The sequence below is a fragment of the Callospermophilus lateralis genome, unplaced genomic scaffold, assembly GCF_048772815.1.
Source record: "Callospermophilus lateralis isolate mCalLat2 unplaced genomic scaffold, mCalLat2.hap1 Scaffold_361, whole genome shotgun sequence".
NCBI classification, from domain to species: Eukaryota; Metazoa; Chordata; class Mammalia; order Rodentia; family Sciuridae; genus Callospermophilus; species Callospermophilus lateralis.
Genome location: NW_027514090.1, coordinates 1,131,084 through 1,275,262, shown reverse-complemented (window position 1 = coordinate 1,275,262; position 144,179 = coordinate 1,131,084).

Below are 144,179 nucleotides of genomic sequence, written 5' to 3'. Positions count from 1 at the left end.
CAGAGCTCTCCTGGTATTTGGCCATCCTCACATCTGTAGGTACCAAGAAAGACTGACACTCTCCTTGGTAAATCCAAAAAAGTGAGCCTACTGGGTCTGGGACTGGACTGGCTCCAGGTGCCTGGCTTCCTGGATCCCAAGTTAAGAGAGTTCCATCACCAAGGAAGTGAGGTAGATCACTTCTTCAGGAACTGAATGAGGTCATTGCCTTGACAACCACTTTGTCCTAACAGTTGCTTTCAAGAGTCTCATGAGATGGAGGCTGCCCCTACTTCCTGTGACACTTTCACAAGTTAGAATGGTATATAAACCATGGGCACCCGGGAACAGCTCTCCACCTAGGACTGGTTTGGTCCATCTTCTCTACATTAAGAAGAGAGAGGCTGATTCATACACATCCCTTCATGCTGACAAGGTTGTTTGCCATAGAAGATGACTTTTCTCTCTCAGGTCTTTCGTAGCTGCCTACATCTTCTCAAGAGATCATTTCTGCATGGACCTTTGATGTTCTCAACAGGTGGAAGATGCCCTACATTCCTGTATTTTAAGAGCAACCCTGTCCCTGCTCTTCTGTAAAGTTCGATTGAGAGAACAGTGTATGGTTTGGGTTAGTAACATGTTCAATTTGGGTTAGGAATCCTTCTGCATGACGAATAATGGTATTGGGAAACTATGATATTTACAAGAATATATAGGTGAAATATAAGTATAAAAACAGAAATCTAGGGAAGATATGAAGTCCAGAAGGGCATTGGGCCCTTAATTGGTACACTTAGCTTTGAATTATTTTCTGCAAAAATGTCTCAGATAAATCTATATACAATGGCATAGGAGCTTGTACCTTGGATGATTGAATGTTGAAGAGAACATCCACTCAAAAAGGGATAGTCGGTAGGATTAGGAAGATAGTCAGTAGGTTTACAAAGAAGAGTGAGAATAGGATTTAGACCAAAAGTTCTTAAGCAGTAGGGTTTCAAGTAGACAGTGAATGTAAATGTCAGCACAAGTGAAGAGTCAATAACAATGATGAACAGGGGAAAATATGTAGGAAAATAGATATAAATAGAGACATTACTAAATCAGGCAAAGTATAAAGTGAGTGATAGGATTAGACATTTTCAACAGGCTTGAGGTTGAATATATAATCTTAGGAAGAAACAAAAATATAGTCACCAATAAGATTGACATTTGAGAGCATTAGGCCACCTGGACATGGAAGGTTTTAGTAATCCATGCTCACTTTCCATTTAGGCTTTGGTACAACTTTAAGGGTGACCTTTGATTTTTTTGTCCAGAATATTACTGTGATAAAATGTATATATCGATCAGGTGACATGAGTATTTCTTCCACCATTTGTTGAGGAATATTTTGAAAACGGATAAATTAGTATTGAGGGTAAAAATAGGTGTACCCTGTGTCTATGAATATAGAGATAATGCATGAATAGACCATACAGTTAATAAATAATATAACTGGTTCCCCTTTAAATAATGTATTGAATTGATATCTGAAAATATATACGAAATCATATATTGATATATAATCATTCATTACAACTAGTTATACGTCTAATTGTAATCCTAGGGTTATGGTTTATCATGAAGAGTGTGTGAGTTTTGCTTCTAAAGTGATTATGGAAATCAAAAATAATGTGTTTGGGAAGAAGTCTCATGAAAAGACCAGTTTGAAACATGGCAGAACACGTGTTTTCTGAAGCAGAAAGTGATTGAAAGTGAAATAAATGCCTATAAATTTGTGAACTTGTGGATGAAATATATATCCTATAATGTGCATAAACTGAAGAAATAGTAATGTACCAGTGTTGAATAAAAATGAACTTCAAAATACTTATCATGTCCCATAGGAATCTACTTGCATTGATGTGAAAATGGATCAGTTACTGTAGAAATATTAGGATTTATATGCACCATTCACTGAAGTTAGTTTTCAACACTAGGAAAAAAATACGTATATCAGGTGAATGAATATTTCTGAGAATAATCTTGTGAAAAGTTGATTATAAATCCACATACATAATCATGAATGAATTTAGGGAGTGTATAATAAGACACATATATTAAATATTTTGAAATATCTGGAGAGAATATATATATATATATATATATATATATATATATATATATATACCACACACAGATTTTAAAAATTAGCAATATATATGCCATCGAATTACACCGTGAAATATATATCATCCACATATCCAAAAATATTCATTTTACTGGATATGGATTTATGTTTAACTTTTTTCAACTAGGAAGCTCACCCATAGGTTGAATTTTCAGTTCAAACAGCGTTTAGGAGGAGTGATCTCATCTCTCACTTTGTATCTGCCAAGTCATGTAACTCACAAGAATGTACGTGTGATACCAGGTAGGATTCTATATGTGCATATAAAAATACATGTGCTGAATAGAAAACAGAGAAAGGGAGACAGGAATTCACATATTTGTTAACTTTAAAAGCACATGGAAAACTATTTCAACAAAAAATTGACCAGATTTATAACTCCTACCCTATATAATGCAAAAGGCAAGTCCAAGTATACAACATGCCTCCTCTGAACTGCTTGTATTTCTTTTCTGTTTCAGTTATTTTTCTCCATCATATTAGGATTAGTTTCAGAATCTAGTAGGGTATGTGTTAGTGTCAGGGATTCAGTATTTCAAATGTAAAATAGAAAAATGAATCCAATGTGTATGCAAATATGTGCTAAACAAAATCTTCCCACTCTCATCCAGAACAATTCCTTGACATTTCCTTTGCCCAAAGTAAGACACAATTAGAGGAGAAGAGTAATAAAATCTGTGAATAATATGCTCAGGAGTTTACAACCTTGGAAGTGGTAGAGGAGTTTCCCAAGTATGGGACAGGGTAAACACTCCATAAACATGGAGCTCTGCTGGCCTAAATACTTCTTGAGAAACTGCCTCTGACTTTGGGCTCTTGAAATATATGTTGTTGTCAGGAGCTTTAGCTTCTTTCTAGTGAGACCATCAAAGCTGTGTATGCATCTATGTGACCTGGAGGACATGGTTTCTTATTTTCCAATGAACATGAGGCAGCAGTGCTGAATTCTCTCTTTGTAAGTAAGCTGTGGCCACTGGGGGCTTAGTGTATTCCCATGTGGACTGGGAAGCCATTTGGTCATCCTCCACTTTTAGTGGTGATTCTTGCTGCTGCACTGGGACTTTGGCATTTGCTTCATGAAATAAAAGAAGTTCAACTGGGACACAGTTCTGGAGGCAATTCTGTCATGTGTGGTTGGTCAGGGTCTGCAGGAGAATGCACCAACCAGGCTTCTATCCCACATAGCTTGGCCCCTTGTCCATAGCAACCTGATTCTGAACATTGCCCGGAAACATCTCCATATAACAAGAAGCCTTTACATGGTAGGGTCTGCTGGCTGCACCATGTCAGTCACAAGCCATTTGGGAGCCAATGGCAGATCCACATGGCCCCACCACAAATTTTTTATCACACACCTGCCTACCACTGCTCTAGGCCCACTACTCAGCAGGTTCCAACATACTGGCATCTCTGTTCTACACCATTTTCATGAAACCCACTCAATCAAGGCCCTGTCTTGCATATTTACAATCAGCAACAGGACATCCAAAGTTTCTCCAGTGCCACCTGGTCATGGGAATTTCAAAAATGTCATGGTATTTATCTAGGCATTTTTCAAGGATGACGTTGCAGGCACTGTGGATTTCAATTCATTCAGGAACCATTAAATGATGAGGAAGCTCATTTCAATGAATGCTCTGTAGAACTCTCACAGGCAAGGCTTCCCAAAGAGTGGCCAAAATGTCACATGAAACCAGACCTATTGAGGTCTACAATGTGACGTCCATGGGTGTTGTGACTCTCAACTATGGCTGCCAAGTCTTTCAGAATTAAATCATGTGATATCCTTGCTGAGATACCCAGGGCTCTGTGGGAAGCCACCCTGGGCCTAGATCTCAGTTTCCAAGGGTGATTCTCATGGGTGGACTCCTAAAATCCCAACAAAATTCATGGCAATACTTCTCTGAATTCAGTCTCTAAGGGGAATCACACCAGAGTTCAAGCCCAGGTGGTCCCAGTCATGTCTTCCAACCGGACACAAATGACCAAAATTAAAATCAAAACCCTCCCATATAGCCCTCATCTTCTTCCATATAGACACTAATCACAACCTCTGGCTGAAGGTTTCCATGAGTGGCGGAGTCCAAGAGAGTGTCCAAAATAACTCCCTTGCGCCTCATTGGAGTAAATTCAGGGTTGTCTGGACACCCTTCATGTGAAACAGGAGTGATCAAATATGCTAGACGTTAATACTTCTATGCTTCTCCAATTTGTGGAAAACTGAGTGTCAGGTATATATTTTTATGTGATTTGCAGTCATGAGAAAACACAAGCACCTCTGCAGGTCTTTGAAGAACCCATTTGACCCAAAGGATCCCTATTCTCACTTGATGGATTTCAAGAACTTTAAAGAGGAAGGCGACAGACTTCATTCACAAGGACTGCTTTTTGGCCATTTTGGTTTTGGATGCACACATGGGATCTCTCTTTACATCCACCAGGTGCTGAAAATCTAAGCCACAACCTCACACAGGGCCAAGAGGCTGATTCAGACACATCCCTTTCCAAAGCAATTAAGCAAAGAGCCACAGGTGATGCCCATTCATTTCCATTTGAAAGCTGTTTTCTTCAGGCTTCACAAAGGGGTGGCCTGAGGCAAAGACCTTCCTGACATTCAGGGCAACAGAACAATAGGTTAGCAAACGGCCCAAAGCAGTGTTTCTCCACTGAGACTTTCCTGGTCACACTGATATCTGAATTTTCTGAGATGCTCGCCATTCCCTTCAGCTATCCAGTACATGGCCATGTCACAGAGCTTGGAGGTGGTACATATCTTGGTCACAAAATCATGAGCCTATTCTAGAGAGTGGCCAGAATTCAGGAAGAAAACAGGAACTTAGGAAGATAGCAGGTGTTACCCATCCATAAGGCAAGCCGCATTCCTTTCATAAATTGGGCAGAAAGAATTCTGGTAAGCTTTCTACTAGCCTGGACACATCCTTTGATGCATTCTCTTTTCTAATGTCTACAACCATGGACACAGTGGGATACACAGACATAAAAACACTCACCTTGTCAAATCACTTATTAGAAATCGTCCATTCCAAACCAAACAAACCGCCTTTCCTACCTATTCTCAGAACATGAGACAAAATCACAAACACACACTCACACCCACAAAGTCACCTCCTTTCCCAAAGTAGGTCTCTGACTATCAGGTGTGTCCTCTGACTGGTGGGCCGTACTATGTTCCCATCAAATGGCCTGTCCTGTCTCAGTTCTGGTTTCCTTGGCCAACTCTGTGAAGTTGTCAGGAGACAGCGGTGAGCCACTTCCTGCTTACTTAGGAAAGGCCACTCTTCAGAGCTTTCCTGGCATTTGGCCATCCTCACATCAGTAGGTATCAAGAAAGACTGACTCTGTCCTTGGTAAATCAAAAGAAGTGAGACCACTGGGACTGGGACTGGGACTAGATTTGTGTGCCTGGATTCCTGGATCCCAAGTTCAGAGTGTTCCATCACGAAGGATGTGAGGTGAGGTCACTTCCTTCAGGAACTGAATGAGGTCACTGCCTTGGCAAGCACGTTGTCCAAACATTTGCTTCCAAAGGTCCCATGAAATGGAGGCTGCCCCTAATTCCTTTGACACTTTCACAAGTTAGAATGGTATATCAAACATTGGTAACCGGGAACAGCTCTCCACAGAGGCCTCGTTTGGTACTTCTTCTCTACATAAAGAAGAGAGAGGCTGATTCAGACACATCACTTCATGCTGACCAGGTTGTTTGCAATGAAAGATGACTTTTGCTCTCTCAGTTCCTTCATAGGTGCCTACAACTTCTCTAGGGATCATTTGCGCATGGACCTTTGAGTTTCTCAGCAGTTGGAAGATCCCCTACATTCCTGTATTTTAAGACCAGCTCTGTCCTTGCTCTTCTCTAAAGTTAGATTGATGGAACAGTGTATGGTTAGGGTTAATAACAGGTTTGATTTGGAATAGAAATCATTCTGCTGGATGAATAATGATATTGGGAACCTGCAATATTTTCAAGAATATATAGGTAAAATATATGAATCTGAAAACAGAAATCTAGGTAAGATTTGAAGCCCAGAAGGGCATTGGGCCCTTGATTGCGGTATTAAGCATAGTACCTTGTAACTTGGATGATTGATTGTCACAGAGAACTTCCAGTCAAAAAGGGATAGTCGGTAGTATTAGGAAGATAGTCGGTATGTTCATAAAGGAGAGTGAGTATAGGATTTGGACCAAAAGTTCTTTAGCTATAGGTTTTCGGGTATTGAGTGAATGTAAATGCCAGCACATGTGAAGAATCAATCACAATGATGAACTGGGGAAAATATGTAGGAATGCAGATATCAATAGAGACTTTAGGAAATCTGGCAAAGTATAGTCGGTAGTGAAATGTTAATAAAATAGATTCTTGTCACTTCCTGTTTTTCTGTATGCTTAATAAAACACTGTTGAAATCTTGAGAAGTGTTTTCAGAACTTTTTCCCAGAATGTGCTGTCCCCAACTGCCAAACTTCAGAATGTCCTCCCTCACCCAGTTGCACGCAAACTGCTCACCCACCCAGGCCCATCAATAAACTTCCCTCCCTGCCCTCTTCAAGGAAAGTATATAAGCTCTGCTTAAGCTGTTCTCAGGGTTCTCGGCTCTATTCAAATGAGCTCTGAGCCCCAGCATGCTGGACCCCCAATAAACCGTTTGTTTTTGGATGAGAGAGTCTCTTGGTGGTCTCTTCCCCCAACGCTCTTCCAATCTTTATATATGGAGGTTCCACCGAAATCCAGCAGTGGTGAACGAGAGACCCCAATGGCTTACTCTCAGGGTAAGTAAGGCGCCTCTTTCTGGTTTCAGGTTTCAGGTTAGGGCTTGGCAAAATGGCTGTCGATGAAGTGTGTGAGCTCTCTTTGATGGTGGCTGGCAGACGTGTCACAGAGCCACAAGCCAAGTCCCTGGGGGACGCCACAGAGAACTCGGGAATCGAGGAATAATAGTGTCCTCGACTCAGTGATATTTTGTTTCAGATTCGGTATTGCCAGCCCATAGGGTTTTGCCGCCTGCTCAGTCTTGGTCTCATTGTTGGACGTCCATTGCCTGTCTTCATTGTTTTCTCTTGTCTGTGTCCTGTGTCGATGCTTTTACTGTTTGTGTATCTTTCATTATGGGACAGATCACTTCAATGCCTCTGTCCCTGACCCTTTATCACTGGATCAAAGTCCGCTTAAGGGCTCAGAATCTTTCTTTTTCAGTAAAACGCTGGACCTGGCAGACTCTGTGTGCCACAGAATGGCCCACCTTTGGATTCGGATGGCCCCTAGAAGGATCTTTCTACTTCCCACTAATTTAAAAAGACAGAGATATTGTCTTACAGCCAGTGCCACAGAGCCATCCTGATAAACAGGAATATACCTTAACTTGGCAGGACCTCTGAAAATCTCCTCCTCCATGGGTGAAGCCTTTCCTTGCTGTGTCCCCGTTCCTACTCCTTCCCCCACGATCTCTCAACCCCTCTGCTCCTCCTCCTCCTCCACCCTCTGTTCTCCCTGAGTCACAAGATTTGACTCTACTGGACTCTCGTCCCACTCCTTATCTTCTACTCTTGTTTCACAACCCCCAACACCCTCTAAGTGATTCTCCAGCTGCGGACTCAGCCTCTCCGCAATTGGAAAAAGCTAAGCCAGTCCAGTGCCCTCCAGATAACTCCCCTGCATCACACACAGCCCCTCCTCCCCTAGAGGAAGCTGGACTTGCTAAAGAAACTCGCCGGTGGCAAATGATTGAAAACCCTGGAACTCCCGTGTTGCTTTCCCTCCATCCCTATGGGCCAATGATTTACGATGGCCATGGGGAAAAAAATGCAAGCCTACCAGTATTGGCCTTCTCCTCTTCAGACCAATATAAATGGAAAAATAACAATCCCCCTTTTACCGAGGACCCAACCTGGCTCTCAGGTCTGGTGAAGTCATTGATGTTTTCACACCAACCTACTTGGGATGACTGCCAACAACTCCTAGGGACTCTCTTCATGACAGAGGAACAAAAGAGAATCCTCCTGGATGCTAGAAAAAAGTATCCTCGGACCAAATGCGTGACCGACACAACTTCCCAACATATTCAAAGCCGGCTTTCTCTTGAAGCGACCCAACTGGGACCCCAACACCTTTGAAGGTAGGGAGCATCTGTCCACTTATCACCAGGCTCTAATAGTGGGTATCTTAGTGGCCGCTAGGTGACCAACTAATTTGGCCAAGGTAAGAGAGATTATTTAAGGGCCTGATGAATCTCCCTCCATGTTCCTAGAGATAATTATGTAGGCATATAAGAGACATACTCCTTTCGATCCTCAGGCAGAGGATCAAAAGGCATCTGTCACAGTGGCCTTTATTGGGAAAGCTGCCCTGGATATTAAAAGAAAGTTACAATGCTTAGATGGATTACAAGATATGACTTTGATGGATTTAGTCAGAGAAGCTGAGAAGGTATACTTTAAGAGAGAAACTGAGGAAGAGAAGGGAGCAGAGCAAGGATAAAAGAAACAAAAGACAGACTAAGGCATTGACTAAGGTCCTGGTCACAACAACAAATAGGCCAAAAATTAAGAAACAGAGAGACAGGAAGGGATACCTGGGCACACACTAGAGGCCACCCCTGGCCTCAGATCAATGTGCCTACTCTAAAGAAAAAGGACACTGGGCCAAAGAGTGCCCTAAAAAGAGACAGCCACGCCAGCCAGATATTCTGACTCTGGAGGAATACTAAGAAAGTCCTGGCTCAGATCCTCTCCCTGACCTCAAGGTAAGTTTTGAAGTGGAGGGGAACACAATAAACTTTGAAGTAGATACAGGGGCAATATACTCAGCCCGTAAGGCCCATTGGGCCCTCTACCGAATAAAAGGTCTCTAATTCAAGAGTCTAATAGAAGTAAATATCGAGCTTTGACAACTAAGAGGACCATGGACCAGGGAAAAGGAAAAATCCATCACTCCTTCCTAGTAATCCCAGAATGCCTGGCCCCATTGATGGGCAGAGATCTGCTCACCAAACTCTGGGCCAAAATAACTTTTAACCCTGAAGGCCCCCAAGTGGAATTTTTTAATCCTTCAGTAACTACTCCTATAATCATGGCTCTAACTATGTCAGTAGCAAATGTCAATCAACTCACTCACCTTTGTTCAAAGAAACTGCATTCATTCGTGAAGGATCAAGAACACAGTTTTCCTCTAACCTACTCACAGCAAAAGGAAATAACTGAATGGGTAACAAAAGCCTGTCAGGTCCATTAATTGGTTAATGCTTACACTTCCAAGCTTCCTGCAGGAAAGCACCTACGAGGAAACAGACGAGGACGATTCTGGGAAGTGGACTTTACTGAAATTAAGCCAGCAAGGTATGGACTTAAATAACTCCTAGTCTTTGAAGATACATTCTCAGGATGTATTGAAGCCTTCCCCACAAAAAAAAGAAAAGAAAAAAGAAGAAAAAAGAAACATCGCGAATGGTTGTAAAGAAGATCCTGGAAGATATTTATTCTCCCCTTGACGACCAGTAGTCTTAACCCTCATCAGCCCCTTAAACTGAGATGGCTGATCACAAATCCTACTGGACAAGAAGTATGGTCTATCTCGCATACAGCCCCCCTGGTGGCCATCTCTCCACCCAGTCATTTGTCAGCTGCCTATAGGTCTTTCCTCTTGGGATATCCCTGATGAACAGGATCCCACTAAAATTCCATTAAATCCCTTCTGTACCATAGATAATGGAAACAAACATTATAGATGTAGGGACACATGAGCCAGATGCAGGTTGGCTAGCATAGATTACTATGTTTGCCCGGCAGACTATCAAAGCCACAAACAGTCATGGCTGTGTGGGGGGAGAGCAGACTTCTTATGTAAGTCATGGGGATGTGAGCATACAGGGACTGTCAGATGGAACCCAAACTCCTCATCAAATTCTGTAAACAGCATTGGCCATATTACGAATTAGATAACCAAAACCGATGGCCCCCAGAGAGGTCTCTAGATCCTCAAATTCTGTGTGACCTTTTTAACTTCTGCAAGTGCTCAAAAGGGTGAAAGGAGATTCCACTATGTGGAGGCCTTCTCTCTCCTTTGCTCACATCCTGAACTATGCTTCTCCAATAGATGCTCACCCTCAGCCTTGTGCTCCAGACTCTCTGCTGTCACTCCCACCTCAGCAACTTGATTTCTCCCCTCCAATATATAGATCAAAAACCCAAATCTCCACCGGTTCTCAGACCATTGCCCCCTTGCTGAGGTGGCAGGTAATGAGGTCCCACTCCACTCACTCACTCCTCTCCTCTTCTGTCAGTGCCTGCACCGGGTCCCACCCAGTCCTCTTACCAGCTAACACAAAGCTCAAACCCACTGAGAAGAATCCTCAGACCCTAATACAAGATGTAATGAAAATGGCCTTTAATGTTGCTTTGTCATCACTAAAAACAGGTTACTAATAATTTAAAGTCCCTCACAGGCTTTTTGGATACTCACTCCCGTCTCCCCCTCTGTTCTATCTGTTCTACTGCTCAAGTTTTTGTTGCTATTAAGATCTCAAAGCCCTCTCCCAATATTCTTTTACATCTCTCCTTTCTCATTCTCAGATCCACAGAGCTGCTCTTATTCCTGCCTTCCAAATTGTCCCCCTCTCTACCAAGCCCACAGAAATGTCTTAACTGACCTTCTCCAGAAGTCTTCACCATGGCTGATTTAGGACTTTCAGCAAAAGAGTCCCTATAAAAGAGTTCACTGTAGATAAACTTCCTATTTTTGTGTTGCCCTGGTCTCCTTGGCAACTGGCTAAAAAATTCAGCACTCCTGATTTAGACACACCCTTACTGGTTTTTCACAAAATATGTGAAAAAAAGGCCTCTGGCCTTGAGCTGGGGCTTCACAGAGATTTCTACATTTCTAAGATAAAGAAGTTACAAACTGGGCTGCATGGAAACAGCTGGCAGGGGGAAAAAAAGAAAGGGAAGACACCCCCACCCAGGTGTCCTTGAAAAGTTAACTTGCCCAAACTGAGGAAAAAACAGAAACAAAAACTGCTTTTTGTGAACTTCTGCAGACTGTGAACATCTGAGCCCCTTCCCTTACGTGTTGGGTACAAAATTCTGAAACTACCTAAACTTGGGTTTCAGGGGATTAATTGATTACAACAGAAGCAATGCCCTCTGAATCTGGTTGAAACCAAAAAAGACTGTTTCCGTGTCTTTGGTGCTATCTTAGGTGCCTTGCCTTGTCCGTCCCTACAACAGTATAATTCTATATACTTAAACATTGTTTATGTTTTCATGAAATGGTCAACAGATGCGATTAATTGTGAAATGGTGCAGATGTTTCCCAGAGTGCTCTATCATGACGCAGGTTCATTTGAAGATCAAAGAGGGGGACATACAACCCGGTTCCGCTGGGAACGTATGTCCCTCACCTTAGCCATTCTATTACGAATAGGAGTTGCTGCAGGGTTGGGCACAAGAACCACTGCTCTGGTCCATGGGACACAACAAATGACCCAATTAGAAGCAGCAATCGATCAAAACTTAAAGATTTTAGAAACCTCCATCACAGCTTTGCAGGAATCTTTAACCTCTCTCTCTGAAGTTGTTTTACAGAACAGTCGAGGGTTGGACCTCCTTTTCATGACAGAAGGGGGCCTTTGTGCTTAATTGAGGGAAGAATGTTGTTTTTATGTCGACAATACTGGAGTTGTAATAAAATCTATGAGTAAATTAAAAAGATGCCTTGAAGAGCAACAACAAGAGAGAGAGGCACAAAAACGGTAGTTTGAGTCTTTTTTTACACAGTCCCCCTGGTTAATTACGTTTTTATCAACCCTGGCCGGTCCAATAATAATCCTCATATTATTGCTAACTATAAAACCCTGTTTCCTCAACCATGTAATTTCTTTTCTCCAAGCTCAAATTGGACAAATTAAAATTATGGTAATACCCCACTAGCAGACATAGAATGTGACACCCCACAACGATCACTTTTATGATTAAAAGTAGCCAGAAAAAGAAGTGGGGAATGAAATGTTAATAAAATATGTACTTGTCACTTCCTGTTTTTCTGTACGCTTAATGAAACACTGTTGAAATCTTGAGAACTGTTTGCTAATCTTGTTGCCAGAATGTGCTGTCCCCAATTGCCAAACTGCAGAATGTACTCCCTCACCCGGTTGAATAGAAACCTGAACTGTACTTGGATCATTGAATGTAGAAGAGAACATCCATTCAAAAAGTTATAGTCAGTAGGATTAGAAAGATAGTCGGTAAGATTAGGAAGAAAAGTGAGTATAGGATTTGGGACAAAAGTTCTTTGGCAATAGGGTTTTGGTTAGAGAGTCAATGTAAATGTCAACACATGTGAAGAGTCAGTCAAAATGATGCACAGGGAAAAATATGTAGGAAAGCAGATATCAATAGAGACATTAGGAAATCAGGAAAAGTATAAAGTGAGTGATGGCATTAGATATTTTCAACAGGGTTGAGGATGAATATATGAGCTTAGGAAAAAACAAATATGAAGTCAACAATAGGATTGACATTTGATAGCATTAGCGTAGCCCAAGACAGTGTCCAAAATAAGCTCTGTTGCCCCTCATTTGCCTAAATTCCCGGTGGCCTGTACACCCTTCCTGTGTACCAGGAGTGATCAAATAGGCCTGCCCTTAATACTGCTCTGCTTCTCCAATTTGAGGCCTACTGAGTGTCGGGTACAGATTCTTTATGTGAATTGGAAAGATGAGAAAACTCATGCACCTATTGGATAGCCTCTGAATGGATTTGAAGAACTCATTTGACCCAAAAGATCCCTATTCTCACTTGATGGAATTCAGGAACCTTACAGAGGAAGGCAAAATATTTCATCCACAATGACTCCTCTTTTTGCCATTTTGAATTTTATGCACCCATGGGATCTTTCTTTAGATCCATCAGGTGCTGAGAATCTAAGTCAAAGAATCACACTGGGCCAGGAGGCTGATTCACACACATCTCTTTCCAAATAAATTAAGGAAAGAGGCAAAGTTAAAGCATATTCATTTCCATTTGAAAAATCTTTTCTTCAGGATTCACAAAGTGTTGGCCTGAGACAAAGACCTTCCTGACTCTCAGGGCAACAGAACAATAATTAAGCAAATGGCCCAAAGCAAGGATTCTCCACTGAGACTTTACTCATCACACTGATATCTGAGTTTTCTCAGATGCTCGCCATTCCATTCAGCTATCCAGTACATGGCCATGTCACAGAGCTTGGAGGTAGTACATATCTTGGACACAAAACCATGAGCCTATTCTGGAGATTGGCCATAATTCAGGAAGAAAACAACAACTTAGGAAGGTAGCAGGTATCACCCATCAATAAGGCAAGCCGCAGTCAATTCATAAATTGTGCTGGATGAATGCTGGGAAGCTTTCTATGAGACAGGACACATCCATTGATGCATTCTCTTTTCTAATGTCTACAAGCACGGACACAGTGGGATACACAGACATAGACACACTTGCATTGTCAAACGACTTACTAGAAACAGTTCACTCCAAACCAAACAAACCGCCTTTTCGACCTATTCTCAGAACATGAGACAAAACCACAAACCCACACCCGCAATGGCACCACCTTCCCCCAAATAGGTCTGTGACTATCCAGAGTGTGCTCTGACTGATGGGCCATACTATGATTCTCCGAAATGGCCTGTCCTGTCTCAGATCTGGTCTTCTTGGCCAACAATGTGAAGTTGTTAGAAGCCAGGAGCGAGCCACTATCTGCTTTCTCAGGAAGAGCCCCTCTTCCGAGCTTTCCTGGCATTTGGCCATCCTCACATCAGTAGGTATCAAGAAAGACTGACTCTGTCCTTGGTAAATCCAAAAAAGTGAGACCACTGGGACTAGGACTGGGACTGGCTCTGGGTGCCTGGCTTTCTGTATCCCAAGTTCAGATAGTTCCATCACCAAGGAAGTGAGATGAGATCACTTCCTTCAGGAACTGAATGAGGTCACTGCCTTGGCAACCACTTTGTCATAACAATTGCTTCCAACGGTCCCATGAGATGGAGGCTGCCCCTACTTCCTGTGACACTTTCACAAGTTAGAATGGTATATCACCCATAGGCAAAAGGGAACAGCTCTCCACACAGGCCTGGTTTGGTCCATCTTCTCTACATTAAGAAGAGATAGGCTCATTCTGACGCAACCCTAATCCTCACCAGGTTGTTTGCCATGGAAGATGATTTGTGCTCTCTCAGGTCTTACATAGCTGCCTACATCTTCTCCAGAGATCATTTCTGCATGGAGCTTTGAGATTCTCAACAGATGGAAGATCCACTGCATTCCTGTATTGTAAGACCAACACTGTCCCTGCTCTTCTGTAAACTTAGATGTGAATTGGAGTCATGAGAAAACCCACGAACCAATGGGCTAGCCTCTGCAGGGCTTTAAAGAATTCACTTGACCCAAATGATCCCTATTCTCACTTAATGGAGGTCACGAACCTTACAGAGGAAGGCGAGAGACTCTATCCACAATGACAGCTCTTTTGTCCATTTTGGTTTTGGATGCACACATGGGATTTTTCTTTAGACCCATCATGTGCTGTGAATCTAAGCCACAGCCTCACATAGGGCCGAGAGGCTGATTCAGACACATCCATTTCCAAAGCAATTAAGCAAAGAGGCACAGGTAATGACCATTCATTTCCATTTGAAAACTATTTTCTTTAGGCTTCACAAAGTGTGGCCTGAGGCAAAGACCTTCCTGACATTCAGGGCAACAGAATAGGTAAGCAAAAGGCCCAAAGCAGGGTTTCTCCACTGAGACTTTCTTGGGCATACTGATATCTGATTTTTCTGAGATGCTCGCCATTCCCATCAGCTATCCAGTACATGGCCATGTCACAGAGATGGAGGTGGTACATATCTTGGACACAAAATCATGAGCGTATTCTGGAGAGTGTCCAGAATTCAGGAAGAAAACAGGAATTTAGGAAGATGGCAGGAGTTGCCCATCCATACGGCAAGCTGCAGTCCATTCATAAATTGCACAGGATGAATGCTGGGAAGCTTTCTTGTAGACAGGACACATCCATTGATGCATTCTCTTTTCTACTGTCTACAATAACGGACACAGTATGATATATATATCACAGAAACACTCACCTTGTCAAAGGACTTACTAGAAACAGTCCACTCCAAAACAAACAAACCAGCTTTCCTAACTATTCTCAGAACATGAGACAAAACCACAAACTCACACTCACACCCAAAAAGGCACCTCCTTCCCCCAAGTAGGTCTGTGACTATCCGGAGTGTCCTCTGACTTGTGGGCCATACTATGTTCCCCAAAAATGGCGTGTACTGTCTCCGATCTGGTCTCTTTGGCCAACTCTGTGAAGTTGTCAGGAGCCCATGGTGAGAAACTACCTGCTTTCTCTGGAAAGGCCAGTCTTCATAGTTTCCAGGCATTTGGCTGTCCTCACATCAGTAGGTACCAAGAAAGAGTGACTCTGTCTTGTTAAATCCAAACAAGTGAGCCCACTGGGACATGGACTGGGTTTGACTCTGTGTGCCTGGTTTCCTGGATCCCAAGATCACAGACTTTCATTACCAAAAATGTAAGGTGATGTCACTTCCTTCAAGAACTTAATGAAGTCACTGCCTTTGAAACCACTTTGTTTTAACAGTTGCTTCTAAGGTTCCCAAAAGATGGAAGCTGCCTCTACTTGCTGTGACTCATTCATAAGTTAGAATGGTATATCAACCATAGGCACCGGGGAACAGCTTTCCACACAGGAATGCTTTGGTCCATCTTCTCTACATTAGGAAGAGAGAGGCTAAATCAGACACATCCCTTCAACCTGACCAGGTTGTTTGCCATGGAAGATGACTTTTGCTCTCTCAGGTCCTTCATAGCTGCCTACATCTTCTCCAGGGATCATTTCAGCATGGACCTTTTAGGTTTTCAGCAGGTGGAAGATCGCCTATATTCCTGTATTGTAAGACCAACTCTGTCCCTGCTCTTCTGTGAAATTAGATTGAGGGAAAAGTGTATGGTTAGGGTTAATAACATTTTCAATTTGGGTTAGGAATCATTCTCTGGAATGAATATTTGTATTGGGAACCTGCGATATTTATAAGAATATATAGGTGAAATATAAGTATGAAAACAGAAATCTAGGTAAGTTTTGAAGCCCAGAAGGGCATTGGGCCCTTGATTGGGATACTTAGCATTGATTTATGTCCTGCACAGTTGTCTCAGTTAAATCGATACACAATGGCATAGGACCTTGTAATTTGGATGATTGAATGTGGAAGAGAACATCCAGTCAAAAAGGGATATTCGGTAGGATTAGGAAAATAGTCGATAGGTTTAGATAAAAGAGTGAGTATAGGATTTGGACCAAAAGTTCTTTAACAATAGGGTTTCGGGTAGAGAGTGAATGTAAATGTCAGCACATGTGAAGAGTCAGTCACAATTATGAACTGGGTAAAATATGTAGGAAAGCAATATTTTGAAGACATATAAATTAATTGGGGGTACAAATAGGTGTACCCTGTGCCTATGAATATAGAGATAATGCATGAATAGACCATACTGTGAATAAATAATATAACTGGTTCGAACTTTAAATAATGGATTGAATTGATTTCTGAAAATATACAGGAAACCCCATATTGATATACAATCATTCATTCCAAACAGTTATGCATCTAATGGTGATATTAGATTTATGGTTTATCATGAAAAGTGTGTGAGTTTTGCTTCAAAAATGATTATGGAATTAAAAAAAAATGTGTTTGGAGAGAAGTCTCATGAAAAGACCAGTCAAGAAACCGGGAGGAATACATGTGTTCTGAAGCAGGAAATGATTAAAAGTGAAACAAATGCCTATAAAGTTGTGAACTTGTGGATGAAATATATAATCTATGATGTGCAAAAACTGCAGAAATATTAATGTAGCAGTGTTGAAAATAAATGAACTTCAAAATACACATCATATCCCATAGGAATCTACTTGAATTGATGTTAAACTGGGACAGTTACTGTAGAATTATTAGGATTTGTATGCACCATTCACTGAAGTGAGTTGTCAGTACAAGGAAACAAATACGTATTTCAGGTGGATGAATATTTCCAAGAATAATCTTGTGAAAAGTTGATTATATTTCCTCATGCATGAACATGAATGAATGTATGAATGTAGAGAGTGTATATAAGACACATATATTTCATATTTTGATAAATCAGGAGAATATATATATATATGTATATATATATATATATATATATATATATATATACAAAAAAACACACAGAGAGACATAAAAAAGCAGCAATATATATGCCAATTGAAATTTATAATGAAATATATAACATCTACTGATGCAAAAATATATACTTTACTGAACATGGAATTATGTATAATGTTGTTGTACTAGGAAGCTAACCCATAGGTTGAATTTTTAGTTCCAACAGCGTTTAGGAGGGGTAATCTCTTCACACAATTTATATCTGCCGAGTCAGCCACCTCACAAAAATGTACGTGTGATACCAGGTATGATTCTATATGTACATATAAAAATACATGTGCTGTATAGGCTACAGAGAAAGGGAGGCAGGAATTCACATATTTGTTAATTTTAAAAACACATGAAAAACTATTCCAAATAAAAATTCACTGGATTTATAACACCTAACATTTATTATGCAAAAGAAAAGTCCAAAAATACACCATGCCTCCTCTGACCTGCTTGTATTTCTGTTCTATTTGGGTTATTTTTTCTCCATCATATTAGGATTAGTACTCAGAGTCTAGTAGGGTATGTGTTAGTGTCAGGGATTCAGTATTTTGAATGAAAAATAGGAAAAAGAATCCAATGTCTATCAAATATGTGCTACACAAAATATTTTCCCTCTCTCTTCCAGAACAATGTCTTGACTTTACCTTCGCCCCAAGTAAGACACAATTAGTGGAGAAGAGTTATAAAATCTGTGAATATATAACTGGAATGGAAAATGCTCATGAGTTCACAACCTTGGATGTGGTAGAGAAGTTTCCATAAGTAAGGGACAGGTTAAAAACTCCACAAACTTGGAGCTCTGCTGGCCTAAAGGACTTCTTGAAAAGCTGCCTCTGATGTTGGGCACTTGAAATATATGTTGTTTTCAGGAGCTTTAGCTTCCTTTGTCGTGAGACCATCAAAGCTGGGTCTGATTCTATGTGACCTGGAGGACATGGTTTCTTATTTTCTAATGAACATGAGGCAGCAGTGGTGAATTCTCTCTTTTAAGTAAAATGTGACCAGTGCATGCTAAGTCTCTCCCCATCTGGGCTGTGAAGCCATTTGGTCATCCTCCACTTTTTCATGGTTTTTCTTTCTCCTGCATTGGGAGTTTGGTATTTGCTTCACGAAATACAAGGAGTTCAAAAGGGACACAGTGCTGGATGGAGTTCTGCCACATGTGGTGGGTCAGGGTCTGCAGGAGAATGCACCAACCAGTCTTCTATCCCACATAGCTTTTTCCCTTGTCTATTGCAACCTGATTCTTAACATTGCCATGAAACCTCTGCATATAACAAGATGCCCTCACATATTAGTGTCTGCTGGCCTCACCATGTCTGTCACAAGCCATTTGGAAGCCAATGGCAAATCCACATGGCCACATCAGAGATGTATTATCACAAGCATACACACCACTGCTCTAGGCACACTACTCAGCAGGCACCAACTTACTGTCATCTCTGTTCTAGATCATTTTCATGAAACACAGTCAATCAAGGCACTGTCTAGTATACTCATGATAAACAACAGGACATCCAAAGGTTCTCCAGTTCTACCTGGTCATGGGAATTTCAAAAATTTCATGGTATTTATGAAGCCATTTTACAAAGATGAAGTTGGAGGCACTGTGGGTTTCAATTCATTCAGGAACTGTTAAATGTTGAGGAGGGACATTTCAATGAAAGCTGTTGGGAACTCACACAGGCAAGTCTTCTCAAAGAGGGGCCAAAGGTCACAGGAAGCCAGGCCCATTGAGGTCTACAATGTAAGGTCCATGTGTGTTTTGACTCTCAACTATTGCTGCCAAGTCTTTCAGAATAAAATAATGTGATATCCTGGCTGAGATTCCCAGTGCTCGATGGAAAGCCACACTGGGCCTAGATATCAGTTTCCAAGGTCGACTCTCTTGCATGGCCTCCAAAAATCTCAATACAATTAATGGCAATACTTCTCTGAGGTCAGTTCCAGGACTCAGACTCTAAGGGGGATCACACGAGAGTTCAAGCGCAGGTGGACACAGTCATCTCTTCCAACCACCACACAAATGACCACAATTAAATCCAAAACACTTTCACATGACCCTCAATTTCTTCCATATATACACTCATCATAGCCTCTGGCTGGAGATTTCTATGAGGGGCGAAGCCCAAGACAGTGTCCAAAATAAGATCTCTTCTTACTCATTTGCCTAAAATCAGTGTGGGCTGGACATCCTTCCTGTGAACCAGTAGTGATCAAATAGGCCTGCCGTTAATACTGCTCCACTTCACCAATTCGAGTCCTATTGACTGTGGGTTTTAGATTCTTTATGTGAATTGGAGTTATCAGAAAACCCAAGCACATATGGGCTAGCCTCTGCAGGGCTTTGAAGAACTCAATTGACCCAAAGGATCACTATTCTCACTTGATGGAGGTCAGGAACCTTACAGAGGAAGGCGAGAGACTTCATCCACAGTGACTGCTCTTTTGGCCAGTTTGGTTTTGAATGCACAAATGGGGACATTCTTTAGATCCACCAGGTGGTGAGAATCAAAGCCACAGCCTCACATAGGGCCGAGAGGCTGGGTCAGACACATCCCTTTTCAAAGCAATTAAGCAAAGAGCCACAGGTGATGCCCAATCATTTCCATTTGAATACCATTTTCTTCAGGCTTCAGAAAGGGGTCGCCTGAGGCAAAGACCTTCCTGACATTCAGGGCAACAGAACAACAGGTAAGCAAAGGCCCAAAGCATGGTTTCACCACTGAGACATTCTTGGTTACACTGATATCTCAGTTTTCAGAGATGCCCCACATTCCCTTCAGCTATCAAGTACATGGACTTGTCACAGAGCTTGGAGGTGGTACATATCTTAGACACAAAACCATGAGCCTATTCTGGAGTGTAAGCAGAATTCAGGAAAAAAACAGGAACTTAAGAAGATAACAGGTGTTGCCCATCCATAAGGCAAGCTGCAGTCCACTCATACATTGGGCAGGATGAATGCTGGGAAACTTTCTACTAGACCGGACACATCTATTGATGCATTCTCTTTTCTATTGTCTACAACCACGGACACAGTGGGATAAACAGATATAGAAACACTCGCCTTCTCAAAGGACTTACTAGAAACAGTCCACTCCAAACTAAACAAACCGACTTTCCTACATATTCTCAAAACATGAGACAAAATCACAAACACACACACACACACCCACAAAGGCACCTTCTTTCCTCAAATAGGTCTGTGACTATCTGGAGCATCCTCTGACTGATGGGCCATACTATGTTCCCCGGAAATGGGCTGTCCTATGTCAGATCTGGTCTCCTTGGCCAAAACTGTAAAGTTATCAGGAGCCAGCGGTGAGCCACTGCCTGCTTTCTCAGGAAAAGCCCCTCTTCAGAGCCTTCCTGGCATTTGTCCATCTTCAATTCAGTAGTTGCCAAGAAAGACTGACTCTGTCCTTCTTAAATCCAAACATGTGAGACCACTGGGACTTGGACTGGGACTGCCTCAGGGTGCCTGGCTTCCTGGATCCCAAGTTCAGAGTGTTCCATCAACAAGAAAGTGACATAGGTCACTTCGTCTAGAACTGAATGAGGTCACTGCCTTGGCAACCACTTTGTCCTAACAGTTGTTTCCAAGGGTCCCTGAGATGGATCCTGCCCCTACTTCCTATGACACTTTCACAAGCTAGAATGGAATATCAACCATAGGCACCCGGGAACAGCTCTCCACACAAGCCTGGTTTGGTCCATCTTCTCGACTGCTTCAGACACAACCCTCCATCCTTACCTGTTTTTTTGTCATGAAAGATGACTTTCGCTCTCTCAGGTTCTTCATAGCTGCCTATATCTTCTTTAGGGATCATTTCTGCATGGACCTTTGAGGTTCTCAGCAGGTTGAAGATCTCCTACATTCCTGTATTGTAACACCAACTCTGTCCCTGCTCTTCAGTAAAGTTAGATTGAGGGAACAGTGTATGGTTAGGGTTAATAACATGTTCTATTTGGATTAGGAATTACTCTGCTGGATGTTTAATGGTATTGGGAACCTGCGATATTTATAAGAATTTAGAGGTGAAATATATGTATGAAAAAAGAAATCTAAGTAAGATTTGAAGCGCAGAAAATCATTGGGCCCTTGATTGGGATACTTAGCATTGAATTACGTTCTCACAGATGTCTCAGATAAATCGGTATAAAATGGCACAAGACCTTGTATCTTGGATGATTGAATGTAGAAGAGAATATCCAGTCAAAAAGAGATAGTCAGTAAGATTAGGAAGATAGTCAGTAGGTTTAGGAGGAAGAGAGAGTATAGGATTTGGAAAAAAAGTTCTTCAGCAATAAGTTATGAATTAGAGTGTGAATGTAAATATCAGCACATGTGAAGGGTCAGTCACTATGATGAAATGGGGAAAATATGTAAGAAAGTAGATAGCAATAGAGACATTACGAAATCAGGCAATGTATAAAGTGAGGGATAGGATTAGACATTTTCAATAGTGTTGAGTTTGAATATATAATCTTAAGAAGAAACAAACATGTAGTCACCAATAGGATTGACATTTGAGAGAATTAGGCAACCCGGATATCGATGTTTTTAGAAATCCATGTTTACTTTCCTTTCAGGATTTGGTACAATCATAAGTGTGACCTATGCATTTTTTGTCCAGAATATTTCTGTGATTAAATGTATATGTAGATCAAGTGACATGAGTATTTTTTCCACCAAAATTTTGAAGACGTATACATTAGTATTGGGGGTACAAAAAGTGTACACTGTGTCTATGAATATAAAGAAAATGCATGCATAGACCATACTGTGAATAAATAATATAACTGGTTTTACTTTAAATAATGGATTGAATTGATATATAAGAAATCTTATATTGGTATACAATCATTCATTCCAACCAGTTACACATCTAATGGTAATATCACAGTTATAATTTATCATGAAGGAGAAGTGAGTTTTGCTTAAAAAGTGATTATGGAAATCGGAAATAATGTGTTTGGAAAGAAGTCTCATGAAAAGACCAGTCAAGAATCATGGAAAAATACATGTGTCCTGAAGCAGGAAGTGATTGAAAGTGAAACAAATTCCTATAAATTTGCGAACTTGTAGATGAAATATATATACTATGATGTGCATGAACTTACGAAATAGTAATGTACCAGTGTTGAATAAAAATGAACGTAAAAATACAAATCATGTCCCATAGGAATCTACTTGCATTGATGATAAACTGGGTCAGTAACTCTTGAAATATTAGGATATGTATGTACCATTCACTGAAGTTAGTTTTCAGTACTAGGAAACAAATATGTATTTCAGGTGGATGAATATTTCTGAGAATAATATTGTGAAAAGTTGATTATAAATCCACATACATGAACATGAATGAATTTAGCGAGTGTATATAAGACACATATATTTCATATTTTAAAAATCTGGAGAGTGTATATATATATATATATATATATATATATATATATATATATATACACACAAAAAAAACACACACACACACACAAACTTTAAAATGCGAAAACACACACAGACATTAAAAAGCAGCAATATATATGCCAATCGAAATTTATCGAGACATATATATCATCCACAGATCCAAAAAAATTCAATTTAATAAACATGGATTTATGTATAATGTTGTTCAACTAGGAGCTCACCCATTGATTGAATTTTTAGTTCCATCAGCGTTTAGGATAGTGATCTCTTCTCACAACTTGTATCTGCCATGTCAGCCACCTCACAAGAATGTACGTGTGATACAAGTTAGGATTCTATATGTGCATATCAAAACACATGTCCTGAATAGGCTACAGAGAAAGGGAGACAGGAATTCACATATTTGTTAAGTTTAAAACACATGGAGAGAAATCCAAAATGGCAGAGGGTATGGAGAGATCAAGTCTCTGACCTCTTCAGCTGCGCGGGAATAGGGAGTCATAAACTGTCTAAATGCTGTTTGCTCAGGATCACTAGGCAATGCTGCGCTGATGTGAATCTGGGGTAAACAGTCTGGGCCCCTCAGAACACACACCGAGCCCAGATCTTTTGCATTCAACCTCCGGTTTGCCTGCTTTTTGTGACTCAGCACTAACGATCATGCTGAAATAACTGGTCGGCCCTTCTGAACTTACAGAGGTAGAAGCCAACCTAGCCTTCATAGGCAGTGGCCAGAGGATTAAAATGGGGCATGGGAGAGACAGTCAGGACCCACCCGTTGCATTGGTCAACCGGCAAAGGGAACGGACGATCACCATTTACATGGGATACCACCATTGCATAGAACTGATGTCATGGGTGGAGGAGATAACTTCATTGAAAACAGCATGACAGGTGTGTAATCCCCTAGCCATCTTTCTCCACACAGCAGGGAATCCTTAAGGGCCCCTCCGAGCTCTCCCGTAAGGGTTCCTCTCAGCTCTACCATGAGCGCGATAGCCAGACCGAGAAAATCAGGGGTGGCGTGGGATTCGCTGTGCAGAACTCCAGGCAACCGCTCCCACCAGTGCTGACAACTGAGGTCTCTTGCACCAGCTACCGGGGGCGTGGCTCCCGGAGGGCAAGCAAATTCGCTGGGGGTTCTCAGCCCCAAGCTCTACAAACTTAGGGTCTGAGGGAGGCAAGCCAAGAAAGTGTGCCCAGGCATTCATCAAAACAGGGCTCCCAGGAGCAGCAGACCTGGCGTGTCGCCAGTATTGTGGTGAGTATCACAGGTGAGCGGGGCCTGGCTTGAGGAAACACAAGAGAAGAACCTATGGTGTCAGGATTGGACACCTGCCCAGTCTGGGAGGAAGAGCAGCTGCATAGTGATTGGTTCCCACCTATTGAGAGGAGAACCTTGGCCCAGTGGGCACAGCACCACCTACTGGATGAGAAGTTAATCAAACTCTATGACTGCATTTATTATGATTATTATTTATTTATTTTTTTTAAATTTGGGGTGTTTTTTTCTTTTTGGTTTTTCCTTCTTTTTCTTTCATTTTCATTTTTTGTTGTTGTTTTTCTTTAACTTTTTTAATGTTTTTATTTTTTTATTTTTTTAATTTTATTATTATCATTAATTTTTTTAATTTTAATTTTCATTTCTTTATTATCATTTTTTAAAATTTTTCTTTCATTCTTTATTTTCTCTTATTTTCTTTTGTCTTTTCGTTTCTTTTCAATTTTCTTATTCCCCCTTCCTTGAATTCTACCTGCCTACTCTCATTCTCTTTAGTGACTTCCTCCCTTCTCTTCTAATATCTTTCCTCCCAAGCATCAAATAAATTTATAAGAGTAAGCACTAACTCAGCACTCAAACAGAACAAGAAGTAACATGAGCAGCATAAGAAAGCAAGAAAGAACAGGTGTACAAACAATGAAGGACAGCCTAAATATTCAGGAGGACCTAGAGTCATCAGAAAAAAATGGTCATATAAAGAACTCAAGGAATACCTTAGACAGATGGAATGGAACCTTAAAGAGGATATAAGACAGCAAATCCGAACAGTGAAAGAACACATTGAAAATGAATTAGATAAACAGATAAAAAAAGAAGTTAACCATCTTTATCAGGAGTTAGAGAAAATAAAAAAAATTAAATAATAATTCTAGAAATGAAGGAAATGATAAACCAAATTAAAAACTCAATTGAGAGTATCACTAACGGTGTGGAGCAAGTAGAAGCCAGAAAGTCAGATAATGAAGACAAAATATATCATCTTGAAAAGAGTCTAGCCAACTCAGAAAGGCTGGTAAAAAATCACAAGTAAAACATCCAAGAGATATGGGATAACGTAAAAACACCAAACTTATGAGTTATCTGGATAGAGAAAGGTACAGAGATTCAAACCAAGGAAATGAGTAACCTGCTGAATGAAATAATTACAGAAAACTTTCCAGAAATAAAAAAGGAAACGGATATACAAATTGTAGTTGCATAGAGGACACCGAGCACACAAAATCACAGTAGACCAAGGCCAAGACATTTGTTTTGAACATATCTAATATACAGAACAAAGAGAAAATTTTAAAAGCTACAAGAGAAAAGAGGCAGATTACATTCACCATTAAATCAATAAGGTTAACAATGAATATTTCATCACAGATGATGAAAGCGAGAAGATCTTGGAACAACGTATTTCAAAGACTGAAAGACAATGGATGCCAACCAAGAATTCTGTATCCAGCAAAATTAACCTTCAGGTACGACAACGAAATAAAAATCTTTCATGATAAACAAAAGCTAAAAGAATTTGCAACCAGAAAGCCAGCATTGCAAAGCTTCTTGAGCAAAACACTACACGAGGAAAAAATGAACAACAACAACCAAAACCATCAGTGGGAAATGCCTGGGTAGTGACAGAGGGCAGGGGGAAAGCTAATCATGGAGAAACAAACTAATTAAAAAACAAAGATAAATAATCAAACATGACTGCCAGTACAAACAATACATCAATAGTAGCATTAAACATTTATGGCTCAAAATCACCAATAAACCAAGATAGGCTGGTAACTTGGATTAAAAAACAAATCCAACAATATGTTGCCTCCAGGAGACACATCTGAATGGAAAAGACATACACAGGCTGAAGGTGAAAGGTTGGGAAAATTTATACCATGCACATGGTTCTCGTAAGCAAGCAGGGGTGGCCATCCTCATATTCGAATAAAATCGACTTCAAGACTAAGTTAATCAAAAGGGATAAGGAAGGACATTATATACTGTTGAGAGGAACCATTCACCAACAAGACAAAACAATTAAAATATTTATGCACCAAATAATGGTGTTGCAACATTCATAAAAAAAATTCTCCTCAAGTTCAATAATCAAATAGACCACAACATAATTATTATGGGTGACGTCAACACACCTCTCTCACCATTGGACAGATCCTCCAAACAAAAGTTGAATAAAGAAACTATAGAACTCAATATCACAATCAATAACCTAGACTTAACTGACATATATAGAATATATCAACCATCATCAAGTGGATATACTTTTTTCTCAGCAGCACATAGATTCTTCTCAAAAATAGACCATATATTATGCCATAGGGCAACCCTCAGTAAATATAAAGTGATGGAGATTATACCATGCATTTTATCTGATCATAATGGAATGAAACTGGAAATCAATGATAAAAGAAGAAAGAAAAAATCCTACATCACATGGAAAATGAACAATATGTTACTGAATGATCCATGGGTTACAGAAGACATAAAGGAGGGAATCAAAAAATTCTTAGAGATAAATGAAAATACAGAAACAACATATCAGAATCTATGGGACACAATGAACGCAATTTTAAGAGGTTAATTCATCGCCTGGTGGTCATTCCTCAAAAAAAGCAAAAACCAACAAATAAATGAGCTCATTCTTCATCTCAAACCCCTAGAAAAGGAAGAGCAAAACAACAGCAAGTGTAGCAGAAGGCAAGAAATAATTAAAATCAGAGCGGAAATCAATGAAATTGAAACAAAAGAAATTATTGAAAAAAAATAACAAAAATAAAAGTTGGTTATTCGAAAAAATAAATAAGATCAACAGACCCTTAGCCATGCTAACGAAGAGAAGAAGAGAGAGAACTCAAATTACTAACATAGAGGATGAAAAAGGCATTATCACAACAGATGCTACAGAAATACAGAAGACAATTAGAAATTATTTTGAAAACCTATATTCCAATAAAATAGAAAATAGTGAAGACATCGGTAAATTTCTTAAGTCATATGATTTGCCCAGACTGAGTCAGGAGGATACACACAATTTCAACATACCAATATCAATGGATGATTTAGAAGAAGCAATCATAAGACGACCAACCAAGAAAAGCCCAGGACCAGATGCGTATACAGCGGAATTTTGCAAAACCTTTAAAGAAAAATTAATACCAATACTTTTCAAGTTATTTCAGGAAACAGGAAAAGAGGGAGCTCTGCCAAATTCATTTTATGAGGCCAAAATCACCCTGATACTGAAACCAGACAAAGACACCTCAAAGAAAGAAAACTACAGACCAATATGTATCATGAAGCTTGATGCAAAAATCCTCAATAAAATTCTGGCAAATCGAATACAAAGGCACATCAAAAAATGGTTCACCATTATCAAGTAGGATTTATCCCTGGGATGCAAGGATGTTTCAATATACAGAAATCAATACATGTTATTCACCACATTAATAGACTTAAAGATAAGAACCATATGATCATCTCGATAGACGCAAAAAAAGCAGTCGACAAAGTACAGCATCCCTTTATGTTCAAAACATTAATAAAACTAGGGATAACGGAAATTTACCTCGACATTGTAAAAGCTATCTATGCTAAGCCTCAGGCTAGCATCATTCTGAATGGAGAAAAATTGAAGGCATTCCCTCTAAAATCTGGAACAAGACAGAGATGCCCTCTATCCCCACTTCAATTCAATATAGTTCTCGAAACACTGGCCAGAGTAATTAGACAGACGAAAGAAATCAAAGGCATGAACATAGGGAAAGAAGAACGTAAATTATTACTATTTGCTGGTGACATGATTCTATACATAGAAGAACCAAAAGGGTCTACAGAAAAAAACTACCAGAACTAATAAATGGATTCAGCAATGTGGCAGAATATGAAATCAACACGCATAAAGCGAAGGCCTTTCTGTATACCAGCGGCAAAACATCTGAAAAGGAAATGAGGAAAAACAGTCCATTCAAATCATCCTCACAAAAATAAAATACATGGGAATCAACCTAAGAAAAGAGGTGAAAGATTTATACAATGAAAACTATAGAACCCTAAAAAGAGAAGTAGAAGAAGATCTTAGTAAATGTAAAAATATACCCTGTACATGGATAGGCAGAACTGACATCATCAAAATGGCGATATTACCAAAAGTTCTCTAAAGGTTTAATGCAATGCCAATCAAAATCCCAATGGCATGTCTTATTGAAATAGATAAAGCAATCATGAAATTCAAATGGAAAAAATAAAAGACCCAGAAATACAAAAGCAATTCTAAGCAGGAAGTGTGAATCAGGTGGTATAGTGATACCAGATTTCAAACTATATTACAGAGCAATAGTAACAAAAACAGCATGGTAGTGGTACCAAAACAGGCAGGTGGACAAGTGGTACAGAATACAGGACACAAGAGACTAATCCACAAAGCTACAACTATGTTATATTTGATAAAGGAGCTAAAAGCATGCAATGGAGGAAGGATAGCATCTTCAACAAATGGTCTTGGGTAAACTGGAAATCCATATGTAACAAAATGGAACTGAATCCCCTCCTCTCGCCATGCACAAGAGTTAACTCAAACTGGATCAAAAAGCTAGATATCAAATCAGTGACTCTGCATGTGTGAAAAGAAAAAGTTTGCTCCAATCTACATATTGTGGGGTCGGGCTCCAAATTCCTTAATAGGACACCCATAGCACAAGAGTTAATAACAAGAATCAACAAATGGGACTTACTTAAATTGAAAAGTTTTTTCTCAGCAAAAGAAACAATAAGAGAGGTAAATAAGGAGCCTACATCATGGGAACAAATTTTTACTCATCACACTTCAGATAGAGCCCTAATATTCAGAGTATACAAAAAACTCAAAAAATTAGACAATAAGATAACAAATAACCCAATCAACAAATGGGCCAAGGACCTGAACAGACACTTCTCAAAGGAGGATATACAATCAATCAATAAGTACATGAAAAAATGCTCACCATCTCTAGCAGTCAGAGACATGCAAATCAAAACTGTGTGTACCAGTGCATTAATTTGGACAAGGATAGTAAATCAGAGTATATCTTTTGACAAAACAAGATGTAAAGATATAATATTTTGTGAATTGTATCTTAAACTTGTATCATTATTTTCAACATCCTAATCTGAAAATTATGGGTAAAATGCCTTAGGCCTGAGGTGTCTGCTCAGAATAGCAGTTTTTTCCAACTCCTTCAAGACCTCAGCCAGGACTTATGTTGAAATGCAAATGAAAGAAGCCTGCAAGCTCAGTCAGAGACTGGTCTGAGGCCTAAGGGGGAAAAAATGTAAACTGTATGGTATCACCTAATTACTGGCCAGTCATTTTTTCTAGGACTCTTATTTTTTTCCTTAGATTCGTTCTTTTTTTTTTTTTTGAGCTCATGATTTTAATCCTACAGACCTAGGTTAAAGTTATTCTGATCAATTCTCTCTTTGACCCACTGTGGAGTTTTTGAAACATTGCAATGGAAATTTCACCAGTGAAAAGCTACAAGGCCTTTACTATTATTATGTGTGCACACTTCTTTATGTGTTGTATATATATATATATATTATATATATATATATATATATATATATATATACATACATATGTCCTTATATCATATATATGATACACAAATTAACATATATAAGAAGCGCTCATAAAAATGCGCTCATAAAAACAAATTTTAAAAAGTGGAACCAAAGATCTTTAATTCACGTGATTTAAATGTTTCAATTTAAATTGGATAAACAGATAATTATAAATGTCTTTAAATTTAAGCTCACATGTTTTTCTAGGTGTTCAAAAATCTAATAAAATATTAATGTCTACAAAAGGTCTAATATGCCTTTGTTCTAGGACTTTTCCTTCAACAACAACAAAAAAAATGTTTTACAATTTTCAATACAATTGTCTAATATTTTGATAAATAAGTAAAGTAAATTTGATATGGGATTACTCATTCATGAGTACTTTTGTTTGATATCTGATTGATTTACTAAGGTATGGATAAGTTTGTACTAAAGTCTGTATAAGATTGTAAAATTCAGTCATGTGTTAAAGAGACAAAAATTTCTGAAAACATAAGTTTACCCATAACATTGTGTTTATTAAGTTTTATTTTTTTCTAGGGCAAGCAACCATAAAAATTAAACAACTGATAAAATAAGAACTGTTATTTTAGAGAGTTGTACTGCCATTTCTTTAAAAGCTAACCTTGGTTAATGTAGAAACATCAATGTAATTGTGATGCTATCAATGTGCTCATATCTTCCATGTATACAAGTCTGTAAGGTAGAAACTTGAAAAGAGCATTATATCAAGCTGGTGTTCTAAAGTAATATGTAAAAAATTATATTGGGGATTTATTTACCTGTTATCAATAAGACATATAAAGTTTAATGTTACTTTTTATATTGGGGAACAATTTAAATGTATTTTTAAGTTAATGAGAGCCTAATCTATGTAAAGGTTAGAAACTTTCAGCCTTTCTTTAATTCATATTTTAAATGTGATATCATACGGTATTAGCTAATGTTCATGTGACCTCAAACAGTTTATGTAAACTTTGTAAAATGATATTTAAAAAACAAAGATCAGCTTTAGAACTAAAACACTTAAGATTCATAAAGACCCCTGCATTACCTGAGATAAGGCTGTGTGTCCCATCTTACAATATGTTAGAATGACTATGAAAGCAGTAGGTCAGATTCTATTTCATTTAAAGTTATGTTCAAAAGTTTCCTTTTTTTTTTTTTCTGCAAAGATTCCTAGGATCTCAAACATGGTATATAATGTATAACTCAGCCAAAAAATTAAGGGTAGCTATTACACGAACTAAGTATTTTTACTCTTGTTAAAAATTTTTATATTGTAATTTCCTTATAAGTGATCTAAAGAGTCCCTGTCAGTGTTTTATAGAAGTGTTGCTTTAAGAACACAACATGAGTTAATTTAAGATAATAAGTCATCACCTACAAGACAGACAGAATAATACAGATCCCAACTAATAAAAAGATAAATAATTTTAAAGTTATACAAATTAAACGCCAGTACTTGTAATATAAGGCTGTTAAAAATTATTTGCTGGATGTTTAAGATTAGCATTTAATTAAAGTTAAATGAAAGGGGGTCAAGAAAACCAATACTTGGCTCTTGCCCTCTGAGTCAGTCTGAATCCAGGGATCAGGGGACTTCTCTAAAGTGCTTTGCAACTCTGGGCCTCATAACCTCCCGATCAGGGAGATTAATGAGACCACTGGAGAACAGAAAGCCAATCAGTGCATTTGCCATGAAGAGGAGAGTCATCAGAGAAGGGAGACATCCTGATGCTTCTGAGGGAAACCACATGGTCAAGCAAGACCTGGACACACCTAGCGAAAATGGCACTATCAGAACTGATTAGATGCTCTCAAGTTTCCCCAAAATTGACTCCCATAAAAGCTTAGCTGACTGTTAAAAATAGTTAGAAACAAAAGTCAGTTTGACTGTTTCATCTTAAACACTTAGCAAAGACAGTTAAAACGAAAATACAGCCATTCTTGGGCATTTAATTAATAATAATAATAATAATAATAATAATAATAATAATAATAATATTTTAAGGTATACACTTTATGTTAGCCTCCCAAAATATGTAAGCCTGGAAGCTACAAAGAAGGATTCTCAGACAGGAATGCCTGATAACTATAAAAAGAGACTATCAAGAGGAGCTGCCAGAGGCAGAAGTTTTTAGGTTAAGTCCTACTGATATTCCTAACCTACACAGGTAGTCTTGGTGTCTGATAGTACGATTATCCAGCCCTGAGTAACAGAATTAAAGGTTTCTCTATTAGACACAGAGGTAAACTAGTAAAAGGATTTTGCAAGATCAAATGACATTAAATTATTACACTGTATCTTATGGCGAGGGACAACTGTAACAAGATAATTAAAAGGTTAAGTTGACAGTCCTGATAAATGGGGAAACTAAATCCTGGTGAGGGAACTTATAAACAGCGACATGTTTCAACTGCTGCAACATTTATTCAGTACTCATTGAGAAACAAAAACTTTCAGGGCAATGGAACAATAGGTAATCAAAAGGCCCAAAGCAGAATTTCTCCACTGAGACTTTAATGGTCACACTGATATCTGAGATTTCTGACATGGTCGCCATTCCTTTCAGCTATCCAGTACATGGCCATGTCACAGAGATTGGAGGTGTTACATATTTTGAACACAAAACCATGAGTCTATTCTGGATAGTGGCCAGAATTCAAGAAGAAAACAGGAACTTAGAAAGATAGCAGGTGTTGCCCATTGATAAGGCAAGCTGCAGTCCATTCATAAATTGGGCAGGATGAATGCTGGGAAGCTTTTTACTAGACTGGACACATCCAATGATGCATTCTCTTTTCTAATGTCTACAACCACGAACAGAGTGGGATACACAGACATAGAAATACTTGCCTTGTCAAATGACTTACTAAAAACCATTCACTCCAAACCAAATAAACCGCCTTTCCTACCTATTCTCAGAAAATGAGACAAAATCACAAACCCACACCCACACACACAAAGGCACCTCCTTCCCCCCAGTAGGTTTGTGACTATCCGGAGTGTCCTCGGACTGGTGGGCCATGCTGTGTTCACCGGAAATGGCCTGTCCTATCTCAGATCTGGTCACTTTGGCCAACTCTGTGAAGTTGTCAGAAGCGAGCTGTGAGCCACTACCTGCTTTCTCAGGAAAGGCCGCTTTTCAGAGCTTTCCTGGCATTTGGCCATCCTCACATCAGTAGGTACAAAAAAAGACTGACTCTGTCATTGGTAAATCCAAACAAGTGAGACAACTGGCACTGGGATTGGGACTGGCTCTGGGTGCCTGGCATCCCGGATCCCAAGTTCAGAGAGTTCCATCACCAAGGAAGTGAGGTGAGGTCACTTCCTTCCTGAATTGAATGAGGTCACTGCCTTGGCAACCAGTTTGTTCTAACAGTTGCTTCCAAGGGTCCGATGAGATGGAGGCTGCCTATACTTTCTGTGACCCTTTCACAAGTTAGAATGTTAAATCAAACATAGGGACCCGAGAACAGCTCTCCACACAGTCCTGGTTTGGTCCATCTTCTCTACATTAAGAATAGAGAGGCTGATTCAGACACAATTCTTCATCCTGACTACGTTGCTTTCCATGGAAGAAGACTTTTGCTCTCTCAGGTCCTTCATAGCTGCCTACATCTTCTCCAGGCTTCATTTCTGCATGGACCTTTGAGGTTCTTAGCAGGTGTAAGATCCCTTACATCCCTGTATTTTAAGACCAACTCTGTCCCTGCTCTTCTGTAAAGTAAGATTGAGGGAACAGTGTATGGTTAGGGTTAATAACAGATTCAATTTCGGTTAGGAATCATTCTGCAGGATGAATAAAGGTATTCGGAACCTGCAATATTTATAGCAATATATAGGTGAAATATAATTATGAAAACAGAAATCTAAGTAAGATTTGAAGCCCAGAAGGTCATTGGGCCCTTGATTGGTATACTTAGCTTTGAATTACTTTCTGCACAGATGTCTCAGATAAATCGATATACAATGGCATAGTACCTTGTACCTGGGATGATTGAATGGAGAAGAGAACATCCAGTCAAAAAGTGATCAAAGTTAGGATTAGGAAGATAGTCGGTTGGTTTAGGAAGAAGAGTGAATATAGGATTTGGAACAAATGTTCTTTAGCAATAGGGATTCGGTTAGAGAGTGAATGTAAGTGTCACCACATGTGAAGATTCAGTCACAGAGATGAACTGGGGAAAATATCTAGGAAAGAAGATATCAATTGAGACATTACAAAATCAGGCAAAGTATAAAGTGAGTGACACGATTAGACTTTTTCAAAAGGGTTGAGTTTGATTATATAATCTTTGGAAGAAACAAATATGTAGTCACCAATAGGATTTTCATTTGAGAGCATTAGGCAACCTAGACAAGGATGTTTTTAGTAATCCATGTTCACTTTCCATTTAGGTTTGGTACAATCATAAGTGTGACCTTTGCTTTTTGCGTCCTGAATATTACTGTGATAAAATGTATATGAAGGTCAGGTGACATGAGTATTTCTTTCACCATTTGGGAGGAATATTATGAAGATATAAATTAGTATTGGTTTCAATGAGTTGTACCCAGTGTCTATGAATATAGAGATAATGCATGAATAGACGATACTGTGAATTAATAATATAACTGATTCCACTTTAAATAATGGAATGAATTGATATCTGAAAATATTTAAGAAATCTTATATTGATATACATTCATTCATTTCAACCAGTTGTACATCTAATATTAACATTAGGGTTATGGATTATCATGAAGAGTGTGTGAGTTTTGCTTCAATAGTGATTATGGACATTGAAAATAAAGTGTTTGGAAAGAAGTCTCATTGAAAGACCCGTCAAGAAACCTGGAGGAATACATGTGTTCTGAAACAGGAAGTGATTGAAAGTGAAACAAATGCCTATAATTTGCGAACTTGTGGATGAAATATATATCCTATGATGTGCATATACTGAAGAAATAGTAAAGTACCAGTGTTGAATAAAAATGAATGTCAAAAGTCACATCATATCCCATAGGAATCTACTTGCATTGATGTTAAACTGGATGAGTTACTGTAGAAAAATTAGGATTTGTATGCACCATTCACTAAAGTTAGTTGTCAGTACTAGGAAGCAATATGTATTTCGGGTGGATGAATATTTTTAGAATAACCTTTTGAAATGTTGATTATAAATCCACGTAAATGAACATGAGTGAATTTATAGAGTGTATAATAAGAAGCATATATTTCATATTTTGAAAAATCTGGAGTGTGTGTGTGTGTGTGTGTGTGTATATATATATATATATCACAGAGACATTAAAAAGTAGCAATATATATACCAATCGAAATTCATTGTGGAATATATATCATCCACAGGTCCAAATATATTTATTTTACTCAGCATGGATTTATGTATAATGTTGTTCAACGAGGAAATTCACCCATAGTTTGAATTTTCAGTTCCAACAGCGTTTAGTAGGAGTGATCTCTGCTCACAATTTGTATCTGCCAAATCAGCCATCTCAAAAGAATGTACATGTGATACCAGGTAGGAATCTATATGTGCATATAAAATTACATGTGCTGAATAGGCTACAGAGAAAGGGAGACAGGAATTTATATATTTGTTAACTTAAAAACACATGGAGTACTATTTCAACAAAAAATTGACTAGATTTATAACAGCTACACTTTATCATGCAAAAGGCAAGTCCAATTGTACACCATGCCTCTTCTGAACTGCTTGAATTTCCAATCTGTTTGGATTATTTTTCTCCATCATATTAGGATTAGTAGTCAGAGTCTAGTAGCTTATGGAGTAATGTCAGGGATAAAGTATTTCCATAGGAAAATTGGAAAATGAATCCAATGGGGAGGCAAATAAAAATTCCTCCCACACTCATCCAGAACAATGCCTTGACATAACCATTTCCCCAAGTGTGACACAATTAGAAGAGAATAGTTTGAAAATCTGTGATTATATATCTGGAATACAAAATGCTCTGGAGTTCACAACCTTCGAGGTGCTAGAGGAGTTTCCAAAAGTAAGGGACAGGGTAAACACGCCACAAACATGGAGTTCTGCTGGAATAAAGACTTATTAAGAAACAGCCTCTGAGTTTGGACACATGAAATATATGTTGTTGTCAGGAGCTTTAGCTTCCTTTGTAGTGAGACCATCAAAGCTGGGTCTGCATCTATGTGACCTGGAGGACGTGTTTTTTTATTTTCCAATGAACACGAGGCAGCAGTGCTGAATTCTATCTTTGTAGGAAAACTGTAGCCATAGGAGACTAAGTGTCTCCCCCCCTGTGAACCGTGAAGCCATTTGGTCATCCTCCATTTTTCCTGGTGTTTCTTGCAGCTGCACTGGGAGTTTGGTATTTGCTTCACGAAATACAAGGAGTTCAACTGGGACACAGTGCTGGAGGGAGTTCTGTCACGTGTGGTGGGACAGGGTCAGCGAGAGAATGCAGCAACCAGGCTTCTATCCCGTATAGCTTGCCCCCTTGACTATAGCATCCTGATTCTGAACATTGCCGTGAAAGTTCTCCATATAACAAGATGCCTTTACTTAAAAGGGTCTGCTGGCTACGCCATGTCTGTCACAAGCCATTTGGAAGACAATGCCGGATCCACATGGCCCCACCACAGATGTTTTATCACACACCTGCCCACCACTCATCTAGGCCCACTACTCAGCAGGCACCAACTTACTGGCATCTCTGTTCTACACCATTTTCATGAAACGCAGTCAATCAAGGCACTGTGTGGTACACTCATGATCAGCAACAGGACATCCAAAAGTTTTCCAGTGCCACCTGTTCATGGGAATTTAAAAAATTATATGGTATTTATCTAGCCATTTTTCAAGGATGAGGTTGGAGGCACTGTGGGTTTCAATTCATTCAGGAAACATTAAATGGTGAGGAAGCTCATTTCATAGAGAGCTCTGGAGGACTATCACAGGCAAGACTTTCCAAAAAGTGCCCATAATGTCACATGAAGCCAGGCCCATTGAGGTATACAATGTGAGGTCCATGTGTGTTTTGCCTCTCAACTCTGGCTGTAAAGTTTTTCAGAATAAAATTATGTGATATTCTAGCTGAAATTCCCAGTGCTCTGTGGAAAACAACACTGGCCCTAGATAAGTTTGCAAAGGCAACTCTTGTGCGTGGCCTCCTAAAATCCCAACACAATTCATGGCAACATTTCTCTGATGTCAGTTCCAGAACTCAGTATCTAAGGGGAATCACACCAGAGTTCAAGCCAAGGTGGACCTAGTCATCCCTTCCAACTGCCACACAAATAACCACAATTAAAAACAAAACACTGCCACATGGCCCTCATCTTCTTCCATATAGGCACTTAACAAAAACTCTGGTTGGTGGTTTCCATGAGAAATGAAGCTCAAGACAGTGTCAAAAATATGCTCCCTTGCCACTCATTTGCCTAAAGTCAGAGTGGCCTGGACACACTTCCGGTGAACCAGGAGTGATCAAATAGGCCTGCCATTAATGCTGCTCTGCTTCTCCAATTTGAGGCCTACTGACTGTCAGGTATAGATTCTTTATGCGATTTGGAGTCATGAGAAAACCCAAGCACCTCTGCAGGGCTTTTAAGAACTCATTTGACGCAAAAGATCCCTATTCTCACTTGATGGAGGTCAGGATCCTAACGGAGGAAGGCAAGTGACTTCATCCACAATGACTGATCTTTTTGCCATTTTGGTTTTGGATGCACATATGGGATCTTTCTTATGATCCATTAGGTGCTGAGAATCTAAGCCACAGCCTCACACAGGGCGAAGAGGCTGATTCAGACACATCCTTTTCCAAAGCATTTAAGCAAAGAAACACAGGTGATGCCCATTCATTTCCATTTGAAAACTGTTTTCTTCAGGGTTCCCCAAAGTTTGGCCTGAGGCAAAGACCTTCCTGACATTCAGGGCAACAGAACATTAGGTAAGCAAAAGACCTAAAGCAGAGTGGCCGGAATTCAGAAAAAAAAAAAAAACCAGGAACTTAGGAACGTAGCAGGTGTTGCACATCAATAAGGCTAGCCACACTCTATTCATAAATTGGGCAGGATGAACGCTGGAAAGCTGTCTACAAGACAGGAAACATTCATTGATGCATTCTCTTTTTTAATGTCTATATCCACAGTGTGATACAGTGTGATACACAGATATAGAAACACTCTCCTTGTCAAATGACATTCTAGAAGCAGTTCACTCCAAACCAAACAAACTGCCTTTCCTACCTATTCTCAGACCATAAGACTTAACCAGAAACACACACCCACACCCACAAAGGCACCTACTTCCACCAAGAAGGTCTGTGACTATCTGGAGTGTCCTCTGACAAACTGACTTTCCCTGAAGTGGCCTGTCTTGTCTCAGATTTGCTCCTTTGGCCAACTCTCTGAGGTTTTCAGTAGCCAGGGGTGAGCCACTACATGCTTTTTCAGGATAGGCCCCTCTTCAGAGCTTTCCTGGCATTTGCCTATCCTCAGATTAGTAGGTACCAAGAATGACTGACCCTGTCCTTGGTAATTCCAATCAAGTGAGCACACTGAAACTGGGACTGGGACTGGCTCTGGATGCCTGGCTTCCTGGATCCCAAGTTCAGAGAGTTCCATCAACTAGAAAATGAGGTGAGGTCACTTCCTTCAGGAACTGAATGAGGTCACTGCTTTGGTAACCCTATGTCCTTACAGTTGCTTCCAAGAGTCCCATGAGATGGAGGCTGCCCCTACTGCCTATGACACTTTCACAAGTTAGAATGGTATATCAACCATAGGCACCCTAGAAAAGCTCTCAACAGAGGCCTGGATTGGTGCACCTTCTCTACATTGAGAAGAGAGTGGCTCATTCAGATCATCCAGATCAAGTTGTTTGCCATGGATGATGACTTTTGCCCTCTCAGGTTGTTCATAGCTGAATAGATCTTCTCCAGGGATCATTTCTGCATGGACCTTTGAGGTTCTCAGAAGGTGGAAGATCCCCTACATTCCTGTATTGTAAGACCACCTCGTCCCTGCTCTTTTGTAAAGTTAGATTGAGGAAACAGTGTATGGTTAGGATTAATAACATGTTCGATTTGGGTTAGGAATCATTCAGCTGGATGAATAATGGTATAGGGAACCTGTGATATTTATAAGAATATAGAGGTGAAATATATGTATGAAAACAGAAATCTACTTAATATTTGAAGCCCAGAAGGGCATTGGGCCCTTGATATGGATACTTAGCATTGAATTACGTTCTGCACAGATGTCTGAGATAAATCGACGTACAATGGCATGGGACCATTTACCTTGGATGATTGAATGTAGCAGAGAACATCCAGTCAAAGAGAGAGAGTCGGTAGGATTTGGATGGTAGTCGGTATATTTTGGAAGAAGAGTGAGTATAGGATTTGGACCAAAAGTTCTTTAGAAATAGGGTTTCTGGTAGAGAATGACTGTAAATGTCAGCACACGTGAAGAGTCAGTCACAATGATGAATTGGTGAAAATATGTAGGAAAGCAGATATCAATAGAGACATTAGGAAATGACCAAAGTATAAAGTGAGTGATTGGATTAGACAATTTCAACAAGCTTGAGAGAATATATAACCTTAGGTAAAAACAAATATGTAGTCACCAATAGGATTGACATTTGAGAGCATTAGGCAAACTGAACGTGGATGTTTTTAGTAATCCCTGCTCACTTTCCATTTAGGTTTTGGAAGAAGCATAAGTGTGACCTTTGGTTTTTGTGTCCAGAATATTACTGTCATAAAATATATTTGTAGGTAAGGTGACATGAGTATTTCTTCCACCATTACTCGGAGCAATATTTTGAAGACGTATAAATTACTATTGGGGATACAAATAGGTTTACACTGTGTCTATGAATATACAGATAATGCATGAATAGATCATAATGTGAATAAATAATATAACTGGTTCCAATTTTAAATAATGGATTGAATTGATATCTGAAAATATACAGGAAATGTTATATTGATATACATACATTCATTCCAACGAGTTATACATCTAATGGTAATATTAGGGTTATGGTTTATCAGGAAGAGTGTGTGAGTTATGCTATTGTGGGTGAAGGGACACGCGAGCCAGATGCAGGTTGGCTAGCCTAGATTACTATGTTTACCCGGCAGTTATCAAAGCCACAAAAGCCATGGCTGTGTGAGGGAAAAGCTGACTTCTTCTGTAAGTCATGGGGTTGTGAGCATGTAGGGGCGGCCTAGTGGTACCAAATTTCTCATCAAATTCAGTACACAGCATTGGCCATATTACCAATTAGACAACCAGAACCAATGGCCCCCAAAGGGGCCTCTAGATCCTCAAATTATGCGTGACCTTTATAACTTTGGCAAGTGCTCAATAGCGTGGAAGGAAATTACCCTATGTGGAGGCCTTTTCCCTCCTTCACTCAAATCCTGAACTATGCTTCTCCAATAGATCCTCACCCTCTGCCTTCTGCTCCAGACGCTCTGCTGTCAATCCCACCTCAGCAACCTGATTTCTCCCCTTCAATTACTAGATCAAATACCCAAACCTTCACCGGTTCTAAGACCATTGCCCCCTTGCTGAGGTAGCAGGTACTGAGGTACCCCTCTACCCACTCACTCCTGTCTTCTCCTGTCAGGGTCTGCACTGGGTCCCACCAGGTCCTCTTACCAGCTAACCCAAAGCTCAAACAGGCTGAGGAGAGCTCTTAGACCCCTATCCAAGATGTCACGAAAATGGCCTTTAAAGTTGCTTTGTCAACACTGAAAACAGGTTACTAATAATTTAATGTACCTCAAAGGCTTTTTGAGATACTCACTCCCATCTTCCCCTCTAGTCTATCTGTTCTACTGCTCAACTTTTTGTTGCTAGGGAAATCCCAAACCCTTTTCCCATAATTCTTTTACATCTCTCCTTCCTCATTCTCAGATCCACAGAGCTGCTCTCACCCCCCGCATTCCACGTCTTCCCCCTCTGTACCAGGACCACAGAAAATTCTTAACTGACCTTCTCCAGAAGTCTTCACCATGGCTGACTTTAGGACTTTCAGCCAAAGAGTCCCTATGAACGAGTTCAATGTAGATAAACTTCCTCTTTTCTTGTTGCCCTGTTCTACTTGTCACTGGCTGGTATAATCAGCAGTGGTAAGCTACACAGCCCCTTACTAGTTTTTCACCAAATATGTGAACAAGGCCTCTGGCCTAGAGCTGGGGCTTCACAGAGATGGCTACATTTCTAAGATAAAGAAGTTACCAAGTGGGCTCCCTGGTAATAGATGGCAGGGAGAAAAAAGAAAGAGGAGACAAAAGCTCTCCCCATCCCAAATGTCCTTAAAAAGTTAACTTGCCCAGAACAGAGGAAATAAAACAGAAACAAAAATTGCTTTTTGTTAACTTCTGCAGACTGTGTACTTCAGAGCCACTTCCCTTACATGTTGGGTACAAAATTCTGAAACTACCTAAACTTGGGGTTCAGCGGATTAATTGATTACAACAGAAGCAATGCCCTCTAAATCCGTTTGCAACCAAATAGGACTGTTTCCCTAGCTTCGGTGCTATCTTAGGAGCCTTGCCTTGTCTGTCCCTACAACAGTATAATTCTACATACTTAAACATTGTTTATGTGTTCATAAAATGGTCAACAGATGTGATCAATTATGTAATGGTGCAGATGTTTCCCAGAGTGCTCTATCATGACACAGGTTCATTTAAAAAACAAATAGGGGGGCAAAAACTCGGTTCCGCCGGGAAGCTTTATCCCTCACTTTAGCCATTTTATTCGGAATAGACGTTGCTGCAGGGGTGAGCACAGGAACCACTGCCCTAGTCCATGGGACACAACAAATGACCCAATGAGAAGCAGCAAGAGATCAAAACTTAAAGATATTAAAAACCTCCATCACAGCTTTACAGGAATCTTTAACCTATCTCTCTGAACGAGTTTTACAAAACAGGCGACGGTTGGACCTCCTCTTCATGAGAGAAGGGGCCTTTGTGCTGCATTGAGGGAAGAATGTTGTTTTTATGCCAACAATACTGGAGTTGTAAAAGAATCTATGAGTAAATTAAGAAAACGCCTTGAAGAGTGTCAACGAGAGACAGAGGCCCAAAAAGAGTGGTTTGAGTCTTGGTTCACACAGTCCCCGTGGTTAACTACACTTTTATCAGTCTTGGCCCGTCCATTAATAATGCTCATACTATTGCTAACTGTAGGGCCCTGTATGCTCAACCGTATAGTTTGCTTTCTACAAGCTCAAATTTGACAAGTTAAACTTATGTTAATCAGACAGCAATATACCCGACTAGCAGACATAAAATGTGACACCCCCCAATGATCACTTTTATGATTAAAAGTAACCAGAACAAGAAGTGGGGAATGAAAGGTTAATAAAATAGGTACTTGTCAATTTCTGTTTTTCTGTATGCTTAACAAAACACTATTGAAATCTTGAGAACTGTTTGCTTATCTTGTTCCCCAAATGAACTGTCCCCAATTGCCAAACTGCAGAATGTACTCCCTCACACATTTGCACACAAACCGCCCACTTGCCGTGACCCATCAATAAATTTCACTCCCTGCCCTCTCCAAGGAAAGTATATAAGCTCTGCTTAAGCTGTTCTCAGGGCTCTCTGCTAAATTCAAGTGAGCACTGAGCCGCAGCATGCTGGACACCCAATAAACACTTTGCTGTTGCATGAGACAGTCTCTTGGTGGTCTCTTACTCCAACGCTCAACCAACCTTTACATTGGTACAATCATAAGTGTGACCTTTGCTTTTTGTTTCCAGAATATTACTGTGATAAAATGTATATGTAGGTCACGTGACATTAGTATTTCTTCCACCATTTGGGAGGAATATTTTGAAGACATGTAAATTAGTATTGGGGGAATAAAGAGGTGTACTCTATATCTATGAATATAGAGATGATGCATGAATAGACAATATTGTGTATAAATAATATAACTGGTTCCACTTTAAATAATGGATTGAATTGATATCTGAAAATATATAAGAAATCATATAATGATATACAATCCTTCATTTTAACCAGTTATACATCTAATGGTAATATTAGGGTTATGGTTTATCATGTAGGGTGTGTGAGAGTTGCTTCAAAATAATTATGGATATCAAAAATAATATGTTTGGAAAGAAGTCTCATGAAAAGACCAGTCAAAAAACATGGAGGAATATATGTGTTCTGAAGTAGAAAGTAATTGAAAGTGAAACAAATGCCTATAAATTTGCGAACTTGTGGATGAAATATATATCCAATGATGTGCATAAACTAAAGAAATTGTAATGTACAAGTTTTGAAAAAAATTAATTTCAAAATACACATCATGTCCCATAGGAGTCTACTTGCATTGATGGTAAACTGGGTCAGTTACTGTAGAAATATTAGGATTTGTATACACCATTCACTGAATTTAGTTTTCAGTAGTGGGAAACAAATATGGATTTCAGGTGGATGAATATTTCTGAGAAAAATCTTGAAAAGATGATTATAAATCCACATACATGAATATGAATGAATTTAGGAAATGTATAATAAGACACATATATTTCATATTTTGAAAAATCTGGAGAGTGTATATATCTATATCTATATCTATGTCTATATCTATATCTATCTATCTATATATATATATATATATATATATATATATATATACACACACAAACACACACAGATATTAAAAAGTAGCACTATATGCCAATTGAAATTCACCATGAAATATATATCATTCACAGATCAAAAATATTCATTTTACTGAACATGAATTTATATATAATGTTGTTCAGCTAGGAAGCTCACCCGTAGGTTGAATTTTCAGTTCCATCAGCATTTAGGAGGACTGATCTCTTCTCACAATTTGTATCTGCCAAGTCAGCCACCACACAATAGTGTACGTGTGGTATCAGGTAGGATTGTAGATGTGCTTATAAAAATACATGTGCTGAATAGGCTACAGCGAAAGGGAGACAGGAATTCACATATTTGTTAGCTTTAAAAACACATGGAGAACTATTTCAACAAAAAATTGACTAGATTTATTACTCCTACCCTATATAGTGCAACAGGAAGTCCAACTATACACCATGCCTCTTTTGAACTGCTTGTATTTCAGTTTTGTTTGGGTTATTTTTCTCCATCATATTAGGATTAGTACACAGAGTCTAGTATGGTATGGGGTTGTGTCAGGGATTCAGTATTTCAAATGGAAAATTGGAAAATGAATCCAATGTGTATGCAAATATGTGCTACACAAAAATCCTCCCACTCTCATCCAGAACAATTCCTTGACATTACCTTCGCCCCAAGTAAGACACAATTTGAAGCGAAGAGTTATAAAATCTGTGAATACATATCTGGAATGGAAATTGCTCAGGAGTTCACAACTTTGGAGGTGGTAGACGAGTTTCCAAAAGCAAGGAAAAGTGTAAAACTCCCCAATCATGGAGCTCTGCTGGCCTAAATACTTCTTGAAAAACTACCTCTGATTTTCGGCACTTGAAATATATGTTGTTGTCAGGAGCTTTATCTTCCTTTGTAGTGAGACCATCAAAACTGGGTCTGCATCTATGTGACCTGGAGGACATGGTCTCTAATATTCCAGTGAACATTAAGCAGCAGTGCTGAATTCTCTCTTTGTAGGTAATTGTGGACACTGGGGGCAAAGTGTCTCCCCATGTAGACTGTGAAGCTATTTGCTCATCCTCCACTTTTTTGTGGTGTTTCTTGCCGCTGCACTTGGAATTTGGTATTTGCTTCACGAAATACAAAAAAGTTCAACTGGGACAAACTGCTGAAGGGAGTTCTGTCACGTGTCATGGGTCAGGGTCTGCAGGAGATTACAACAACCCAGCTTCTATTTCACATAGCTTGCCCCCTTGACCAAAGGAACCTGATTCTGAACATTGCCCTGAAACTTTTCCATATAACAAGATGCCATTACATACAAGGTTCTGTTGGCTGCTCCATGTCCGTCACAACCCATTTGAAAGCCAATGGCAGATCCACATGGCCCCACCACAGATGTTTTAACACACACCTGCACAACACTGCTCTGTGACCACTAATCAGCAGGTTGAAACTTACTGACATCTGTGTTCTACATCATTATCATGAAACCCAGTCAATCAAGGCACTGTCTGGTTTACTCAAATCAGCATCAGGACATCCAAGGTTGTTAAGTGCCACCTGGTCATGGGAATTTCAAAAATGTCATGGTATTTATGTAGCCATTTTTCAAAGATGAATTTGGAGGCACTGTGGGTTTCAATTAATTCAGGAACCATTAAATGTTCAGGAAGATCATTTCAATGAAAGATCTGGAGAACTCTCACAGGCAAGGCTTCCCAAAGAGTGGCTAAAAGGTTACATGAAGCCAGGCCCATAGAGGTCTACAATGTGAGGCCCATGTTTGTTTTGACTCTTAACTATGGCTGCGAAGTCTTTCAGAATTAAATCATACGATATCATGGGTGAGATTTCCTGTGCTCTGTGGAAAGCCACCCTTGGTCTAGATCTCAGTTTCCATGGTTGACTCTCATGCGTGGCCTCCAAAAATTCCAACACAATTCATGGCAATACTTCTCTGAGGTCAGTTCCACAACGCAGTCTCTAAGGGGAATCACAACAGAGTTTAAAACTCGGTGGACCCAGTCATCTCCCAACCGCCAAACAAATGACCAGAATTAAATCCAAAATACTCCCACATAGCCCTCATATTCTTCCATATATACATTCATCATAACCTGTGGGTGGAGATTTCCATGAGGGGCACATCCAAAAACAGTGTCCAAAAAAAGTTCCCTTGCCCCTCAATGGCCTAAAGTCATTGTGGCCTGGACACCCTTTCTGTGAACCAGGAGTGATCAAGTAGGCCTGCCCTCTGCTTCTCCAATTTGAGGCCTACTGACTGTCAGGTATAGATTCTTCATGTTATTTGGAGTCATGAGGAAACCCAAGCACCTCTGCATGGCTTTGAAGAACTCATTTGACTGAAAGGATCTCTATTCTCACTTGATGGAGGTCATGAAAGAAAGAGACAAAGGCAAGAAGCTTCATCCACAATAACTGATTTTTTGCCATTTTGGTTTTGGATGCACACATGGGATCTTTCTTTAGATCCATCTGGTGCTGAGAATCTAAGCCACAACCTCACACAGAGCCAAGATGCTGATTCAGACACATCCCTTTCCAAAGCAATTAAGCAAAGAGCCACAGGTGATGCCCATTTTTTCCGTATGAAAACTATTTTCTTCAGGCTTCACAAAGTGTGGCCTGAGGCAAAGAGCTTCCTGACATTCAGGGCAACAGAAGAATATGTAAGCAAAAGGCCCAAAGCAGGGTTTCTCCACTGAGACTTTCCTGGTCACACTGATATCTGAGTTTTCTGAGATGCTTCCATTCCCTTCAGCTATTCAGTACATGGCCATTTCACAGAGCTTGGAAGTGGTTTATATCTTGGACACAAAACCATGAGCCTATTCTGGAGAGTTTCCAGAATTCAGGAAGAAAACTGGAACTTGGGAAGATAATAGGTGTTGCCCATCTATAAGGCAATCTGCAGTCCATTCTTAATTGGGCCGGATGTATGATGGGAGCTTTCTATTAGACAGGACACATCCATTGATGCATTCTCTTTTCTAATGTCTACAAGCTCGGACATAGTAGGATACACAGACATAGAAACACTCGCCTTGTCAAATGACATTCAAGAAACAGTACACTCCACACCAAACAAACCGACTTTCCTACCTATTCTCAGAACATGAAACAAAACCACATACTCACACTCACACTCAAACGGCACCTCCTTCCCCCAAGCAGGTCTGTGACAATATGGAGTGTCCTCTGACTGGTGGGCCATACTATGTTCCCGCAAAATGCTTTCTACGGTCTCAGATCTTGTCTCCTTTTCCAACTCTGTGAAGTTGCCAGGAGCCAGTCGTGAACAACTATCTGCTTTCCCAGGAAAGGCTTCTCTTCAGAGCTCTCCTGGCATTTGGCCATCCTCACATCAGTAGGTACCAAGAAAGACTGACCGTGTCCTTGGAAAATCCAAACAAGTAAGCCAAATGTGACTGGGACTGGGACTGGCTCTGGATGCCTTGCTTTCTGGATCCCAAGTTCTGAGAGTTCCATAAACAAGGAAGTCAGGTAGGTCAATTCCTTCAGGAACTGAATGAGGTCACTGCCTTGACAACCATTTTGTCCTAACAGTTGTTTCAAAGGGTCCCATGAAATGGAGGCTGCCCCTACTTCCTGTGACACTTTGAAAAGTAAGAATGGTATTTCAACCATAGGCACCTGGGAACAGCTCTCCAAATAGCCCTGGTTTGGTCCATGTTCTCTATATTAAGAAGAAAGAGGCTGATTCAGGCACATCCCTTCATCCTGACCAGGGTTTTTGCCATGAAAGATGACTTTTGCTCCCTTAGGTCCTCCATAGCTGCCTACATCTTATCCAGGGATCATTTCTGCATGGACCTTTGAGGTTCTCAGCAGCTGGAAGATCCCGTACATTCCCGTATTGTAAGACCAACTCTGTACCTGGTCTTCTGTAATGTGAAATTGAGCGAACAGTGTATGGTTAGGGTTAATAACAGGTTCGATTTGGGTTAGGAATCATTCTGCGAGATGAATAATAGTATTGGAAACCTGCGATATTTACAACAGAAATCTAGGTAAGATTTGAAACCCAGTAAGGCATTAGGCCCTTGAGTGGGATACTTAGTTTTGAATTATATTCTGCATAGATGTCTCAGATGAATCGATATACAATGGCATAGGACCTTGTACCTTCGATGATTGAATGTCGAAGAGAGCATCCAGTCAAAAAGGGATAGTCAGTAGGATTAGGATGATAGTTGGTAGGTTTAGAAAGAAGAGTGAGTATATGAGTGGGACCAAACATTCTTTAGCAATAGGCTTTTGGGTAGAGAGTGAATGTAAATATCAGCACATGTGAAGGGTCAGTCACAATAATCAACTGGGATAACATCCTCACTCCATGGGTGCATCCTCCCCCAAGTGGAGAGCCCCATGGGGGACGAACCCTTATGGCAAGGGCAGAAGATGGTTGGACAGAGCTGTTACTCACACTTTTATATAAGAAAGAGATATCTGTGGGGATGTAAACTTAAGAAATAAGCCTGTGAGAAGGGTAGAACATCCTTTTTAATGTTGGCAGCGCGGTCTTCCATCTCCAGACGATGATGGACCTGTATGGGCTTAGAGGACAAAATATTAATCTGTTCTTTAATGAATTGTACCAGCCTGTTTATAATGCAGGGTCCTATGGACACCATCATAAGTAAACCCAACAAAGGGCCTAATAGGGGAAGAAGGTATGGTAGAAATCCATTAAGCCCAGTCCTGAGGGGATTTTCAAATAGTTCGCATCGTCTCTTTCTAGATCTTATTGAAGGTGCTTAATTTTAGTGCATACTATGCCTGATTTATTGGCATAAAAGCAGCATCGTTCCCCTAAGCCCAAGCAAATACCTCCCTGGTTATCTGTCAGCAAATCTAAGCCTCGTCTTTTTGAAGGAACACTTCTGCCTGGGAGTCTATTTGGTCCTGCAAAACTTTAATGGTTCCTGATAGAGTTTGTACAACATTTATAAGTTGTTGAGACAGGCGATGGTAAGAGTGTATAGCCGTGCCTAAGCCAGTGTACCTGTGCCAACACAGCTGTTATTCCAAGGCTGGCAATGAGTGGTAAGGCCTTTATTGCCCGCCTTTGTTTTATGATTAAGGTGTCTAGGCTAGGAATGGTTAGAGGTTCGTCTTCTGGGACTATAGTTATATCAGGGAGTAATAAGGCAAGAAAAGAGCCACCGGTCCAATTCGCTCGAAACCTGGGGAAGGCCAAGTTTACTCCACACATAAAAACACTGCCATTGGGGGGACAAAGAGTTGGGGTTGGTGAGGAATAATTTTGTATGTTGAGCAATTTCCAAAGGAAGTAACTCCAACAACAATATCATAGGTATTATTCTGCATTGTGCCTAAAAGACATAATGTAAAAGTGACTATAGGCTGTACTTTAAAAGGAAATCCGGGTTGGCATGTATTATCATTGTCTAAAATAGAATTAATAGGAACAGCCATAGGCATGACTGCCCCTGTTGTCATGCAGAGCCAGCAATCACCAGCAAGGGTGGGGTTGGAATTATTAAGCAAGGAGAAGGTAGTTTCCAAAAAATCTAATGTATTGGTATCTAAACCAAGGAGCTGGGATTTAGGCTACATTAAGGGATGATATGTGAGCTCAGGGATTTGGGATTTCAAATGTTTGATTATCTGAGGATGCTTGACAGCATCAGTGGTTCTTCCCCCATCAGAGACCCATGTATGGGCCTTAATGGGCCAGCAGGAAGGTTTACCGACAGGGCCTTGGCAACCAGCTGACTGTAGCTTTGTGTATTTGCCTTCTCCTCCCCAGTCAAAGAGAACGGGGGTATAATGAAGAGTGGTCCCCCCTGCTTCGTGAGTTTTAGTTTGGGAGGCTTCAAAAAATTGTTCTCCCTACTTGTTAACACAAATTGAGGGCGACACATAACAAGAAATATGCATCGCCTGGGTATGCGTACAGGTTGCAGAAGAATTTTGGAGAGCTTTACTTTTACTAGGGGGAATTAACTTTGGCTTGTTAACACATAACCATTTAGGCTGATGAACTCCTCCGAGTTTATGGTCAACCTCGGCATGGAGGTAAGCCACCTTAGTCATGCAGTCAGCAGTCTGGGTCCAACTAGTGGGAGCCTGAGTCCAAGAATCTCCCTTTCATTCGCAGGTGGGCCAAAAACTTACTTCATGATGTTGGAACGTGGAGGGCCAAGGCCTCCATGTACAAACCTGTTCAGCAGAAGTGCCTAAAGCAGAATCCTCACACAGATTGTTGGCTGCATCTGAAAAAGAGGAAAATTTGTCCTCAGGGGGAGGGCCTCCATCCCTGTGTTGAGGTAAGTCATTAACCTGTTTAACCAGGCATTCTGGTAACCATCTTGGGGTTGCTTTCTCTTGGTCCAAAACACAAGCTAAGCCTTGTCCCCAGATGAGGACATGATCTGGACCTTTCCATTTATTTGTAAGGGGATTGCACCACATAACAGGTGGGCGAACAGAATTGGAAGAGGAATGCCAGTGTCTGTCTGTGGCCGAATGGCCTTCACTGTCTAGGGTAAGAAAAATAAGGGCAAATAATGCATGGTTAAGTCGATGCCTGGGAGTGGTAAATCCAAGGGCGGAAGCCTTATGGAGTGTTAGCCAAGTCTTTAAGCTTAGGTGGGCACGTTCCACAATGCCTTGGCCCTGAGGGTTGTATGGAATTCCAGTAGTATGACGAAACTGCAAGGTAGCACAAAACTATTTAAACTTGGCACAGGTATATGCAGGATGATTATCTGTTTTAATATGTATTGGTTTACCCATTACGGATAAGGCTGAAACAAGATGAGAAAGGACATCTTTGGTAGCCTCTCCAGAATGTGGTGATGCAAAAATAAAGTCTCTGAAGGTATCTATAGAAACGTGTATATATTTGTTTTTTCCAAATTCAGGAAAATGAGTAACATCCATTTGCCAAAACTGATTGGGCAGTAATTCTCGGGGATTAACTCTCAAGTGTAGAATGGGGAGGGAGTCAGTGCAACCAGGGAATGCTTCTACTATTTCTCGTGCCTATTTCCTGGTAATTTTACAAAGTAATTGAAGGCTCTTGGAATTTAGATGGTGAAGATTGTGTAACTCCGTGGCCTTTTGAATGGAGCCCACAAAATTGGAAAGATGGAACGAGTTGCTGCATCAGCTTGGGCATTACCTTGTGTTAGAGGCCCGGGAAGATCAGAGTGTGCCCTGATGTGTCCTAAGAAAAATGGGTTTTGTCTGGCCTGAATTAGCTGCTAAAGCTGGTGAATCAGAAAGGCCACATTGGAAGAAGCCTTAATGGCAGGTGAAATCTCCAGCAGGGGCACAGAATGAGCAATGTAGGCACTGTCTGTATTAATATTAACAGGATTATAAAAAAAATGTTATAAAAACTTGTGTTATGGCAAACAATTCCACAAACTGTGCTGACTGATAGATAGTATCAAAGGTGGTAGGCTGGTTATTGACAACAAAGACCACTCGGCCATTACTGGAACCATCTGTAAAGACAGTAAGGGCTTGAGGAATGGGAGCATTTTGAGTAATTTTTGGAAAAATAAGTGGATGTTACTGGACAAAATGTAAAAGGGGGACATTGGGGAGGTGGTTATCAATTGTTCCCCAAAAGCCTGATAGGGCAATACCCCATTCATCCCATGTCTGTATTAAAAATTGGGTTTGGTCCTTCATATATGGAATTAAAATATTATCCGGTTCTTTGCCAAAATGTTGTCGAGAAAGCAAATGATCTTTAATAATAATAGAAGCTACCTGAGCAAGATAAACAGTAATAACCTTGGAGGATGTGGTGGGAAAATGGACCCAAAGCAAGGGGCAGCCTTTATTTTTAAAATGTGGATCTCGCTGCCAAAATATTTCTGTGGGTGTATGAGGAGTGTGTAAAATAATCAGAACCAGAGGAAGGTTATAAATAATTTGTGTAACAAACTGTTGGGCTATGGCTTCTGTGACTTGGTTTAATGCCTGTCATGCCTCGGGAGTAAGATTTTGAGGGGAGGAGGGGTGGGAATCACCTCTCAAAACATCATTAAGGGGCAAAATTACACAACTGGGTAATTTTAAATATGTTCTTAGCCATTGAATATCCCCCAGTAATTTTTGAAAATCATTAAGTGTATGAAGATTGTCCACACGTAGTTGTATTTAAGGAATTTGGATCTGATTATCTTGAAGTTAAATTCCAAATAGGTATAAGGGTCCTGTGTTTGAACCTTATAAGCAGCTTTCTGTAGTCCCAAGGTAGTGAGGGTTTTGTAAAGGTCCAAGTAACAATTATTAAGGTCATTGGTATTAGGTGCATCAATTAACGAATCATTCATATAATGTAAATTATAAATTTGTGGCCATCACTCTCTCACAGGTCTACTGCTTGAGCAACGTATTTTTGGCAAAGACTAGGGCTGTTGGCCATATCTTGGGGAAGAACCTTCCATTGAAATCTCTGCATAGAGCCCTGAAAATTAATGTGAGAGAGACTAAAGGCAAAATAGGGTCTAGCCTCAGGATGTAAAGCAATGGTAAAAAAGCAATCTTTTAAGTCAATAACCATTTTACAATAGTTTTTGGGAATAGCCACTGGTGTGGAAATGCCTGGCTGTAGTGCTCCCATCAGGCACATAACTTTATTAATGGCACACAAATATTGTAAAAGGTGCCACTTGCCTGATTTTTTCTTGATAACAAAAATATTTGTATTCCATGGTGAGGTTGAGGGTTCTACATGGCGGCCTGCCAGCTGTTCCTGCTTTAACATGGAGGAAGCCTCCAAATTTTCTTGGGTAAGGGGCCAGTGATCCACCCACACAGGAGTCTGAGTCTCCAAAATAATTTTATCTGCATGGGGTACAGGAGGGTCAGGGACCAACACTAAAAATCCGAATACCCAAGCCCATATGTATTTGTTTTCTGTATGGGTTGTATTGGCTCAACCAGTCCTTGTCTCAGTCTCACAAAGCTTGTACCAGGGACAAAATTAATACGAAGCATTTGATGAGTCACCATGGAATTGGTACTGGAAAGTATAACTTCCATTTGACTCAAAATATCTCGACTGCATAGGTTAACAGGGAGGTCAGGAACAAAGAAAGGAGTGACAGTTCCCTTATTACCCTCTTTATCAGTCCAGCTAATAGCCCTAGAGCTGACCAGAGGATTTTTTGACTGTCCTATCCCTTTAAGGTCTGTCAAGGATGGGGTGAGGGGCCAACCTGTTGACCAGAATTTTTGAGAAATAATTGTGGCATCAGCACCAGTAAAAAGAATTCCTTGGAATTCCTTTCCTTAAATAAGTAAGATAAGGGTGGGTCTATTGTGAGAAATGGGCTGAACCCAATATACATCAGAGGAGCCCAAGGAGGTAGTCCCCCTTGGTAGGTTTGGGTGGTGGAAGTGCCTCCTGAATCCAAGGGAAGGAGTATTAATTGTGCAAGTGTTGTTCCTGCTGGCATGGCCACAACTCCATTAATTGCTGTGGCCAGTATTTTTATTTCTCCAGTGCAATCATTATCATAAATGCCAGGGAAGACCTGAACACCTTGTAAGGTAGTAGAGGCTCTTTCAGGAATAAGGGCACACGTATGAGATGGAGGGGGACCCATAATTCCAGTGGGTATTATCTGGGGCCTTTGCATTGAGTCCAATATTGTATTGGTGGTGGCAAAAAGATCCAATCCTGCACTGCCTGGGATGGCTAGTTGGAGGGAGGCAATTGTGGAGAAGGACTTTGTGATAGGCTGCTGAGGGCATTTGTCTTAGATTTACACTCACTCACCAGTGATGACCTTTACCACATCTATGGCAAAGGGTAGCTGGGGGCTTTTTAGCCCCAGTTTAAGGAGACACTATTCCTAAGCTTTGTTTGCCTGTCGGACACTCACGTACAAAATGGCCAGGTTGTTTACAAGTAAAGCAAGTACTTGAGCCAGGATTGTTAAAGGCCTTGGTAAAGGCGGCACCTAGGGCGAGACCCATGGCAAGGGCTACACCCACCCCTGCACAGAGTCTAATAAAGTCAGAAAGTTTCACTTTATCCTTATGTGTTCAAAGAACATCCTGACATGCCAGGTTGGCGTTTTCTAAGGCAAGGTGTTTTACAAGGGTACTTTCACTTTCGCTTGGTCCAAGCAAGCATTCCACAGGTAGGTTAAGGCGGGGAAGAAAGTCGCTATAAGGCTTGTCGGGCCCTTGTCGAATTTTTGCCAGGGAAGTGGTAGCGGAGGCCTTTTGAGGGAGGCGACTCCAAGCATGTAAGCCAGCCATCTGAATCTGCGCCAAAAGTCCAGCAGGGAAACGTGCCTGTTTAGTTTTAGTGTCAAAAGGCGCATGGCCCACTATCTTAACATAAGTCCAGGAATTAGAGGAGGACTTAGTTAAATTTTTTTGAGTGGTTTCCTGATGGTGCTCTTTGAAATCAGCATTCCATAACAGGAAGTCTCCGGCACTGAGGGTAGCTTGGTCTAAAAATTTCTAATCATTGTTAGTAAGACATTGTGTGCTGTGGCTTTCTAATACAGCCTACGTGTAGGGCGCAGTGGGTCCATAGTGAGCACAAGACTTTTTAAGTTTTTTCAAGAAAACGCAGGCTTAATTTTTTGTAGACACTCTGGGTTCCTTTCTTCTGAGGGGTGAACTCCTCATCCTCTGAGTCCTGATCTCTTTGATCCATTTCCCACACTTCTTCCTCTTGATCCTCGTCTAAGTCTTTGACCTCAACCTGGGCAGGCTTATCTATCTGACTGCAGGTGACTGCGAAGGCGAGAACAGTCCTATGGAGTGGCTTAGCCTTTGTTTTAGACCACCTTGGGCCAGCTTACGTTGACTCCATGCCTAAGGCTAATGAACAGAGCTCAGAGTCAAGGGATCTTAATTCTTTTAAAAGTTGGATCTCTTTCAGTCTATGTTGGAGAGACTCTCCCAAGGGAGCCAGGTTAGGCAAGGGAAGTGTGGAAAAAATATCTGGTGTGGGGATTTGGCCCCTGAAGGGCCGGAGCACAAAAGGAAAGAGAGATATAAGAGGGAGGTGGATGTGTAAGTCCTATAGGCTGTGGCAGGGTCTTAAGAGGTGGCGGGTCTTCTGAATCATAGGGAGCTTCTTCCTTCTCCAAGTTAGCCTCCTCTCCAGGGATCAATGTGTCTCCAGGATTTTAAACTGGATAAAGGTGGTTGGTGACCATTTGAGCCCTATTCATTAGGGTGGTATTTTGAGGGGGACCAGGAAGGTTCCCAGGGTCCTGGGGAGACTGAGAATGGTCTATGTCTCTATTAACTGATGGGCATGCGAGGGGGGACAAGAGGTCTTTTGCATAGTCTCTTCCCCAATCCTGAGAAGTTTTAAGGTACCATTGTCAAATGGTGAACTTTTAAGAAATTCATTAATTAATTTCCAGTAAGAAAAGGTGGGAACAGGCACTTTTTCTGGCCAAAGGATTCATAATTATCTTTTAAACAGTCTCCTACTCTAAGCCATCTTTTACCATCAATGGTCCCTTCAAGGGGAAATCATGGACACAATTCCCCTATGTATGAAAAAAAAAATTAAGTCCTTTTTCTTAACACACACCCCCCCCCATGTCTTGAAAGACTCCTTGAGGCCTGACAAAACAAATCATGTGACGAAACTGCTTGTCCCATGGTGGGTCACTCCCCGTGCGTTATCCCCACTTTCCTCCTGGATCTGTCTCTCGGTGGTGTCTGCTGAGGCAATCGAGAGCTCCCCTTGACCAAGCCTTTCAGGAGAACGGGGTTCCCTATCACTCAAAGGCTCAAACCCCAGTCAATGGGTGCTAGATGTCCCGGCTGACAGGACACATCAACGTGGGCAGCGAACCTAGATGGGGAGAAATGAAGAGACAAGAGACACGAGAGATGACAAGAAGACAGGAGTTCTGATCAAGCTGCAAAATTCATTGTTCACACAGGGGAATTTATATGCTGGAGATGGGAAAGCTCTCTTATTGGCAGTTCCTGGATGTCTTCACAAGGTGAGATAACCTCAGGATATTTCAAGAAGACAGATGGCCACAGGATGTCTCAGGGACACAGATGGCTACAGGATGTCTCCAAGACAGGATGTCTCCCTGGGTGCTGTTTCTTGTAAGTGTCAGGCTATTCCTTGAAGGAGAATTTCTTCTACCCCTGACAGTCAGGGATTCAGTATTTTGAATGGAAAATTGGAAAAAGAATGCAATGTGTATGCAAATATGTGCTACCCAAAAATCTTCCCACTCTCATTCAGAACAATGCCTTGACATTACCTTCACCCTAAGTAAGACACAATTAGAGGAGAAGAGTTAGAAAATCTGTGAATACACATCTGGAATGGAAAAAACTTAAGAGTTCACAAACTTGGAGGTGGTAGAAGAGTTTCCAAAAGTAAGGGACAGGGTAAAAACTCCACAAACATGGAGCACTGCCGGCCTAAAGATTTCTTGAGAAACTGCCTCTGAGGTTGGGCACTTGAAATATATGTTGTTGTCAGGAGGTTTAGCTTCTTTGTAGTGAGACCATCAAATCTGGGTCTGCATCTATGTGACCTGGAGGACATGGTTTCTTATTTTCCAATGGACAAGAAGCAGCAGTGCTGAATTCTCTCTTTGTAGTTAAACTGTTGCCACTGGGGGCTAAGTGTCTCCCAGTGGGGACTGTGAAGCCATTTAATCGACCTCCACTTTTCGTGGTGTTTCTTGCAGCTGCACTGGGAGTTTGGAATTTGCTTCTCGTAATACAAGGAGTTCAACTTGGACACAGTTCTGGAGGGAGTTCTGTCACATGTGGTGGGTAAGGGTCTGCAAGAGAATGCACCAACCAGGCTTCTATCCCACATAGCTTGCCCCCTTGACCATAGCCATCTGATTCTAAACATTGCACTGAAACCTCTCGATATAACATGATGCCTTTACATACAAGGGTCTAGGGGCTGCACTATGTCAGTCACAAACCATTTGGAAGCCAATGGAAGATCCACATGACCCCACCACAGATGTTTTAACACACACCTGCACACCACTGCTCTAGGCCGACTACTCATCAGGTTCCAAATTACTGTCATCTCTCTTCTAACACAATTTTCATGAACACCAGTCAATCAAGGAACTGTCTGGTACACTCATGATCATCAATAGGACATACAAAGTTTCTCCAGTGCCACCTGGTCATGGGAATTCAAAAATTTAATGGTATTTATCTAGCCATTTTTCAACGATGACATTGGAGGCACTGTGCGTTTAAATTCATTCAGGAACCATTAAATGGAGAGGAAGCTCATTTCAATGAAAGCTCTGGAAAACATTAACAGGAAAGGCTTCCCAAAGACAGTTCAAAAGGTCACATGAAGCCAGGACCATTGAGGTCCACAATGTGATGTCCATGTGTGTTTTTACTTGCAACTATGGCTGCCACGTCTTTAAGAATAAAATCATGTGATATCCTTCCTGAGATTCCCAGTGCTTTGTGGAAAGCAACCCTGGGCCTAGAACTCAGTTTCCAAGGGCAACTCTCATGTGTGGCCTCCTAAAACGCCAACACAATACACAGGAATACTTCTTTGACGTTAGTTCTAGAACACAGTCTTTAGGGGAATCACACCAGTGTTCAAGCCCAGGTGGACCCAGTCATCTATTCCTACAGCCACACAAATGACCACAATTAAAACCAAAACACTCCCACATGGCCCTCATCTTCTTCCATATAGACACTCAACATAACTTCAGGCTGTTGGTTTTCATGAGGGGCGCATCCAAAGAGAGTGTCCAAAATAAGCTCCCTTGCCTCCATTTTCCTAAAGTCAGTGTGGCCAGGACACCCTTTCTGTGAACCAGGAGTGATCAAAGAGGCCTGCGGTTAATACTGCTCTGTTTCTCCTTTTTGAGGCCTACTGGAGTTTAGATTCTTTTTGTTAATGGAGTCATGAGGAAACCCAAGCACCTATGGGCTAGACTCTGCAGGTCTTTGAAGAACTCATTTAACCCAAAGGATCTCTATTCTCAATGATGGAGGTCAGGAACCTTACAGAGGAAGGCGAGAGACTTCATCCACAATGACGGTTCATTTGGCTATTTTGGTTTTGGATGCACACATGGGATTTTTCATTAGATACATCAGGTGCTGAGAATCTAAGCCACAGCCTCCCACAGGGCCAAGAGGCTGATTCAGACACATCCCTTTCCAAAGCAATTAAGCAAAGAGCCACAGGTGATGTCCACTCATTTCCATTTGAAAACTGTTTTCTTCAGGCTTTACAAAGGGGTGGCCTCAGGCAAGACCTTCCTGACATTCATGGCAACAGAACAATTGATAAGCAAAAGGCCCAAAGCAGGGTTTCTCCACTGAGACTTTGCTGGTCACACTGATATCTGAGTTTTCTGAGATGCTCACCATTCCCTTCAGCTATCCAGTACATGGCCATGTCATAGAGCTTGGAGGTGGTACATATCTTGGACACAAAACCATGAGCCTATTCTGGAGATAGGCCAGAATTCAGGAAGAAAACAGGAACTTAGGACGATATTAGGTGTTGCCCATCCATAAGGCAAGCGCAGACCATTCATAAATTTGGCAGGATGAATGCTGGGAAGATTTTTATTAGAAAGGACACATGTATTGATGTATCATCTTTTCTAATTTCTACAACCAGGAACACAGTGGGATACACAGACATAGAAACACTCACCTTTTCAAACGACTTACTAGAAACAATTCACACCAAACCAAATAAATCGAATTTCCTTCCTATTCTCAGAACATGAGACAAAACCACAAACCCACACCCACACCCACACAAACCCCCAAGTAGGTCTGTGACAATACGGAGTGTTCTTTGACTGGTGGGCCATAATATATTCCCCCATAATGAGCTGTCCTGTATCAGATCTGGTCTCTGTGGCCAACTCTGTGAAGGTGTCAAGAGCCAGAGGTGAGCCACTACCTGCTTTCACAGAAAAGGCCCCTCTTCAGACCTTCCTTTCTTTTGGCCATCATCACATCAGTAGGTACCAAGAAAGACTGACTCTATCCTTGGTAAATACAAACAAGTTTGACCACTGGGACTTTGACTGGGAGTGGCTCTTGGTGCCTGGCTTCCTGGATCACAAGTTCAGAGAGTTCCATCACTAAGGAAATGAAGTGAGGTCACTTCCTTTAGGAACTGAATGAGGTCACTACCTTGGCAACCACTATATCCTAACAGTTGCTTCCAAGGGTCAAATGAGATGGAGGCTACACCTACTTCCTGTGACACTTTCACAAGTTATAATGGTATATCAAACATATGCACCCGGGAACAGCTCTCCTCACAGGCCTGGTTTGGTCCATCTTCTCGACAGTAAGAAGAGAGTGGCTGATTCTGACACAACCCTTCATCCTGATCAGGATGTTTTCCATGGAAGATGACTTTTTCTGACTCAGGTCCTCCATAGCTGCCTTCATCTTTTCCAGGGATCATTTCTGAAAAGACCTTAGAGGTTCTCAGCAGGTGGAAGATCCTCTACCTTCCTGTATTGTAACACCAACTCTGTTTCTGCTCTTCTGTAAAGTTAGATTAGGGAAGTGTGTATAGTTAGGGTTAATAACATGTTTAAATTGTGTTATGAATCATTCTTCTGGATGAATAATGGTATTAGGAACCTTCGATATTTATAAGAATATATAGGTGAGACATATGTATGAAAACCAGAAATCTGAGATTTGAAGCCCAAAAGAGCATTGGGAACTTGATTGTGATACTTAGTGTTGAATTACCTTCTGCACAGATGTCTCAGATAAATCCATATTCAATGGCACAGGACCTTGTACATTGCATGATTGATTGTGGAAGAGAACATCCAGTCAAAAAGGGATAGTCGGTAGGATTAGAAAGATAGTCGGTATGTTTAGTAAGAAGACTGAGTATTGGATTTGGACCGAAAGTTCTTTAGCAATAGGGTTTCAGTTAGAGAGTGAATGTAAATGTCAGCACATATGAAAATTCAGTCACAATGATGAACTCAGGAAAATATGTAGGAAAGCAGATAACAATAGAGATATTACAAAATATGGCAAAGTATAAATTGAGTGATAGTATTAGACACTTTGAAAAGGGTTGAGTTTGAATATGTAATCTTAGGATGAAACAAATATGTAGGATTGACATTTGAGAGCACTGGGCAACCTGGACACGGATGTTTTTAGTAATCCATGATCACTTTCCTTTTAAGCTTTGGTACAATCATAATTGTGAACTTTGCATTTTGTGTCCAGAATATTACTGTGATAAAATGTATATGTAGATCAGGTGACATGAGTATTTCTTCCAGCATTTCTGGGAGCAATGATTTGAAGTCCTATAAATTAGTATTTGGGGTACAAAGAGGTGTACCCTGTGTCTATGAAAATACAGATGATGCATGAAGAGAGCACATTGTGAATAAATAAAATAACTGGCCCCACTTTAAATAATGGATTGAATTGATATATGAAAATATATAAGAAATCATATATTGATATACAATCATTCATTCCAACCAGCAATACATCTACTGATAATATTAGGGTTATGGATTATCATGAAGTGTGTGTGAGTTTTGCTTCAAAAGTGATCATGGAAATCGAAAATAATGTGTTTGGAGAGAAGTCTCATGAAAAGACCAGTCAAGAAACATGGAGGAATACATGTGTTCTGAAGAAGAAAGTGTTTTCAAATGAAACAAATGCCTAGAAATTTGTGAAATTGTGGATGAATTATATATACTATTACCCGGTGCGTGAGGGAGTTCTGTCACACGTGGTAGGTTATGGTCTGCAGGAAAATGCACCAACCATGCTTATATCCCTCATAGCTTGCCCCCTTGACCATAGGAACCTGATTCCAAACATTGACCTGAAACCTCTCCGTATAACAAGATGCCTTTACATATAATGGTCTGCTGGCTGCACAATGGTAGTCACAAGCCATTTGGACACCAATGGGAGATCCACATGTCCCCACCACAGATGTTTTATCACACACCTGCCCACCACTGCTCTAGGCCCACTCCTCAGCAGGCTCCAACTTCCTAGCATCTCTGTTCTGCATCATTTTCATGAAAACCAGTCAATCAAGGCACTGTCTAGTATACTCATGATCAGCCACAGTACATACAAAGATTCTCCAGTGCCACCTGGTCACTGGAATTTTAAAAATTCCATGGTATTTATCTAGCCATTTTTCAAGAATGAAGTTGAGTCACTGTGGGTTTCAATTCACTCTGGAACCATTAAATGGTGAGGAAGCTCATTTCAATGAATTATCTGGAGAACTCTCACAGGCAAGGCTTCCCAAATAGTGGCCAAAATATCACATGAATCCAGGCCCATTGAGGTCTAAAATGTGACATCCATGTGTGTCTTGACTCTCAACTATGGCTGCCAAGTCTTTCAGAATAAAATCATGTGATATCCAGGCTGAGATTCCCAGTGCTTTGTGAAAAGCAACCCTGGGACTACATCTCAGTTTCCAAGGTGAACTCTTGTGAAGCCTCCTAAAATTCCAACACAATTCTTGGCAATACTTCTCTGAGGTCAGTTTCAGAACTCAGTCTCTAAATGAAATCACACCAGAGTTCAAGGCCAGGTGGACCCAGTCATCTCTTCCAACCGCCACACAAATGACCACAATTAAAACCAAAACACTCCCACATGGCTCTAATCTTCTTCCATATAGACACTGATCATAACCTCTGGCTGGAGGTTTCCAAGAGGGGTGCAGCCCAAGACAGTGTCCAAAATATACTCCTTTGCCCCTCATTTGCCTAAAGTCAGGGTGGCCTGGACACTCGTCCAGGGAACCAGGAGTGATCAAAAAGGCCTGCTGTAAATACTGCTCTGCTTCTCCAATTTGAGGCCTACTTATCGTGAGTTATAGATTCTTTATGTGATTTGGATTCTGGCAAAACCCAAGCACCTATGGGCTAGCCGCTGCAGGGCTTTGAAGAACTCATTTGAACCAAATGTTCCAATTCTCACTTGATGGAGGTCAGAAAACTTATAGAGGAAGGCGAGAAACTTCTTCCACAAGGACTGCTCTTTTGGCCAATATGGTTTTAGATGCACACATGGAATCTTTCTTTACATCCATTATGTGCTGAGAATCTAAGCCACAGCCTCATACAGGACCTAGAGCCTGATTCAGACACATCTTTTTCCAAAGCAATTAAGCAAAGTGCCACAGGTGATGCCCATTCATTTCCATTTGAAAACTGTTTTCTTTTGGCTTCACAAAGGGGTGGCCTGAGGTAAAGACCTTTCTGACATTCAGTGCAACAGAACAATAGGTAAGCAAAAGGCCCAAAGCAGAGTTTCTCCATTGAGACTTTCCTGGTCACACTGATATGTGAGTTTTCTGAGATGCTCCCATTCCCTTCAGCTATCCAGTACATGGCCATGTCACAAAGCTTGGAGGTGGTACATATATTGGACACAACACCATGAGCCTATTCTGGAGAGTGGCCAGAATTCAGGAAGTAATCAGGAACTTAGAAATATTGTAGATGTTGCCCATCCAAAAGTCAAGCAGAAGTCCATTCAAAAATTGCGTAAGAATAATCCTGGGAAGCTTTCCACTAGACAGGACACATCTATTGATGCATTCTATTTTCTAATGTCTACAACCACGGACACAGTGGGATACACAGACCCAGAAACTCTCGCCTTGTCAAACGAATTACTAGAATCAGTTCACTCCAAACAAAACAAACAGCCTTTCTTACCTATTCTCAGAACATGAGACAAAACCAGAAACCCACACCCACACCCACAAAGGCATATCCTTCCCTCAAGTAGGTCTGTGACTATCCGGAGTGTCCTCTGACTGGTGGGCCATAATATGTTCCCCCGAAATGGCCTGTCCTGTCTCAGATCTGTTCTCCTTGTCCAACTCTTTGAAGTTGTCAGGAGCCAGGGGTGAGCCACTACCTGGTTTCTCAGGAAAGGCCTCTCTTCAGAGCTTTCCTGGCATTTGGCCATCCTCACATAAGTAGGTACCAAGAAAGGCTGGCTCTGTCCTTGATAAATCCAATCATGTGAGAACACTGGGACTGGGACTGGGACTGGCTCTGTGTGCCTGGCTTCCTGGATCCCATGTTAAGAAAGTTCCATCACCAAGGAAGTGAGGTTAAGTCACTTCCTTCAGGAATTGAATGAGGTCACTGCCTTGGCAAACACATTGTCCTAAGACTTGCTTCCAAGTGTCCCATGAGATAGAGGTTGTCCCTACTTCCTGTGACACTTTCACAAGTTAGAATTCTTTATCAACCATAGGCACTCAGGAACAGCTGTCCACACAGTCCTGCTTTGGTCCATCTACTCTACATTAAGAAGATAGAGGCTGCTTCAGACACAACCCTTCATCGTGACCAGGTTTTTTTGCCATGGAAGATGACTCTTACTCTCTCAGGTCCTTCTATGAAGGGATTTTCTACAGGGATCATTTCTACATTTTCTACAGGAATCATTTCTGCATGGACGTTTGAAGTTCTCACCAGGTGGAAGACCCCTACATTGCTGTATTGTAAGACCAACTCTTTCCCTGCTCTTTTTAAAAGTTAGATTGAGGGAACAGTGTATGGTTATAGTTAATAACATGTTAGATTTGGGTTAGAAATCATTCTGCTGGATGAATAATGGTATTGGGAACCTGCGATATTTATAACATTATAGAGGTGAAATATAAGTATGAAAACAGAAAACTAGGAACGATTTGAAGCACAGAAGGTCATTGGGCACTTGATTGGTTTACTTAGCTTTGAATTAGGTTCTGCACAGATGTTTCAGGTAAATAAATAATCAATGGCAGAGGACCTTGTACCTTGGATCACTGAATTTAGAAGAGAACATCCACTCAAACAGGGATAGTCGGTAGGATTAGAAAGATAGTTGGTAGGTTTCAAATGAAAAGTGAGTAAAGCATTTGGACCAAAATTTCTTTAGCAATGTTGATTCAGTTAGAGAGAGAATGTCAATGTCAACACATGTGAAGTGTCATTCACAATGATTAACTGGAGAAAAGGTGTAGGAAAGCAGATATCAATAGAGACATTAGGAAATCAGGCAAAGTACAAAGTGAGTGATAGGATAAGACATTTTTAAAAGGGTTGAGGTTGAATATATAATCTTAGGAAGAAACAAATATGTACTCACCAATAGGAATGATATTTGAGAGCAGTAGGGAACAAGGACATGGATGTTGTTAGTAATACATGGTCACATTCAATTTAGGCTTTGGTACAATCATAAGTGTGACCCTTGTATTTTGTGTCAGGAATATTACTGAGAAGAAATGCATATGTATATCAGATGAGTAGAAAATACATCATGAAATATATATCATCCACAGATCCAACATGGATATCATGGATATATAGGTGAAATATAAGTATGAAAACAGAAGCCTAGGTAAGATTTGAATCCCATAAGAACATCGGGCCCTTGATTGTGATACTTAGATTTGAATTATGTTCTGCAGAGGTGTCTCAGATAAATCGATATACAATGGCACAGGACCTTATATCTTGGATGACTGAATGTCAAAGAAAACATCCAGTCAAAAAGGTATAGTCGGTAGCATTAGGAAGATAGTCAGTAGGAATAGAAAAGGAATGATTAAAGATTTGGACAACAAGTTTTGCTTCTCCAATTTGAGGCCTACTGTCATGAATGGGCGATGCTCATGCATGGCCTCCTAATATCCCAACACAATTTATGGCAATACTTCTCTGAGGTCATTTCCAAAACTCAGTATCTTAGGGGAATCACACCAGAGTTCAACCCCAGGTGGACCCAGTCATCTGTTCCAACCACCACACAAATGACAAAAATTAAAACCAAAACACTCACACATGGCTCTCATCTTCTTCCATATAGACACTCATCATTACCTCTGGCTTGAGGTTTTCATGAGGGGCGCAGCCCATGACAGTGTCCAAAATAAGCTCACTTGCCCCTCATTTGCCTAAAGTCAGGGTGGCCTGGACACCCTTCCTGTGAACCAGGAGTGATCAAATAGACCTGTGGTTAATATTGTTTCACTTCTCCAATCTGAGGCCTACTGACTGTAGGGTTTAGATTCTTTATGTGAATTGGAGTCATAAGAAAACCCAAGCATCTAAGGGCTAGCCTCTGCAGGGCTTTGAAGAACTCATTTGACCCAAAGGATCCCTATTCTCACTTGATATAAGTCAGGAACCTTACAGAGGAAGGTGAGTGTCTTCATCTAAAATAACTGCTCTTTTTGCCATTTTGGTTTTGGATGCACATATGGTATCTTTCTTTAGATCCATCTGGTGGTGAGAATCTAAGCCACAATCTCACACAGGGCCAAGATGCTGATTCAGACACATCCCTTTCCAAAGCAATTAAGCAAAGAGCCACAGGTGATGCCCATTCATTTCCATTTGAAAACAGTTTTCTTCAGGCTTCACAAAGGGTGGTCTGAGGCAAAGACCTTCCTGACATTCAGGGCAACAGAACAATAGGTAAGCAAAAGGCTCAAAGCAGGGTTTCTCCACTGAGACTCCCTGGACACACTGATATCGGAGTTTTCTGAGATGCTCGCCATTCCCTTCAGCTATCCAGTACATGGCCATGTCACAGAGCTTGGAGGTAGTACATATCTTGGACACAAAACCATGAGTCATGACAAAACCCAAGCACCTATGGCCTAGCCTCTGCATGTTTTGAAGTACTCATTTGACCCAAAGGATCCCTATTCTCACTTGATGAAGGTCAGGAACCTTACAGAGGAAGGCGAGTGACTTCATCCCAATTACTGCTCTTTGGGCCATTTTGGTTTTGGATGCACACATGGGATCTTTTTTTAGATCCATCAGGTGCTGAGAATCTAAGCCACAGCCACACACAGGGCCAAAGGGCTGATTTAGACAATAAAAAAGCAATTAAGAAAGAGCCACAGGTATGCCCATTCATTTCCATTTGAAAACTTTTTTCTTCAGGCTTCAAAAAGGGGTGGCCTGAGGCAAAGACCTTCCTGACATTCAGGCCAACAGAACAATTGGTAAGCAAAAGGCCCAAAGCAAGGTGTCTCCACCGAGACTCTCCTAGTCACACTGATATCTGAGTTTTCTGAGATTCTCGCCATTCCTTTCAGCTATCCACTTCATGGCCATGTCACAGAGCTTGGAGTTGGTATATATCCTGGACACAAAACCATGGGCCTATTCTGGAGAGATCCCAGAATTCAGGAACATCAGGAACTTAGGTAGATATCAGGGGTTGCCCATCGATAAGACAAGCTACAGTCCATTCATTAATGGGGCACAATGAATGATGAGAATCTTTCTACTAGACACGACATATCCATTGATGCATTCTCTTTTCTAAAATCTACAAATATGGACACAATGGGATACACAGATATAGAAACACTCGCCTTGTTAAACGACTTACTAGAAACAGTCCACTCCAAACCAAACAAACCGAATTTCCTATCTATTCTCAGAACATGAGACAAAACCACAAAACCGCAACCACACCCACAAAGGTACCTCCTTCCCCCAAGTAGGTCTGTGACTCTTCGGAGTGTTCTCTGACTGATGGGCCATACTATGTTCCCCTGTAATAGCCTGTCCTGTCTCAGATCTGGTCTTTTTGGCCAGCACTGTGATGTTGTCAGGAGCCACCGGTGAGCCACTCCCTGATTTATCTAGAATGGCCCCTCTTCAGAGCTTCCTGTGACACTTTCACAAGTTTGAATGGTATATCAACCATAGTCACCCAGGAACAGATCTCCACACAGGCCTGGTTTGGTCCATCTTCTCGACATTAAGAAGAGAAGCTGATTCAGACACAACCCTTTATCCTGACCAGGTTGTTTGCCATGGAAGATGACTTTTGCTCACTCAGGTCCTTCATAGCTGCCTACATCTTCTCCAGGGATCATTTCTGCATGGACCTTTGAGGTTCTCAGCAGGTGGAAGATCCCCTACATTCCTGTATTGTAAGACCAACTCTTCTCCTGCTCTTCTGTAAAGATAGATTGAGGGAACAGTGTATGGTTATGATTAATAACATGTTTGGTATGGGTTAGAAATCATTCTGCTGGATGAATAATGGTATTGGTGACCTGCGATATGTACAAGAATATATAGGTGAAATATATGTATGAAAACAGAAATGTAAGTAAGTTTTGAAGCCCAAAAAGGCATTGGGTCCTTGATTGGGATACGCAGTGTTGAATTACGTTCTGCACAGATGTCTCACATACATCGATATACAATGACATAGGACCTTGTACCTTGGATGATTGAATGTAGAAGAGAACATCCAGTCAAAAAGGGATAGTCGGTAGTGAAAGCTTCATAAATTAGGTACTTTTAACTTCCTGTTTTTCTGTATGCTTAACAAAACTCTGTTGAGAAATGTTTGCTAATCTTTTTCCAAAATGTGCTGTTCCCAAGTGCCAAATTGCAGAATGTACTCCCTCACTCAGTGTCAGCAAACCGCCCACTCGCCCTTACCCATCAGTAAATTTCCCTCCCTTCCCTCTCCAAGGAAAGTATATAAGCTCTGCTTAAGCTGTTCTCAGGGCTCTCTGCTCTATTCAAGTGAGCTCTGAGGCCCACCATGCTGGACCCCAAATAAACCCTTTGCTGTTGCATGAGACAGTCTCTTGGTGGTCTCTTCATCTGAAGCTCGCATGAACTTTACATATTGAGGTTCCACCGAGTTCCGGCAGCGGCGGACGAGAGACCCAATGGGGCTTCTCTTGGGGCAAGTAAGGCGCCTCTTTCTGGTTTCATATTTCAGGTTAGGACGTGGCAAAATCGCTGGCTATGAAGAGCCTGAGCTCTCTCTGATGGTGTCTGAGAGACGTGTCACAGAGACACAGGGCACATCCCTGGGGGACGCCCCAGAGGACTCGGGAAATCAAGGAACAATAGTCTCCTCGACTCAGTGATATTTTGTTTCAGATTCGGTATTGCCAGCCCATCGGATTTTGCCAGCTACTCTTTCCTGGTCTCAGTGTTGGACGTCCATTGCCTGTCTTTATTGTCTTGTCTTTTCTGTGTCCTGTGTCGTTGCTTTTACTGTTTGTGTACCTTTCATTATAGGACAGAGCACTTCAATGCCTCTGTCCCTGACCCTTGATCACTGGACCAAAGTCCGTTTAAGGACTCAGAATCTTTCTTTTTCAGTAAAACGCTGTACCTGGCAGACTCTTTGTGCCTCAAAATGGCCCACCTTTGGATTCGGATGGCCCCTAGAAGGCTCATTCTACTTCCCACTAATTTAAAAAGTCAGAGATATTGTCTTTCAGCCGGGGCCACATAGCTATCCTGATCAACAGCTATATATCTTAACTTGATAGGACCTCTGCAAATCTCTTCCTCTATGGGTGAAGCCATTGCTTGCCCCTGCCCCCGCTCCTACTCCATCCACCATGATATCTCAAACCCTCTGCTCCTCCCCCTCATTCACCATCTGTTCTCCCTGATTTGACTCTACTGGACTCTCCTCCCCCTTCTTATCCCCTGCCCTCGTCCCCTAACCCACAACACCCTCTAAGTGATTCTCCTTCTGCTAACTCAGCCTCTCTGCCATTGGAGGAAGCTAAGCCGGCCCAGCACCCTCCAGATAACTCCCTCGTGGCACACACATCCCCTCCTCCACTAGAGGAAGCTGGCCCGGCTAAAGAAACTCACTGGCGGCGAATGATTGAAAACCCTGGAACTCCCATGATGCACCACTTCGGTCCCTATGGGCCAAAGATTGACGATGGCCATGGGGGATAAATGCAAATCTACAATTATTGGCCTTTTTTCTCTTCAAACCTATATAACTGGAAAAATAACAATCCCCCTTTTTCCAAGGAACCCACCCGGCTCACAGGTCTGGTTGAGTCATTGATGTTTTCACACCAGCCTACTTGGGATGACTGCCAACAACTCCTAAGTACTCTCTTCATGACAGAGGAACAAAAGAGAATCCTCCTGCATGCTAGAAAAATTATCCTCAGTCCAATTGGCCACCAACACAACTTCCCAACATAATCAAAGCCGGCTCTCCCTTGAACTGACCCAACTGGGACCCCAACACCTTTGAAGGTAGGGAGAATCTGTGCACTTTTTGCCAGGCTCTAATAGCGGGTTTCCAAGTGGCCACTAGGCGACCAACTAATTTGGCAAAGATAAGAGAGATTATTCAAGTGCCTGATGAATCTCCCTCTATGTTTCTAGAGAGAATTATGGAGGCATATAGGAGATATACTTCTTTCGATGCTCAGGCAGAAGATCAAAAGGCATCTGTCATGATGGCCTTTATTGGGAAAGGTGCCCTGGATATTAAAAGAAAGTTACAATGCTTAGATAGATTACAAGATATGACTTTGAGAGATTTAGTCAGAGAAGCCAAGAAGGTATACTATAAGAGAGAAACTGAGGAAGAGAAAGGAGCAAAGGGAGGACAAACGAAAGAAATACAGACTAAGGTGTTGACTAAAGTCCTGGTCACAAAAAAAAAAAAATAGGCCACAAATTAAGAAACAGGGAGACAGGAAGGGATACCTGGGCCCATGCCAGAGGCCACCCCTGGCCTCAGATCAATGTGCCTACTGTAAAGAAAAAGGACACAGGGCCAAAGAGTGCCCCAGAAATAGACAGCCACATTAGCCAGCCTTTCTGACTCTGGAGGATGACTACGAGAGTTGGGGCTCAGATCTCCTCCCCGAGCTCAGGGTATCTTGAAGTGGAGGGGACCCCAGTAAACTTTGAAGTGGATTCAGGGGCAATATACTCAGCCCTTAAGGCCCCATTTGGCACTCTGTCAAATAAAAGGTCTCTAGTTCAAGGGGCTAACGGCAGTAAATATCGGGCTTATACAACTACGAGGACCATGGACCTGGGGAAAGGAAAAATCCATCACTCCTTCCTAGTAATCCCAGAATGCCTGGCCCCATTGATGGGCAGAGATCTGCTCACCAAGCTCCGGGCCAAAATAACTTAACACTGAAGGCCCCCAAGTGGAATTTCTAAATCCTTCAGTAAAAATTCCAATAGTCATGGCTCCAACTATGTCAGTAGAAAATGTACATCAACTCACTCACCTTGGTTCAAAGAAACTGCAGGCATTCCTGAAGGATCAAGAACAGAGATTTAAACTAACCCACTCACAGCAAAATGAAATAACGGAATGGTTAACAAAAGCCTGTCAGGTCCGTATTCGTAAATGATTACCCTTTCAAGCTTCCTGCAGGAAAGCACCTATGAGGAACCAGACCAGGACAATTCTGGGAAGTGGACTTTGCTGAAATTAAGCCAGCAAAATATGAACTTAAATATCTCCTAGTCTTTGTTGGTACATTTTCAGTATGGATTGAAACCTTCCCCACAAAAAAAAAAAAAAAAAAAAAGAAAGAAAGAAAAAAGAAACAGCGCAAATGGTTGTCAAGAAGATCCTGGAAGATATTTTTCCAAGATACGGCCTGCCTAAGGTAATAGGGTCTGATAGTGGACCGGGGTTCGTGGCCCAGGTAAGTCAGGGGTTAGCCAGGACCCTGAAGATTAATTGGAAGTTACATTGTGCTTATAGACCACAGAGTTCAGGACAGGTAGAAAGAATGAATGAAACCATTAAACAGACCTTAACGAAATTAAGCTTAGAGACCGGAATAAAAGATTGGACTATGCTTCTGCCATATGCAATGTTGCATGCAAGAGATACTCCCTCTGTTTCTTTGTGTAATCTCACCCCCTATGAAATTCTCTATTGTGCACCTCCTGCACTAAGGGACCTAACCCCAAATCTAACACCTAACGATCCCTTCCACCTCCCTTGCTTGACAGACTTAAAGCTCTTGAAAGAACTCAGAAATACCTGTGAAACCAGCTGGCTAAGGCCTACCATCCTGGGGATGAGGGGACTCTACATCGATATCAAGTAAGAGACTTCATCTACGTAAGACGTCATCAGGTGTCATCTCTGGAATCCCGCTGGAAAGGACCATAGCAGGTGCTACTTATAACACCTACAGTGGTAAAGGTAGAAGAAATCACTTCCTGGATCCATGCCTCTCATCTCAAGCCTGCGCCCTGTCCAGACTCTGGCAGGAAACTAGAAAAGACTGGATACCCTTTAAAATTGCATATTCGCCATGTGGATTAGGCTTTAGACTCTCCCATTGGCCACCAGTAGTCCTAACCCTCCTCAGTCCGTTCAGCCGTGATGGGTGATCACAAATCCTACTGGAAAAGAAGTATAATCTATCTTGCATACAACCCCCTTAGGGAACTGGTGGCCATCTCTCCATACAGACATTTGTCAGCTGGCTATAGGTCTTTCCTATTAGGGTATCCCTGATGAAGAGGATCCCACTAAAATTCCATTAAATCCCTTCCGTAACATAGATAATGAAAACAAACATTATGGATGTAGGGACACAAGAGCCAGATGCAGTTTGCCTAGCCTAGATTACTACATTTGCCCGGCGGACTATCAAAGCCACAAACAGTCACGGCTGTGTGGGGGAAAAGCCGACTTCTTCTGTATGTCATGGGGATGTGAGCATACAGGGGCTGCCTAATGGAAGCCAAACGCTTCATCAAATTCAGTACACATCCTTGGCCATATTACCAATTAGGTAACCACAACAGATGGCCCCCAGAGGAGTCTCTAGATCCTCAAATTCTGCATGTACTTTTTAACTTCTGCAAGTGCTCAAAAGGGTGAAAGGAAATTCCCCTATGTGGAAGCCTTTTCCCTCCTTCACTCACATCCTGAACTATGCTTCTCCAATAGATCCTCAACCTCAGCCTTCTGCTCCAGACTCTCTGCTGTCACTCCCATTTAAGCACCCTGATTTATCCCCTCCAATTACTAGATCAAAAACCTAAACCTCCGCTGGTCCTACGACCACTTCGCCCTTGCTGAGGTAGCAGGTACTCACGTACCTCTCCACCCACTCATTCCTATCTTCTTCTGTCAGTGACCACACTGGGTCCCACCAGGTCCTCTTACCATCTAACCCAAAGCTCAAACCAGCTGAGGAGATCCCTCAGACCCTTATCCAAGATGTAATGAAAATGGACTTTAATGTTGCTTTGTCATAACTGAAAACAGGTGACTAAGAATTTAATGTCCCTCACAGGATTTTGGGATACTCACTCCCGTCTTCCCCTTTGCTCTAACATTTCTACTACTCAAGTATTTGTTGATAGGAAAATCCCAAACCCCTTTCCCATTATTCTTTCACATCTCTCCTTCCTCATTCTCAGATCGTCGGAGCTGCTCTCAGCCCCACCTTCCCCGTCTTCCCACGCTGTACCAGGCCCACAGAAAAGTCTTAACTGACCTTCTCCAGAAGTCTTCACCATGGCTGACTTTAAAACTTTCAGCAAAAGAGTCCCTACAAAGAGTTCAATGTAGATAAACTTTCTCTTTTTGTGTTTCCCTGTTCTACTTGGCCACTGGCTAAAAAACTCAGCACTTCTAAGGTAGACACCCCCTTACGAGTTTTTCACAAAAAATGTGAACAAGGCCTCTGGCCTTGAGCTGGGGCTTCACAGAGATGGCTACATTTCTAAGATAAAGAAGTTACCAACTGGACTCCATGGTAACAGCTGGCAGGGAGAAAAAAGAAAGGCAAGAAAAAGTGTCCCCTTCCCAGGTGTCCTTGAAAAGTTAACTTGCTGAGAACAGAGGAAAAAACAGAAACAAAAACTGCTTATTGTGAACTTCTCAGGACTATGAACTTCTAAGCCCCTTCCCTTACATGTTCGGTACAAAATTCTGAAACTATCTAAACATGGGGTTCGGGGGATTAATTGATTACAACAGAAACAATGCCCTCTGAATCCGGTTGCAAGCAAATAGGACTGTTTCCCTGTCTTCAGTGCTATCTTAGGTGCCTTGCCTTGTCTTTCCCTACAACAATATATTTCTACATACTTAAACATTGTTTATGTTTTCATGAAATGGTCAACCGATGTGATTAATTGTGTAATGGTGCAAATGTTTCCCAGAGTGCACTATCATGACGCAGGTTCATTTGAAGATCAAATAGGGGGGCATACAACCTGGTTCCCCTGGGAACATATACCCTCATTTTAGCCATACTATTGGGATTAGGGGTTGCTGCAGGGGTGGGCACAGGAACCAGTGCCCTGGTCCATGGGACACAACAGGAACCAGTGCCCTGGTCCATGGGACACAACAAGTCACCCAATTGGAAGCAGCACTAGACCAATACGTAAAGATATTAGAAACCTCCATCACAGCTTTTCAAGAATCTTTTATCTCTCTATCTGAAGTTGTTTTACAGAACACTCGAGGTTTGGATCTCCTCTTCATGAGAGAAGGGGACCTTTGTGCTGTATTGAGGAAAGAATGTTGTTTTTATGCTGACCATACTGGAGTTTTAAAAAAAAATCTGTGAGTAAATTAAACAGACACCTTGAAGATCATCAACGAGAGAGAGAGGCCCAAAAAGGGTGGTTTGAGTCTTTTCACACAGTCCCCCTGGTTAACTACGCTTTTATCAACCCTGGCCGGTCTAATAATAATCCTCATATTATTGCTAACTATAAAACCCTGTATCCTCAACCGTGTAATTTCTTTTCTCCAAGCTCAAATTGGACAAGTTAAACATATGGCAATACCCCACTAGCCGACATAGAATGTACACCCCCAATGATCACTTTTATTTTTAAAAGTATCCAATAGAAGAAGTGGCGAATGAAAGGTTAATAAAATAGGTACTTGTCACTTCCTGTTTTTCTGTATTCTTAGAAAAACACTGTTGAAATATTGACAACTGTTTGCTAATCTTGTTCCCAGAATGTGCTATCCCCAACTGCCAAATTGCACAATGTACTCCCTCACCCATTTGAACGCAAACCGCCTACTCGCCCTGACCCATCAATAAACTTCTATCCCTGCCGCCTCCAAGGAAAGTATATAAGATCTGCTTAAGCCATTCTCAGGGCTCTCTGCTCTATTCAAGGGAGTTCTGAGCTCCAGTATGCTGGACCCCTAATAAACCCTTTGCTGTTGCATAAGACAGTCTCTTGGTGGTCTCTTCCTCTGATGCTCGCCCGAATATTATTGGATGATTAAATGTAGACGAAAACATACAGTCAAAAAGGGATAGTCGGTAGGATTAGAAAGATAGTCAGTAGGTTTAGGAAGAAGGGTGAGTATAGAATTTGGAACAAAAGTTCTTTAGCAATAATGTTTCAGTTAGAGAGTGAAGTTAAATGTCAGCACACGTGAAGAGTCAGTCACAATGATGAACAGGGGAAAATATGTAGGAAAGCAGATATCAATAGAGACATTACGAAATCAGTCAAAATATAGAGTGAGTGATTGGATTAGACATTTTCAAGAGCATTGAGGTTGAATATATAATCTTAGGAAGAAACAAATATGTAGTCACCAATAGGATTGACATTTGAGAGCATTAGGAAACCTGGACATGGATGTTTTTAGTAATCCATGTTCACTTATAAGAAATCTTATATTGATATACAATCATTCATTCCAACAAGTTATACAACTAATGGTAATATTAGGGTTATGGTTTATCATGAAATTGTGTGAGTTTTGCTTCAAAAGGCATTATGGAAATCAAAAATAATGTGTGCGGAAAGAAGTCTCATGAAAATACAAGCCAGGAAACATGAAGGAATACATGTGTTCTGAAGCAGGAAGTGATTGAATGTGAAACAAATGCCTATAAATTTGCTAACTGTGGATGATTATATATATATATATATGCCCTTTGATGTGCATAAACTGATTAAATAGTAATGTACCAGTGTTGAATAAAAATGAACCTCAGCCTACATATTATGTCCCATCGGAATCTACTTGAATTGGTGTTAAGACTGGGTCAGTTACTGTAGAATAATTATGATTTTATGCACCATTCACTGGAGTTTTTTTTCAGTACTAGGAAACAAATATGTATGTCAGATGGATGAATATTTCTGAGAATAATCTTGTGAAATATTGATTATACATCCACATACATGAATATGAATGAATTTAGGGAGTGTATAATAAGACCCATTTCTCATATTTTGAAAAATATTGAGAGTATATATATATATATATATATATATATATATATATATATATATACAAACAGACACACACAGAGACATTAAAAATAGCAATATATATTCCAATGGAAATTCACCATGAAATATATATCATCCACAGATCCAAAAATATTCATTTCGCTGAACATGGATTTATATATTATGATTTTCAACTAGGAAACTCACCCATAGGTTGAATTTTCAGTTCCAACAGCATTTAGGAGGAGTGGTCTCTTCTCACAATTTGAATATGCCATGTCAGCCACCTCACAAAAATGTAAGTGTGATAACAGGTAGGATTCTATATGTGCATATAAAAATACAGGTGCTGAATAGGCTACAGAGAAAAAAGACAGGAATTTGTTGAGAGCCACAGCTGAAGGGGCCCCAGTAAACCTCCAGCTGACAGCAAATTTCCAGCTGCCTACTGATTATTGGCTCACAGCAGCCCCAGCAACATCTAGCTGATTGGCTCCTCTGCGGTGATGCTCATTGGGCTGTTTCCCTGCCTTTTCAGACCACGGAGCTGCTCATTGGGGGACTTTTTTGGCTCCACCCTTGTGACCCAGCCAATCAGCCTCAAGAGCAGGAGGATTGTGGGAGTTGGAGAGGCTTGTGGGTGTGAGAGAGACTTTACAAGGAAGCCAGTGGTGGCAGTTGGGCTCTAAGGGTTTTTCCTGAGGAGCTGTTTTGTTTGGCATGTGTGGTTCTAAAAATTAAGTTTGTTTCTTTTGACAAGTGGCTCCTTAATCATGCCCAGCCAGACTGAAGCATTTGGTGGCTCGCACGGGGACCAACTGAGGGTAAGTCATAAGGTAAACTGCTCGCCCCTGAGGGCAGGGCGAGAGGATGGGTAGCCATTTTGAGATTTCTCTTTAGTTTTGCTTCACTTTTGTTTTAAGTTGCCTGTTCCTGGAGATGAGTGAGATGGATGAAAAACCGATCACATCTGAGGAAAAACATTTTACATCTGAGGAACAGAGAGTGATAAAGGACAGGTGCACATGTCAGGAGGATAGAAAGGCTATAATGACTTTTTGTTGTTCTCTTTTTATTTTACTCTGTCTCGGTTTTGTTTGGCGTCATCTTGTTGGGTTGTATTATAGTAGAAATGCAGAATCAAAAATTAGTAAAAAACAAACTGAAAAAGTGTTAAGTAAATTGTTAGAGGGAGGAGGCATCTCACTAAATCAAGAACATTCAGGGCATATTTTGATACAATATAAAAATGTAGCCCATGGCTTTTTAAGGAGGAGTTGTTAAATATATCAGAATGGAACCATCATGGTGAAGATTTAAAAAGAGGAGAAAAGAACAGCCCAGGGACTCTGCCAGTTGGCACATTGCCATTGTGGACGTTCATATCTGGTTTGCTTAGTCCAAAGCCTTCAGTTCAGAGAAAGATAGAGGAACAAAGCTTAGATCAGAAAAAGCCATCAGGGGGAAAGTTACCAAAGGAGACTGCTACTAACAACTTTCTATCACCAGAGGGCATTAGTGCCCAACCAACAGCGCCACCTCTACAGGAGACTTTTACTAACACATTTCTATCACCAGAGAATGTAAATGTCCAACTAACAAGGCCACCTCCATATGCTGGGGGGGACCCAACCCCCGCAGTTGATAATTTGGATCCTGAGACAGGATCTCAAATATAAACATGCCCTGTATTTGAGGTAGGAGGGCAGCGAATTCACCATGCTTTAAATTTCAAAATAGTGAAGCAGCTGAAAGAGGCTGTAACAACCTATGGTCCTCAAGCAAACTTCATTGTAAGCTTGGTCGAATACATGAACAACTTGAACATGACTCCAGGAGATTGGGCTAATATGTGTAAAGCTGTGCTAAATGGAGGTCAGTATCTGTTATGGAAGGTTGCCAATGAGGAATTTTGCAAGGAGACGGCTAGGCAAAATGCAGCAGCTGGTAATACTCAGAGAAATCTAGATATGTTGTTAGGAAAGGGACCTTATGAGGATCAGCAGCAACAAATTGCATATGATCCTAGCATATACCCACAAATTCATGTAAAGGTGGTTAGGGCATGGAAGACTCTACAAGGATATGGAGGTTTACAAGGTCAATTATCTAAGGTAATACAAGGAGCTAATGAATGTTTCACTTAATTTGTAGATAGGCTTATTCCAACAGCTACCGGAGTTTTTGGAAATACAGAACAAGCAATGCCATTAATAAAACAACTGGCTTATGACCAAGCAAATTGTGGGTGCAGAGACATCATTAGACCATGGAAACATGTGGATTTAAACACACATATTAAATTGTGCAGAGACACTAATGAACAAAAGCAAGTCATGGCAGCTGCAGTACAACAGGCTTTGGATGCCAGAGACATTAATGAACAAGGGAAAACTGTGGCAGCTGCAGTAAAACAGGCTTTAGATGCCAGGCTAAGAACATGCTACAATTGTGAACAAACAGGACTTTTTAAAAGGAATTGCCCCATAGGACGAGGGTTTAACAAAACTAGGTTTCAAAGGAGTAGAATACGGGGTATTTGGCCACGATGCCGTAGAGGGAGACATTTGGCTAATAATTGCCATTCTCAAACCACCATAGAGGGTACTTCATTATCAAAAAAACGAACAAGGACCAGGTGTTTATCCACGATATCATGGAGAAAGCCATCGGGCTCCATTTGCCAAAAAATGGACAGGGGGTCCCAATACTCTGGGGCCACAAACCACAAATATACGGAGCACTGGAGGAACCCAGCAACCAGATCAGGGTAGTGCCCAGGACACATTGTCCATCAGATCCCTCATCAGAAAAACCAGAGGGAGCACAGGGTTGGACATCTGTGCCTCCACCAGATCAGTACTAACTCCAGAGTTGGGAGTTCAAATCATTCCCACAGGGGTGAAAGGACCTCTTCCCAAAGGAACAGTAGGCTTATTATTGGGACACAGCTCTTCTACTCTAAAAAGACTTATGATAAGTCCTGGGGTAATTGATCCCAATTATGAAGGTGAAATAAAAATTTTAGCCAGTTCTCCAAAGGGTATATCAGTAATTTCACCAGGAGATAGAATAGCACAGTTACTAATAATACCAAGCCTACATGATAAATTTTCCAGTCATACTGTAGAAAGAAGTTCCAAGAAATTAGGCTCCACAGGTGTAGATTGGGCTATGCTTTCTTTAAATTTAAATTCTTGCCCCATGCTAAAACTAAATATTCAAGGACATGAATTTAATGAGCTACTGGATACAGGTGCAGACCTTAGCATCATCTCTCATCAAGAATGGCCAAAACATTGGCCATTACAACAAGTCACTCAAACACTTCGAGGCCAAGGAGTGGCGACTAATCCCCATAAAGGTGCAATGGTATTAGATTGGAAGGATCTTGAAGGATGTGAAGAAACTATACTGCCATATGTATTGGATAATCTTCCCGTAAATTTATGGGGATGAGATGTCCTAGATCAATTAGGTTTGACATTAACAATAAACATCAATCAAAATGCACCCACAATTATGGCTACACAAGGTTTTAGGAAAGGAAAAAATTAGAAATACAAGAACAAGGCATAGAAGCACCAATACAAATAGATCAATTAACAGATAGACATGGGTTGGATTTTCAGAAAGGGCCACTGAGATAATAAAAATTACTTGGAAATCAGAAAGACCAGTATTAGTTCCTTAGTGGCCCCTGACTAAAGAAAAGATACAAGCAGCCCATGACCTGGTCAAACAACAATTAGCGGAAGGACTTATACAACCTTCTGTATCTCCCCATAATACTCCCATTTTTGTCCTCAAATGAAATCTGGTAAATGGAGATTATTTCAAGATTTAAGAGCCATTAATAATGAGATGGTTATTATGGGACATGCTCAATCGGGGATTCCTCAATTGTCTGGTTTGCAAAAACTTGGCATGTTTTCGGTGTAGATATTAAAGATTTTTTTTTTTCAGTTCCAATTCATCCTGAGGATAGTTCACGTTTTGCATTTACTATCCCTGCACTGAATCACAAAGGTCCTGATCAGAGATATGAGTGGAAAATACTCCCTCAAGGGATGGCTAACAGCCCAACTATGTGTCAAATTTATTTTAACAAATTAATGCAGAAATTAGAAATCAAAATCCTGAACTACAAATATTTCACTAAATGGATGATGTATTATTAGCACACAAAGCCAAAAACCCATTGCTAGAATGTTATGCCACACTTACAAACTTATTAAAAATTGTAATCTAGAGATAGCAATAAATAAAGTACAATTAAATTTTCCAATTAATAATTTCAGAGTTCTATAATCCTCAACCATGGTCCGCCACCAAAAATTCAAATACAATTAGATCAACTCAAATCAATTGATGACTTTCAAAAGTTATTAGGAGACACAAATTGGATAAGGCCTTATCTTGGTATAACAACAGGAGAGTTAGGACCTTTATTTGATATCCTAAAAGGTCCATCAGATCCAACTTCACCCAGAATGTTAACGCCTGAAATAAGAAAGGCATTAAAAAGCATTGAAACATATATGGGATATATGCATTTGGATAGAGTTGATATAATTTTGCATTTATTATTTATTGTATTACCTACAAAAAATATTCCTACAGGAGTATTTTGGCAAGAAGGACCATTATTATGGATACATTTATCTTATTCTTCTAACACTATTATTACTAGATATCCTGAGGCTGAGGGACAATTAATACTCATAGGAATAAAAGCAGCAAAGGGAGTGTTTGGAATTTCTCCCAATAAAATTATTACTCCATATACTATGAATCAAATTGATGAATTAGCTAATGAGTTAAATACTTGGGCGATATTTATGTGTAAATCTAAGGTTTCATTTGTTAACCACTTACCATCTAATCCTTTATTGTCGTTTTGCTCATCGCATCCTATAATTTTTCCAAAAATGACAAGAAAACACCTATCATGAATGCTCCAAATATGTTCACTGATGGGTCAAATAATGGTACAGCAGCAATAGTTACACCTGATCAAACTTTTACATTTTTAGTACCCAAATGATCAGCTCAAAAGGTAGAGCTTAATCAGTATTACAAGCTTTTGTGATGTTTAAAGATTCTGTATTTAATTTATTTTCCCTTAGTCAGTATATAGTTAATGCTATAGTATCCCTTGAAGATGCTGGTAGGATTTCCCCTTCCTCTACTGTTTTCTCTTCGCTTTCTACTATACAAAGTTTAATTTGGGAAAGAAAAGATCCATTCTTTTTAGGATATATCAGGACACATACAGGATTGCCTGGAGCCCTTAGTTTGGGCAATGATTTAGCAGAGAAAACTACACATGACTTACATTCATATTTTGTCAACACTAGAAGAACCTATAAATTTTCATAAAAAGTTCCATGTCAATGCTAATTCTTTACAAAAGCATTTTAAAAAGACTAAGGAACTAGCTAGACAAATAATAAAATAATGTCAAAATTGTGTGACCATTTTACCACAAGTTAATCTTGGAGTCAATCCTAGAGGATTGATACCCAACCATGTTTGGACGTCACACACTTGCCAGAATTTGGAAAATTAAAATATTTGCATGTTACAGTTGATACTTCTTCTGGATTTTTGATGGGCTCCCTTCATGCTGGAGAAAAAACTAAAGATGTTTTAGCTCATTGTTTACAAAATGTTGCCACTGTGCATGTTCCTAAACAGTTAAAAACAGATAATGACCCTGGTTATGCTTCTACCTCTTTTAAACAATTTTGCTCATCATTTGGCATTACTCATATAACAGGAATCCCATACAATCCACAGGGACAAGGCATAGTTGAAAGAGCACATCAAACTATTAAAATGTACTTATTAAAGCAAAAAGACGGAATTGGAAAGGAGTATATATTCCCCAAAGATAAACTTAAAATAACCCTTTTTACTCTAAACTTTTTAAATTTGGATTCATCAGGACTTAGTGCTGCGGAAAGGCATATGTGTCCAAAAAATGTGCATAAGCCCAAGGTACTTTGGAAGGATATTCTAACAGGACATAGGAAAGGTCCTGACCCAGTAATTGTCTGGAGTCGGGGGTCTGTTTGTGTGTATCCTCAGGAAGAACAGCAGCCAATTTGGATTCCAGAGAGATTAACTAAAGTGATTTCTATACACAAAAAAGAAGATTATTTGGCTCAAATCCATAACTGCTGAAATACAAAACTCCAGTTTGGCTATCCTTACATCTGCGACAGAACCAGGATGCTTTTTTCAATATCTATTTTATTATTGCCCCTTCCCACATCATGAAGTTTTATTTTTGTTTTTTGAGCTCATACAGACCTAGGTTAATGTTTTGCTGATCAGTTCTATTTTTTGACGATAGATTTTTTAAACATTCCAATGGTGATTTCACATGTAAAAAATTATAAGGCCTTTACTATTATCTTATGTGTTGTATGTATTATATTATGTGTGCACCCTTGTGTTTTGTATTATATGTTTGAATGTACGTACGTCCGTATATCATATATGATGAGCACTCATGAAAAAATGGATCCAAATATTTTTTTTTATTCACGTAATTTAAATAGTTTAATTAAAATTGGGTAAACAACTGTTGAGGATTGTTCTAAGATGTGAACAAAAAAAGGACGTTAACAGAACTGTTTGTTTACTTTCATCTTTCCTTTTCATTATATTTAATAATTCTCTTCAAGATAATGTAAATTGTTAAGAATATTGTTTTTTTTTTTTTTAGTGCCTTCTGGAATGATACCTAATTTTTTCTTTAGCCGTTATTGGCAGAATTCCTATCTTCATCCCAGTGCCGGTGAAGACAAAGATAAAACCAATCTACAGCTTCTGCAGTAGCCATCACTGAACTGTTTGCAGAACATGCCTGGACTATGTATCACTTGTATGCATTGTGAACTCACTTGTATGCATTGTGAACTCTCTGTTGGTGCAGCGACTTGTGGTAGTGTTGGGGTATTTATCCTGATGCTGTCATTGGTGGTACAATTTTTCCAAAAGGAGCCAAAAATTGGCTTGGTATATCTTCCCTATTCTCACTTGATAGAGTTCTGGAACCTTACAGAGGAAAGCGAAAGACTTCATCCGCAATGACTGCTCTTTTGGCCATTTTGGTTTTGGACGCACACATGGGATCTTTCTTTACATCCATCAGGTGCTGATAATCTAAGCCACAGCCTCACACAGGGCCACAAGCCTGATTCAGACACATTCCTTTCCAAAGCAATTAAGCAATGAGCCACAGGTGATGCCCATTCATTTCCGTTTGAAAACTGTTTTCTTCAGGTTTCACAAAGGGGTGGCATGAGGCAAAGAACTTTCTGACAGTCAGGGCAACAGAACAATAGGTAAGCAAAGAACCCAAAGCAGGATTTCTCCACTGAGACTTTCCTGGTCACACTGATATCTGAGTTTTCTGAGATGCTCGCCATTCCCTTCAGCTATCCAGAACATGGCCATGTCACAGAGCTTGGAGGTGGTACATACCTTGGACACAAAATCATGAGCCTCTTCTGGAGAGCGGCCAGAATTCAGGAAGAAAACAGCAACTTAGGAAATTAGCAGGTGTTGCCCATTGATAAGGCACACCACAGTCCATTCATAAATTGGGCAGAATGAATGCTGGGAATCTTTCTACTAGATAGGATACATCCATTGTATCATTCTCTTTTCTTATGTCTACAACCACGGACACAGTGGGATACACAGACATAGAATCACTCACCTTGTCAAACAACTTATTAAAAACTGTTCACTCCAAACCAAACAAACCACCTTTCCTACATATTCTCAGAACATGAGACAAACAAAAAACCCACACCCACACTTACTAAGGCACCTCCTTTCCCCAAATTGGTCTGTGACTATCTTGAGTGTCCTCTGACTGGTGGACCACACTATGTTCCCCTGAGATGGCCTGTCCTGTATTAGATTAGGTCTCCTTGGCTAACTCTGTGAAGTTGTCAAGAGCCAGTGGTAAGCTCCTAACTGCTTGCTCAGGAAAGGACCCTCTTCAGAGCTTTCCTGGTATTTGGCCATTCTCACATCAGTAGGTATCAAGAAAGAATGACTCTGTCCTTGGAAAATCCAAACAAGTGAGACCACTTGTACTGGGACTGGGACTGACTCTGGGTGCCTGGCTTCCTGGATACCAAGTTCATAGAGTTCCATCACCAAGGAAGTGAGGTAACTCACTTCCTTCAGGATTTAAAATAGTTCACTACCTTGGCAACCAATTTTTCCTAACAGTTGATTCCAAGGGTCCCATGAGATGGAGGCTGCCCCTGCTTTCTGTGACACTTTCACAAATTTGAATGGTATATCAACCATAGGCACCCTGGAACAGCTCTCCACACAGGCGTGGTTTAGTCCATCTTCTCTACATTAAGAAGAGAGAGGCTGATTCAGACACATCCCTTTATTCTTACCAGGTTGTTTGCCATGGAAGATGACTTTTGCTCTCTCAGGTCTTTCATAGCTGCCTACAACTTATCCAGGGATCATTTCTGTATGGACATTCTAGGTTCTCAACAGGTGGAAGATCACGTACATTTTTGTGTTGAAATACCAACTCTTCTGTCCCTGCTCTTCTGTAAAGTTAGATTGAGGGAACAGTGCATGATTAGTGTTAATAACAGGTTCAATTTGGGTGAGGAATCATTCTGAGGGTTAAATAATGGTATTGGGAACCTGCGATATTTACAAGAATATATAGGTGAAATATAAGTATAAAAACAGAAATATTGGTAAGATTTGAAGCCCAGAAGGAAATTGGGCACTTGATTGGGATGCTTAGCATTGAATTAAATTCTGAACAGATGTCTCAGATAAATCGACACACAATGGCATAGTACCAAGTACCATGGACGATTGAATGTCAAAGAGAACATCCAGTCAAAAAGGAATATTCGGTAGCATCAGGAGATAGTCAGTAGTTTTAGGAAGAAGAGTGAGTATAGGATTTGGAATAATAGTTCTTTAGCAATAGGGTTTCGGTTAGAGAATGAATGTAAATATCAGCACATATGAAAATTCAGTCACAATGATGAAATTTGAAAAATATGTAGGAAAGCAGAAAATAATAGAGATATTACAAAATCAGGCAAAGTATAAAGGGAGTGATAGGATTAGACATTTTGAACAAGGTTGAGTTTGAATATGTAATCTTAGGAAGAAACAAATATGTAATCACCAATAGGATTGAAATTTGAGAGCATTGGGCAACCTGGACATCGATGTTTTTAGTAATCCATGTTCACTTTCCATTTAGGGTTTGGTACAATCATTAGTGTGACATTTGCATTTAGTGTCCAGAATATTACTGTGAAAAAATGTATATGTAGATCAGGTGACAAGAGTATTTCTTCCACCATATCAGGGAGCAATATTTTGAAGACCTGTGAATTAGTATTGGGGGAACAAAGAGGTGTACCCTGTGTCTATGAATATAGAGATAATGAATGAATAGACCATATGCTGAATAAATAATATAACAGGTGCCACATTTAATAATGGATTGAATTGATAACTGAAAATATATAAGAATTCTTATATTGATATACAATCATTCATTACAACCAGTTATACATCTAATGGTAATATTAGGGTTATAGTTAATCATGAACTGTGTGTGAGTTTTGCTTCAGAATTGATTATGAAAATCGAAAATAATGTGTTTGGAAAGAAGTCTCATGAAAAGACCAGTCCAGTTAAGAAACCTGGAGAAATACATGTGTACTGAAGCAGGAAGTGATTGAAAGTGAACCAAATGCCTATAAATTTTCTAACTTGTGGATGAAATATATATACTATGATGTGCATTAACTGAAGAAATAGTAATGTACCAATGTTGAATAAAAATGAACGCCAAAATACACATCATGTCCCATAGGAATCTACATGATATGATGTTAAGCTGGGTAAGGTACTGTAGGAATATTAGGATTTGTGTGCACCATTCACTGAATTTAGTTTTCAGTACTAGAAAACAAATATGTATTTCAGGTGGTTGAATATTTGAATATTTCTGAGAATGATCTTGTGAAAAGTTGATTAGTAATCCTGATACAAGAACATGAATGAATTTAGGGAGTGTACAGTAAGACGCATATATTTCATATTTTGAAAAATCTGGAGAATATATATATACATATATATATATATATATATATTTCATCTAGAACAATGCCTTGACAATACCTTCGCCCCAAGTAAGACACAATTAGAAAACAAGAGTTAGAAAATCAGTGAATACATAACTGGAATGGAAAATGCTCAGGAGTTTACAACCTTGGAGGTGGTCAAGGAGTTTCCAAAAGTAAGGGACAAGGTAAAAACTACACAAACGTGGAGCTCTGCTGGCCTAAAGACTTTTTTCATTTCCATTTGAAAACAGTTTTCTTCAGGCTCCAAAAAGGTGTGGCCTGAGGCAAAGACGTTCCTGACATTCAGGGCAACAGAACATTAGGTAAGGAAATGGTGCAAAGCAGGGTTTCTCCAGTGAGACTTTCCTGTTCACACTGGTATCTGAGTTTTCGGAAATGCTCCCATTCCCTTCAGCTATCCAGTACATGGCCATGTGACAGAGCATGGAGGTGGTACATATCTTGGACACAAAACCATGAGCTTATTCTGGAGAGTGGCCAGAATTCAGGAAGAAAACAGGAACTTAGGAAAATAGCAGATGTTGCACATCAATAAGCCTGCCACACTCTATTCATAAATGGGGAATGATGAATGCTGAAAATCTGTCTACTAGACAGGAAACATCCATTGATGCATTCTTTTGTCTAATGTCTACATCCACAGACACAATGTGATACACAAACACAGAAACACTCGCCTTGTCAAACGACATTCTTGAAACAGTCCAGTCCATACCAAAGAAACCGCCTTCCCTACCTATTCTCATAACATGAGACAAAACCACAAACTCACACCCACACCCACAAAGGCACCTCCTTCCACCAAGTAGGTCTGTGACTATTCAGAGTGTCCTCTGACTGGTGGGCCATACTATCTTTCCCTGAAATTGCCTGTCCTGTCAAAGATCTGCTCCCTTGGCCAACTCTCTGAGGTTGTCAGTAGCCAGTGGTGAGTCACTACCTACTTTTTAAGGACAGGCTCCTCTTCAGAGCTTTCCTGGCATTTGCCCATCCTCAAATCAGTAGGTACCAAGAATGACTGACCCTGTCCTTGGTAATTCCAAACAAGTGAGCACACTGAAACTGGGACTGGGACTGGGATTCGCTCAGGGTGCCTGGCTTCCTGGATCCCAAGTTCAGAGATTTCCATCAACAAGGAAGTGAGGTGATGTCGTTTTCTTCTGGAACTGAATGAGGTCACTGCTTTGGTACCCATATGTCGTAACAGTTGCTTCCAAGAGTCCCATGAGATGCAGGCTTCCCCCACTTCCTGTGACACTTTCACAAGTTAGAATGGTATATCAACCATAGTCACCCTGGAACAGCTCTCCACAAAGGCCTGGTTTGCTCCACCTTCTCCACATTGAGAAGAGAGTGGCTCATTCATACACACCCCTTCATCCTGATCAAGTTACATAAATCCAGGACCATAGAGGTCTACAATGTGAGGTCCATGTGTGTTTTGACTCTCAACTATGGCTGCCAAGTCTTTCAAATAAAATCATATGATATCATGGCTGAGATTCCCTGTGCTCTGTGGAAAGCCAAAATGGGTCTATATCTCAGATTGCAAGGGCGACTCTCATCCGTGTCCTCCTAAAATCCCAACACAATTCATGGCAATAGTTCCCTGAGGACAATTCTACAACACAGTCTCTTAGGGGAATCACACCAGAGTTTAAATCCAGGTGGACCCAGTCATCTCTTCCAACCGCAACACAAATGACCACAATTAAAACCCAAACACTCCCACATAACCCTCATATCCTTCCATATAGATACTCATCATAACCTCTGGCTGGAGGTTTCCATGAGGGGCACATCCAATGACAGTGTCCAAAATAAGCTCCCTTGCTCCTCATTTGCCTAACATCATTGTGGCCAGGACACCTTTCCTGTGAACCAGGAGTGGTCAAATAGGCCTGACTTTAATATTTCTCTGCTTCTCCAATTTGACTCCTACTGACTGTAAGGTATAGATTATTTATGTGATTTGGAGTCATGAGGAAATCCCAGCACCTCTGCAGGGCTTTGAATAACTCATTTGACACAAAGGATCCCAATTTTCACTTGACGGAGGTCAGGAACCTCACAGAGGAAGGCGAGGCTTCATCCACAATGAATGATCTTTTTGCCATTTTGGTTTTGGATGCACATATGGTATATTTCTTTAGATCCATCTGGTGGTGAGAATCTAAGCCACAACCTCACAAAGGGCCAAGATGCTGATTCAGACACATCCCTTTCGAAAGCAATTAAGCAAAGAGCAACAGGTGATGCCCATTCATTTTCACTTGAAAACTGTTTTCTTCAGGCTTCACATAGTGTGGCCTGAGGCAAAGACCTTCCTGACATTCAGGGCAACAGAAGAATAGGTAAGCAAAAGGCCCAAAGCAGGGTTTCTCCACTGAGACTTTCCTGGTCACACTGATATCTGATTTTTCTGAGATGCTCCCATTACCTTCAGCTATTCAGTACATGGCCATTTCATAGAGCTTGGAGGTGGTTCATATCTTGGACACAAAACCATGAGCCTATCCTGGAGAGTTACCAGAATTCAGGAAGAAAACTGGAACTTAGGAAGACAGTAGTTGTTGCCCATCTATAAGGCAAGCTGAAGTCCATTTATAAATTGGGCAGGATGAATGCTGGGAGCTTTCTACTAGACATGACAAATCCATTGATGCATTCTCTAATGTCTACAACCACGGACACAGTGGGATACACAGACATAGAAACACTCGCATTGTCAAAGGACATACAAGAAACAGTCCACTCCAAACCAAACAAATCAACTTTCCTACCTATTCTCAGAACATGAGATAAAACCACATAATCACATGCACACCCAAAAAGACACCTCCTTCCTCCAAGGAGGTCTATGACTATATGGAGTGTCCTCTGACTTGTGGGCCATACTATTTTCCCACGAAATGGCCTGTACTATCTCAGATCTTGTCTCCTTGTCCAACTCTGTGAAATTGTCAGGAGCCAGGGGTGAACAACTACCTGCTTTCCCAGCAAAGGCCCCTCTTCAGAGCTTTTCTTGCATTTGGACATCCTCACATCAGTTGGTACGAAGAAAGATTGACCCTGTCCTCGGTAAATCCAAACAAGTGAGCCCACTGGGAGTGGGACTGGGACTGTCTCTGGGTGCCTGGCTTTTTGGATCCCAAGTTCAGAGAGTTCCATCACCAAGGAAGTTAGGTAGGTCAATTCCTTCAGGAACTGAATGAGGTCATTGCCTTGACAACCACTTTGTCCTAACAGTTGCTTCCAAGGGTCCCATGAGATAGAGGCTTCCACTACTTCCTGTGACACTTTCACAAGTTAGAATTGTATATCAACCATTGGCACCGGGAAACAGCTCTCCACACAAGCCTGGTGTGGTCCATCTTCTCTACATTAAGAAGAGAGATCCTGATTCAGACACATTCTTTCATCCTTACCACGGTGTTTACCATCAAGAGGATGTTGCTCTCTTAGATCCTTCATAGCTGCCTACATCTTCTCCGGGGATAAATTCTGCATGTACCATTGAGGTTCTCAGCAGGTGGAATATTCCCTATATTCCTGTATTGTAAGACCAACTCTGTCCCTGCTCTTCTGTAACGTTAGATTGAGGGAACAGTGTATGGTTAGGGCTAATAACAGGTTCGATTGTTGTTAGGAATCATTCTGCGAAATGAATAATGGTATTGGGAACCTGCTATATTTACAACAATATACAGGTGAAATATAAGTTTGAAAACAGAAATCTAGGTAAGATTTGAAGCCCAGTAAGGCATTAGGCCCTTGAGTGGAATTCTTAGCATTGAATTATATTCTGCACAGATGTCTTAGATAAATCGAGATACAATGGCATAGGACCTTTTACCTTGAATGACTGAATGTCAAAGAGAACATCCAGTCAAAAAGAGAGAGTCGGTAGGATTAGGAAGATAGTCAGCATGTTTAGAAAGAAGAGTGAGTATAGGAGTGGGACAAAAAGTTCTTTAGCAATAGGGTTTCTGGTAGAGAGTGAATGTAAATGTCAGCCCATGTGAAGAGTCAGTCAAAATAATGAACTGGAATAATATATAGGGAAGAAGATATCAATAGAGACATTAGGAAATCATGCAAAGTATAAAGAGAGTGATAGGATTAGACATTTTCAGCAGGCTTGAGGTTCAATATGTAGTCTTTGGAAGAAACAAATATGTAGTCACCAATAGGATTGACTTTTGAGAGCATTAGGCAACCTGGACATGGATGTTTTTAGTAATCCCTGCTCACTTTCCATTTAGGCTTTGGTACAATCATAAGTGTGACCTCTGCTTTTTCTGTCCAGAATATTACTGTGATAAAATGCATATGTAGATCAGGTGTCATGAGTATTTCTTCCACCATTTCAGGAAGCAACATTTTGAAGACGAATAAATTAGCATTGCAGTTACAAATAGATGTACCCTGTGTCTATGAGTATAGAGATAATGCATGAATAGACCATACTGTTAATAAGTAATATAACTGGTTCCAACTTTAAATAATGCATTGAATTGGTATTTGAAAATACACAGGAAATCATATATTGATATACAATCATTCATTCCAACCAGTAATACATCTAATGGTAATATTAGGGTTATGGTTTATTATGAAGAGTGTGTGAGTATTGCTTCAAAATGATTATGGAAATCGAAAATAATGTGTTTGGAAAGAAGTCTCATGAAAAGACCATTCAAGAAACCTGGAGAAATACATGGGTTCTGAAGCAGGAAATGATTGAAAGTGAATCAAATGCCTATAAATTTGTGAACTTGTGGATGGAATATATATCCTATGATGTTCATAAACTGAAGAAATAGTAACTTACCAGTGTTGAATGAAATGAACTTCAAAATACACATACTGTCCCATAGGAATCTACTTGCATTGATGTTAAACTGGGTCACTTACTGTAGAAATGTTAGGATTGTATCCACCATTCACTGAAGTTTTTTTTCAGTACTAGAAACAAATATGTAGTTCAGGTGGATGAATATTTCTGAGAATAATCTTCTGAAAAGTTGATTATAAATCCACATACATGAACATGAATGAATTTACGTAGTGTATATAAGACACATATATTTCATATTTTGAAAAAAATTTTAGAGTTTGTATATATATATATATATATATATATATATATATATATATATATACATTACAGACACACACACACACACACAAAACACACAAAAAAATTAAAAGTAGCAATATATATGCCAATTGAAATTCATCATAAATTATATATCAACCACAGATGCAAAAATATTTATTTTACTGAACATGGATTTATGTATAATGTTGTTCTACTAGGAGGCTCACCCATAGTTTGAACTTTCAGTTCCAACAGCGTTTAGGAGGAGTGATCTCTTCTCACAATTTGTATCTGTCAAGTCAGCTCACCTCACAAGAATATACGTATGATACCAGGTAGGATTCTATTTGTGCATATAAAAATACATGTGATGAATAGGCTACAGAGAAAGGGAAACAGGTATTCACATATTTGTTTACTTTAAAAACACATGGACAATTATTTAAATTAAAAATTAACTAGACTTATAATACCTACCCTATATCATGCAAATAAGGCAAGTCCAACTATACACCATGCGTCCTCTGAACTGCTTGCATTTCTATTCTGTTTGGGTTATTTTTCTCCATCATATTCGGATAAGGAGTCATAGTCTAGTAGGGTATGTTTTAGTGTCAGGTGTCCCGGCCAGCACGACACATCAACTTGGGCGTCGAACCTAGTTGGGGAGGAATGAAGGGACAAGAGACATGAGAGATGATAGCAAGAGAGGAGTTCTGAACATGCTGCAAAATTTTATTGTTTTCACAGGGTGTTTATATGCTGTGAATGGGAAAGCTCCCTTATCAGCAGTTGCTGGATGTCTTCACAGGGTGAGATAACCTCAGGATATTTCAGAAAGTCAGATGGCAGCAGGATGTCTCAGGGAGATAGATTGCTGCGGGATGTCTCCCAGGCAGAATGTCTCCCAGGGCGATGTTTCATGTAAGTGTCAGGCTATTCTTCAAAGGAGAGCTTCCTTCTGGCCCCTGACCTCTCCCCCTTTCTTATATAAAATATTTGACCATACATTATTGCCTATGTTTTTAGGGGGTGATAGAGGCTCTGTTTCTCTAGGAGGCCTTAGAATATCTCGTGATCCAAGCGAGCGCCTTCACTAGGAGATTTTGTGGTTGCCTTTGCATGTTTTTGGAGGAGATGGCTTTGAGGGGGAACATGCCAACCGCCATGCACCAGAGCATGTCACTCAGAGGTCTTGGGTTTTGTGGTCCGTGCATCCATCGTCCTGCAGTTCTTCCTGCACCCTCCGTTATTATGGCCTAACGTCCTCACTCCATGGGTGCGTCCTCCTGCAAGCAGAGGGGCCCATGGAGGAGCAAACCCTTATGGCAAGGACAGAAGACGGTTGTTCAGAGCTGTTACTCATACTTTTATATAAGAAAGAGAAATCTTGGGGATGTAAACTTAAGAAATAAGCCTGTGAGAAGGGTAGAACATCCTTTTAAATGTTGACAGCACGGTCGTCCATCTCCAGATGATGATAGTGGACCTCAATTGGCTTAGAGGCCAAAATATTAATCTGTTCTTTAATAAATTGTACCAGCCTGTTTATAATGCAAGGTCCTATGGACACCATTAAAAGTAAACCCAACAAAGGGCCTAATAGGGGAAGAAGGTAGGGTAGAAATCCATTAAGCCCACTACAGAGGGGATTTTTAAATAGTTCCCTTTGTCTCTATTTTAGTGCATACTATGCCTGATTTATTGGCATAAAAGCAGCATCGTTCCTCTAAGGCCAAGCAAATAGCTCCATGGTTAGCAGTCAGCAAATCTAAGCCTCATCTGTTTTGGATGAACACTTCTGCCAGGGTGTCTATTTGATGTACATCTGTACATCATTTATAAGTTGTTGATATGGGCGATGGTAAGAGTGTTTAGCTGTGCCTAAGCCAGTGTACCTGTGCCCACAGCAGCTGTTATTCCAGGGCTGGCAATGAGTGGTAAGGACTGTATTGCCCACCTTTGTCTTTTGACTAAGGTGTCTAGGCTAGGAATGGGTAGAGGTTCGTCTCATGGGACAATAGTCATATCAGGGAGTAATAAGGTAAGAAAACAGCCAAGAGTCCAATTCGCTGGAAGCGTGGGGAAGACCGATTTTCCTCCACACATAAAAACTGTGCCATTGTGGTTACAAGGAGATGGGGTGGGTGAGGAATAATTTTGTACTGTTGAGCAATTTCCAAAGGAAGAAACTCCAACATCAATGTCATAGGTATTATACTGCATCACACCTAAAAGACATAATGTAAAAGTGCCTATAAGCTGTACTTTAAAAGGAAATCCAGGTTGGCATGTATTATCATTGTCTATGATAGAATAAATATAAACTGCCATAGGCATGATTGCCCCTGTTGTCATGCAGAGCCAGCAATCACAAGCAAGGTTGGGTTTGGAATTATTAAGCAAGGAGTAGGTAGTTTCCAACATTTCTAATGTATTGGTATCTAAACCTGGGAGCTGGGATTTAGGCTACATTAAGGGATGATTTGTGAGCTCAGGGATTTGGGGTTGCAAAAGTTTGATTATCTGAGGATGCTTGACAGCATCAGTGGGTCCTCCACCATCAGAGACCCCTGTAGGCGCCTTAATGGGCCAGAAGGAGGGTTTACCGACAGTGCCTTGGCACCCAGCTGACTTTAGCTTGGTGTATTTGTGTTCTCCTCCCAGGTCAAAAAGAACAGGGGTATAATAAATAGTGTTCCCCCCTGCTGCATGAGTTTTAGTTAGGGAGGCTTCAAAAAATTGTTCTCCCTGCTTTTTAACACAAATTTAGGGTGACACATAACAAGAGCCATGCATCGCCTGGGTATGCGAACAGGTTGCAGAACAATTTTGGAGAGCTTTACTTGTACTATGGAGAATAATCTTTGGCTTGCTAACACATTCCCATTTAGGCTGATGAACTCTTCCCAGTTTATGGTCAATCTCGGCACAGAGGTAAGCCACTTTAGTCACGCAGTCAGCAGTCTGGGTCCATCTAGTTGGAGCATGAGTCTATGATCCTCCCTTGCATTTGCAGGGAGGGCCAAAAAGGTACTCCATGATATTGGAAGGTGTACGGCTAAGGCCTGCGTGTACAAACCTGTTCAGCAGAAGTGCCTTAAGCAGGATGCTCACACAGATTGTTGGCTGCATCTGAAAAAGACGAAAATTTGTCCTCAAGGGGAGGACCTCTGTCCCTATGTTGAGGTAAGTCATTATTCTGTTTAACCAGGCGTTCTGGTAACCATTTTGGGGCTGCTTGCTCTTGGTCCAAAACACAAGCTGAGCCTCGTCCCCAGATGAGGACAGGATCCGGGCCTTTCCATTTATTTGTAAGAGCATCTGGCCAAATAACAGGTGGGCAAACAGAATTGGATGAGGGATGCCAGTGTCTGTCTGCAGCCGAATGGCCTTCACTGTGTAGGGTAAGAAATAAAAGGGCAAATAATGCATGGTTAAGGCGATGCCTGGGAGTGGTAAATTCAAAGGTGGATGTCTTAAAGTGGGTTAGCCAAGTCTTTAAGGTAAGGTGCGCACCTTCCATAATGCCTTGGCCCTGAGGGTTGTATGGAATTCCAGTAGTGTGACAAATTTGCAAGGTAGCACAAAACTGTTTAAACGTGGCACTGGTATATGCAGAACAATTATCTGTTTTAATATGTATTGGTTTACCCATTACGGAGAAGCCTGAAACAAGATGAGAAAGGACATCTTTGGTAGCCTCTCCAGAATGTGGTGATGCAAAAATACAGCCACTGAAGGTATCTATAGAAACGTGTATATATTTGGTTTTTCCAAATTCAGGAAAATGAGTAACATCCATTTGCTAAACCTGATTGGGCAGTAATCCTTGGAGGTTAACTCCCAAGTGTTGAATGGGGAAGGAGACAGTGAAATCAGGGAATGATTTTACTATCTCTCCTGCCTGTTGCCTGGTAATTTCACAAAGTAATCGAAGGCTCTGGGAATTTAGTTGGTGAAGATTGTGTAACTCCGTGGCCTTTTGAATGAAGCCAACAAAAATTAGAATCATGGAACGAGTTGTTGCGTCAGCATGGGCATTACCTTGTGTCAGAGGCCCGGGAAGATCAGAGTGTGCCCTGATGTGTCCTAAGAAAAATGGGTGTTGTCTGGCCTGAATTAGCTGCTAAAGCTGGTAAAACAGAAAGGCCGCATTGGAAGAAGCCTTAATGGTGGGCGAAATCTCTAGCAGCAGCACAGAATGAACAATGTAGGCACTGTCTGCATAAATATTAACAGGATTACCAAAAAATGTTATAAAAACTTGTGTTATGGGAAACAACTCCACAAACTGTGCTGACTGATAGACAGTATCAAAGTTGGTAGGCTGGTTATTGATAACAAAGACCGCATGGCCATTACTTTAATCGTCTGTAACGACAGTAAGGACTTGAGGAATGGGAGCCTTATGAGTAATTTTTGGAAAAATAAATGGATGTAACTAGACAAAATGTAAAAGGGGGACATTGGGAAGGTGTTTATCAATTGTTCCCAAAAAGCCTGATAAAGCAATACCCCATTCATCCACTGGCTGTAGTAAAAATTGGGTTTGGTTCTTAGTATATGGAATAAAATATTATCAGGGTCTTTGCCAAAATGTTGTCGAGAAAGCAAACGACCTTTAATAATAATAGACACTACCTGAGCAACATAAACAGTAATTACCTTGGAGGATGTGGTGTGTAAATGGACCCAAAGCAAGGGTCAGCCTTTATTTTTAAAATGTGGATCTCATTGCCAAAATATTCCTGTGGGTGTATGATGAGTGGTTGAAATAACCAGAACCAGAGGAAGGTTATAAGAAATTTGTGTAACAAACTGTTGGGCTATGGCTTCTGTGACTTGGTTTAATACCTGTCATGCCTCAGGAGTAAGCTTTTGAAAGGAGGAGGGGTGGGAAATACCTCTCAAAACATCATCAAGGGGCAAAAGTACACAAGTGGGTAATTTTAAATATGTTCTTAGCCATTGAATATCACCCAGTTATTTTTGAAAATCATTAAGGGTGTGAAGATGGTCCACATGTAGTTGTATTTTAAGAATTTGAATCTGATTATCTTGAAGTTCATTGCCCAAATAGGTATAAGGGTCCTGTGTTTGAACCTTATTCAGGAGCTATCTGTAGTCCCAAGGTAGTGAGGGTTTTGTAAAGTTCCAAGTAACAATTATTAAGGTTAAGGGTATTAGGTGCATCAATTAACAAATCATCCATATAATGTAAAATATAAATTTGTGGCCATCGCTCTCTCACAGAGTCTACTGCTTGAGCAACGCATTTTTGGAAAAGTCTAGGGCTGTTGGCCATACCTTGGGGAAGAACCTTCTATTGAAGTCTCTGCATAGGGCCCTGAAAATTAATGAGAGGGAGACAAAAGGCAAAATAGGATCTATCATCAGGATGTAAAGGAATGGTAAAAAAGTAATCTTTTAAGTCAATAACCATTTTACAATAGTTTTTGGGAATAGCCACTGGTGTGGGAATGCCTGGCTGTAGTGCTCCCATCAGGCACATAAATTTATTAATGGCACACATATTGTAAAAGGCAGCACTTGCCTGCTTTTTTCTTGATAACAAAAATAGGAGTGTTCCATGGTGAGGTTGAGGGCTCTACATAGCCGGCTGCCAGCAGTTCCTGCAATAACATGGAGGCAGCCTCTAATTTTTCTTGTATAAGCGGCCACTGATCCATCCACAAAAGAGTCTTAATCTCCCAAATAACTCTATCTCCATGGGGTACAGGAGGTCAGGGACGGACACTAAAAGTGAGAATAACCAAGACCATATGTATTTGTTTTTTGTATGGTTTGTATAGACTCAACCAGTCCTTGTCTCAGTCTCAAAAGGCCTGTACCAGGGACAAAATTCATAAGAAGCATTTGATGAGTCAGCATGGAATTGGGACTGGCAAGAATAACTTCCATTTGACTCAAAATATCTCAGCCCTGTAGGTTAACAGGGAGGTCAGGAACAACGAAAGGAGTGACAGTTCCCTTATTACCCTCTTTATCAGTCCAGTTAAGAGCCCTAGAGCTGAACAGAGGATTTTTGACTGTCTTATCCCTTTAAGGTCAGTCAAGGGTGGGGTGAGGGGCCAACCTGATGGCCAGTATTTTTGAGAAATTATTGTGGCATCAGTTCCAGTGTATAGAATTCCTTGAAATTCCTTTCCTTCAATAAATAAGGTAAGGGTGTGTCTATTGTGAGAAATGGGCTGAACCCAATATACATCAGAAGAGCCCAAGGAGGCAATTCCCTGCGGTAGGTTTGGGCGGTGGAAGTGCCTCCTGAACCCAAGGGAAGGATTATTTATTATGCAAGTCTTGTTCCTGCTTGGATGGCCATAACTCAATTAATATCTGTGGCCAGGATTTTTATTTCTCCAGTGAAATCATTATCATTAATGCCAGGGAAGACCTGAACACCTTGTAAGGTAGTAGAGGTTCTTCCAAGAATAAGGGCACTCGTATGAGATGGAGGGGGACACATAATTCCAGTGGGTATTATCTGGGGCCCTTGAAATGGGTCTAATATTGTATTGGTGGCAGCACAAAGGTCGAATCCTGCGCTGCCTGGGGTGGCTAGTTGGAGGGAGGCAATTGTGGAGAAGGATTTTGAGGTAGGTTGGGAGTTTGGGAGGGAACAAACTTTATTGCCCCTGGGTTTGTCCTGGGGGAGGTCGTGGCCAGGGGCTGGCCCCACAGAAATTTTCCTGAGAAGCAGGAAGAAATAGGCTGTCCAGGGCATTTGTCTTAGATCTACACTCACTGACCCAGTGATGACCTTTACCACATCTAGGGCAAAGTGTAGCTCGGGGAAGTTTAGTCCCAGTTTGAGGAGATGCTATTCCTAGGCTTTGTTTGCCTATAGGACACTTGCGTGCAAAATAGCCAGGTTTTTTACAAGTAAAGCAAGTATGTGAGCCAGGATTGTGAAAGGCCTTGGTAAAGGCGGCACCTAAAGCGAGATGCATTGCATGGGCTGCACCTACCCCTGGACAGAGTCTAATAAAGTCAGAATGTTTCCCTTTATCCTTGTGTGGTCGAAGAACATCCTGACATGCCGGGTTGGCGTTTTCAAAGGCAAGATGTTTTACAAAGGTGCTTTCGCTTTAGCTTGGTCCAAGCAAGCATTCTGCAGCTAGGTTAAGCCGGGGAACAAAGTCGCTATAAAGCTCGTCAGGCCCTTCTCGAATTTTTGCCAGGGAAGTGGTAGTGGAGGCCTTTTGAGGGAGGCGTCTCCAAGAATGTAAGCCAGCCACCTGTATCTGCACCAAAAGTCCAGCAGGGAAAAGTGCCTGTTTAGTTTTAGTGTCAAAAGGCGCATTGCCCACTAGCTTAACATAAGTCCAGGATTTAGAGTAGGCCTTAGTTAAATTTTTGTGAGCAGTTTCCTGACAGTGCTCTTGAAATCTGCATTCCATAACAGGATGTCTCCAGCACTGAGGGTACCTCTGGCTAGAAATTTCCAATCATTGGGAGTAAGCCATTGTGTGCTGTGGCTTTCTACTAAAGCCAATGTGTAAGGCTCAGTTGGCACATAGTGAGCACAAGCCTTTTTAAGATTTTCAAGAAAACACAGGCTTAATTTTTTGTAGACACTTTGGGTTCCTTCCTTCAGAGGGGTGAACTCCTAATCCTATGAGTCCTGATCTCCTCGATCCATTTCCCCGGCTTCCTCCTCTTAATCCTTGTCTAAGTCTTTGACCTCAGCCTGGGCAGGCTTATCTATCTGACTGCGGGTGACTGAGAAGGTGAGAACAGGCCAATGGAGTGGCTTAGCCTTTGTATTAGACCACCTTGGGCAAGCTTGCGTTGACTCCATGCCTAAGGCAAATGAACAGAGCTCAGAGTCAAGGGATCTTTATTCTTTTAAAAGGTGGATCTGTTCCCGTCTATGTTGGAGAGACTCTCGCAAGGGAGCCAGGTTAGGCAAGGGAAGTGTGGAAAAAATATCTGGGGCTGGGGGCGGCATTTGGCCTCTGAAGGGCCACACCACAAAAGGCAGCAGGGATATAGGAGGGAGATGGATGTGTATGTCCTATAGGCTGTGGCAGGGTCCTGAGAGGTGCTGGGTCATCTGAGTGGTAGCGAGCTGCTTCCTTCTCCAAAGTAGCCTTCTCCGCAGGGGTCAATGTGTCTCTGGGATTTAAAACTTGATAAAGGCGGTTGGTAACCATTGGAGCCTTATTTATTAGGGTGGTATTTTGAGGGGAACCAGGAAGTTTCCCAGTGTCCTGTGGAGAATGAGAAGGGTCTATGGCTATACTAACTAATGGGCATGCCGAGGAGGGACGAGAGGTCTTTTACATAGTCTCTTCCCCCATCTTGACAAGTTTTAAGGTACCATTGTCAAAGAGTGAACTTTTACGAATTTCATTAATTAAGTTTCAGTAAGAAAAGGTGGGAACAGGCACTTTTTCTGGGCCAAAGAATTAATAATAATCTTTTAAACAATCTCCTACTCTAAACCATCTTTTTTCATTTATGGTCCCTTCAAGGGGAAACCATAGACACAATTCTCCATGTATGACAAGAAAAAATTTAAGTCCTTTTTCTTAACAGGCTCTCCCCATGTCTTGAAGGACTCCTTGAGGCCTGACAAAAACAAATCATGTGATGAAAGTGCTTGTCCCATGGTGGGTCACTCACCATGCGTCATTGCCACTCTCCTCCTGGATCTGTCACTTGCTGGTATCTGCTGAGGCAATCGCGAGCTCCGCTTGACCAAGACTTCCAAAAGGACGTGGTTCCCAATCAGTCAAAAGCTCGAGCCCCAGTAGGTGGGCGACAGATGTCCCGGCCAGCAGGACACATCAACGTGGGCAGCGAACATAGATGGGGAGGAATTCAGGGACATGAGACACAAGAGATGACAGCAAGACAGCAGTTCTAATCAAGCTGCAAACTTTTATTGTTCACACAGGGGAATTTATATGCTGGAGATGGGAAAGCTCTCTTATCGGCTGTTCCTGGATGTCTTTACAAGGTGAGATAACCTCAGGATGTTTCAAGAAGACAGATGGCTATAGGATGTCTCAGGGACACAGATGGCAACAGGATGTCTCCCAGACAGGATGTCTCCCTGGGGGCTGTTTCTTGTAAGTGTCAGACTATTCTTTGAAGGAGAATTCCTTCTACCCCTGACAGTCAGGGATTCAGTATTTCGAATGGAAAATTGGAAAATGAATCCAATGTGTATGCAAATATGTGCTGCCCAAAATCTTCCCACTCTTATTCAGAACAATGCCTTGACATTACCTTCACCAGAAGTAAGACACAATTAGAGGGGAAGAGTTAGAAATTCTGTGAATACACATCTGGAATGAAAAATGCTCAGGAGTTCACAAACTTGGAGGTGGTAGAGGAGTTTCCAAAAGTAAGGGACATTGTAAAAACTCCACAAACATGGAGCTCTGCCAGTCTATAGACTTCTTGAGAAACTGCCTCTGAGGTTGGGCACTTGAAATATATGTTGTTGTCAGGAGCTTTAGCTTTCTTTGTAGTGACACCATCAAAGCTGGGTCTGCATCTATGTGACCTGGAAGACATGGTTTCTTATTTTCCAGTGAACATGAGGTAGCAGTGCTGAATTCTCTCTTTGTAGGTAAACTGTTTCCACTGGGGTCTAAGTGTCTCCCAGTATGGACTGTGAATCCATTTAATCATCCTCCACTTTTTGTGGTGTTTCTTGCAGCTGCACTGGGAGTTTGGTATTTGCTTCAAGAAATACAAGGAGTTCAACTGGGACAAAGTGCTGGAGGGAGTTCTATAATGTGTGGTGGGTAAGGGTCTACAGAAGAATGCACCAACCAGTCTTCTATCTCACATAGATTGCCCCCTGGACCATAGCAATCTGATTCTAAACATTTCACTGAAACCTCTCCATATAACAAGATGCCTTAACATAGAAGGGACTGGGGGCTGCCCAATGTCAGTCAGAAACCATTTTAAGCTAATGGAAGATCCATGTGACCCCAACACAGGTGTTTTAACACACATTGCAAACCACTACTCTAACCCGACTACTTAGCAGACTCCAAATTACTGGCCTCTCTGTTCTACACCATTTTCATGAAACCCAGTCAATCAAGGCACTGTCTGCTACACTCATGATCATCAATAGGACATCAAACGGTTCTCCAGTGGCACCTGGTCATGGGAATTTCAAAAATTTAATAGTATTTATCTAGAGATTTTTCAAGGATGAAGTTGGAGGCACTGTGGGTTTCAATTTATTCAGGAACCATTAAATGGAGAGGAAGCTCATTTCAATGAAAGCTCTGGAGAACACTAACAGGCAAGGTTTTCCAAAGACACGCCAAAAGGTCACATGAAGCCAGGCCCATTGAGGTCTACAATGTGAGGTCCATGTGTGTTTTGACTTGCAAATATGGCTGCCAAGTCTTTTAAATAAAATCATGTGATATCCTGTCTGAAATTCCCAATGCTCTGTGAAAAGCCACCCTGGGCCTAGATCTCATTTTCCAAGCGTGACTCTCATGCATGGACTCCTAATATCCCAACTCAACACAAAGCAATACTTCTTTGAGGTCAGTTCCAGAACACAGTCTCTAGGGGAATCACAACAGTGTTCAAGCCCAGGTGAACCCAGTTATCTCTTCCTACAGCCACACAAAGGACCACAATTAAAACCAAAACACTCCCACATGGCCCTAATCTTCTTTCATATAGACACTCATTATATCCTCAGGCTGTAGCTTTCCATGAGGGGCACAGCCAAAACAGTGTCGAAAATAATCTCCCTTGCCCCCATTTGCCTAAAGTCAGTGTGGCCAGGACACTCTTCCTGTGAACCAGGAGTGATCAAAGAGGCCTGCCATTAATACTGCTCTGATTCTCCATTTTGAGGCCTACTGACTGTGGGGTTTAGATTCTTTATGTTAATTGGAGTCATGAGAAAACCCAAGCATCTATGGCCTACTCCCTGCAGGGCTTTGAAGAACTCATTTAACCCAAACGATCTCTATTCTCAATGATGGAGGTCAGGAACCCTACAGAGGAAGGTGAGACTTCATCCACAATGACTGCTCTTTTGGCTAATTTGGTTTTGGATGTACACATGGGATTTTTCTTTAGATCCATTAGGTGCTGAGAAGCTAAGCCACTTCCTCACACATGGCCAAGAGGCTGATTCAGACACAACCCTTTCCAAAGCAATTAAGCAAAGAGCCACAGGTAATGCCCATACATTTCCATTTGAAAACTGTTTTCTTAATGCTTCACAAAGGGGTGGCCTGAGGAAAAGACCTTCCTGACATTCAGGGCAACAGAAGAATAGGTAAGCAAAAGGCCCAAAGCAGGGTTTCTCCACTGAGACTTTCCTGGTCACACTGATATCTGAGTTTTCCGAGATGCTCACCATTCCCTTCAGCTATCCAGTACATGGCCATGTCACAGAGCTTGGAGGTGGTACATATCATGGACACAAAACCATGATACTATTCTAGAGATTGGCCAGAATTCAGGAAGAAAACAGAAACTTAGGAAGATATTAGGTGTTGCCCATCCATAAGGCAAGCCGCAGACCATTCATAAATTGGGCAGGATGAATGCTGGGAAGATTTCTACTAGACAGGACACGTGTATTGATGCATTCTCTTTTCTAATGTCTACAACCACGAACACAGTGGGATACACAGACATAGAAACCCTCGATTTGTCAAACAACTTACAAAAAACAATTCACACCAAACCAAACAAACCGACTTTCCTACCTATTCTCAGAACATGAGACAAAACAACAAACCCACACCCACACCCACACAGATCCCCAAGTAGGTTTGTGACAATATGGAGTGTCCATTGACTAGTGGGCCATAATATATTCCACCATAATGGGCTGTGCTGGTTCAGATCTGGTCTCCGTGGCCTACTCTGTGAAGCTGTCAGAGGCTAGCAGTGAGCCTCCACCTGCTTTCTCAGGAAAGGCCCCTATTTAGACCTTCCTGGCATTTGGCCAGCCTCACATCAGTAGGTACCAAAAAAGACTGACTCTGTCCTTGGTAAACCCAAACAAGTTTGACCACTGGAACTTGGACTGGGACTGGCTCTGGGTGCCTGGCTTCCTGGATTCCAAGTTCAGAGAGTTCCATCACCAAGAAAGTGAGGTGAGGTCACTTCCTTCAGGAACTGAATGAGGTCACTACCTTGGCAACCACTATGTCCTAATAGTTGCTTCCAAGGGTCCAATGAGATGGCGGCTGCACCTACTTGCTCTGATATTTTCACAATTTAGAATGGTTTATCAACCATAGGCACCTGGGAACAGCTCTCCACAAAGGCCTGGTTTGGTCCATCTTCTCTACATTAAGAATATAGAGGCTGATTCAGACACAACCCTTCATCCTGACCAGGTTGCTTTCCGTGGAAGATGACTTTTGCTCTCTCAGGTCCTTCATAGCTGCCTACATCTTCTCCAGGGATCATTTCTGCATGGACCTTTGAGGTTCTCAGCAGGTGGAAGATCCCCTACATTCCTGTATTGTAAGACCAGCTCTTTCCCTGCTCCTCTGTAAAGTTAGGTTGAGGGAAGAGTGTATGGTAAGGGTTAATAACATGTTCAATTTGTGTTACGAATCATTCTGCTGAATGAATAATGGTATTGGGACATTGTGATATTTATAAGAATATTTAGGTGAAATATATATATGAAAACAGAAATCTAAGATTTGAAGCCCAGAAGGGCATTAGGCCCTTCGTTGGAATACTTAGTGTTGAATATCATTCTGCAAAGATGTCTCAGATAAATCCATACACAATGGCATAGGACCTTGAAAATTGGATGATTGAATGTGGAAGGGAATATCCAGTCAGAAAGGGATAGTTGGTAGGATTAGGAAGATAGTCAGTAGGTTTAGGAAGAAGAGTTAATATAGGATTTGGACAAAAAGTTCTTTAGCAAAAGGTTTTCGGTTAGAGAGTGAATGTAAATGTCAGCACATATGAAGATTCAGTCACAATGATGAACTTTGAAAAATATGTAGGAAAGCAGATAATAATAGAGACATTACAAAATCAGGCAAAGTATAAAGTGAGTTATACAATTAGACATTTTGAACAAGGATGAGTTTGAATATATTATCTTAGGAAGAAACAAATATGTAGTCACCAATAGGTTTGACATTTGAGAACATTAGCCAACCTGGACATGGATGTTTTTAGTTATCCATGCTCACCTTCCTTTTAGGCTTTGGTACAATCTTAATTGTGATCTTTGTATTTGGTCTCCAGAATATTACTGTGATAAAATGTATATGTAGATCAGGTGACATGAGTATTTCTTCCGGCATTTCCGAGAGTAATGTTTTGAAGTCCAATAAATTAGTACTGGGGGTACAAAGAGGTGTACCCTGAGTCTATGAATATAGAGATAATCCATGAAGAGACCACATTGTGAATAAATAATATAACTGGTCTCACTTTAAATAATGGATTGAATTGATATCTGAAAATATAAAAGAAATCGTATATTGATATACCATCATTAATTCCAACCAGCAATACATCTAATGGTAATATTAGGGTTATGGTTTTTCATGAATTGTGTGTGAGTTTTGCTTCAAAAGTGATCATGGGAATCGAAAATAATGTGTTTAGAAAGAAGTCTCATGAAAAGACCAGTCAAGAAAATGGAGGAATACATGTGTTCTGAAGAATAAAAAGACTGAAAGTGAAACAATTGCCTATAAATTTGCGAATTTGTGGATGAAATATATATCTTATGATGTGCATAAACTGAAGGAATAGTAATGTTCCTGTGTTGAATAAAAATGAAAGTCAAAATTCATATCATGTCCCATAGGAATCTACTTGCATTGATGTTAAACTGGGTCAGTTACTTTAGAAATATTAGGATTTGTATGCACCAATCACTGAAGTTACTTTTCAGTACTAGGATACAAATATGTATTTCAGGTGAATGAATATTTTTGAGAATACTCTTGTGAAAATTTATTTATAAATTCACATACATGAATATGAATGAGTTTAGAGGGTGTATAATAAGACACATATTTCATATTTTGAAAAATCTGGAGACTGTATATATATATATATATACAAACACACAGACATTAAAAATAACATAATATATGCCAATTGAAATTCATCATGAAATGTATATCATCCACAGATGCAAAAACATTTATATTATTGAACATGGATTTATGTATATTGTTGTTCAACAAGGAAACTAACTCATAGGTTGAATTTTCAGTTCAAACAGGGTTTTGGCTGAGTGATCTCTTAAAATTTGTATCTGCCAAGTGAGTCACCTCATAAGAATGTACGTGGGGTATCAGGTAAAATTCTATAATTACATGTAAAAATACATGTGCTGAATAGGCTACAGAGAAAGGAAGACAGGAATTCACATATTTGTTAACTTTAAAACACATGGAGAACTATTTCAACAAATAATTGACTAGATTTATAACTCCTACCCATTATAATGCAAAAGGCAATTCCAACTATACACCATTCCTCTTCTGAACTGCTTGTATTTCTATTCTTTTTGGGTTATTTTTCTCCATCTTATTAGAATTAGTAGTCAGAGTCTAGTAGGGTAGGTGTTAGTGTCAGCTATTCAGTATTTTGAATGGAAAATTGGAAAATGAATCCAATATGTATGTAAATATGTGGTACACAAAATTCTTTCCACTGTCATTCAGAACAATGCCTTGACATTACAATCTCCCAGAGCAAGACACAATTAGAGGAGAAGAGTTAGAAAATCTGTGAATAAATATCTGGTATGGAATATGCTCAGGAGTCACAACCTTGCAGTTGGTAGAGGAGATTCCAAAAGTAAGGGACAGGGTAAACACTCTACAAACATGGAGATCTGCTGGCCTTATGACAACTTGAAAAACTGCCTCTGAGGTTGGGCACTTGAAATATATGTTGTTTTCGGGAGCTTTAGCTTCCTTTGTAGTGAGACCATCAAAGCTGGGTCTGCATTTATGTGACCTGGAGGACATGGTTTCTTATTTTCCACTGAATATGAGGCAGAAGTGCTGAATTCTCTCTTTGTAGGTAAACTGTGGACACGGGGGTCTAAGCTTATCCAAATGTGGACCATGAAGCCATTCGGTCATCCTCCACTTTTCGTGGAGTTTCTAGTTCTCCACTGGGATTTTGGTATTTGTTTCATGAAATAAAAAGAATTCAACTGTTACCCGGTGCATGACTGAGTTCTGTCACGTGTGGTAGGTCAGGGTCTGCAGGAGAATGCACCAACCAGGCTGATATCCCACATAGCTTGCCCCCTTGAACATAGCAACCTGATTCTAAACATTGCCCTGAAACCTCTCCATATAACAAGATGCTTTTATATATAAGGGTCTGCTGGCTGTACCATGTCAGTCACAAACCATTTGGAAGCCAATGGAAGATCCACATGGCCCCACCACAGATGTTTTATCACTCACCTCCCCACCACTCCTCTAGGCCCACTCCTCAGCAGGCTCCAGCATTCTGGCTTCTCTCTTCTGCACCATTTTCATGAAAACCACTCAATTCTGGTATACTCATGATCAGCCACAGGATATCCAAAGATTCCGCACTGCCACCTGGTCATGGGAATTTTAAAAATTTCATGGCATTTATCTAACCATTTTTCAAGGATGAAATTGGAAGCACTATGGGTTTCAATTCATTCTGGAACCATTAAATAATGAGGAAGCTCATTTCAATGAAATCTGTGGAGAACTCTCACAGGCAAGGCTTCCAAAATAGTGGCCAAAAGATCACATGAGTCCAGGCACATTGAGGTCTACAATGTGATTTCCATGTGTGTTTTGACTCTCAACTATGGCTGCCAAGTCTTTCAGAATAAAATCATGTGATATCCTGGCTGAGATTCCCAGTGCTCTGTGAAAAGCCACCCTGGGCCTAGATCTCAGTTTCCAAGGGCGACTCTCATGCGAAGCCTCCTAAAATCCCAACACAATTCTTGGCAATACTTCTCTGAGGTCAGTTCCAGACCTCTGTCTCTAAGGGAAATCACACCAGAGTTTAAGCCCAGGTGGACCCAGACATCTCTTCCAACCGCCACACAAATGACCACAATTAAAACCAAAACACTCCCACATAGCCCTCATCGTCTTCCATATAGACACTTAACATAAACACTGGCTGGAGTTTTTCATGAGGGCTGCAGCCAAAGACAGTTTCCAAAATAACCTCAGTTGCCCCTCATTTGCCTAAAGTCACGGTGGCCTGGACACCCGTCGGGGCAACAAGGAGTGATCAAATAGGCCTGCTGTTAATACTGCTCTGCTTCTCCTATTTGAGGCCTACTGACTATCAGGTATAGATTCTTTATGTGATTTGGATTCTGGAGAAAACACAAGCACCTATGGGCTAGACTCTTATGGGCTTTGAAGAACTCATTTGAACCAAATGTTCCTCTTCTCACTTGATGGAGGTCAAGAACCTTACAGAGGAAGGAGAGAGACTTCTTCCACAATGACTGCTCTTTTGACCAATTTAGTTTTGGATGCACACATGGGATCTTTCTTTACATCCATCATGTGCTGAGAATCTAAGCCACAGCCTCACACAGGACCTAGAGCCTGATTCAGACACATCCCTTTCCAAAGCAATTAAGCAAAGAGCCACAGGTGATGCCAATTCATTTCCATTTGAAAACTGTTTTCTTCAGGATATCCAAAGTGTGGCCTGAGGCAAAGACCTTTCTGACATTCAGGGCAACAGAACAATAGGTAAGCAAACAGCCCAAAACAGTGTTTCTCCACTGAGACTTACCTGATCACACTGATATCTGAGTTTTCTGAGATGCTCGCCATTCCCTTCAGCTATCCAGTACTTGGCCACGTCACAGACCTTGGAGTTGGTACATATCTTGGACACAAAACCTTGAGCCTATTCTGGAGATTGGCCAGAATTCACAAAGACAACAGGAACTCAGGAAGGTATCAGGAGTTGCCCATCGATAAGGCAAGACGCAGTCCATTCATAAAATGGGAAATATGAATGCTGGGAAGCTTTCTGCTAGACAGGACACATTCATTGAAGCATTCTCTTTTCTAATATCTACAACCACGGACACAGTGGGATACACAGACCTAGAAACACTCACCTTGTCAAATGACTTACTAGAATCACTTCACTCCAAACGAAACAATCCGCCTTTCTTACCTATTCTCAGAACATGAGACAAAACCACAAATCCACACCCACACCCACAAAGCCACCTCCTTCCCCCAAGCAGGTCTGTAACTATCCAGAGTGTCCTCTGACAGGTGGGCCATACTATGTTCCCCTGAAATGGCCTGTCCTGTCTCAGATCTGTTTTCCTTGTCCAACTCTGTGAAGTTGACACGAGCCAGCAGTGAGCCACTACCTGGTTTATCAGGAAAGGCCCCTCTTCAGAGCTTTTCTGGCATTTGGCCATCCTCACATCAGTAGGTACCAAGAAAGACTGACTCTGTACTTGGTAAATCCAAACAAGTGTGACCACTGGGACTGGGACTGGGACTGGCTCTGGGTGCCTCTCTTTCGGGATCCCATGTTCCATCACCAAGGAAGTGACGTGAGGTCACTTCCTTCAGGAACTGAATGAGGTCACTGCCTTGGCAACCACATTTTCCTGACAGTTGCTTCCAAGGTTTCCATGAGATGGAGGCTGCCCTTACTTCCTGTGACACTTTCAGAAGTTAGAATGGTATATCAACCATAGGAACTCGGGAACAGCTCTCCACACAGGCATGCTTTGGTCCATCTTCTCTACATTAAGAAGAGAGAGGCTGATTCAGACACAACCTTTCATCGTGACCAGGTTTTTTGCCATGGAAAATGACTCTTACTCTCTCAGGAGCTTCATAGCTGCCTACATATTCTACAGGGATCATTTCTGCATGGACGTTTGAAGTTCTCATCAGGTGGAAGATCCCCTACATTCCTGTGTTGTAAGACCAACTCTTTCCCTGCTCTTATGTAAAGTTAGATTGAGAGAACAGTATATGGTTACGGTTAATAACATGTTCAATTTGGGTTAGGAATCATTGTGCTTGATGAATAATGGTATTGGGAATCTGTGATATTTATAAGACTATAGAGGTGAAATTTAAGTATGAAAACAGAAATCTAGGAACGATTGGAATCCCAGAAGGTCATTGGGCACTTGATTGGTATACTTAGCTTCGAATAACTTTCTTCACAGATGTTTCAAATAAATAGATAATCAATGGCATAGGACCTTGTACCTTGGATCGTTGAATGTAGAAGAGAACATCTACTCAAACAGGGATAGTCGGTTGGATTAGGAAGATAGTTGGTAGGTTTCAAAAGAAGAATGAGTAAAGCATTTGGACACAAAGTTCTTTAGCAATGTTGATTCAGTTAGAGAGTGAATGTCAATGTCAGCACATGTGAAGAGTCATTCACAAGATTAACTGGAGAAAAGGTGTAGGAAAGCAGATATCAATAGAGACATTTGGAAATCAGGCAAAGTACAAAGTGTGTGATAGGAAAAGACATTTTTAACAGGGTTGGGGTTGAATACATAATCTTAGGAAGAAACAAATATGTACTCACCAATATGAATGATATTTGAGAGCATTAGGGAACCAGAACATGGATGTTGTTAGTAATACATGGTCACATTCAATTTAGACTTTGGTACAATCATAAGTGTGACCCTTGTATTTTGTGTCAGGAATATTACTTAGATGAAATGTTTATGTATATCAGGTGAGTAGGAAATTCATCATGAAATATATATCATCCACAGATCCAAAAATATTCATTTTACTTAAGATGGATAAATAGGTCAAATATAAGTATGAAAACAGAAGCCTAGGTAAGATATGAAACCCAGAAGAACATCAGGCACTTGATTGTGATAATTAGATTTGAATTATGTTCTGCAGAGGTGTCTCAGATAAATCGATATACAATGGCACAGGACCTTACACCTTGGATGGTTGAATTTCAAAGAGAACATCCAGTCAAAAAGGTATACTAGGTAGGATTAGGAAAATAGTCGGTAGGATTAGAAAGAAGAATGAGTAAAGGATTTGGACAACAAGTTTGCTTCTCAATTTGAGGCCTACTGTCATGCATGGGCGAAGCTCATGCATGGCCTCCTAATATCCCAACACAATTTATGGCAATACTTCTCTGAGGTCATTTCCAAAACTCAGTATCTTCGGGGGATCACACCAGAGTTCAATCCCAGGTGGACCCAGTCATCTTTTCCAATCACCAAACAAATGACCACAATTAAAACCAAAACACTCCTACATGGCCCTCATTTTCTTCCATATAGACACTCATTATAACCTCTAGCTGGAGTTTTCCACGAGGGGCTCAGCACAAACAGTGTCCAAAACAAGCTCCCTTGCCCCTCATTGCCCAATGTCAAGGTGGCCTGGACACCCTTCCTGTGAACCAGGTGTGATCAAATAGGCTTGCCATTAATACTGCTCTACTTCTCCAATTTGAGGCCTACTGTCTGTGGGGTTTAGATTCTTTATGTGAATTGGAGTCATGAGAAAACCCAAGCACCTATGGGCTACCTTTTGCAGGGCTTGGAACAACCCATTTGAGTGAGTCTAGGAGTTGGACAAAAAGTTCTTTAGAAAAAGGGTTTTGGTAAGAGATTGAATGTAAATGTCAGCACATGAGAAGAATCATTCACAATGATGAACTGGAGAAAAGGTGTAGGAAAGCAGATATCAATAGAGACATTAGGAAATCAGCAATGTACAAAGTGTGTGATAGGAAAAGACATTTTTTAACAGGGTTGAGGTTGAATACATAATCATAGGAAGAAACAAATATGTAGTCACCAATAGGAATGATATTTGAGAGCATTATGAAACAAGGACATGGATATTTTTAGTAATACATGGTCACATTCAATTTAGGCTTTGGTTCAATCATAAGTGTGACCCTTGCATTTTGTGTCAATAATATTACTGAGATGAAAAGTATATGTATATCAGGTGAGTAGAGTGTTTATTCCATCGTTTTTGAGGCAATATTTTGAAGACTTATAAATTAGTATTGCGGATACAAGTGGTGTACCCTGTGTCTATGAATATAGAGATGATGCCTTTATAGAAAGTACTGTTAATAAATAACAGAACTGGTTCCAACTTTAAATAATGGATTGAATTGATATCTGAAAATATATAGGAAATCTTATATTGATATACATACATTCATTCCAATCAGTTATACATCGAATTTTGACATTAGTGTTACGGTTTATCATGAAGAGTGGGTAAGTTTGTCTTCAAACGTGATTATGGAAATCGAAAATCATGTGTTTGGAACGAAGTTTCATGAAAAGACCACTCAAGAAACATGGAGGAATACATGTGTTCTGAAGCACGAAGTGATTGAAAGTGAACCAAATGCCTATAATTTTTGAACTTGTGGATGAAAGGATATATCCTATGATGTCCATAAACTGAAGAAATAGAAGAAATACAAGTGTTGAAATAAAAATGAAGAAATACAAGTGTTGAATAAAAATGACCTTCAAATATACATCATGTCCCATAGGATTGTACTTGCATTGATGTTAAACTGGGTCAGTTACTGTAGAAATATTAGGATTTGTAAGCACCATTCACCGAAGTTAGTTTTCAGTACTAGGAAATAAATATGTATTTCAGGTGGATGAATATTTCTGAGAATAATCTTGTGAAATGTTGATTATAAATCCACATATAGAAACATGAGTGAATTTAGGAAGTGTATAATAAGACACATATATTTCATATTTTGAAAAATCTGGAGAATATATATATATATATATATATATATATATATATATATATATACACACACACACACACATACAAAGACATTAAAATGTAGCAATACATGACAATCGAAATTCATCATGAAATATATATCATCCACATATCCAAAAATATTCATTTTACTGAACATGGATTTATGTATAATGTTGTTCATCTAGGATATTCACCCATAGGTTGAATTCCAGTACCATCAGTATTTAGGGGGAGTGATCTCTTTTCACAACTTGTATCTTCCAAAATCAGCGAGCTCACAAGAATGTATGTGTGATACCAGGTAGGATTCTAAATATGCATAAAGTAATACATGTGCTGAATAGGCTACAGAGAAAGGGAGACAGGAATTTACGTATGTGTTAACTTTGAAAACTCATGGAGAAGTATACAATGAAAAATTGACTAGATTTATAACACATACCCTTGATAAAGCAGAAGGAAACTCAAAGTATACACCATGCTTCCTATGAATGGCCTGTATTGCTATTCTGTTAGGTTTCTTTTTGTCCATCATATTAGGATTAGTAGTCAGAGTCTAGTAGGGTATGGGTTAGTGTCAGGGATTCTGTATTCCAAATGGAAAATAGCAAAATGAATCTAATGTGTATGCAAATATGTGCTACACAAAAATCTTCTCACTCTCATACAGAACAATGCCTTGACTATACCTTGGCCCCAAGTAAGACACAAGTAGAGGAGAAGAGTTAGACTCTGTGAATACATATGTGGAAAGGAAAATGCTCAGGATTTCACAAACTTGGAGGTGGTAGAACAGTTTCCAAAAGTAAGGGACAGGGTAAACACTACCCAAACATGGAGCTCTCCTGGCCTAGTTACTTTTTGATAAACTGCCTCTGAGGTTGGGCCCTTGAAATATATGTTGTTGTCAGGAGATTCAGGTTCCTTGGTAGTGAGACCATCAAAGCTGGGTCTGCATCTATGTGACCTGGAGGACATGCTTCCTTATTTTCTAATGAACATGAGGCAGCAGTTCTGAATTTTCTCTTTTTAGTAAACTGTGGCCACTGGGGTCTAAGTATTTACCCGTGTGGTCTGTGAAGCCATTTGGTCATCCTCCACTTTTCGTGGTGTTTCTTACTGCTGCACTGGGAGTTTGGAATTGGCTTCATGAAATACAAGGAGTTCAACAGGGACACAGTGCTGGAGGAAGTACTCTCACGTGTGGTGGGTCAGGGTCTGCAGGAGAATGCACCAACCACGCTTCTATCACACATAGCTTGCCCTTTGAACATAGAAACCTGATTCTGAACATTGCTCTGAAACTTCTACATATAACAAGATGCCTTTACATATAAGGGTCTGCTGGCTGCAGGGAAGGCAAAAGAATTCATCAACAATGAATGCACTTTGGCCATTTTGGTTTTGGATGCACTCATGGGATCTTTCTTTGTTTTTAATTTTTATTGTTGCTTGTTCAAAACATTACATAGTTCTTGATATGACATATTTCTCACTTTGATTAAAGTGGGTTATGAACTAATATTTTTACCCCGTATACAAAACTCACACACCCTTCATGATAAACCATAACAATAATATTACCATTAGATGGATAACTGGTTAGAATGAATGATTATATATCAATATAAGATATTTTATATATTTTCAGACATCCATTCAATCCATTATTTAAAGCGGAACCAGTTATATTATTTATTCACAATATGGTCCATTCATGCATTACTTCTATATTCAAAGACATAGGGCACACCTCTTTGTAGCCCTAATACTAATTAATATGTTTTCAAAATATTGCTCCCAGAAATGGGGGAAAAATTACTCATGTCACGTGATCTACATATACATTTTATCACAGTAATATTCTGCACACAAAATGCAAAGTTCACACTTATGATTGTACCAAAGCCTAAATGGAAAGTGATCATGGACTAGTAAAGGGTATAGATTCTTTTTGTGAATTGGAGTCATAAGAAAACCCAAGCACCTATGTGCTTGCCTGTGCAGGTCTTTGAAGAACTCATTTGACCCAAAGGATTCCTATTCTCACTTGATGGAGGTCAGAAAACTTACAGAGGAAGGCGAGAGTCTTCATACACACTGACTGATCTTTTTGCCATTTTGGTTTTGGATGCACACATGGGATCTTTCTTTAGATCCATCAGGTTTTGACAATCTAAGCCACAGCCTCAAACACATCCCTTTCCAAAGCAATTAAGCAAAGAGCAACAGGTGAGGCCCATACATTTCCACTTAAAAACTGTTTTCTTCAGGCTTCACAAAGGGGTGGCCTGAGGCAAAGACCTTCCTGACATTCAGGGCAACAGAAGAATAGGTAAGCAAAATGCCCAAAGCAGGGTTTCTCCACTGAGACTTTCCTGGTCACACTGAAATCTGAGTTTTCTGAGATGCTCACCATTCCCTTCAGCTATCCATTATATGGCCATGTCACAGAGCTTGGAGGCGATGCATATCTTGGACACAAAACCATGGGCCTATTCTGGAGAGTGGCCAGAATTTAGGAAGAAAGCAGGAACTTAGGATGAAGGTAGGTGTTGCCAATGGATAAGACAAGCCACAGTCCATTCATCAATTGGGCAGGATGAATGCTGGGAAGCATTCTACTAAACAGGACACACACATTGAGGCATACTTTTTTCTAATGTCTACAACCACAGAGACAGTGAGATATACAGACATAGAAACACTCACCTTGTCAAACGACTCACTAGAATCAGTCCACTCCAAACCAAACAAACCACCTTTTTTACCTTTTCTCAGAACATGAGAAAAAACCACAAACTGTCGTGCACACACACCAAGGCACCTCCTTCCCCAAGTAGGTCTGTGACTATCCAGACTGTCCTCTGACTGGTAGGCCATACAATGTTCCACAAAAATGGCCTTTTCTGTCTCAGTTTACATCTCCTTGACCAATGCTGTGAAGTTGGAAGGAGGCAGTGGTGAGCCACTATATGCTTTCTCAGGAAAGGCCCCTCTTCAGTGCTTTCTTGGCATTTACCCACGCTCACATCAGTAGGTACCAAGAAAGACTGACTCTGTCCTTGGTAAATCAAAACAAGTGAGCCCACTAGGACTGTGACTGGGACTGGCTCTGGGTTCTTGGCTTCCTGGATCCCAAATTCAGAGAGTTTCATCACCAAGGAAGTGAGGTGAGGTCACTTTCTTCAGGAACTGAATGAGGTCTCTGCCTTGTCCACCACTTTGTCCTAAATGATGTTTCCTAGGGTCTCATGAGATGCGACCTACTTCCTGTGACACTTTCACAAGTTAGAATAGAATACAAACTATAGGCACCTGGGAACAACTCTCCACAGAGGCCTGATTTGGTCCATCTTCTCTATATTAAGAAGAGAGAGGCTGATTCAGACACACCCTTCATCCTGACCTGGTTGTTTGCCATGTAAGATGACTTTTGCTCTCTCAGGTCCTTTGTAACTGCCTACATCTTCTCTAGGGATTATTTCTGCATAGACTTTAGAGGTTCTCAGCACGTGGAAGATCCCCTAACTTCCATTATTGTAAGATCAACTGTGTCCCTGCTCTACTGTAAAGTGAGATTGAGGGAAGAGTGTATGGTTAGGGTTAATAGGATGTTCAATTTGGGTTAGGAAACATTCTGCTGGATGAATAATGGCATTGGGAACCTGTGATATTTATAAGAATATAGAAGTGAAATATAAGTATGGAAACAGAAATCTAGGAAAGATTTGAAGCCCAGAAGGGCATTGGGCCCTTGATTGGGATACTTAGCTTGAATTATGTTCTGCACCATGGTCTCAGATAAATTGATATACAATGGCATAGGACCCTGTGCCTTGGATGATTGAATGTAGAAGAGAACATCCAGTCAAAAAGGGATACTCCGTATGATTAGGAAGATAGACAGTAGGTTATGGAAGAATAGTGAGTACAGGAGTTGGACGAAATGTTCTTTAGCAATAGGGTTTCGGTTAGACAGTCAATGTAAATGTCAGCACATGTGAAGAGTCAGTCACAGTGATGAAATGGGGAAAATATGTAGGAAAGCAGATATCAATAGAGACATTAGAAAATCAGGCAAAGTATAAAGTGAGTGATTGGATTAGACATTTCAACTGGCTTGAGGTTGAATATATAATATTAGGAATAAACAAATATGTAGTCACTAATAGGATTGACATTTGAGACAATTAGGCAACATGGACATGGATATTTTCAGTAATCCATGCTCACTTTCCATTTAGGATTTGGTACAATCATTAGTGTGACCTTTGAATTTTGTGTCGAGAATATTACTGTGATAAAATGTATATGTAGATCAGGAGACATGAGTATTTCTTCCACCATTTCTGGGAGAAATATTTTGAAAATGTATAAATTAGTATTGGGGGTACAAATAGGTGTACACTGTTTCTGTGAATTTAGAGATAATGCATGAATAGACCATACTGTTAATAAATAATATAAATGGTTCCAACATTAAATAATGGATTGAATTGATATCTGAAAATATACAGGAAACCTTATATTGATATACATACATTCATTCCAAACAGTTATACATCTAATTTTAATAATAGGATTATGGTTTATTATGAAGAGTGTGTGAGTTTTGCTTCAAATTGATTATGGAAATAAAAAATAATGTTTTTGGAAAGAAGTCTCATGAAAAGACCAGGAAAGAAAAATGGAGGAATACATGTGTTCTAAAGTAGGAAGTGATTGAGAGTGAAACAAATGCCTATAAATTCGTGAACTTGTGGATGAAATATATATCCTATAATGTGCATAATCTGAAGAAATAATTATGTACCAGTGTTGAATAAAAATGAACGTCAAAAAACACATCATTTCCCATAGAAATATACTTGCATTGATGTTAAACTGGGTCAATTACTGTAGAAATATTAGGATTTGTAAGCACCATTCAATGAAGTTAGTTTTCAGTACTAGGAAACAAATATGTATTTTAGGTGGATGAATATTTTTGAGAATAATCTTGTGATAAGTTGAATATTAATCCACATACATGAACATGAATGAATTTAGGGAGTGCATATAAGACATATATATTTCATATTTTGAAACATCTGAAGGGTGTAAAAAAAAAATATATATATATATATATATATATATATATATATATATATATATATATACACACACACACACACACACAACACACAGAGAGACATTAAAATAGTAGCAATATATATGCCAATCGAAATTCATCATGAAAAATATATCATCCACTGATGCAAAAATATCTATTTTACTGAACATCGATTTATGTATAATGTTGTTCAAGTAGGAAGCTCACCCATAGGTTGAATTTTCAGTTCCAAAAGCGTTTAGGAGGAGTGATCTCTTCTCACAATTTGTATCTGCCAAGTCAACCACCTCAAAACAATGTACGTGTGATACCAGGTAGGATTCTATACATGCATATAAAAACACACATGCAAATAGGCTACAGAAAAAGGGAGACAGGAATTCACATATTTGTTAACTTTAAAAACACATGGAGAACTATTTTATTTAAAAATTGACTAGATTTATAACACCTACCCTTTATAATGCAAAAGGCAAGTCCAACTATACACCATGCCTCCTCTGAACTGCTTGTATTTCTATTCTGTTTGGGTTATTTTTCTCCATCATATTAGGATTAGTAGTCAGAGAATAGTAGGGTATGGGTTATTGTCAGGTGTCCCGGCCGGCAATACACATCATCGTGGGCAGCAAACCTATTTGGGGAGGAATGAAGGGACAAGAGACACTTGAGATGACAGCAAGACAGGAGTTCTGATTAAGCTGCAAACTTTTATTGTTCACACAGAGGTATTTATATGCTGGGGATGGGAAAGCTCTCTTACTGAAAATTGCTGGATGTCTTCACAAGGTGAGATAACCTCAGGATGTTTCAGGAAGACAGATGGCCGCAGGATGTCTCAGGGAGATAGAGGGCTGCAAGATGTCTCCCAGGCCGGATATCTCCCAGGGGACTCTTTCATGTAAGTGTCAGGGTATTCTTAGAAGGAGAAATTCCTTGTAGCCCCTGACCTCTCCCACTTTCTTGTATAAAATATTTGACCAGACATTACTGCCCATGTTTTTAGGGGGTGATAGAGGCTCTGTTCCTCTAGAAGGCCTTAGAATATCTCCTGATCCAAGCGAGCGTCTTCACTAGGAGACTTCGTGTTGGTTTTGGCATGTTTTTGGAAGAGACGACTTTGAAGCAAAACATGCCAACCGCCATGCACCAGAGCGTGTCACTCAGAGGTCTTGGGTTTTGTGGTCCGTGCATCCATCCTCCTGCAGTCCTTCCTGCACCCTCCGTTATTATGGCCTAACGTCATCACTCCATGGGTGCGTCCTTCCCCAAACAGAGGGGCCCATGGAGGAGCGAATCCTTATGGCAAGGGCAGAAGATGTTTGGTGAGAGCTTTTACTCATACTTTTATATAAGAAAGAGAGATCTGTGGGGATTTAAACTTAAGAAATAAGCCTATGAGAAGGGTAGAACATCCTTTTAAATGTTGGCAGTGCGGTCTTCCATCTCCAGATGATGATAGTGGACCTCTATGGGCTTAGAGGCCAAAATATTAATCTGTTCTTTAATAAATTTTACCAGCTTGTTTATAATGCAAGGTCCTATGGACACCATTTAAATTAAACCCAACAAAGGGCCTAATAGGGGAAGAAGGTAGGGTAGAAATCCATTAAGCCCAGTCCAGAGGGGATTTTCAAAAAGTTCCCTTCAACTCTTTTCTAGATCTTCTTGAAGATGCTTAATTTTAGTGAATACTATGCCTGACTTATTGGCATTAAAGCAGCATCGTTTCCCTAAGGCCAAGCAAATAACTCTCTGGTTAGCTGTCAGCAAATCTAAGCCTCGACTGTTTTGAAGGAACACTTCTGCCAGGGAGATTATTTGGTCCTGCAAATCTTTAATGGTTCCTGATAGAGTTTGTACATCATTTGTAAGTTGTTGAGACAGGCGATGGTAAGAGTGTATAGCCGTGCCTAAGCCAGCTGTACCTGCGTCCACAGCAGCTGTTATTCCAAAGCTGGCAAGGAGTGGTAAGATCTGTATTGCCCACCTTTGTCTTTTGACTAAGGTATCTAGGCTACGAATGGGTAGAGGTTCGTCTCCTGGGACAATAGTTATATCAGGGAGTAATAAGGCAAGAACACAGCCACTGGGCCAATTCGCTGGAAGCCTGGGGAAGGCAAAGATTCCTCCACGCATAAAAACTGTGCCATTGGGGGAACAAAGAGATGGGGGGGTGAGGAATAATTTTATACTGTTGAGCAATTTCCAAAGAAAGTAACTCCAACATCAATATCATAGGTATTATTCTGCATCGCGCCTAAAAGACATAATGTAAAAGTGCCTATAGGCTGTACTTTAAAAGAAAATCCGGGTTGGCATGTATTATCATTGTCCATGATAGAATTAATAGGAACTGCCATAACCATGACTGCCCCTGTTGTCATGCAGAGCCAGCATTCACCAGCAAGGGTGGGGTTGGATTTATTAAGCAAATAGAAGGTAGTTTCCAAAATATCTAATGTATTGGTATCTAAACCTGGGAGCTGGGATTTAGGCTACATTAAGGGATGATATGTGAGCTCAGGGATTTGGGGTTGCAAAAGTTTGATTATCTGAGGATGCTTGACAGCATCATTGGGTCCTCCACTATCAGAGACCCCTGAACGGGCCTTAATGGGCCAGCAGGAAGGTTTACCAACAGTGCCTTGGCACCCGCTGACTGTAGCTTGTTATATTTGTGTTCTTCTCCCCGGTCAAAGAGAACGGGGGTCTAATGAATAGTGGTCCCCCCTGCTGCATAAGTTTTAGTTAGGGAGGCTTCAAAAAATTATTCTCCCTGCTTGTTAACACAAATTGAGGCCGACGCATAACCAGAGACATGCATTGTCTGGATATGTGTACAAGTTGCAGAACAATTTTGGAGTGCTTTACTTGAACTAGGGGGAATAATCTTTGGCTTGCTAACACATTCCCATTTAGGCTGATGAACTCCTCCGAGTTTATTGTCAACCTCGGCACGGAGGTAAGCGACCTTAGTCATGCAGTCAGCAGTCTGGGTCCAACTAGTGGGAGCCTGAGTCTAAAATCCTCCCTTGCATTCGCAGGGGGGGCCAAAAAGGTACTCCATGATGTTGGAAGGTGGAGGGCCATGGCCTCCATGTACAAACCTGTTTAGCAGAAACACCTTAAGCAGGATCCTCACAAAGATTATTGGCTGCATCAAGAAAAAAGGAAAATTTGTCCTCAGGGGGAGGGCCTCTGTCCCTGGGTTGAGGTAAGTCATTAACCTGTTTAACCAGGCGTTCTGGTAACCATCTTGGGGATGCTTGCTCTTGGTCCAAAACACAAGCTGAGCCTCATCCCCAGATGAGGACAGGATCTGGGACTTTCCATTTATTTGTAAGGGTAAGAAAATTAAGGGCACAAAATACATGGTTAAGGTGATCCCTGGGATTGGTAAATACAAGGTCGGAAGCCTTAAAGCAGGTTACCCAAGTCTTTAAGGTAAGGTGCACACCTTCCACAATGCCTTGACCCTGAGGGTTGTATGGAATTCTAGTAGTATGACAAATTTGCAAGGTAGCACAAAACTGTTTAAACTTGTCACTGATATAATCAGGAGAATTATCTGTTTTAATATATATTGGTTTACCCATTATGGAAAATGCTGAAACAACATGAGAAAGGACATCTTTGGTAGCCTCTCCAGAATGTGGTGATGCAAAAATAAAGCCACTGAAGGTATCTATAGAAACGTGTATATATTTGGTTTTTCCAAATTCAGGAAAATGAGTAACATCCATTTGCCAAACCTGATTGGGAAGTAATCCTCGGAGGTTAACTCCCAAGTGTTGAATGGGGAGGGAGACAGCACAACCAGGGCATGCTTTTACTATCTCTGATGCCTGTTGCCTGGTAATTTCACAAAGTAATCGAAGCTCTGGGAATTTAGATGGTGAAGATTGTGTAACTCCGTGACCTTTTGAATGGAGCCAACAAAAATTGGAAAGATGGAACGAGTTGCTGCATCAGCTTGGGCATTACCTTGTGTTAGAGGCCTGGGAAGATCAGAGTGTGCCCTGATGTGTCCTAATGAAAATGGGTGTTGTCTGGTCTGAATTAGCTGCTAAAGGTGGTGAAACAGAAAGGCCGCATTGGAAGAAGCCTTAATGGCGGGTGAAATCTCCAGCAGGGGCACAGAATGAGCAATGTAGGCACTGTCTGTATAAATATTAACAGGATTATCAAAAAATGTTATAAAAACTTGTGTTATGGCAAACAATTCCACAAGCTGTGCTTACTGATAGACAGTATCAAAGGTGGTAGGCTGGTTATTGACAACAAGGACTGCATGGCCAGTACTGGAATTGTCTATAAAGACAGTAAGTGCTTGAGGAATGGGAGCCTTTTGAGTAATTTTGGGAAAAATAAATGGATGTAATTGGGCAAAATGTAAAAGGGGTCATTGGGGAGGTGGTTATCAATTGTTCCCAAAAAACCAGTTAGGGCAATACCCCATTAATCTCCTTTCTGTTGTAAAAATTGGATTTGGTTCTTAGTATAGGGAATTAAAATATTATCAAGGTCTTTGCCAAAATGTTGTCGAGAAAGCAAGGGACATTTTATAGTGATAGAAGCTACCTAAGCAGGATTAACAGTAATAAACTTGGAGGATGTGGTGGGTAAATGGACCAAAAGCAAGGGTCAGCCTTTATTTTTAAACTGTGGATCTCGCTGCCAAAATATTCCTGTGGGTGTATGAGGAGTGTGTAAAATAACCAGAACCAGAAAAAGGTAATAAGAAGTTTGTGTAACAAACTGTTGGGCAATGGCTTCTGTGACTTGATTTAATGCCTATCATGCCTCAGGAGTAAGCTTTCGAGGGGAAGAAGGGTGGGAAACACCTCTCAAAATATCTTTAAAGGACAACAGTACACAAGTGGGTAATTTTAAATATGGTCTTAGCCATTGAATATCCCCCCGTTTTTTTTTTTTTTTTTTTTTGAAAATCATTAAGGGTGTGAAGATGGTCCACAAGTAGTTTTATTTTAGGAGTTTGTATCTGATTATCTTGAAGTTTAAGGCCCAAATAGGTATAAGGGTCCTGTGTTTGAAACTTATCAGGAGCTATCTGTAGTCCCAAGATAGTGAGTGTTTTGTATAGGTCCTGGTAACAATTATTAAGGTCATGGGTATTAGGTGCAGCAATTAACAAATCATGCATATAATGTAAAATATAAATTTGTGGCCATCACTCTCTCACAGGGTCTACTGCTTGAGCAATGTGTTTTTGGCAAAGACTAGGGCTGTTGTCCATACCTTGGGGAAGAAACTTCCACTGAAATCTCTGCATAGGGCCCTGAAAATTAATGCGAGGGAGACTAAAGGCAAAATATGGTCTATCCTCAGGATTTAAAGGAATGGTTAAAAAGCAATCTTTTAAGTCAACAACCATTTTACAATAGTTTTTGGGAATAGCCACTGGTGTGGGAATGCCTGGCTATAGTGTTCCCATCAGGCACGTAACATTATTAATGGCACGCCAATCTTGTAAATGGCGTCACTTGCCTGATTTTTTCATGATAACAAAAATAGGAGTATTCCATGGTGAGGTTGAGGGCTCTACATGGCTGGCTGTCAGCTGTTCCTGCACTAACATGGAGAAAGCCTCCAATTTTTCTTGCATAAGAGGCCACTGATCCAACCACACAGGAGTCTGAGACTCCCAAATAATTTTATCTGCATGGGGTACAGGAGGGTCAGGGACCAACACTAAAAATCCGAATACCCAAGCCCATATGTATTTGTTTTCAGTATGCGTTGTATAGGCTCAACCAGTCCTTGTCTCAGTTTCACAAAGCGTGTACCAGGGACAAAATTTATACGAAGCATTTGATGAGTCACCATGGAATTGGGACTGGCAAGAATAACTTCCATTTGACTCAAAATATCTCTGCCCCAAAGGTTAACAGGGAGGTCAGGAACAACGAAAGGAGTGACAATTCCCTTATTACCCTCTTTATCAGTCCAGCTAAGAGCCCTAGAGCTAACCAGAGAATTTTATGACTGTCCTATCCCTTTAAGGTCAGTCAAGGATGGGGTGAGGGGCCAAACTGATGGCCAGTATTTTTCAAAAATAATTGTGGCATCAGCTCCAGAATCCAGAATTCCTTGGAATTCCTTTTCTTCAATAAGTAAGGTAAGGGTGGGTCTATTGTGAGAAATGTGCTGAACCCAATACACATCAGAGGAGCCCAAGGAGGCAGTCCCCCACGGTAGGGTTTGGGTGGTGGAAGTGCCTTCTGAATCTAAGGGAAGGAGTATTAATTGTGCAAGTCTTGTTCCTGCAGGGATAGCCACAACTCCATTAATAGCTGTGGACATTATTTTTATTTCTCCAGTGAAATAATTATCATTAATGCCAGGGAAGACCTGAAGACCTTGAAAGGTAGTAGAGGCTCTTCCAAGAATAAGGGCACATATATGAGATGGAAGGTTACCAATAATTCCAGTGGGTATTATCTGGGGCCCTTTCATTGAGTCTAATATTGTATCAGTGGCGGTACAGAGGTCCAATCCTGCGCTGCCTAGGGTGGCTCGTTGGAAGAATGCAATTGTGGAGAAGGATTTTGTGGTAGGTTGGGAATTTAGCAGGGAACAAACCTTATTGCCCCTGGGTTTGTCCTGGGGGAGGTAGGGGCCAGGGACTGGCCCCACAGGGAGTTCCCCGAGAAGCAGGAAGAAGTAGGCTGTCCCAGGGCATTTTTCTTAGATCTACACTCACTGCCCCAGTGATGACCTTTACCACATGTAGGGCAAAGGGTGGCTGGGGACAGTTTAGTTCCACTTTGAGGAGACGCTACCACTAGGCTTTGTTTGCCTGTTGGACACTCGGGTGAAACATGGCCAGGTGGTTTACAATTAAAGCAAGTGTGTGAGCCAGGATTTAGAAAGGCCTTGGTAAAGGCTACACCTATGGCTAGACCAATGGCATGGCCTGCACCCACTCCGGCACAATGTCTAATAAAGTCAGAAATTTCCCCTTTATCCTTATGTGGTCAAAGAACATCCTGACATGCTGCGTTGGCGTTTTCAAATGCAAGATGTTTTACAAAGGTGCTTTCGCTTTCGCTTGGTCCGAGCAAGTATTCCGCGGCTACGTTAAGCCGGGCAACAAAGTCACTATAAGGCTCGTGGGGGCCTCGTCGAATTTTTGCCAGGGAGTGGTAGCTGAGCCCTTTTGAGGGAGTCGTCTCCAGGCATGTAAGCCAGCCATCCGAATATGTGCCAAAAATCCAGCAGGGAAAAGTGTCTGTTTAGGGTTTGTGTCAAAAGGCGCATTGCCCACTAGCTTAACATAAGTCCAGTATTTAGAGGAGGACTTAGTTAATTTTTTTTGAGCAGTTGACCAACAGTGCTCTTTGAAATCTGCATTCCACAACAGGAAGACTCTGGCACTGAGGGTAGCTCGGGCTAAAATTTTCCAATCATTGGGAGTAATCCATTGTGCACTGTGGCTTTCTAATATAACCAACGTGTAGGGTGCAGTGGGGCCATAGTGAGCATAAGCCTTTTTAAGTTTTTCAAGAAAATGCAGGCTTAATTTTTTGTAGACACTCTGGGTTCCTTCCTCCCTACCGGTGAACTCCTCATTCTCTGAGTCCTGATCTTCCTCTTGCCATTCCCCCGATTTGTCCCCTTGATACGTTTCCCCTGCTTCCTCATATTGATCCTCATCTAAGTCTTTGTCCTCACCCTGGGCGGGCTTATCTATCTGACTGAGGGTGACTGGAAAGGAAAGAACAGGCCGAGGGAGGAGCTTAGCCTTTGTATTAGACCACTGTGGGCCAGCTCTGTTGACTCCATGCCTAAGGCTAATGAACAGAGCTGAGAGTCATGGGATCTTAATTCTTTTAAGAGTTGGATCTGTTCCCGTCTATGTTGCAGAGACTCTCAAAAGGGAGCCAGGTTAGGCAAGGGAAGTGGGAAAAAAATATCTGGGGGAGCAGTTGGCCTCTGAAGGGCCGGAGCACAAAAGGCAGGAGGGATATATGAGGGAGGTGGATGTGTAAGTCCTATTGGCTGTGGCAGGGTCCTGAGAGGTGCTGGGTATTCTGAATGGTAGCAAGCTGCTTCCTTCTCCAAGGTAGCCTCCTCCCCAGGGGTCAATGTGTCTCTGGGATTTAAAACTGGATAAAGGCGGTTGGTAACCCTGGAAGCCTTATTCATAAGTGTGGGGTTTTTGAGGGTGACCAGGAAGGTTCCCAGGGTCCTGGGGAGACTGAGAAGTGTCTTTGTCTCTACTATCTGAAGGGCATGCCGAGGGGGCGATGAGAGGTATTTGCATAGCCTCTTCCCCAATCCTGACATGTTTTAAGGTACCATTGTCAAAGGGTGAACTATTAAGAATTTTATTAATTAACTTCCAGTATGAAAATGTGGGAACAGGTCCCTTTTCTATGCAAAAGGATTCATAATAATCTTTTAAACAGTCTCCTACTCTAAGAAATTATTTACCATCAATGGTCCCTTCAAGGGGAAACCATGGACAGAATTCTCCTGTGTATGAAAAGAATTATTTTAAGTTCTTTTTCTTAACACGCAACCACCATTTCTTCAGGGACTCCTTGAGGCTTGAAAAAAATGATCGCAAGCTCCGCTTGGTCAAGTCTACCCAGAGGATGGCATTCCCACTCAGTCAAAGGCTCGAGCCCCAGTAGGAGGGTGCCAGATGTCCCGGCCGGCAGGACACATCAACATGGGCGGCAAACCTAGGTGGAGAGGAATGATGGGACAAGAGATACGAGAGATGACAGCAAGATAGGAGTTCTGATCAAGCTGCAAACATTTATTGTTCACACAGGGGTATTTATATGCTGGGAATGGGAAAGCTCTCTTATCGGCAGTTGCTGGATGTCTTCAGAAGGTGACATAAAGTCAGGATGTTTCAGGAAGACAGATGGCCGCAGGATGTCTCAGGGAAATAGATGGCTACAGGATGTCTCTTAGGCAGGATGTCTTCCAGGGGGCTGTTTCTTGTAAGTGTCAGGCTATTCTTTGAAGGAGAACTTCCTTCTAGCCCCGGACAGTCAGGGACTGAGTATTTGGAATGGAAAATTGGAAAATGATTCCAATGTGTATGCAAATATGTGCTACACAAAAATCTTCTCACTCTCATTCAGAACAATGCCTTGACATTACCTTGGCCCGAATTGAGACACAATTAGAGGAGAAGAGTTAAAAAATCTGTGAATACATATCTGGAATTGAAAATGCTCAGGTGTTCACAACCTTGGAAGTGGTAGAGGAGTTTCCAAAAGTAAGGGACAGGGTAAAAACTCCACAAACATGGAGCTCTGCCCACCTAAAGACTTCTGGAGAAACAACCTCTGAGGTTTGGCACTTGAAATACATGTTGATGTTAGGAGTTTTAGCTTCCTTTCTAGTGAGACCATCAAAGCTCGGTCTGCATCTATGTGATCTGGAGGACATGGTTTCTTATTTTCCAATGAACATGAGGCAGCAGTGCTGAATTCCCTCTTTGTAGGTAAACTGTTCCCACTGGGGTATAAGTGTCTCTCCGTGTGGACTGTGAAGCCATTTGGTCATCATCCAATTTTCATGGGGTTTCTTGATGCTGCACTGAGAATTTGGTATTTGCTTCACGAAATACAAGGAGTTCAACTGGGACACAGTACTGGTGAGAGTTCTGTCATGTGTGGTGGGTCAGGGTCTGCAGGAGAATGCACCAACCAGGCTTCTATCCTACATAGCTTTCCCCATTGACCATAGCAACAGGAATCTGAACATTGCCCTGAAACCTCTCATATAACAAGATGCCTTTACATACAAGGTTCTGCTTGCTGCACCATGTCAGTCACAAGCCATTTGGAAGACAATGGCAGATCCACATGACCCCACCACAGATGTATTATCACACACCTGCACACCACTGCTCTATGCCCATTACTCAGCAGGCTCCAACTTACTGGCATCTCTGTTCTACACCATTTTCATGAATCCCAGTCAATCAAGGCACTGTCTGGTACACACATGATCAGCAACAGGACATCCAAAGTTTCTCCAGTGGCACCTGGTCATGGGAATTTCAAAAATGTCATAGTATTATTCTAGCCATTTTTCAAGGATGAATTGGAGGCACTGTGGGTTTCAATTTATTCAGGAACCATTAAATGGTGAGGAAGCTTATTTCAATGAAAGCTCTAAAGAACCCTCACAGGCAAGACTTCCCAAAGAGTGGCCAAAAGTTCACATGAAGCCAGGCACATTGAGGTCTGCAAGGTGAGTTCCATGTGTGTTTTGACTCTCAACTATTGCTGCCAAGTCTTTCAGAAGCTGCAGTTCATTCATAAATTAGGCAGGATGAATGCTGGGAAGCTTTCTTCTAGACAGGATGCATCCATTAATGCATTCTATTTTTTAATGTCTACAACCATGGACACAGTGTGATACCAGACATAGAAACACTCGCCTTGTCAAACGACTTACAAGAAACAGTCCACTTTAAACCAAATAAACCGCCTTTCCTACCTATTCTCAGAACACTAGAAAAAATCACCAACTCACACCCACACCTACAAAGGCACCTCCTTCCCCCAAGTAGGTCTGTGATTATCCAGAGTGTCCTCTGGCTGGTGGGCCATACTATATTCCCCCAAAATAGCTTGTCCTGTCTCAGATCTTGTCTCCTTGGCCAACGCTGTGAAGTTGTCAGGAGCCAGTGGTGAGCCAATACGTGCTTTCTGAGAAAAGGCCCCTCTTCAAAGCTCTCCTGGCATTTGGCCATTCTCACATCAGTAGGTACCAAGAAAGACTGACTCTGTCCTTGGTAAAACCAACCAAGTTTGCCCGCTGGGACTGGGACCAGGACAGGTTCTGGGTGCTTGGATTCCTGGATCCCAAGTTGAGAGAGTTCCATCTCCAATGAAGTGAGGTAAGTCACTTCCTTCCAGAACTGAATGAGGTCACTGCCTGGCAACCACTTTGTCCTAACAGTTGCTTCCAAGGTTCCCATGAGATGGAGGCTGCCCCTACTTCCTGTTATATTTTCACAAGTTAGAATGGTATATGAACCATAGGCGCCTGGGAACAGCTCTCCACCCAGTTTGGTTTTGTCCTTCTTCCATACATTAAGAAGAGCGAGACTGATTCAGAATAATTCTTACATCCTGATCGGGTTGTATGCGATGGAAGATGACTTTTGCTCTCTCAGGTCCTTCATTGCTGCCCATGTCTTCTCCAGGGATCACTTCTTAATGTACCTTTGAGGTTCTCAGTTGGTGGAAGATCCGCTACATTCTGTGCTGTAAGACCAACACTGTCCCTGCTCTTCTGTTAAGTTAAATTGAGGAAACAGTGTATAGTTAGGGTTAATAACAGGTTCTGTTTGGGTTAGAAATCATTCTGCGAGATGAATAATGGCATTGGGAACCTGTGATATTTCCAATAATATAGAGGTGAAATAAAAGTATGAAAACAGAAATCTAGGTAAGATTTGAAGCCCAGAAGGGCATTGGCCTTTTCATTGGGATACTTAGCTTTGAATTATGTTCTGTGCAGATGTCTCAGATAAATCGATACACAATGGCATAGGATTTGTACCTTGGAGGATAGAATGTTGAAGAGAACATCCAGGCAAAAGGGATAGTCGGTAGGATTAGGAAGATAGTTGGTAGCGTTTTGAAAGAGGAGTGATTATAGGATTTGGACCAAAAGATTTTTAGCAATAGTGTTTCATGTATAGCGTGAATGTAAATGTCAGTAGATGTGAAGAGTCAGTCACGATGATGAACTGGGGAAAATAAGTAGGAAAGCAGATACCAATAGAGATATTACAAAATCAGGCAAAGTATAAAGTGACTGATAGCATTAGACATATTCAACAGGCTTGAGGTTGAACACATAATCTTAGGAAGAAACAAATATGTACTCACCAATAGGATTGACATTTGAGAGCATTAGGCAACCTGGACATGGATGTATTTAGTAATCCATGCTCACATTCCATTTAGGGTTTGGTACAATCATAAGTGAGATATTTGCTTTTGGTGTCCACAATATTACTGTAATAAAATGTATTTGTGGATCAGGAGACATGAGTTTTTTATCCACCATTTCTGGGAACAATATTTTGAAGACGTATAAATTAGTATTGGGAGTACAAATAGGTGTACCTGTGTCTATGAATATAGAGATAATGTATGAATAGACCATACTGTGATAAGACAAAGATGTTTTATCACACACCTGCCCAGCAGTGCTCTAGGTCCACTACTCAGCAGACTCCAACTTACTAACATCTCTGTTCTACACCATTTTCATGAAACCCAGTCAATCAAGGCACTGTCTGGTATACTCATTATCTGCAACATGACAACCAAAGGTACTCCAGTGACACCTTGTCATGGAATTTTCAAAAATTTCATGGTATTTATCTAGCCATTTTTCAAGGATAAATTTGGAGGCACTGTGGGTTTTAATTCATTCAGGAAACATTAAATGGTGAGGAAGCTCATTTCAAAGAAAGTTCTGGAAAACTCTCACAGGCAAGGCTTCCCAAAGAGTGGACAAAAGGTCACATGAATCCAGGCCCATTGATGTCTACAATGTGAAGTCCATGTGTGTTTTGACTCTCAACTATGGCTGCCAAGTCTTTCAGAATAAAATAATGTGATATCCTGCCTGAGATTCCCATTGTTCTGTGGAAAGCCACCCTCGGCCTATATCTCAGTTTCCAAGTGCGACTCTCATGTGTGGCCTCCTAAAATCCCAACACAATTCATGGGAATACTTTTATGAGGTCAGTTTGAGGACTCAGTCTCTAATTGGAATCACACCAGAGTTCAAGCCCGGTTGGACCCAGTCATCTCTTCCAACTGCCACACAAATGACCACAATTAAAACCAAAATACTCCCCCATGAACCTCATCTTCGTCCATATAGACACTCATCATAACCTCTGGTTGGAGGTTTCCATGAGGGGCACAGCCCAAGACAGTGTCTTATATAGGCTACCTTGCCCCTCATTTGCCTAAAGTCAGGGTTACCTCAAGACCCTTCCTGTGAACCAGGAGTGATCCAAGAGTCCTACCATTAATACTTCTCCCCTTCTCAAATTTAGGCCTACTGACAGTCTGATATAGATTCTTTATGTGAATTGGAGTCATTAAAAATGCAATCACCTATGGACTAGCCTCTGCAGGGGTTTGAAGAACTCATTTGACCCAAAGGATCCCTATTCTCACTTGATGGACGTCAGGAACCTTACAGAAAAAGGCAAGAGACTTCATCTACAATGACAGCTCTTTTGGCCATTTTGTTTTGTATGCACACATGGGATTTTTCTTTAGATCCATCAGGTGCTGAGAATCTAAGTCACAGCCTCACAAAGGGAATAGAGTTTTGATTCAGACACATCACTTTTCAAAGCAATGAAGCAAAGAGCCACAGGTGATGCCCATTCATTTACATCTGAAAACTGTTTCCTTCAGGCTTCACAAAGGGGTTACCTGAGGCAAAGACCTTCTTGACATTCATGGCAACAGAAAAATACGTAAGCAAAAGGTCCAAAGCAGGGTTTCTCCACTGAGGCTGTACTGGTCACACTGATACCTGAGTTTTCTGAGTTTCTCACCATTTGGTTCAGCTATCCAGTAAATGACCATGTCACAGAGCTTGGAGGTGGTACATATTTTGGACACAAAACCATGAGCCTGTTCTGGAGATTGGCCAGAATTTAGGAAGAAAACAGGAACTTAGGAAGATAGCAGGTGTAGCCGATTGATAAGGCAAGCTGCAGTCCATTCATAAATAGTGCAAGGTGAATGCTGGGAAGATTTCCACTAGAAGGCACACATCCATTGATGCATTCTCTTTTCTAATGTCTACAACCACGGACCCTGTGGGATACACAGACATAGAAACACTCTCCTTCTCAGTTGACTAACTAGAAACAGTTCACTCCAAACCAAACAAACGACATTTCCTACCTTTTCTCAGAACATGAGACAAAACCGCAAACCCCCACACACACCCACAAAGGCACCTCCTTTCCTCAAGTAGGTCTGTGACTATCTGGAGTGTCCTCTCACTGGTGGGCCACACAATTTCCCCCGAGATGATGTACCCTGTCTCAGATCTGTTCTCCTTGGCCAACTCTGTGAAGTTGCAGGAGCCAGCCATGAACCACTACCTGCTTTCTCAGGAAAGGCCACTCGTCAGAGCTCTTCTGGCACTTGGCTATCCTCACATCAGTAGGTACCAAGAAAGACTCACTCTGTCCTTGGTAAATCCAAACAAGTGAGACCACTGGGACTGGAACTGCGACTGGCTCTGAGTGCCTGTATTCCTGGATCCTAAGTTCAGAGAGTTCCATCGCCAAGGAAGTGAGGTGAGGTCACTTCCTTCAGGAACTGAATGAGGTCACTGCCGTGGCAACCACTTTGTCCTAACAGTTGCTTCTAAGAGTCCCATGAGATGGAGGCTGCCCCTACTTCCTGTGACACTTTCACAAGTTAGAATGGTATATCCACCATAGGCACCTGGGAACAGCTCTCCACACAGGCCTGTTTTGGTCCATCTTCTCTACATTAAGAAGAGAGTGGCTGATTCAGAGACATCCCTTCATCCTGACCAGGTAGTTTGCCATGGAAGTTGAATTTTCTCTCTCAGGTCCTTAATAGCTGCCTACATCTCCTCCATGTATCATTTCTGCATGGACCTTTGAGGTTCTCAGCAGGTGGAAGATCCCCTACTTTCCTGTATTGTAAGACCAACTCTGTTTGTGCTCTTCTGTAAAGTTAGATTGAGGGAATAGTGTATGGTTAGGGTTAATAACATGTTCGATTTGGGTTAGGAATCATTTTGCTGGATGAATAATGGTATTGGGAACCTGTGATATGTATAAGAATATATAGGTGAAATATATGTAAGAAAACAGAAATCTAAGTAAGATTTGAATCCATAAGAGCATTGGGCCCTTGATTGGGATATTTATCATTGAATTACATTCTGCACAGATGTCTCAGATAAATTGATATACAATGGCATAGGACCTTGTACCTTGGAAGATTGAATGTAGATGAGAACACCCAGTTAAAAATGTATAGTCGGTAGTGAATGGTTAATAAAATTAGGTACTTGTTACTTCCTGTTTTTCTGTATGCTTAACAAAACACTGTTGAAATCTTGAGAACTGTTTGCTAATCTTGTTCCCAGAATGTGTTGTCCCCAACTTCCAAACTGCAGAATTTACTCCCTCACCTGGTTGAACACAAACCGCCCACTCGCCCTGACCCATCAATAAACTTCCCTCCTTGCCCTCTCCAAGAATAGTATATAAACTCTGCTCAAGCTGTTCTCAGGGCCCCCTGCTGTATTCAAGTGAACTCTGAGCACCAGCATGGTCGACCCCCAATAAACCCTTTGCTGTTGCATGAGTCAGTTTCTTGGTGGTCTCTTCCTCTGCCTCTTTCTGGTTTCAGGTTTCAGGTTAGGACTTGGCAAAATGGCTGTCAATGAAGAGTGTGAGCTCTCTGAGACGGTGGCTGACAGACGTGTCACAGAGCCACAGGCAAAGTCCCTGGGGGACGCCCCAGAGGACTTGGGAAATTGAGTTACAATAGTCTCCTCGCCTAAGTGATATTTTGTTTCCGATTCGGTATCGCCAGCCCATTGGGTTTTGCCAGCTACTCAGTCCTGTTCTCAGTGTTGGATGTCCATTGCCTCTCTTTATTGTCTTGTCTTGTCTGTGTCGTGTGTTTTTGCTTTCACTGTTTGTGTATCTTTCATTATGGGACAGAGCAGTTCAATGCTATATCTCAGTTTAAAGGGCGACTCTTATGTGTGGTCTCCTAAAATCCCAACACAATTCATGGCAATACTTCTCTGAGGTCAGTTCCAGAACTCAGTCTCTAAGGGGAATCACACCAGAATTCAAGCCCAGGTGGACCCAGTCATCTGATTTTGAACATAGCCATGAATCCTCTTCATATAACAAGATGCCTTTACATATAAGGGTCTGTTGGTTGCACCATGTCAGTCACAAGCCATTTGGAAGACAATGGCAGATCCACATGGCCACACCAAAGATGTTTTATCACACACCTGCACACCACTGCTCTAGGACCAGAACTCAGCAGGCTCCATCTTGCTGGCATCTGTGTTCTACACCATTTTCAGGAAGCCCTGCCAATCAATGCATTTTCTGGTTCACTCCTGCTCAGCAAATGGACATCCAATCGAAAGGTTCTCCAGTACCACCCGGTCATGGGATATTAAAAAAATCCTTGGTATTAATCTAGCCAATTTTCAATGATGAAGTTTGAGGAACTGTGGGTTTCAATTCATTCAGGAACCATTAAATGGTGAGAAAGCTCATTTCAAATAAAGTTCTGAAAAACTCTCACAAGCAAGGATTCCCAAAGAGTGGCCAAATGGTCACATGAAGCCAGGCCCATTGAGGTCTACTATGTGAGGTCCATGTGTCTTTTGACTCTCAATATGGTTACCAAGACTTTCAGAATAAAATCATATGATATCCAGGCTGATATTACCAGTTCACTGTGGAAAGAGAACCTGGGCCTAGATCTCAATTTCCAAGGGCGACTCTCATGTGTGGCCTTCTAAAATCCCAACACAATTCATGGCAATACTTCTCTGAGGTCAGTTCCAGAACTCAGTCTCTAAGGGCAATCACTGCAGAGTTTAAGCCCAGGTGCACCCAGTCATCTTTTCCAACCGCCACACAAATGACCACAATTAAAACCAAAACACTCCCACATGGCCCTCATCTTCTTCCATATAGACACTCATCATAACCTCTGGTTGGATGTTTCCATTAGGGACGGAGACCAAGACAGTGTCCAAAATAAGCTCCCTTGCCCCTCATTTGCCTAAACTCAGGGTGGCCTGGACATCCTTTCTGTGAACAAGGAGTGATCAAATAGGCCTGCCATTAATACTGCTCTTCTTCTGCAATTTGAGGCCTACTGACTGTCAGGTATAGATACTTTATGTGATTTGGAGTCATAAGAAAACCCAAGCACATCTACTGTGCTATGAAGAACTCATTTGACCCAAAGGATCCCTATTCTCACTTGATGGACGTCAGGAAACTAACAGAGAAAGGCAAGAGACATCACCCACAATGACTGCACTTCTTGCCATTTTGGTTTTGGATTCACACATGGGATATTTCTTTAGATCTATCAGGTGCTGAGAATCTAAGCCACAGCCTCAAACAGGGCCTAGAGGCTGATTCAGACACATCCCTTTTCAAAGCAATTAAGCAAAGAGCCACAGGTGATGCCCATTCATTTACATCTGGAAACTGTTTTCTTCAGGCTTCAAAAGGTGTGGCCTGAGGCAAAGACCTTCTTGACATTCTTGGCAACAGAACAATAGGTAAGCAAATGGTCCAAAGCAGGGTTTCTCCACTGAGACTGTACTGGTCACATTGATATCTGGGTTTCCTGAGATACTCACCATTTGGTTCAGCTATCCAGTACATGACCATGTCACAGAGCGTGGAAGTGGTACATATCTTGGACACAAAACCATGAGACTGTTCTGGAGATTGGCCAGAATTCAGGAAGAAAACAGAAACTTAGGAAGATAGCAGGTGTTGCCCATCCATAAGGCAAGTCGCAGTCCATTCATAAATTGGGCAGGATGAATGCTGGGAAGCTTTCCACTAGGCCGCACACATCCATTGATGCATTCTCTTTTCTAATGTCTACAACCACGGACCCAGTAGGAACACAGACATAGAAACACTCTCCTTGTCAGATGACTTACTAGAAACAGTTCACTCCAAACCAAACAAACCATCTTTCCTACCTATTCTCAGAACATGAGACAAAACCACAAGCCCACACCCACACGCACAAAGGCACCTCCTTCTCTCAAGTAGGATTGTGACTATCCAGAGTGTCCTCTGACTGGTGGGCCATACAATTTCCCCCGAGATGGTGTACCCTGTCTCAGATTTGGTTTCCTTGGCCAACTCTGTGAAGTTGCAGGAGCCAGCCATCAACCACTACCTACTTTCTCAGAAAAGGCCACTCTACAGAGCTCTCCTGGCATTTGGCCATCTTCACATCAGTAGGTACCAAGAAAGACTGACTATGACATTGGTAAATCCATACAAGTTTGCCCAATAGGACTGTGACTGGGACTTGCTCTGGGTGCCTGGCTTTCTGGATCCAATGTTCTTAGAGTTCTATCAACAAGGAAGTGAGGTAAGTCACTTCCTTCAGGACCTAAATGAGGTCAGTGCCTTAACAACCACTTTTTTTAACAGTTGCTTCCAAGGGTCCCATGAGATGGAGGCTGCCCCTACTTCCTGTGACACTTTCACAAGTTAGAATGGGATATCAACCATAGTCATCTGGAATAGCGCTCCACACAGGCCTGGTTTGGTCCATCTTCTCTCCATTAAGGAGACAGAGGCTGATCAGACACAACCCTTAATCCTGACTAGGTTGTTTGCCATGGAAGTTGACTTTTGGTCTCTCAGGTCCTTCATAGATGCCTACATCTTCTATAGGGATAATTTCTGCATGGACCTTTGAGGTTCTCAGCAGGTGGAAGATCTACTACATTCCTGTATTGTAAGACCAACTCTGTCCCTGCTCTTCTGTCAAGGTAGATTGCGGTAACAGTGTGTGGTTAGGGTTAATAATAGGTTTGATTTGGGTTAGGAATCATTCCGCAGGATCAATATTGGTATTGGGAAACTACGATATTTACAAGAATATATAGGTGAAATATATGTATGAAAAGAGAAATCTAAGTAAGAGTTGAAGCCGAGAAGGGCATTGGGCCCTTAATTCGGATACTTAGTGTTGCATGATGTTCTGCACAATTGTCTCAGATAAATCTATACACAATGGCATAGGACCTTGTACCTTGGATGATTGAATGTAGAAGAGAACATCTAGTCAAAAAGGTATAGTCAGTACGATTAGGAAGATACTCAGTAGGTTTAGGAAGAAGAATGAGTGTATGATTTGGAACAAAAGTTCTTTAGCAATAGGGTTTCGTTTAGAGAGTGAATGTAAATGTCAGCACATGTTATTAGTCAGTCACAATAATGAACTGGGGAAAATGTGTGGGAAAGCAGGTATCAACAGTGACATTACGAAATCAGATAATTATAGAATGAGTGATAGGATTAGACATTTTCAACAGTGTTGAGGTTGACTATATAATCTTAGGAAGAAACAAATATGTAGTCACCAATAGGATTGACATTTGAGAGCATTAGGCAACCTGGACATGGATGTTTTTACTTATCCATGTTCACTTTCCTATTAGGCTTTGGTACAATCATAAGTGTGACCTTTGCATTTTGTGTCAAGAATATTACTGTGATAAAATATACATGTAGATCAGGTGACATGAGTATTTCTTCGACCATTTCTGGGAACAATATTTTGAAGCCCTATACATTAGTATTAGGGGTAAAAAGAGGTGTACCTTGTGTCTATGAATATAGAGATAATTCATGAATGGAACATACTGTGAATAAATAATATAACTGGTTCCACTTTAAATAATGGATTGAATTGATATCTGAAAATATATAAGAAATCTTATATTGTTATACAATCATTCATTCCAACCAGTTATACATCTAATGGTAATATTAGGATTATGGTTTATCATGAAGGGTGTTTGAGTTTTGCTTCATAAGTGACTATGAAAAACGAAAATAATGTGTTTGGAAAGAAGTCTTATGAAAGACCTGTCAAGAAACATGGATGAATACATGTGTTCTGAAGCAGGAAGTGATTGATAGGGAAGCAAATGCCAATATATTTGCTAGCTTGTGTATGAAATATATATCCTATGGTCTGCATAAACTGATGAAATAGTAAAGTACCAGTGTTAAAGAAAAATGATCCTCAAAATACACATCATGTCCCATAGGAATCTACTTGCATTGATGTTAACCTGGGTCAGTTACTTTAGAAATATTAGGGTTTGTATGCACCATTAATGAAGTTAGTTTTCAGTACTTGGAAACAAATATGTATTTCAGGTGGATGAATATTTCTGAGAATAATCTTGTGGAAAGTTGATTATAAATCCACATACATGAATATGAATGAATTTAGGGAGTGTTTAATAAGACACATATTTTTCATATTTTAAAAAATCTGGAGAGTATATATATATATACACACACACGCATAGGCACACACAATAAAATATAGCAATATAGGAGATCCAACATGGCGGCGGGCATAGAGAGATCAAGTCTCTGACCTCTTCAGCTGTGCAGGTATATGGAGTCATAAACTGTCTAAATGCTGTTTGCTCAGAATCACTAGTCAATGATGACGTGACGTGAATATAGGGAAAACAGTCTGGGCCCCTCAGAACACACACAGAGCACAGATCGGCTGCATTCAAGCTCAGGTTCGCCTGCTTCTCATGACTCAGCACTAACAATCCCACTGAAATAACGGGTCAGCCCTTCTGTATTTACAGAGTTAAAAGCCAAGTGAGCCTTCATAGGCAGTGGTCACATGATTGAAATGGGGCTTGGGAGAGACAGTCAGGACCCACCCGTTGCATTGGTCACTCGGCAAAGGGAACGAATGTTCACCATTTGCATGGCATACCACCATGCCAGAGAACTGACGTGATGGGCGGAGGAGATAACTTAATTGAAACCAGCACGACAGGTGTGTAATCCCCTAGCCATCTCTCTCCACACAGCAGGGAAACCTTAAGAGCCCCTCCCAGCTCTCCCGTAAGGGCCCCTCCCAGGTCTCCCGTGAGCATGATAGCCAGACCAAGGAAGTCAGGAGTGTCGCGGGACTTGCAGAGCAGAACCGCTGGCTACCGCTCCCACCAGTGCTGACAACTGAGGTCTCTTGCAAGAGCTACCGGGGGCATGGCTACCGGAGGGCAAGCAAATTCACTGGGGGTTCTCAGCCCCAAGCTCTACAAACTTAGGGTCTGAGGGAGGCAAACAGAAAGAGTGGGCCGAGGCATTCATGAAAACAGGGCTCCCAGGAGCAGCAGACCTGGCGTGTAGCCTGTATTGTGGTGAGTGTCACAGGTGAGCGGGGCCTGGCTTGAGGAAACAGAAGAGAAGGCCCTAGGCACTCAGGATTGGAGACTTGCCCAGTCTGGGAGGAAGAGCTGCTGCACAGTGATTGGTTCCCACCTATTGAGAGGAGAAGCTTGGCCCAGTGCTCCACCTACTGGAAGAGAAGTTAATTGAACTCTATGACTGCATTTATTATTATTTTTTTAATTTTAATTTTTAATTTTTTTCTTTTTCTTTCATTTTCATTTTTTTGTAGTTCTTCTTTAACATTTTTTAATATTTCTAATTTTTTCATTTTATTATTATTATTATTATTATTATTTTAAATTTTAATTTTCATTTTTTATTATCATTTTTTAAAAATTTTTTTTTCTTTATTTATTTTCTATATTTTTCTTTGTCTTTTCAAATTTCTTATTCCCCCTTCTTTGATCTACCTGCCTACTCTCATTCTCTTTAGTGACTTCTTCCCTTCCCTTCTAATATCTTTCCTCCCAAGCATCAAATAAATTTATAAGAGTAAGCAGTAACTCAGCAGTCAAACAGAACAAGAAGTAACATGAGCAGCATAAGAAAGCAAGAAAGAAAAGGAGTACAAACATTGAAGGACAGCCTAAATATTCAGGAGGACCTAGAGTCATGAGAAAAATGGTCATATAAAGAACTCAAGGAATACCTTAGACAGATGGAATGGAACCTTAAAGAGGATACGAGACAGCAAATCCAAACAGTGAAAGAACACATTGAAAATGAATTACATAAACAGATAAAAGAAGAAGTTAAGCATCTTTATCAGGAGATAGAGATTATAAAAAAAATCAAACAATAATACTAGAAATGAAGGAAGTGATAAACCAAATTAAAAACTCAATTAAGAGTATCACTAACAGAGTGGAGCAAGTAGAAGCTAGAACATCAGATAATGAAGACAAAACATATCATCTTGAAAAGGGTCTAGCCAACTCAGAAAGGCTGGTAAGAAATCATGAGAAAAACATCCAAGAGATATGGGATAACATTAAAAAAACAAACTTATGAGTCATCTGGATAGAGGAAGGTACAGAGATTCAAACCAAGGGAATGAGTAACCTGCTGAATAAAATAATTACAGAAAACTTTTCAGAAATAAAAAAGGAAACGGATATACAAATTGTAGATGCATACAGGACATTGAGCACACAAAATCACAGTAGAGCAATGGCAAGACACATTGTTATGAAGATATCCAAAATACAGAAAAAAGAGAAAATATTAAAAGGTACATGAGAAAGGAGGCAGATGACATTCTGGGGCAAACCAATAAGGTTAACAACAGATTTTTCATCAGAGACGCTGAAAGCGAAAAGATCCTGGAACAACATATTTCAAATACTGAAAGACAATGGATGCCAAACAAGAATTCTATGTCCAGCAAAATTAAGCTTCAGGTATGACAACAAAATAAAAATATTTCATGATAAACAAAAGCTAAAAAAAATTGTAGCCAGAAAACCATCATTGCAAAGTGTCTTGAGCAAAACACTACACGAGGAAGAAATGAAAAACAACAACCAAAACCATCACTGGGAAGTGCCTCAGTAATGACAGAGGGTGGGGGAAAAGCTAATCATGAAGACTAACTAAATTAAAAAATAAACATAAATAATCAAACATGGCTGGCAGTACAAACCATATATCAATAGTAACTCTAGACATTAATGGCTTAAACTCTCCAATAAAGTGACATAGGCTGGTACGTTGGATTAAAAAAAAAGCAAATCCAACAATATGTTGCCTGCATGAGACACATCTCAATGGAAAAGACGTACACAGGCTGAAGGTGGAAGGTTGGGAAAAAAATATACCATGCACATGGTCCTCGTAAGCAACCAGGGGTGGCCATCCTCACATCCAATAAAATCGACTTCAAGACTAAGTTAATCAAAAGGGATAAGGAAGGATATTATATACTGTTAAACGGAATCATTCACAAACAAGACATAAAAATTATCAATATTTATGCACCAAATAATGGTGCTGCGATGTTAAACAAATTCTCCTCAAGTTCAAGAATCAAATAGACAACAACACAATAATTATGGGTGACTTCAACACACCTCTCTCACTATTGGACAGATCCTCCAAACAAAAGTTGAATAAAGAAACTATAGAACTCAATATCACAATCAATAACCTAGACTTAACTGACATATATAGAATATATCAACCATCATCAAGTGGATATACTTTTTTCTCAGCAGCACATGGATCCTTCTCAAAAATAGACTATATATTATGTCATAGGGCAACCCTCAGTAAATATAAAGGGGTAGAGATAATACCATGCATTTTATCTGACCATAATGGAATGAAACTGTAAATCAATGATAAAAGAAGGAAGGAAAAATCCTACATCACATGGAAAATGAACAATGTGTTACTGAATGGTCAATGGGTTACAGAAGACATAAAGGAGAAAATCAAAAAATTCTTAGAGATAAATGAAAATACAGACACAACATATCGGAATGTATGGGAAACTATGAAAGCAGTTTTAAGAGGGAAATTCATTGCCTGGAGGTCATTCCTCAAAAAAATGAAAAACAAACAAATAAATGAGCTCACACTTCATCTAAGAGTCCTAGAAAAGGAAGAGCAAAACAACAGCAAATGTAGCAGAAGGCAAGAAATAATTAAAATCAGAGCAGAAATCAACGAAATTGAAACAAAAGAAACTATTGAAAAAATTAACAATACTAAAAGTTGGTTCTTCAAAAAAATAAATAAGATCAATAGACCCTTAGCCATGCTAAAGAAGAGAAGAAGAGAGAGAACTCAAATTACTGATATATGCGATGAAAAAGTCAATATCACAACAGATGCTACAGAAATACAGAAGACAATTAGAAATTATTTTGAAAACCTATATTCCAATAAAATTGAAATTAGTGAAGACATCGAAAAATTTCTAAAGTCATATGATTTGCCCAGACGGAGTCAGGAGGATACACACATTTTAAACAGACCAATTTCAATGGATGAAATAGAAGAAGCAATCAAAAGACTACCAACCAAGAAAAGCCCAGGACCGGATGGGTATACAGCGCAGTTTTACAGAACCTTTATAGAAGAATTAATACCAATAATTTTCAAGTTATTTCAGGAAACAGAAAAAGAGGTTGCTCTGCCAAATTAATTGTATGTGGCCAACATCACCCTGATTCCGAAACCAGACAAAGACACCACAAAGAAAGAAAACTACAGACCAATATCTCTGATGAATCTAGATGCAAAAATCCTCAATAAAATTCTGGCGAATCGGATACAAAGGCACATCAAAAAAATTGTGCACCATGATCATTAGGATTCATCCCTGGGATGCAAGAATGTTTCAATATACGGAAATCAATTAATATTATTCACCACATCGATAGACTTAAAGATAAGAAGCATATGATCATCTTGATAGATGCAGAAAAAGCATTAGAAAAATTAGAGCATCCCTTTATGTTCAAAACATTAGAAAAACTAGGGATAAGAGGAACTTACCTCGACATTGTAAAAGCTATCTGTGTTAAGCCTCAGGCTAGCATCATTCTGAATTGTGAAAAGTTGAAGGCATTTCTTCTAAAATCTGGAACAAGACAGGGATGTCCTCTATCACCACTTCTCTTCAATATAGTTCTCGAAACACTGGCCAGAGCAATTAGACAGATGAAAGAAATTATAGGCAAAAAAAATAGGAAAAGAATAACTTAAATTATCACTATTTGCCAGTGACATGGTTCTATACATAGATGACCCAAAAGAGTCTACAAAAAAAATACTAGAACTAATAAATAAATTCAGCAATGTGGCAGGATATAAAAAGAACACTCATAAGTCAAAGGAATTTCTGTATATCAGCGACAAAACTTCTGAAATGGAAATGAGGAAAAACACTCCATTCATGATATCCTCAAAAAATTAAAAAAAAAAAAATACTTGGGAATCAACCTAACAAAATAGGTGAAAGATTTATACAATGCAAACTATAGAACCCTAAAAAGAGAAGTAGAATAAGATCTTAGAAGATGGAAAAATATACCCTGTTCATGGATAGGCAGAACTAACATCATCAATATGGCGATATTACCAAAAGTTCTCTGTAGGCATAATGCAATGCCAATCAAAATCCCAATGGTATTTCTTGTAGAAATAGAGAAAGCAATCATGAAATTTTTATGGAAAAATAAAAGACCCAGAATAGCAAAAGCAATTCTAAGCAGGAAGCGTGAATCAGGCGGTATAGCGACAGCAGATTTCAAACTATATTACAGAGCAATAGTAAAAACAACAGCATGGTGCTAGTACCAAAATAGGCAGGTGGACCAATGGTACAGAATAGAGGACACAGAGACTAATCCAAAAAGGGACAACTATCTTATATTTGATAAAGGAGCTAAAAGCATGCAATAGAGGAAGGATAGCATCTTCAACAAATGGTGTTGGGAAAACTGGAAATCCATTATGCAACAAAATAAAACTAAATCCCCTCCTCTCGCCATGCACAAAGAAGATCAATGAGCTAGATATCAAATCAGAGACTCTGCGTCTGATTGAAGAAAATGTTGGCTCCGATGTACATATTGTGAGGTTGGGCTCCGAATTCCTTAATAGGACACCCATAGCACAAGAGTTAATAACAAGAATCAACAATGGGCCTTATTTAAACTGAAAATTTTTTTCTCAGCAAGAGAAACAATTAGAGAGGTAAATAGGAAACCTACATCCTGGGAACAAATTTTTACTCCTCACACTTCAGATAGACCTCTAATATCCAGAATATATAAAGAACTCAAAAAATTAGACAATAAGATATCAAATAACCCAATCAACAATGGGCCAAGGACCTGAAAAGACACTTCTCAGAGGAGGACATACAACCAATCAACAAGTACATGAAAAAATGCTCACTATTTCTAGCAGTCAGAGAAATGCAAATGTAAACCACCCTAAGATACCATCTCACTCCAGTAAGATTGGTAGTCATTATGAAGTCAAACAACAACAAGTGCTGGTGAGGATGTGGGGAAAAGGGTACTCTTGTACATTGCTGGTGGGACTGCAAACTGGTGCGGCCAATTTGGAAAGCAGTATAGAGATTCCTGGGAAACCTGGGAATGGAACCACCCTTTGAGCCAGCTATTGCCCTTCTTGGACTATTCCCTGAAGTCCTTAAAAGCATACTACAGGGATACTGCCACATCGATGTTAATAGCAGCACAATTCACAATTTCTACACTGTGGAACAAACCCAGATGGGCTTCAATAGATGAATGGATAAAAAAATATGTGGCATTTTTACACCATGGAGTGTTACAAAGCATTAAAAAATGACAAAATCATGGAATTTGCAGGGAAATGGATGGCACTAGAGCAGATTATGCTTAGTGAAGCTAGCCGATCCCTAAAAAAAACAAATACCAAATGTCTTCTTTGATATAATTAGAGCATCTAAGAACAGAGCAGGGAGGAAGAGCAGGAAAAAAAGATAAACATTAAACAGAGACATGAGGTGGCGGGAAATTGAGATAAAAGGGAAATTGCATGGTAATGGAGGGAGAAACTCATTGTTACACAAAATTACATATAAGAGGTTGTGAGGGGAATGGGAAAATAAACAAGGAGAGAAATGAATTACAGTAGATGAGGTAGAGAGAGAAGATGGGAGGGGAGGGGAGGGGGAATAGAAGATAATAGGAAAGGTAGCAGAATACAAAAGTAACTAATAGGGCATTATTTAAAATGTGGATGTGTATCCGATGTGATTCTGCAATGTGTATTTGGGGTAAAAATGAGAGTTCATAACCCACTTGAATCTAATGTATGAAATATGATATGTCAAGAGCTTTGTAATGTTTTGAACAACCAATAAAAGAAAAAAAAAGTAGCAATATATGCCAATCGGTGGTGGAAGTGCCTCCTGAATCCAAGGGAAGGAGTATTAATTGTGCAAGTCTTCTTCCTGCGGGGATGGCTGCAACTCCATTAATAGCTGTGGCCAGTATTTTTATTTCTCCAGTGAAATCATTATCAATAATGCCAGGGAAGACCTGAACGCCTTATAAGGTAGTAGAGGCTATTCCAAGAATCAGTGCACACGTATGAGATGGAGGGGGACATATAATTCCAGTGGGTATTAGCTGGGGCCCTTGGATTGAGTCTAATATTGTATTGGTGGTGGCACAGAGGTCCAATCCTGCGCTGCCTGGGGTGGCTCGTTGAAGGGAGGAAATTGTGAAGAAGGACTTTGAGGTAGCTTGGGAGTTTGGGGGGGAAAAAACCTCATGCCCCTGGGTTTGTACTGCGGGAGGTCAGGGCCAGGGGCTGGCCCCACAGGGAGTTTCCCGAGAAGCAGGAAGAAATAGGCTGCCGAGGGCATTTGTCTTAGATCTACACTCACTGGCTCAGTGATAACCTTTACCACATATAGGGCAAAGAGTAGCTGGGGGCGATTTAATCCCAGTTTGAGGAGACGCTATTCCTAGGCTTTGTTTGCCTGTCAGACAATCGTGTGTAAAATGGCCAGGTTGTTTTCAAGTAAAGCAAGTACATGAGCCAGGATTGTGAAAGGCCTTGGTAAAGGTGGCACCTAGGGCGAGACCCATGGCATGGGTTGCACCCACCCCTGCACAGAGTCTAATAAAGTCAGAAAGTTTCCCTTTAACCTTATGTGGTCGAAGAACATCCTGACATGCTGGCTTGGCCTTTTCAAAGGCAAAATATTTTACAAAGGTGCTTTCGCTTTCCCTTGGTCCAAGCAAGCATTTCGCGGCTAGGCTAAGCCGGGGAACAAAGTCGTTATAAGGCTTGTCAGGCCCTTGTCGAATTTTTGCCAGGGAAGTGGTAGCTGAGGCCTTTTGAGGGACGCGTCTCCAAGCATGTAAGCCAGCAGTCTTAATCTGCGCCAAAAGTCGAGCAGGGAAACACGCCTGTTTAGGGTTAGTGTCAAAAGGAGCATTGCCCACTAGCTTAACATAAATCCAGGATTTAGAGGAGGCCTTAGTTAAATTTTTTTGAGCAGTTTCCTGACAGTGCTCTTTGAAATCTGCATTCCATAACAGGAAGTCTCCAGCACTGAGGGTACCTCGGGCTAGAAATTTCCAATCATTGGGAGTAAGCCATTTTGTGCTGTGGCTTTCTAATAAAGCCACTGTGTAGGGTGCAGTGCGGCCATAGTGAGCACAAGCCTTTTTAAGTTTTTCAAGAAAACGCAGGCTTAAGTTTTTGTAGACACTCTGGGTTCCTTCCTGCCTAGGGGTGAATTCCTCATCCTCTGAGTCCTGATCTCCTTGATCCATTTCCCCCGCTTCCCCCTCTTGGTCCTCGTCTAAGCCTTTGACCTCAGCCTGGGCAAGAATATCTATCTGACTGCGGGTGACTGGGAAGGTGAGAACAGGCTGATGCAGCGGCTTAGCCTTTTTATTAGACCGCAGTGGGCCACCTTGCATTGACTCTGTGCCTAAGGCTAAT